The 119864-nt window shown below is 42.4% G+C and overlaps 1 protein-coding gene and 1 long non-coding RNA gene across 3 annotated transcripts; one reads left to right on the top strand and one right to left on the bottom strand.

The window, feature by feature from the left end:
- Positions 1–7773: 7773 nt before the first annotated feature.
- RSBN1L (round spermatid basic protein 1 like) lies at positions 7774–107376 on the bottom strand. 2 transcript variants are annotated; one of them, XM_074942544.1, is made up of 9 exons: positions 106775–107375; positions 84543–84659; positions 58917–59177; positions 58534–58598; positions 33985–34122; positions 32471–32613; positions 31130–31297; positions 8866–8974; positions 7775–8778 (listed from the first exon to the last, which is right to left on the bottom strand). In XM_074942544.1, the coding sequence occupies exons 1-9, from the start codon at positions 107334–107336 to the stop codon at positions 8125–8127; spliced, it is 2217 nt and encodes a 738-aa protein (XP_074798645.1). In that variant the 5' UTR covers positions 107337–107375; the 3' UTR covers positions 7775–8124. The 2 variants fall into 2 exon arrangements, with proteins under 2 accessions (XP_074798644.1, XP_074798645.1); XM_074942543.1 differs by having other exon boundaries at positions 7774–8778; positions 58534–59177; positions 106775–107376.
- On the top strand, positions 106319–118345 carry LOC141980862 (uncharacterized). Its single transcript, XR_012637618.1, has 3 exons — positions 106319–106337; positions 111815–112104; positions 113790–118345. It is a non-coding gene; the product is annotated as an uncharacterized LOC141980862 (long non-coding RNA).
- The last annotated feature ends 1519 nt before the right edge of the window (positions 118346–119864 follow it).

The following is a 119864-nucleotide window of genomic DNA, read 5'->3' as shown; positions in this document are numbered from 1 at the left end:
AGGATGTTGATCAACTGGAGAGGGTTCAGAGAAGAGTCATGAGAATGATTAAAGGATTCGAAAACATGTCTTACAGGGATAGCCTCAAGGAGTGGAATCTATGTAACTTAAAGAGAAGGTTAAGGGGTGACTTGGTAACAGTCTCCAAGTACCTACACTGGTAACAAATATTGAACATGGGCTTTTCAATGTAGCAAAGAAAGGTATAACACAATCCAATGGCTGGATGCTGAAGCTAGACAAATGCAGACTGGATATAAGGTGAACATTTGTAATGGTGAGAGTAATTAACCATTGGAACAATTTACCAAGGGTCATAGATGGATTCTCCATCACTGACAATTTTTGAATCAATACTGGATGTTTTTTCTAAAAAGGTATTTTCTAGGAATTATTTTTGGGGAAGTTCTGTGGCTTGTGCTATATAGAAGATCAAACTGGATGATCACTTCTGGCCTCAGAATCAATGAATATCATGGTGATAGGCACAATATAAATACCTAAACAGTTGTAGTTTACTGCTGGCTAGAATGAAAGTCAACCTTCACTTCTGGATTGGCAGATGACACTAAACTGGGAGGAGAGGTAGATACGCTGGAGGGTAGGGATAGGATACAGAGGGCCCTAGACAAATTAGAGGATTGGGCCAAAAGAAATCTCATGAGGTTCAACAAGGACAAGTGCAGAGTCCTGCACTTAGGACGGAAGAACCCCATGCACCGCTACAGACTAGGGACCGAATGGCTCGGCAGCAGTTCTGCAGAAAAGGGGTTAGGGGTTACAGTGGATGAGAAGCTGGATATGAGTCAACAGTGTGCCCTTGTTGCCAAGAAGGCCAATGGCATTTTGGGAAGTATAAGTAGGGGCATTGCCAGCAGATCGAGGGACGTGATCATTCCCCTCTATTCAACATTGGTGAGGCCTCATCTGGAGTTTTGGGCCCCACACTACAAGAAGGATGTGGAAAAATTGGAAAGAGTTCAGCGGAGGGCAACAAAAATGATTAGGGGACTGGAACACATGACTTATGAGGAGAGGCTGAGGAACTGGGATTGTTTAGTCTGCGGAAGAGAAGAATGAGGGGGGATTTGATAGCTGCTTTCAACTACCTGAAAGGGGGTTCCAAAGAGGATGGATCTCGACTGTTCTCAGTGGTAGCTGATGACAGAACAAGGAGTAATGGTCTCAAGTTGCAGTGGGGGAGGTTTAGGTTGGATATTAGGAAAAACTTTTTCACTAGGAGGGTGGTGAAACACTGGAATGCGTTACCTAGGGAGGTGGTGGAATCTCCTTCCTTAGATATTTTTAAGGTCAGGCTTGACAAAGCCCTGGCTGGGATGATTTAGTTGGGGATTGGCCCTGCTTTGAGCAGGGGGTTGGACTAGATGACCTCCTGAGGTCCCTTCCAACCCTGATATTCTATGATTCTATGTGAGTGCACAGAATAAATTAATTCAATAATTCCTGAAGTAAAGAAAATGTATGGCCAGCAGGAATCAGCATAATGAAGGATTTTACAAAGCTTTCCTTCCTTTCCTGTAAAGCCTGTTGTATACCCAGTGGAATCTGCACAAAGTGCCAACTGCACCTGTTGTGGCTCTCAAGATGCATTTCCTCCAATTTTTTTGAAAATATAAACTTAAATACCTGCATTTACCTACAGTAATCTGCACTGGCAATGGAGACTCATTTCCAAGAAAAAAAACCCCAAAACATTCTACAGTGGGGTCCACAGAAGAATCTAGATAGATAATCCAAGTTTGTCCTTTCAATTGCCAACTTGTTTTTCCAACAAAAATTCATAGAACTTGAAGTATGAATACATGCATACTCTTACCCAGGGCAAGGGCACAGATCTGCCTATATACAAGTCTTCTGTAAATAGTATGACTACTTGCAAATTAGTAAAAGTGTGGGAATTTAGAAGACTGCAAAGTTTGTAGATGCTCTCCCACCATGTAATTGGAGCAAATAAGTACAGCTCTCTTCCTAAGTCACAGTATATGTTAAATTTATTTACAGGACTAATTATAGGTCCATTTTTTCAGTTGCTCATTCCAATTTCAGACAGATTCAACATCCTCATTTGCATGAGTACTAAGAAATAGAGGGACAAGGTAGGCAAGGTAATATCATTTACCGGACCAACTTCTGTAGGTGAGAGAGACACGCTTTTGAGCTTACACACTGCTTTTCTTCATGTCTGGGAAATGTACTCAGTGTCATAGCTAAATACAAGATGGAACAGATGGTTTACCACAAGCAGTTAACACATATCAAGGGACCACTCAAGGTGAAATGGCCAGTCACTGGGGGGGGGGGGGAATAGGGAGGGAGGCAGCTGGAGGGGTTTACTGGGTTATAGATTGTTGTAATAAGCTATAAATCCAGTGTCTATTCAGTCCATGATAGCAGCTGTGCCACTGTAAGGTCTCCCGTGTAGCCACACCATGCTGGCAGGAGAGAGCGCTCCTGCCAGCATAATTAAATCACCCCTAACGAGCAGTGGTAGCTATGTTGGCAGGAGAGCATCTCCCACCGACATAGCGCTGTCCATACCGGCGCTTTTGTCAGTGACACTTTTGTCGGTCAAGGGTTTTTTTTTTTTTTCACACCCCGACCGACAAAATCTTTACCAACAAAAGTGCTAGTGCAGACATAACTTTAGTGCCTCGCAAAATAAGAAAAGATATTACCTTACCCACTTGTCTCGACACATCTACAACACTGCATACCAGAAAAAAGTCACTTTAAATTTTTGAGATACCTGTCTTACATTTCTTGTAAGATTCATTCATTCAAGCATCTTTTGAAATTGTAATGGACTGCTGACCTTTGTCTAGTGGTACACTCTGTCCATTTATTGTCTCTGTGTGTGTATCAGTTTCCTATTTTTAGAACGTCAACTATCTGTATTGAAGTTTACTCGTGTGTGTAGAAATATATGAAATGTAGATCAAATTGATTGTGTCCTACTCAGCTGAATAATCAGTACTTTTTGAAGTTACACTTTACTTCTAGTACTAGATGGAACTAATATCTTCCAGGGAAAATGTATTCAAACATTAAAATAATGTGAACTATGGAAACGGGGAGCTAAGTCAGAAGATAAATGTAATGGGAATACTTCAGGAAATCAACTTGCAGCAAGCATGATAACTCATGAAGCCACTACCTGAAGTGTTAGTAGAAGAGATGTTTCAATTGCATTTAATTGAGGGTTCCAAAGAAGAGGAAGGTACTACTGAAATAAGGATGTTATAGACCTTAGTTTGAAAATGAAAAGCCCCTGGCTGTGACAGTAACAATAGCAAGGCAATTTTTTGCTAGCCAGAAACATGATGTGAGAGCCTGGGAAAGCAAATTTCTAAAACTTTGCAAGCCAAGCAATTGACTGGGACATCAATTTAAAGGCACGTGTGTAAATGGAACAGTAATATATTTAACGGGTTTATATATGCATCAAGAATAGATTTATCCCAGCTTTCAAGAGAGCACATGGGGCCAAAAGAGAAAAACAAAGGCAATATTCAAGTTTCCAACAAGAACAAAAGTTAACAGAAAAAGTAGCTTTATACAAAATTGAAGAGCCAAGAAGAGGCACATGGGAAGAAAAAGCAAGAAAGCAAAGACTAGTTTCAGTAAGTTGGAAGGCATGAAAAGATTTATTAAAGTCTAAATGTGAAACAGAGTGGCAGGAGTAAAAGGTTACTAGTGTGGGATTACTGAAAACCAATGTCAGCAGATGCTTGTCAGAGGACAGACAAACAGCTGGAGACCTAAATAAAATTCTCAGAAAAGGTACTATCAAAGAACTACCATTGTGTCTAAATAAATATACCATAGGCAGGGGACAAGCTATCAGTTTGCTTGCAAAACTCAAAAGTGTATATATTAATAAGTCACTCAAGTCAGATTGTTTACGCTTCAGAATATGAAGGAAGCTCCGATAGTGGTTGGTAATCTCACTATCGTTCATATTCAATCTGTGAGGGATTGTGTCAGCTGTTTGGAGGGTGGCTGGCTACAATAATCTTTTAAACAAAGGATATATTAAAAAGCAGGAACCAGAAGACTTCTAACTTTAAAAAAGTCTGAAAATGTTAAAATGGAAAGATTGGGTTGAAGATTCAAGAGTTTAAATGAGAACCCCAAAATTATTTAACAAAAATATACCAACCAACAGACTGAAGTCTTATGAGTCAATCATGACCAGTGAACGTTTTTTAATGGTGTTAAACTGTGTCTACACTAGTTGCAAAGTCATGGTTTAGTGAATAAGATTTTAAACATTTTCAAAGAGGACCTATTCTCCTAGTCTAGACAGGGACTAAAATCAGGCAGGTTCTTTATTGTCAAGGGGAATGGATTTCATTTTAGTAAAACTTTTGACAACAAACCAAAAACACCTAACTGATCCACATATGGATCATGGGCATAGAAAGGAGCTAGAAATATGGTTAAATAGTATCAGCAAAAAGGCAGAGAAAATCAAGTCGGGTTTAAGTAAACCTAGAGCCTCCTGCTAAGCCATTTGGAAAGAGTTTTATTGGTTCTTTGTCCTAAAATACCATTCTTCATCCTTGGCCTAAAATACCATTCATCATTCTTCAAATAACTTTCTTCATCCTGCCCCAAATTCATATTCCCTTCCAGCAGGTGTACAGTAAGGGACTATAATGGAACATGTTAATGAAATTAAAAGAATTATGTGTGGAGGTTTCCTGGTAAATGCAAAAAACAGGGAGGTAAGCTTGGATTGTATTTCAGTCAAGAATTCCTAGGTCTTCAATTATCACATGAGCCAGATGATAGTCCAGCACAATGTAGTTTGGAGTATGAATTGTTAATACCACACGGCCGCTTGAATCTCTCTTCTGGTATGGTGGATGCCGAGGCTGCATGTTTGGTAGCACCATCTGAACCAGCTTTAATGGAAATAGCAATAGATCCTACAGAAATCACTAATGACTCCACATGAGAGATTCATATGGTGGCTGGGGTTTTTTTTGGTTTTTTTTTAAGGTCATGTTTAATGACTTAATACAGAATTACAACTATCTAAGGGTAAAGTTTATGATAAACTCCAAGCATTTGAATTATTAATCCTTTGACAGACCTATTTCAGAAAGATTAAACCACTTAGCACACTGCTCTATGAAATGGCTAATGGATTTTAGTGTATGCAAGTGTCAAGTAATATATTTTGGATAAGTAATAAAAGCAAACTATAAGTTTGAGTAAAGAAATGGAAATTTAATGACAATAAAAGGGCCTTAAGTAGGATTAGCAGAATTGGGGGGTAGGGGGTGGGAAGGAACACATTGTTCTATTGCAACAAATGTGGCCAGTGTGCTCCTAAGATATTTCAAAGAAGCCTGTCAGACATGGTCAACAGTCAAGGCCTTGGTGAGGCTACCTGTTGTTTTACATCCAGTTTTGGGTATCTGTAGGGATGTACAAATTTTGCAAAGTCCAGGGGAAAAGACACTTAAACTTAATCAAAAGGTATGGAGGAGTCTTAGAAATCGTGACAGGATTGGGATCCTTTATGCATTTGGTAGAATGGGAAGCTGAGAAATTTACTGCTTTATACAAGTAGCTGAAAGGGGAGGGCAGAGTTTGGATCTGCTGGGACTAAACAGTAACACATGCCCACACAATTTTTTAAAAATTAGTTTAAATTACAGAGTTTACCATTACCCCATCAAATAGTAATCCATGTTTCGAATTCTCTTCTCTCAGAGGTATTGACACAATACACCTTACAACTATTCAGCAACGCAGTATTGGAAGGAAAAGAAGTGGATAGTTAACCTGGACACCGATATTACCCTGTAAACAATGATTCTTGTTCATATCCAAATTGGGGTTGGCAAGGAATTCTCTTCAGGACAGACTGGCAGGTACCTTTTTCCTACTTTACCCTAGAGCATGGAGTATCTGTTTCTATCAATTTACAAAACACTTCAAGTCCAAATTTGTGCAATCAATCAATTATTTTGTATCAGTGCCAAAGATTCCCAGGTCTTAATACCCCAATTAATAATGGTCTTAAATCAGTGGTTCTCAAACTATGGGTCGGCACCCCAAAGTGGGCTCCTTAGACTTGCTGGGGTCTGGGGCTGAAGCCTGAGCCCCATCATCCAGGGCTGAAACTGAAGCTCGAAGGCTTCAGCCCTGGGTGGCAAGGCTCAGGTTACAGGCCCCCTGCCTAGGGCTGAAGCCCTTGGGTTTCAGCTTTGGCCCCTCTACCTGGAGTGGTACAGCTTGGGCTTTAGCCCCCCCACCTAAGCTCCCTGTAAGCTGTGCGGCCGCACAGCAACCTATTTAGCACCGTGCAGGTGCTCAGGGAACCCGCCTGGGCACTTGCTGCGGCTGGGGGAAGGGCACCCTTCCCCTGGCCCCAATCTAGCCTGGCCCCAACCTTACATGGCAGAGAACTCCTGGCCCCAACTATGCTGCAGCCCGGACCTGCCATGGCTGGGGTGGTCCCCTGGCCCCAACTATGCTGTGGCCTGGAACTGCTGGTGCGATGTGGTGCTTTGCGGTCCAGACCCAGCCGTGGCTCAGCCCCAGCCCAGGACCTGTCACGGTCGGGGTGCCCCTCCCTGAACCCAGCCCCGGCTGGACCTCTGCAGGGGCTGGGGGAGAGGTGCCTATCCTGCGGCCCCAGCCCCGGAGCTGCCGTAGTGGGGAGAGGCACCCCATGGCTCCAGCCCAGGTGCTGCTGTGGGGGGAGTCCTCTCTCCCCGCTGTAGCCCTGGAGCACCCTCCTGCACCCCAAATTCCCCCCAAAGCCTGCATCCCCTGCACTCTCTGCCCCAGCCTTTATCCCCTCATCCCCAGCCCCACCCCAGAGCCTGCACCCCCAGCCGGAGTCCTCACCCCCCAACTCTCTGCCCCAGCCCTAAGACCCCTCCCACATTCCGAACCTCTCAGCCCCACCCCACCCCACCACATAAATTTTGTTAGGTGCACTGATATGAAGGTGATGTGTCACACATCACCTCCATATTGGTGCACATAACAAAATTCATTCCGCATAGGGGTGGGAAAAATTAGAGGGAACGCTGCCCACCCCCCCCGAGGGCAGTGGTGCTTAGGGGGGCTCAGGCTTCGGTCCCCCCTCCTGGGGTTGTGTAGTAATGTTTGTTGTCAGAAGGGGGTCACGGTGCAATAAAGTTTGAGAAAGTCAGTCTTAAATGATGTAAAAATAAAACTTAATCTTTGTAAAATACTGCTCTAATTTAGTCAGAAACTAGATGTAGGAAAAGTTCCAATCTACATGTTAAGATAAAGGGCTAAGTTCTGGCTAATCATGTGAGATGCCTGGAGCACACAGGAGACCCAGCTGAAGTCCAGACACTGAAGGACTGTGTATAAGGCTGTGCCTCTCCTGTTCATCTGCCAGCAGGCACGAAGGAGTGCATGGTACACTTTTAACAAGCAGCTGCAAGTAGTCCTGTAGAGGGCATTCAGACTGATCTTTCTTTACAAATACAGAATGCCCCAGGCTGTCTTTTTGTCTGCGGCAGCTCCTCACTCCAGAAACAAGCAAGGGTACAACTGGGTCTTCCAGCAAGCACAGCACAAGTAGAAACATAACAGTTTAAAGAGGCAGTTTAAGTGAGTTCTTTTCTGCAGACACAAAAATAAAACGAATTTGTTATTCTGAACCTTTATTAAGCGGCTCACATTTCAGTATAAATCACACTAAAAAGATTTTTAAAAAAAGCTATTTACACTACAGTGCTGACACATTTAAAATGAAAAAAATTGGTATAAATAAGCTCTATGGAAAAGCCTGGAATTGTCAAAAAGAATTCTGGCTCATCTTACAAAAAATATATATGTTAAATGTCAGCTCTACTCTAAAACCTACAACTCAAATTATTTAAAGACTTCTTTATGTTAAACCTGCAGTGTTTACAGTGCATCTGGCCCTAAGTGCTTTGATACTTCACAGTTATGGACAGGCACTGAGGAATGTTACAAAGCTACATAAACTATTTTCTGTAACAGATGCGAGGGCAAGTCACAAGCTTGCCTCACAGAATTTATGAATCTTTACATTATTACGTCATTCAGTTTAAAAAGGAATTTAAAACGATATGTACAAATTTAGCACAAAAACTCATCTTCTCTTTGTCCATGCAGATTTGGATATGTTGAACCCTGTTGTCTTGTATCATATAGACTTATGTGACTTCCAGAGCACAACTTATCCTGTAAGTCATTGCCAGGTTCAAATTTAGAGTCCACTTTACACTTAAATCCTGTCAATTCAACATTATCCAATTTTCCTTTGACATTCTGACATTCCATATCATTAGGTGCCATTGTCTTCTCAGGGAGATTAACATTCATGGATTCCTCTTTAATTCGGTGAGATGCAATAAGTTCATGTTTTATCTGTGTGAACTCCTGCTGTACATATTTAGTTTGCAGAGTATCTGAAAATTTGGTGTCTTCGGAGGTATTTTTGCTTATTGTACAGATTACATTGTCAGTCTGAAGTCCAATAACCGAAGACATGGGGTCTGCAGATGTGCCTGCTTCATAGGTGCTTGCATTTTGAGAAACTTCTCCCTCTGAGTGATACAGCTTGAGCCGAATGTGCCAAGCCAAACTGCATACAGCTGAAACTGTCTTGAACTGGTGCACAACATTCCTTGGAATAAAATAAATGTCATTATCATATAATTGAATCCTAGCATATCGAATGCCTTCCCTTCTCAGTTGGTTAAGTTTTGCATCATCAACCCACTGGACACACTGGAGGAGGAAAAATGAGATTAAAGATGAAAAATCTATTCTAAAACATGAGAAATATTCATGATTAATAATTCACAATAAGCTTACCTGTGAGAGTGGAGGCTCATGCAAATCTAATTGCATTCGCTGAACTACCTCTAAGAAATCTTCAGCATGAAAACAAATTACATCTTTGGTTATACGAGGTTGCTCAGGCCTACCAAAAAAAAAAAAAATAAGCAGAGTCAGGGCCACAATTTAAATTGCTACAGACTTTGTTAGTCTCTGTAGCAAGAACAAAGCAAACATAATCTAAAAATGAATTTTACAACTCAAGTTTGAAAAGAAATTTGAAAAAGCCTGTTAGTGACTAGCTCTTCAGCTACAACACACTAACCACTCTCAGGAATATAATTCAGTTAACCAGTTTCTACCAGTGCCACCAACAGTGACGGTCTTTCATCATGAAGAAAGGCAGAGGTTAGATGTTCTAGCATGTTCTACTAATAGACTGTCAGGCTAGAGAATGGTACAGACAGAGCACTTGTTGCTCTGATAAATAACTTCCTTCTGTACAATGACGAAGGAAGATCGCCAAATACTTGTGTCCTACCTTTAAAGTTGCCCTAGGGATGGAGAGAAATATTCTGACATGCTTCTAGCCAAACAGAGACACTTATTTATGGGCAACTATTCATCTCAAAAGCTGTCCCCTATGGAATCCTACAAGGTTTCATCATCTTCCCTATATTGTTTAGCCTCTGGGAGAACTGGAGAGATAACATGAGCTGAGATACTAAAAGTTGATGGTCAGCATCTAGCTCCACATTTCCTTTATGCCAAATGTGACCAGCATCATCTCCCAGCTTTCTCAAAGCCTAGCTGAAATCATCACCTGGATGAAAGTAGCAGGACAAAACTGAATCTATGCAAGACTGAGGTAATGCTCGAAAGAGGGAAGAACTTATCTTCTTTATAACATTCCCCCCTAGTGGGGGGAGATAATCAGATTAATTCAATCTGCAGGTGTAAATTTCAGAGTGGTAGCCGTGTTAGTCTGTATCAGCAAAAACAACAAGGAATACTTGTGGCAATTTATAGACTAACAAATTTATTTGGGCATTTCCACTCCATGCATCTGATGAAGTGGGTTTTAGCCCACAAAAGCGTATGCCCAAATAAATTTGTTAGTCCATAAGGTGCCACAAGGACTCCTCATTGTTTCTGCAGCTGCAGGGTCCTTTGGTCACACAGTAGCAGAGTCCAAAGAGCCAAGCCTGCAAAAATCCACTCATTTCTATTGGCAACTGGCCAGAAGATTGTACATCAAGCACAGACCTGGCCACAGTGATCCATGCATTTGTGACCTCTAGGATTTGATTACTGTAACTCATAAATAGAATGAAGCTACACAATGAATACAGCAGCCTGTCTGATTAGCAACTCAAGTTGCTGTGAGTGCCTTGCTCTGCTCTTTTCTTCTGCTCCCTGTTGAATTCAGAGTCCAGTGCCTCATTTCTCTCCCAATATTCAAAACCCTCCATGAAAGTTCACCTCTCATCCCACAACCATGACTTCCCACAATAGCTGCATCATTCAATTAGAACCATGAAACTATCAACCATAGGGAGAGGCTCAAGAACACAGGAGAGAATTTTCACAGATGCTGGACCCCAGATAATGGAACCCACTCTCACAAAAAGCAAGACTTACCATGTTCCTTATTACTTTCACATCTGAATCCAAAACTCAGCTCTCCTTCAACAGCATACATACGCACATACACACACCCACAAGCTACTCATGCTATTTCTCCTATAGGGTAGAAAGGATGAGAGGAATTGGATGATATTCAAATATTACACTGATGGGAAGGGGGATTTAATAGAGGTTTTTAGGCATATATTGAAGACAAAAGTAATTGTTAAAGTGTCTGCTCTATTCTGTAATAATATGAAGTGACTGGTTGCGGAAATATGTATAGGAACAATGCCTACCGGAAAATCATTTCTGGTGTAAAATGTTGTGCATACTGGAGTTGCAATTAATAGGATAACTGTAAGTTATTGAAAACATCTTCCCTGTGCGATGGGAAAAGCTGCATTAAGTATTGTCAAATACACAAAGTGCATCTCCCTTGCAGGGTTGCAAGGCACTTGCTGTGGAAGTGGGCAGATGAAGATATGGAAAAGTGTCAGTTCAAGTTTCCCCCTAAGGCCCTGCTAACATGGCATAGTTGAAGAGGGACATAAGCGATTTCTGAAGGAGGGCTCAACTTTCAAAAGTCTAAGACACACCAACCTAACAGTTATTTTAATTGTTTCTCTCTTCTGTAAAGACTACTGAAGAATAGGGGAGGCGAAAACACCTTATATAAAAAAAGTTTTTGTTTTTTATTCAAGATATATTTAATAGGTGCCGAAACACCTGGGACTTCAAAAAAGTCAATTATTTAAAAAACAAAACACAAGCTGATTGTGTCCCTTTAATTCATCTTTGTTTCTAATTACTTGGTGACTAACACATGGGGCTACTCTAAGTTCTAAAGAGTTGGCAGACTAAAAATTACAGTTAATTTAAAACTGAGATAAATGTTTAGGCCATGTGCTGTTTTTCTTCAATAACTTACAATCTCAGCGATGAAACTAAAGAATCTGAACATCAGGTTGGTTTTGTTTGTTTGTTTTAACAGAATAGTGAGTTAGTCAGGTATGTAACCTCCATCATTACATTAAGACACCAAATTATAAATTCTGTGCTAAACTAGGATGTTCCCTTATGAAATTTAGACACTGACAGTACTCTAATGAGAATTTCCAAAGCTTACGACACAAATTGGATGACAGGAGAGATCCCAGATGACTGGAGAAGGGCTAATGTAGTGTCCATCTTTGTAAAGGAGGAGCCAGGGAACTAAAGACCAGTCAGCCTGACATTGATACCTGGGAAGCTACTTCTATAAAATATTCCATTTGCAAATACCTGGAGGATGAAGGGGTGATCTCTAGCAGCCAGGATGGATTTACCAAGAACAAATCATGCCAAACCAAACTGATTTCCATCTTTGACAAGATTACTGGTTTGGTGGACAGGTGGAATGCGGTGGCCATAAGATGCCTGGATTTTAGCAAGGCTTCTGACACAGTCCCACATCACATTCTCATAAGTAAGCTAGAGAAACATGGGCTTTGTAGAATTACCATTAAGGGGATACATAATTGGTTAAACAACAAAGAGTAGCTATTAATGGAATGATGTCAGATTAGAAAGAGGTCTGAAGTGGGGTCCTATGGGGATCTGTTCTGCGTCCGGTGTTATTTAACACCTTTATTAATGATCTGGATGTAGGAAAAGAGAGCATACTAATCAAATTTGTAGATGGTGGGGGAGGGGGTTGGGGGGATGCAAACACTTTGGAGAACCGAACTAAAATTCAAAGGGATCCTGATAAATTGGAGAATTGGTCTATAGACACCAGAATGAACTTCAACAAAAGCAAATGTAAAGTGCTATGCTTAGGGAAGAAAAACCAAACGCACAAATACAGAATGGGGGATAACGGGCTTGGCATCAGCACAGCTGAGCAGGATCTGGGAGTTGTGGCGGATCACAACCTCAACATGAATCAACAATGCGATGCTGTTGCAAAAAAAGCAAATGCAATTTTGGGTTGCAGTAACAGAGGTATAGCATGCAAGTCACAGGAGGCGATAGTACCACTCAGCGCTAGTTAGGCCTCAGCTGGAGTAGTGTGTCCAATTTTGGTCACCAATGTATAAGAAAGGATGTAGAGAAACTGGAAAGTATTCAGAGGTGAGTGACAAAAATCATCAAAGGGATGGAATGCAAGTCATATGAGCAAAGGCTGAAAGAAATGGATATGTTTAGTTTGAAAAAGAGGAGATTGAGGGGGAACATGATAGCGGTCTTCAGATAACCTGAAAGGCTTCCATAAGAAAGATGGAGAAAAACTGTCCTCCCTTGCCACAGAGGGCAGGACTAAAGGGGCAATAGGTTCAAACTACAGCATAGCAGATTTAGAGTAAATCTCAGGAAAAACTTCCTATGGAATAAACTGCCTAGGGAAGTCATGGAATCTCCATCACTGGAGGTTTTCAAAAAGAGGCTGGATAGCCATCTGTCTTCGATGGTTTAGACACAACAAATCCTGAATCTTGGTAGGGGATTAGACTAGATGACCACTGTGGCCCCTTCTAACCTTATGGTTCTATGATTTGAATTTGAAAGAAATGTGATCGTATACATGCATTAAAAATAAAAAGAGCAACTGCCTGTGGCTCTGACACTTCAGCCAACTTTTTAAATATACGAGACGTGAAAAGCACCTACAAGCATCCTTCAATCAAAATAGCCCAACTACAATAATTAATCCATTAATATTTAGAACTGAGTTATGTTCTGACTCTTTGGATACCTCTAATTGTTACAAGTTAGTCAGTCAAAATGAAGAAGTGTCATCTCCATTTTCAGATACAAATGAAGTCACATTTTTATACCTCACTCCTGAGCATCATAAACTTGAGAGTGAAATGAAAAAAGAGACAATATTTTTGCACAATTTAAAAATTCAGACAACTCAATGCTAAGGTTCCCATAGTGGCCTTAACTTTATCTTGTTACTTTATGCATTTACATGATCTCGTTATACAACTACTCAAAATAGACAATCTGCAATTCAAAGCATCAACTGTTTCTCTTTCTAAAGCCTTTCAAAATGTTCAGTAGATTTATGTATTACTAAAAAAGCTTTGTGTTCATGTAATGAGACATCTGTCACAATGTGGATGTGTACACACACCCCTACACATGCAACAGGACAGAATTAATTTTAATTCATTTTTCTGACTTGTGGTTTAGCTCAACTTTCATGTTTCATCAAAAAGATTGATGTTTTCTTTTACAAAGTATAAAAATTATAAAAACAAATACCTAAGTAATTTCATTAGAGAAAAGTACAAAAAGATTTAAAAGAAGAGAATGCTTTATTGGAAGCTCATTTCAGTCTTTAATCATTTTTCTAACAATGCTGTAATTTCTATAGGCTATTACACCTGTAGTTAAGGTTGCCCAACGTTTCCCATTTTAAGACCCTGTTTTCAACCTGGGGTCTGCAGACTATGTCTAAGAGTCCACGAAAGGTGACTATGATTTCAGATCCCAGAAAAGGCATTCCATTTTTCTGATAAAAAGTATATGAACGCCTTGACCTACAGGTCAAAACCCAGAAGTGTTTTCGTTACCATAAAAGCCCACAGTTTAGCCCCCTTTCTCAAACTGCATCAAATGCCGTGCTGAGCATGTGCAACATTTATAGTTGAATTCTGTTCAGTTAGTTTTTCTTCTATGGGAGAGGTCTGCAGACACGAGTTGAATTTCCAAAGGAGATCCATACCTCCATTTGAAATCTTTTTGGGGTCCGAAAATGATAAAAGGTTGAAAATCACTGTTCTAGAGTCAGAGAGGTATTTTTTGGTGTATATCTACACTGCAATGTAAACCAATGCTTCAGCTCAGGCTCAAGCCTAACCAACTTGCGTCTACACTGCATTTGCGCTAACCCAGGACTTGGACTCTGCAGAGCTGGAAGTTCTGAGCTCGAGTTAAGCCAGGACCCAGGGTCCGAGTCCTGTTGCTTTGCAGTGTAGATGCAGCCCCGCTTGACTTAGATCCCAGGAATCAGTCGGAAGAATCCCACAATTCCATGGGACAACTTCCTTAGTCCTTTCTATCCAAACAAACTACTGACAATGGAAGTCCCTCCCCCGATTTCCAAAAGTCAGCAGTGCAGGTCAGTGTTAATCCATTCTCTTCTGATCACTGATCTGCAAGCACACTATCAGAGAGCCTCCTGGGTTTGCAATGGAGCACAAACTGATCAAGCCTTTTGCAAAGCAAGTTGCTTCCTGGTAACATGCAGGGTGCGGAGTAAAGTTTTCCCAAAATGTACCACAGTCCTAGGGCTAGAGCAGCCACATTTGGGGGGTGGGGTGGGAGGGAAACACTAGGGATTCAGATGTGGTTACTTTGACTTAGGTCTGTGCACTGCAGCATGGATGCTAGAGCCCTAGGTTTGAGCAAGGGTTAAAAAACTCTTAACATGAGTGTCTATATTGTATTTTAACCCGAAGTCCAGGGTTTCCTAACACAGGTCAGTTGACTTGAGTTCCACTAATCCTGGGCTTACATTGCAGTGTAGACATACCCTTACTGTCTCCGTGAAAAATCCACCCAAGGCCACCAAGTTATAAACTTTGAAAATCCCACAGGCAACCTCAGTTCTGGCATTTCCTGATCTTTGAGTGCTTGACTTTGCAATATTAACATTCTTTAATGCAGTTTTTTGTGTATGTAATTATTTTGTTGTTGCTGGGTTAATATATCTGGGAGAAATGACAAGTCTGTTTATTTATTTGTGTGTTTTAAAAAGTTTGTCAAGGTTGCCTAGAGAATTTGATGGGTGCTTTTTAGTAAATTTGTGTATAGCCAAGTAAATAAACCAAACAATGGAATAAATCTAAAAATGTTATAGATAGCTTGCAAAAGAAAAAAATAGGATTTTTGTACTTTTTTTTTCTCTTAATGATGTATAATGAAGCTATGGAAGTTTAATGTTCTGTCTCTTCCCCCGAAAAAGATTATTTTTTTACTGCCTCTTCAGAAATTCAGGTCTTGTCTACCCTGAAAGACACTATGGTGACTGAATAACTAGTGAAATCTCAAGACTGAAAGCTGAGTAACTTAAAAGGAAAGAAATTTGTTCGGCTGTTTTAAGTTGTTTTTATTAACGTTTACAATTCTAATGCTAATGAGCACGTGGGAGAAAGGATATCTTTGTTAAAGATTCAAATACTCCCACTATTTCAGTTAAATATGAAGAGTTCATAAATTACAAGAAATCCTTTCACAAAACCAGGGAATACATGGCACAACATAATATTCCTGATCTTTCTAAAAGGAAGAAAGACAAGCTGATTTTTTTAAAATGAAGTGTTACACAAAAGGTAAACACCCAATTCTCAAACTCTTCTGCAGGTCAACTTTGAATTTTGTGCATATTGTATCATACAAAACAAGAAGTCAAACTAGATAACCATAATAATCACTTCTGGCCTTAAAAATCCATGAATGAATATTCTTCTATTATCTTATCAAGCTGTCAACTCCATTGCCATACTGCCACCTGAACATTACCAACTGCTGCATAAGGATAATCTAGAAATAAGACAATACAGCTAATGCCTAAGTTCCCTCTGGCAAAAAATGCATAGCTTGAGATGTACTGGACAGGATGCAGAAAGGTATCAAAGACAACAGTGGATGAAGGATTATTCTTTTTGATCGTTCTATTTCGGAAAAGAATTACACTGAGGACATTGGAATCCCAACACAGTATATTACCTAGGATATTTAGGCACTCTGGGTAAAGGTACGTTTCTTCCCCTCCCACAAAGCTGCATACATACTTGCCTTCTTTCCTTGATAGAAGCTTAAAGATGACCTGCAAAAGGATTTTAAATAAATTGGAGTCGTCAGTTTGTTCTTTTGTTTCATGACACATTAAGGTGGCCTGAAAGGTATTTTTATGCATTTTTTTTGTTTAAACGTTAGAAACAACAGGAACATAAAATTTGGACTTCTGATGAACAATCACTGGGCAGCATACACGTCAACATGGAACAGAAGCAATTGACGTGCAACACAAATGACCAAACTGAAATGCCTGTCACACCATAACTGACAGATAATGCTTTTTAGCTATAAAACCAGTTATTAAGGATGTTTATTCACTGGGAATAAACCATTTAAAAAGAAAACTGGAAGAACAAATTCCATCACTGTGTGCAATGTACAGATGACCAGGATTCCTGGCTGCGCAGCAGCCTCTCTGGCTTCCAAGTTCCAGAGGCAGCAGGGTAGATAAAGTCTGATGATAAATAAACAAACCTATTTAAAATTAAATTTGAAATCATGATAACCTATGTCAGGGCCTAAACTTACTATAATTATTAACATCATTTTAAGTAAATAAAAAATATGCTGCATCAATGACCCCTACTCAAAGTTTAAGAAGTTAAAGGGTGCTGCTTTTTAAACTATACACAGAGCTTGGGGAAAACATCTTCTGAGGCCAACTCAAGCTTTATAAATGTATTACAGTAAGTAACTAAATCATATTCAGTGTTCATAATGAAGGAACAGGTGGTATTTACATTTTTTCCAAGTGTCTGTATTTTCAGTTTCTGTTGTGGAGAAAAGCTTTAGCCTTAATTATTTTTGGTTTCAGCTTATCTAGCAGGTGTAGAGAGAATATTTTCTTTATTTGGGCTAGTTATTCAAAACCGAGAAACCAATGGGAGTTGAAAAAGCAAGAAAGCTAGTTTTACTCTTTCATCTATGAATAAAAACAGGTGTAGGGTTCCTGTTGTTCTCTGAGATGTGGGTGCAGACATGTATTGCATTCTGGTATGTGCATGCCCAGCACACTGAAGCTTTAGAGAACTTTGCTTAACCGTACCACTGGGAACTGCACTCACACCCACTGGTCCTCAGAGCCCCTCTCATGGCTATTTAAGGGCGGCACCACCCTGACTCCCCTGAGTTTCTTCGCACCAGAATCTTAAGATGGGAGACTCCAAGCAGAGAGGATAGGTCCTGGAATAAACCTCTGCACCTATATCTTGAACAATTGTTACAGCACAGATAAACCATTTTTTCCTTTTTCAAGCAGTTGCAGATGTGTATTCCACTCAGGTGACTCAAGTAATGAATGGAAGTGTAGCTCAGAGTCTTCTTAAATACTTGCTAGAACTGCCTGTCCAAATTCTGTGTCTGATCTAGATGCTGTCGTAATAGCATAATGCTTCGTAAAAATGTGTGTGGAAGACCAGGTAGTGGCCCTGCAAAAGTCCAATATAGAAAAGTCACTAAGAAGCACAACAAAAGGCGCTTGATCCCTTGTCAAATGAGCCACCAGTCTCTGTGGCCATGGAGGTCTGGCCTGAGTTACCCCATATGCTGTGGTAATTCATCTGGAAACAGCATGTGCAGAAATCACCAAGGAATGAAGTCACTGCTCATCTGCATTTGAGATAGGCTTAGGAAAAAATACAGGTAACTATATGGTTTGGTTAAGGTGAAAGTGTGACACCACTTCAGACAAAAGCTTAGGATACCTGGTCTTCGAAAAACTGATCAGATACAGAGGCTGTGCCATGAAGGCCTGCAGATCAGTAGCCCTCCTTGTAGAAGTTATGGCAACAAGAAAAGCTGTCTTTTGGCACAGTAGAGACACAGCAAGTGGCTAGGGGCTCAAACAGAGGACCCACGAGGGCAGCCAGTACAGTATCGAGGTCCCGCAAAGGAATCTATTCTTTTACAAGTGGAAAGAGGTGGACCTTTCAGAAATCTAACTACAATGCAATTGAAAAATACCAACTTCCCTTGGATCAGAGGATAAAATGTTAAGATCATTGCTAAGTGGACCCTCAACAAGCTGAGCGACAGACTTGAGAACTTAAGATGCAACAGGTAATCCAAAATGTCTTGAATACATACTAGCGTTGGCTGAATTCTGACCAAACCAAAAAACACTTCCCACTTAGCCAAAGAGGTAGCCCTAGTAGAAAGTTTTCTACTATTAAGCAGGACTTGCCGCACTGCTTGCAAATATTGTTCTTCCTGCTCATCTAACCATGCAGCATACATGCCATCAGGTACAGACTGCTCAGCATTGGATACCATATCTGACGGTGGCATCGTGTCAGCAGGTCAGGAATGAGGAAAATAGATCTGTGAAGGTTGGAAAACTAGCACTGTCTTGGTCAAGCTGGTGCAATGAGTATCATCTTGGCATGATCCAGCTTCAGCATGAGAATCATCTAGGGAATGAGTGGGGAAGAAGGCATACATCAGTGCCAATCTGCAATTCAAATTCCTCAGTTAATAAGGCTGGACTGAAACCTGCTCAGGAGCAAAAACTGACTGCACTTCTTGTCTTTCATTGCAAATAGGTTGATCATTGGAATGCCCCATTCCTTCAAAATAGACAGCACGCCACTCTTCAGAGATTCTGGGAAAAGTTCCTGCTGAGGTGATCAGCCAAGTGACACTGAGCACCTGGCAAGTGAGCAGCTGTGAGAATGTCGTCTTCCCTGATACACAATTGCCAAAACTTCATTGCTTCCTGACAAAGTTGGCTGTTGTGGGCTTCTCCATGCTTGTTCACATAATACATTGCGGTGGTATTGTCGGTGAGGATATGAACCACTGTGCCCTTGATCTGTGTCCAAAAGACATGGCACGCATTGCAAATGGCTTGAAGCTTCAGGATGTTTATATGAAGAGATGCTTCCTGTTCTGTCCACAAACCTCCAACTTTCAATGTTTCCAGATGTTCTCGCCAACCTATTGTGTAGGATGGTCAAAGGGAACACCTTCACAAACACTGATCTGATTTGTCCACCACTGCAGGGTCTCCAGAGTTGCTGGTGGCACTCACACAAGGCTGTCCAAAGACTAACAATTCAGGTGATAGGCAACTTCAACCACAACTAAAGAGGATGAAGGCACAATCTTGCATGTTGGAGTACGTAAGTGCATGGAGCCACATGGCATAGTAATAGGATTGCCAACCCTCCATGATTGTTCTGGAGTCTCCCGGAATTAAAGATTACGCTTTAATTAAAGATTATGCAATATGATGAAATCTCCAGGAATTCATCCAACCAAAGTTGGCAACCCTACCTGGTAACCTCAGGCACACATGGACTGTAGCTGAAGCATGAGACTGAAGGTACAAATAGGTGATTAATTATTCTGAATCGCTCTTGAGGGAGAAAGGCCCTCACACTTGTAGAGTCTAGTAGGGTCCAATGAACTTGATTTTTTTTGTTGGAATTAAATGTTGACTTTTCTTTGATCAAAATCAGCCCCAGATCTATCGTGACCAGGACATGATGGAGGCTTGATCTTCTGATTTGCCCCCCATTAGCCAATCGTCTAGGTACAGGAAGACATGGGCTTGGGCATCAAAAGTAGCAGTGCTCCCCTTTCCTCAGTGCTGACAGGGAACTTCCTCTACGGCTTCCAAAGCACAGAGAGTCTGGATCTGCTGAACGAACAGTGACTCACAAGAGTTGTCCCTGAAAAGAAAGGAGATAGGTGGGTGGGAAAGAAGTATGGACAGGAATTGGACGGAATAACCTGAACTCACAGTGCTTAGGACCAACTTGTGATTGGCTATTGCTTCCCAATCACTGAAAAAACAGGAGAGGCTGTCCCAAACAGAGGAGATACAATCAAGAAGATCTCACGTAGAATGCTGTCTTCAATAGGAGAGTCAAATTAACTGCTTGCCCAAAGCTGATGGAGGATGATCTGGTTGGTTGACATTAGAATGACAAGGCCTTCTCCTTTGCAACTGATGTCTTTTCCTGGAGAAGTCCTGCTCTCTATCTCAATAAGCCGAGTGCTGGAAACACCATTGGAAATGTAGTCGATAATGTTGCTACTATTGTTGCCGACTCCCCGAGTGACATCTCTATTGCTGAGGTATACACTCCCAATGAACCTAAAGTAGTTTGAGTCTTTTTTTTTTTTTAAAAAGAGTGTAATGTCTCTCCAGTTTTCTCTGAAAACAAAAACTAAACCATCAATTGGTAAATTCTCCATGCTTTGTTGGGCCTCAGGGGCTATGCCAGAGTTCCATAACCACAAAGCTCTTCTCATTATTTCAGCTGAGGCCATAATACTGGAGGCATCCGCCATATCCAGTGCTGACTGTAGAGATGTCTTAGCGATTAGACAGCCTTCCTCGATGCAAACATTAAGCTCTTCTCTGGAGGATTCTGGTAATTTATCTGTACATTTGTACAGAGTCTCCCAATTTACAAATCATACTTTGATAGTGCCTGCCAATTATTGCTGAACGTTCATAAAGTTAGGTTGAATAAATTTTTTTTCCCATTAAACCAAACTTTTTAGACCAGAGGTGGGCAAACTATGGCCCGCGGGCCACATCTGGCCCGCAGGACCAGCCTGCCCGGCCCCTGAGCTCCTGGTCCAGGAGGCTCGCCCCAGCCCCTCCCCGGCTGTTACCCCTCCCACGCAGCCACGCCGCCTTGTGGGCAGAGTTCCTGCTGCTCTGAGCGGCATGGTAAGGGGGCGGCAGCGGTGCAGTGGTTGGGTCGCGGGTCCCAGAGGGCAGTCAGTGGACGGGGGCAGTTAGGGGCGGGGGGCAGTCAGGGAGCAGGAAGCAGTTGGATGGGGCGGAGGTTTTGGGGCGGTTAGGGGTCAGGGAACAGGAGGGATTGGATAGGGCATGGGAGTCCTTGGGGGCCTGTCAGGGGGCGGGGGTGTGGATAGGTTGGGGCAGTCAGGGTACAGGGAGCGGGGGGGGGGGGGGAGAGGTTTGGATCGGGGGTGGGATCCCGGGGGACAGTTTGGGGAGGGGGGTCTCAGGAGGGGGCAGTCAGGGGATGGGAAGTGGGAGGGGGCGAATAGGGGGCGGGGGCCAGGCTGTTTGGGGGGCACAGCCTTACCTACCCAGTCCTCCATACAGTTTCGCACCCAATGTGGCCCTCGTGCCAAAAAGTTTGCCCATCCCTGTTTTAGACTATGTCTTTCAGCACTGACTTAAATCTCCCTTCACTATCTGTCATTTACGGCCATTACAACCAGAGAGTTAAGGGCTGGATGTGAGAAGAAGCACTCAAAACCCTGCATAGGGACATAATACTATTTGTCAGCGTACTTCGCTGTGGGCAGTAAGAAAACTGGGGTATGCCAACATGCTTCATTTACAGGAAGACCTACTCTCTGGAACTGAACACTGGAGAATATCTTCTCATGTATGGGTATTGTCCTGAAAAAACTGTGCCTGAATGCCCAAAGTTGTATTCATTCACCTCAGAAGATCCTGATACGATTTAAAATCCTCAGGCACAGGAGGGGAGGAACCTGGTAGAGTGGAACTGTCCTATGAACAAGATGAAAAGGACAGTGGGGCCAGTGGGCGCTGTTGCGATCCTGCTTACTCCTGCTTAGATGAATCAGCTCAGAGAGCACAATCTCAGTATGCATCTCCAGCCTAGCTGGGTCAGGAGGTGAGACAGGAAGAGGGTTTGATGATCATGCCCTGGAATGACTGCATGAATGCCATGGAGGAAATAGACATGGCATCGGGGGCCAGTAGGAACTAGGCTATGAACCCCTAACTCTACTGCAAAAATGGTACCGATCCTGGTACTAATCATGATCCCCCAAAGATCTTGAAGACTTTCGAGCTTGGTATATGGATGAAGAAAAAGTGGAAGCTGACTCTGAACTTGAACGCAAGGAACCCTCCAAACAATCCAAAGGGGATGGAAGAGCCATGCCTGGTGGAGCCATCACATGTCCTGGCTGACTCATCGGCACAGTATATGGGCACAGAAGAAGGCAGAGCAGTCAGTGCCTTGAATATTGGCAGTGTCATTAAGGCAGCACTAACACTCAATACTGGAATAGACATTGGTATCAAAGTAGACGCACATGCTGCATTCGTAGCTCCAGCCCATATCAGACCTGTAGAAGCCAACATTGTCCCTGAGGGCTGAAGATGGAATCAGTATACAAGAGTTCCCTCAGTGCCAACAAGGAGAGTGGTCTTGTCTCTGCAGCCTGATTCTTAAATGGTGCCAGAGACAACACTTGCAACAGCCTGTATTCTGAGGCAACCAACCCAGACGGTCCAAAGATCACAGCCACAGCTGAAGACTCCTGTATCACAGGTGAGTCCAGCACAGAAAGGCAGAATAAATCTGCAGGTGCTTGAAAAGCCTGTGGAGTCACTATGGTCAGTGTTGAGACCCATGTTGTTGGTACCAGATTCAACAGCCACTCTACTAATGGTACCAAGTTGACAATATGGTGCTGTAAACGATCTTACCATGACACTGGAGAGTGGGTAAAGTGCCCTGCTTTATCCTGTGTACTCAAGGAAACCTGGTTGCAGCCAGCACCCCACTTAGAAAAGGATGAAGAATCTCCCTGAACCTTAGAGTGACTATGGTCAGTTTTATAAGTCTTCTTTCTCAGAGGATGAGAGGAAGGGTAACAGTCTCTTCTCCTCCTTGGAGAAGAGTCTCAGCAGCACCAAAGGCCTCTAAGAGGCCAGATGATCTGGTCCTGGAACCATAATGGGCCTCATGGCTTGCTCTATCAGGGGCTGCTTTAGGCGCAAGTCTCTAGTTACAGTGTCCTCTTTGTGAACGACTTGCATATGGAGTATTTAAATATGCCCCTTCCTCAGGCACAAAAAGCAATGAGTATGGGGATCGTTATTGGTTATGGCTACCCCACATGAGACATGCTTCTTGCAACTTGGAGAAGGCACTGCACCAGGCAAAAACAAGACTATTAATCTAACTAATTGAACACTAAGGGTATTACTACTAACTATATACAAAACCCCCCAGAAAACTCTTGAGTTAACACCACAAGTGAGAGGTAAATACCACACAGAATGCTCCAACTCAAGCCAGGAAGGAACTGAGTGGGGTCGATATGGCATTGGACTTAAATAGCCTTGGGAAGGGCTACAAGGGCCAAAGGGTGGAGGCACCACCCCAAAGGGTACTGCTAAGCAAAGTGCACACCAGAGTGGAATAGATGTCTGTAGACACATGAAGAAGAAGAGGATACCTACTAATTCTTAAAACATGAAAGATCTGGGGGTCAGACTTTAAGAGGTATATAGGTGCCTATAGATATAAATAGGTGCTTAGAGTGATTTTCAAACTCCCACTAGGAGTTAGGTTCCTAACCTGCTTAGGCTCTTTTGAAAATTGCATCTCTTTGCAACTTCAGGCATCTATATACCTTTGAAAATTTGGCGCATGCTATCCAAAAAAAAAAAAAAAAAAAAAAAAGTCAATTCACTGGCTAGAATGAAATTTCCTTTATTTAATTAATCAGTTTTAAATGCAAAATGTTTTGATGAATGTAGTGAGGCGGTGTGGTTCCTTGCCGCTCCAGAGAGAGACAGTCCTGCTGGACACCAGAGCTGGCGGAGCCAGGGAGCTCTGAGCCCGCCTTCCAGATGGTCAGGCGTTGCCCCGGAAGTATAAAGGCCCGTCCTCAGAGCTCACAGGGAGAGCAGCTGCTGGGGAGGCCAGACGCCTCCGGCCTAGCTCGCGATTGGGAAACCCCACCGGCCTGCGGTAAATCCAAGGACTGGCCCGACCTTCCCTGCGCCAGCTACCAGGAGGAGGTGCCGAGTCTGCCCCTCGCCAGCTATCCCAAGGAACCCATGGTGCTGGTCCTCCAAGGACACCCCCCGACCCACGTACTCAAGAGGGGGAGTCTGGAAGTAGCCCGGAGGCAGCCGACCCTAATCTGGCCGCAGCACTGCCAGAACCCATGTCAGTGTGTTGCGGACAGACGCAGCAGAGTGGGTCTCCTGCCGCTGCTAGGGCCCCAGGCTGGGACGCAGTGGAGTGGGAGAGCCTGACTCACCATTGCCCCGCCCTGACCTAGGCTTGCTACTACATACTGTTGTTGCTCAGCCCCTGCCTGAGGGCCTGAGCACCTAACTCACCATTGCCTCGCCCTGACCTAGGGCCTGGGTTTGCCATTATATGCTGTTAATGCTCAGCCCCTGCCTGAGCGCCTGACTCACCATTGCCACGCCCTGACCAAGGGCCTGGGCTTGCCATTATAAACTGTTATTGCTCAGCCCCTGCCTGAGGGCCTGAGCACCTGACTCACCAGTGCCCCGCCCTGACCTAGGGCTTGGGCTCACAGTGTTTATTTCTACCTTCACTGAGGCATAGAGGAAGACTCCCACGGCCGGACTAATTCCCTGCAAGAACTATTCCCAAAGGTAGTTAGGCGGTGTGGTTCCCTGCCACCCCAGAGAGAGACGAGCCCTGGCTCTCCTCTCTAAAATGAACTTAATTTTTTTCTTATGTATCCAATTCATTTAAGGCAATTTTACTTAACCAATAAAAACTATTTTAAAATGCTGTGCATTTAACTGAATTACGATTTCCATCCAAATGCAGCTTGACACAAATCATGAGTAAAAAATTATCACCTAGTAAACAAGAAATGTGTCATTCACCATTTTATAAAAAAATGTAAAATTAAGAATCTTAATAAATGTTGAGATATATAATTGCTTAAATAAATGTAAATAGACACAGTGTATCCTCTCTTTAGCAAAAAGTAATATTGTAAAGGCTGCAAATCATCACGTTTAATGATTATACCAAAGAAAATGAACTTGTCTTTAAACTACAAATGCAAAACAAGATTAAAATAAATAATTTAAATTAAGGTTTAATTATTTAAATTATCACGAAAAACGGTAATTTAAACAGTCCACTCTGTCTTGTAGCTTAGCACACTGAACTCCTCCAGCACGGCATGACTCTCCAGCAACTCTGGATAGTGGGCTTGCTTGGGCAGCCCAGAAGAGCCAGTAGCCCAGTGAGCCAACAAAAAGTTTCCGTTTTGGTTCTCCCAAAATTCATGTTTTTTTCCCTCCTGAAAAAAAAATCTAAAATTTTTGATTTCTTTCCTTCCAATTAATGACAATTTTTTTTTTACTTTAAATTTTTCAAGAGGAAAAGGCTGTTTTCCAGCCAGCTTTGATAAGGACCCCCCACCACATGGGTCAGCATAAGAGTTCAAATTCTTGTCCTTCAGATTCAGAGTACAGACTAACAATTGAGCTAGAAAAACAAGTGTTAACCTCTACATCAGGGTGGCCAAAATTTCTGGCCTGAGGGCCACACTGGGGTTCCAAAACTCTATGGAGAGCCAGGTAGGGAAGGCTGTGCCTCCCCAAACAGCCTGCCCCCTCCCACTTCCCGCCCCCTGACTGTCCCCCTCAGAACCTCCAGCCCATCCAACCTGCCCTGTTCCTTGTCCTCTGACCGCCCCCTCCTGGGACCCCTCGCCCCTAACCACCCCTCCGGGACCCCACCCCCATCCAACCCCCCCTGCTCCCTGTCCCCCGGGACCCCCTGCCCCTTATCCAACCCCCCCCGCCCCCTTACCATGCCACTCAGAGCGCCAGGACTGGTAGCCGTGCTGCCCAGCCGGAGCCAGCCACGCCACTGGCAGTCTACAGCACCGGGGCAGGCCGGCGGCTCTTGCAGCCACGCAGCCCAGCAGGAGCTCGCAGCCCAGTCGCCCCAGAGCACTGGCAGCATGGCGAGCTGAGGCTGCAGGGGAGGGGGAACAGCAGGGGAGGGGCCAGGGCCCATTGCTCCAGCAGGGCCCATTGCTCCTCAGCTGTGGTGGAAGGGGTCACTGTACGGGGGGCTGCTCCTCCAACCCCTGTGCATCTGGACCTCCCATATCCGAACAACCCTGCCAAGCCTCACCCGGTACATCTAGAACCCCCCTAGCCCTCCATACCTGAACCCCACCCCACTGAACCTCAGCCCCTGCATCTGGAGCTGCCCTGCACTCAGATCCCCTACCTCTGGACCCCCACCCCTGCACCTCCCCCTGAGCTCCCTGCACTCAAATCACGACCCTGATGCCCCACCCCCTGCACCACCCTGAGCCCCCAGATCCAGACCCCCATGCCACTGACCCTCAACTAGCTGCACCCAGAGCCCCCCTCAAGCCCCACTCCCCACAGCATCCAGACCCCCCCTCGGACTCCCCGCTGAGCCCCAAACACCTTCACCTGGAAGCCCCTGCAGAGTCCCATTGCCCCTGTACCTGGAACACCCTCCCCCCTCAATGGGCCTCTGTGCATCCAGATCCCTCCACACCTAGACCCCCCACTGAGCTGCCTGCGCCCAGACTGTCCCACACAGAATCCTCTCACCCCACACCTGGATCTCACCACACTGAGCACCTCCACACTTTGATCCTGCCTGGTTGAGTCTGCCTGCCCCACATCTGGTGCAGGGGGAAGAGCCCAAGGGTGTTTCCTTGTGCTGTGTCAGGGTCGGGTGCAGCTTCACCGCTGAGTCCGTGTCCTGGGGGTACAGGAGCTTCAGGGTGATCTCCTACCTTCGTGTAGCCAGTGGCCTGTGCTCCCCACTGCCATGCTGGAGCCTCTGCATTTATTTATTGACAAATAAAACTTGCAGAATTTTAAAATATTGTGCAAAGAATTTTTAATTTTTTGGTGCAGAATGCCCTTAGGAGTACTATAGCAGTCAGTGAGAATAGGGTGACTTTAGATCCCATGGTCTCTTAGCTTCCTGCCCTGCATACCTTCCCTCGAGTTGAAAGGTATTCTGCAGGGCAGGAGCTCTTCCTCTCTCCAATCACATTCCAGCTTGGCTGTACTACAGAATAGAGGACAAGGATGTACACCTAAAAACTTAGATTATTTCTACTAAAAATGGCTGTATATAGCATTATAACGCATCCAAGCGGTAGAGGCAAGCTGCAATACATTTAAATAAAAAAAAGAAAAATTCATGCAATTTACATATCATTTTGTACTTTGGAATAGCATAACTATGTATTTTACTGTTCATATTCCCCTGTCCTTGCCAGATAGATGCAAGTTGAGATTTCTGTGCACATAGATTTTTGCCCTTTGGGACATAATTTTTTAAACGCACAATAAAGAGATGGCAGAAGTGGTCATCACGACATTCCAAATCTCATGATCCCATGACCTCAGAGTGGTTTTCCTGGACCATATGAAGTAGATTTGTTGAATTTCACCAAATGCGTATTTTTGAGAGTTTGCATAAAGGGTGGCAAAAGGTCATTGTAAGAACAAACATTAGTCCTATGCCTTTAAAACCTTCTTTGCTTCCACAATCACTAACTACCCATGATTTGTATAAATCAAGATAAATATGTTCTAACTACAACAAAAAAAGAGCACCCATCTTTTGCTCTAGGTGCTCTTGACAGTTTTTTAAAAATACACTAAAATACACATTCTAAATTCCCAAATCAACTCAAAGACATAGTGACAACAAATATAACTAAAATTAGTCACTCACCACACACAATCCCCATCACCACTGCCTAGCTCTACCCCACACTCAATTCTTCACAGGCAAAGGAGAAAACGTGGGCCTTTCAGCACACCCTGAAGGCTAACAAACTCAGACTTCCTTCAGGAAGGAAGCAAATTCCAAAATGCTCTGCCAGCAACCCCTCTCCCTACTATCTAAGAGTACCGTCTGCACATACTGTTGGAGCAAGCCTCCAGCCCAGACAGATTTGGATTAGCGGGACTGACACTAGTGCTCTAAAAATTGCTGTATAGATAGTGCTTTGAAGTTGCAATTCGGGCTCTGAAGTGTAGGGAGGAGGAGGGCTTCAGAGCCCAAGTTCCAGACCGAGCTGCAACTCAAAGCACTGTCTATCCAGCAAATCTTGTCAGCCCAAGTTTATTGACCTGGTCTGAGAGACTCACTCCAAAATGACAGGTTTCAGAGTAACAGCCGTGTTAGTCTGTATTCGCAAAAAGAAAAGGAGTACTTGTGGCACCTTAGAGACTAACCAATTTATTTGAGCATAAGCTTTCGTGAGCTACAGCTCACTTCATCGGATGCACCAGTGCAGAGCACAGGTTTAATAGGCTCAAGGAAGGAAACATTGCTTAATAAGGGCACTGCTGAATTCTGCATCAGTTGCAGTTTCTGAATAGATTGAAGCTGGCCAACAACTCTTATTAAAACAAAAAGTACTGTCATTTTAAAGTGTTCCTAAGACTTCACAGCCCACAAGATACCATGCTTTAAAAATCACTTATTTCTAGGCATTTCACTTCAGCTGTGATATCTGATATCAGCAAGCACATCAAAGTTGGCTACTGCATATAACAGGAAGCTAATGTTGTTGTTAAAAATGTTCAGACAGTATAAAAAGTTAGTCATCTGCCAGAGCTAGAAACAATCTACCACTAAAACGTTTAAACTGAACAAAATAAATAAAAATAATAGAATGACACTTTATGGTCCAATCTCTTGTCTTTCTAGAGCAGAGGTGGGCAAACTACAGCCTGCGGGCCACATCCAGCCCACAGGACCCTCCTGCCCAGCCCCTGAGCTCCTGGCCCTGGAGGCTACTCCCCAGCACCTCCCCTGCTATTCCCCGTCCCCCACAGCCTCACCTCGCTGCGCCGCTGGCGCAATGCTTAGGGCAGTGAGCTCCTGGGGCAGCGCAGCTGCAGAGCCCAGCCTGACCTCGTGCTCTGAGCTGAGCTGTGCGTGGCTGGCTCCAGCCAGGTCCTCCAGGCAGCACGGTAAGGGGGCAGGGAAGGGGAGGTTGGATAGAGGGCAGGGGAGTTGGGGGGGGAGGGTTGTCAGAGGGCAGGGAACAGGGGTGTTGAATGGGGGCAGGGGTCCCGGGGGGGGGTGAGGAAGGAGGGGGGGGTTGGATGGGGTAGCGGGGGGGCAGTCAGGGGACAGGGAGAAGGAGTGATTGGATGGGGCAGGGGTCTGGGGGGAAGGGGGGCAATCAGGAATGAGAGGAGGGGTTGGATGGGGTGGCGGGGGGCAGTCGGGGTGGGGATTCCGGGGGCAGTCAGGGGACAGGGAGCAGGGTGTGTGTGTGGGGCAGAGGTCCTGGGAGGGCCATCGGGGAATGGGGGGGTTGGATGGGGCAGGAGTCCAGGGGGAGGGGGAGGGTCAGGAGGCAAGAAGAGTGTGTGTGTGTGTGGGTGGGGGGAATCCAGGGCAGGGACCGGGTCACGCCCAGCTGTTTGGGGAGGCACAGTCTCCCCTAACCGGCCCTCCATACAATTTCCGAAACCCGATGCAGCCCTCAGGCCAAAAAGTTTGCCCGCCCCTGTTCTAGGGTTATAAATCCATGCTTTATTCCAATGGAATGTGGAGATGCCAATCTTTTGAACAGTATATTCATGGTCAGTCCTCATTGTGCAGATGCTATTTCATCTAACAATCATCACTGGTCCCTGAACCAAGCAGTGCTTTTTTGGAACTGGTCCAGGACTAACCATAGAATAAATTATGGATCAATGTAATTTTCGATCTGTTTGCCTTTGACTATATGTATAGAACAATACTCAGAGTTTATAGAGTGATCAACGACTAAAAAATGAAAGATCAAAAAAAAATTTCATTCAACTTTGAATATGAAAGTACACATATTCTGCCTGATATAAAAGTCTGACATAAGTGAAATCCAACCTTTTGACAACAGAAATCCAGCTTCACTAAATGCCAACTTGTAAGTGGCCAATAAAGGAGACTACCACAACTATGAATGAGTTAATAGAACGGTACCAATATTTCCAAGTCAAACGTGGAACGGTCATGAATTTGCAGGAACTAGACTACAGGCCTTGAAGCTTAAAAAAAGGTTCACATTTGAATGACCCAGTTCCCTCCCGTGGGGAATTTCTTTATTACAGACCTACAGACAAGTTCTGGTTCATGCACTGTTACACGTATTTGCACCATTTCACCCAAAGAAGGATTAAGTCTGGGTTCTGATGCAATATCAGAATTCTTGTCTCAGTAACCATGCCAATCAAACTATAAAAAGCAAGGGTGTTCTCAATAACTGAGCAGGGGTGCTGGAACAATTTTTATAGTGGGGGTGCTGAGAGCCATTGAACCAAACTGTAAACCCTGTATATAACAGAAATCACTTCAAGCCTGGCAGTGAGGCAGCACCCCCAGAACCCCTAGTTCCAGCACCTATGTAACTGAGTGGGAATTACAGAAGGTAATGTACTACAGCACCACATGCCAGTCTCAGAGACAGAAGTTAAGAGGACCAAAAAATCCCTCTAATTATCACTTTTCCGGCTCAATGAGAGAACCCAGCTAAAATGCACTTTCTTCTCTTTCTGATAAAGCAAGCAAAAATGGCTTCTGCTGAACTGGGCTGATCCCCTGGATCACATATAAGAGTTTCAGACTGTTTGGGACACTAAAGAAATGCCATGCAACTTCCACCAGACTTAAAACAACCACCATTCCCTCGAACCAGAATTGTGATGTTTGTTTTTATCCAAACAGACAGAGAAAAATGTTTCCAGAAGATTCTATGTGCAGTTCAGATAAAAATGTAGGCAAACCACTACTATACTGGTTCACAAACATCAAGACAAGTCTGAGTGCTACAATTTACACAACTGTATTTTTGAAGCTGTTACTGAGACAGGGGAGGCCTCTTTCTAGTTTCCACCAGACTGCAAAGTTGTATCTACATTAGAATGTACCCAGCATACCTAGCTCCTCAAGACAAAAGAAAAATATAGTTTATTCAATAGTTATGGCTTATTTCCAAAACATACTAGTAACTGGATTAACATATTAGCTGATGATCCTTCTAGCAACTATAAATGGAAATTCATGCAAGTATTTTTCAAAGATCTAACAAGACTAAACCAGTTGACACCTACCACTCTCCACAGTGCACAGCCTTTAACACTCCTACAGCAGCTGTAGTCTGTCGTTCAAAACCTTGTCCTATGTGATCTGCATGGGCTCGTGTCCTGTCTTCAAAGAGCATTTCACGGGGCTCACTAGTTCGAGGTAGGTATTGCAGGTTTTTTATTTCATTGGTAGTTCTGTTTAAAAAAAATTAAAAAAAAACAACTAAAAACCTAACACTCCCCCACGCTCAAGTTTATAGTTTTCTACATTCAACAGGATCCATGTCTTCCTCCAGCATGCACATATATTGGAATAAGAACATCTTGGCCAGATTACAGGATGATTAACAGTACAAAAGTAATTTAGGGAACATTCATGAAATGCTAAAAGTAATAATATGTGCCTTCAAATTCATTTGTTTACATTTCTACTGAACAATTTGAATGTTGTGTATTACAGCTCTGTTCCACATTTCACCACTGGGTAGGAAAAGGTTTGCAAGACTACTTGTTAGAGATGTTAGAGTAAAAGGAGAAAACACCAGTGAGGTGGAACAGATCCTCTATGATCATTCTATGGCTAGTCTAAGGCTGATAGTGAGAGACCATATCACATTAGGCGGACATCTGAGATTCTACAAACTAGGGGAACCACCTGGAAAATATTTGGATGGGAAATCCACAAGGAAAATCTACATGCTAAAAGAGTTTATGTTTGATTCTGTAGGTAGCACTCTTCGTTTTGAGTCATTATCTAAATCAGGAGCCCAATATGATGTTATGGTGACTTTCTACTGTTAGAGGTCCCATCTTTCAGATGAGACAGAAGTCTTTGTCACTTGTAGTTTTTAAAGGTCTGATGGCACTTAAAGGTCCATAAGCACTTAAGAATAGGGGAGTTAATACCAGTATCCTGGCCAAATTTAAATTTGAGTAACCGTGTGGTGCCTACTTAAAATTTGCCCTGCAGCATTCATATGGATATAGCATTCTTCACTTTTTCCCCAAAACATGTTTAATTTTGCTTTATGCTGTTACCTCAAGGTAGCTGCATTTTAGGGAGAGTGAAGAAAAGATGGTCTGGTTTGTAAAATTACTATTTTAGTATTCATTACAAAAGCCCAGAGGCTCCAATCAGGATTGGCACATCATTATGCTAGGTGGTGTACAAATGCTTACAAAAAACACATTTCCTTCCTAGAATAACTTAAAAACTAAGAAGTGATTTTGTTTCTTCTTTGGGGGTAAAAAGCTACATAAACATAAGATTTATGCTATAATAGAGCAACAGCCATTGCAATAGGTGGAATAAGGGATAGGTTAAAACAACTAACCAGATAACTCACCAAGCTAAGAATCTCAACATACCTTTTCCTTTTGAAAGGTGACTTTGGCATGTCAGCCACAGGGATCATCTGTTCTCCTGGACGTACCCACATGATGGGACCATCATCGCTATCTTTACGACTTTCTAATTTTAGACTAGAGAGCGTCCCCCACGGCAATGTACACTAATGGGAAATATAACAATCCACATTTTGATGAGAGTTATTTTCAAATACATTTTAAAAAAAGAGTTATTTGGTAAAATCAAAAAAAAAGTTAACAGATCTGGTAAATAAGTGAATGTAGGCAAGTGTGATGACTTGGGGAAACAGTCTGTAAAATTTATGAATTCTAAACAATTCAGGAGATTACAAACTCTCTGTATCTATCTTTACCAAGATGAAAACTCCATCCTGAATACAGGGACTAAGCAGTCTTCTCTGTTACCCCTCTACCTCCATGCTGGACTGAAGTTCCAACGGGTAGTGGCACAGGACTGACAACAGAGGGTCATTAACTTGAAATGGTCCTCTAGTCTAGTACAAAAATCCTAGGTAACAGATTGGCTTCCACTTAGAAGAACGGGTTTCTCAGCAAACAGACTGCCTGGCAATGAAGTCACTTGGCAAAGAGGTCCATGATCACCTGTTGAGGTCGATCCAGAAGTCACCTGATTAAGGGACTGAAAGGTGATAAAAGGATTTACAAGGGGAAGACTGAGGGAGACCCACAGGAAGTTTGGTTGGGAAAGGGGACAGTCTGGCCAAGATCACAGGAAGCAAGCTGGGAGGGGCGGGGACGCAAGAGAGCTCCATGGTTCAGAACCCAAGCCATGCACTGCAAACAGAAGGACTCTGGATGGCCCCAGACAACCCTGACCCTAGCCCAAAGAATGCTCTGGAAGGGGCAGGTAACCTAGGCAAGGAATGCATGTAGGGTTTGTTATTTTTTGTGTAGATATGTATATTTCTTGTGTTATTAAAGAAAGAGCAGTGGTAGTTCAGAATCTTGTGCAATCTTGTCTGTGTGTATTAATCACATGCCCCCCTGAAGAGATAAACCGAAGGCCAAACCTTCAGGTGGAGTTCAGGTAAAGGGTGTTATTAAGTTCTGAGGAAGCCTGAGGAGCCAGCACTAGTTCCAGGGATAGGACAGTGGTCCACATGGTCAAAGTTCTCAGGAGTGGGTGCCAGGGAGAAGATCTGCATCCTGAGTATGTGTCAAGGATAGCAACTGGACTCTGTTCAGATCTTGAGGCTTAAAAACCCTGGAAACTCAATGGCTGGATGCCTTCACAGGAGCCTGGTGAATGGCCAACATGGGTGTTCAACCAGACCTGTGAGACAATAAGTATTACAGTTCTTTCACTTTAATACAGAGCAGTGGTTTTCAACCTTTTTTTAATTTGTGGATCCCTAAAAAATTTCAAATGGAGGTACAGACCCCTTTGAAAATTTTAGACATAGTCTGCAGATCCCCAGGGGTGGACCACAGGTTGAAAACCACTGATATACAGTATTTGGAAGAATATCTCCCCTTTCCCGTCTTCCCCTTACTTTTAAGAAAGGTGAATCTTCCAACATATCAAGGAACTCTGGAAAGTAATCCCCCACTTCCTCATCCACTGCTCCAACCAAGCTGATCTGTCTCATTGGGCCAGCTCTATATGTACCATGGGAGTATGTTCTTTTTACCTAAAAGAAGAATATGAAAGTCAATTACGAGTTACATTGAGTTCATTAGGACTCAACAAAAGTTTACAAATCAATGCCATGTGCACATCCTGTCTTTCTGTCTTCTCTAAAACATGTGACTAACATTAATACTGTATACAGTTCTTATTAAACAGTATTAACAACTGTATTATATACTATCAATTATTAAAAAAGAAACCATTATTTTGAAAAAAAAACAGCTGGCTGAAGTAGCAGGTAGCTCGAATGTAAAACTCATTTACTATATTTGAAAACATGCATTTAAAATACAAAAGAATAAAGAGAGAAGATATTTCTGGCAAGCTGCAAGATTCACAGTTATGTAAAGTTAAGGCGGAATTTAACAGGATGTTAAATATTCATTACTATGCACATCCAAACAAGCAGCAATATGTTTTGAGTGATGCTCCTTTTACAGAAAGAGGATAGAAAGTTGAAGTTATGATTTCATGACAGCTGGCTAGAAAGAGGCCTGCAAAAAAGTAGAACAGGCGGACAGAAACAGGTAATAGAGGTAAAATCAATATGAAGCAGGGGAAAGCTAGAGAGAGCGTAACAGTATAAAGGAGGTGAACCTATTGAAAGTAAGAAGATGAAACAAACCATCTTAAAACCTGAAAAAGGGCAAAGAAGTGAGACCAAGGCCATGTCTACATGGATACTGTCAAGAAAGTTAAGGCAAATCAACCAAATGTGTGGAAGTTAAAGCACATTAAACCCCCAGGTGGATTTTCTCATTCAGGAGTAAAGTGGCCTAAGGCATGTCTACACTTGAAACTTACCATGGGTTTTGTGTATCTGCGTTATGTGATCTGCAAAAAGTGTTTCACAAGCAGTGCACACACATCACATTGTTATCCTGTGATTAAGGTACTTTTGCCTCATATCATTGCACCCATACGGCACTGTGATGTTTTGAAATCAGCAACCAGCATTCTGGGCAGACATCCCAGGGTGCACTGCTCTGCCACTGTGTTCTGTGCATTCTGGGATTTTTCATGCTGAGCACTCAGATACTTATTGGAAGGCAATAGAATTCTGGAGTTTACTGTCAAATTAAATTCCCATGATTCCTCATTTCATCCTATCATGCATTAGGGTTTTCAGAGCCATCCAGTGCCATTTTCAAACCACTGTCACGCAACATGCAGCACACATTGTGATCACTACAATCCACACTGTGATGAACATAAACAAGCTGTTTTAACATCTAAAGTTGGGCAGTGACTTCAGAACTGGGATGATAAGGCCACCAGAGGAGGAGAATGCTGAAATCAAGCAGACACTTCCATAACTTTTCCTGAAGCAGCTTCCCTTGGTGGAGCACCACTTTGTAGAGTGGCCAACAAGTACTGACTGGTGGGAAAGTATAGCACTGCAGATTGGGTATGAGCATGAGTGGCAGCAGAATTTCAGGATGTCAAAAGCTACTTTCTTAGAAAGCTGTGTAGAGTTCACACAGGGGCTACAGTAGAAGAATACCTATGTAAGAACTGCCCTCAGCATAGAGAGGAGTGTGGCCATCACCATCTGAAAGCTTGCCAACCCTACTACCTACAACCGGTCAGTAGCTAGCCAGTTCATTGTTGGTAGATCAGCTATCTGGGCTGTTGAAACAGAGGTGTGCAATATTATCAAGAAGGTTCTATCCCACCGTATCTTAAGACTGGACAATGCACCGAAAATTAATTGGTTTGTATTGTTGGAGTTCCCAACTTATACTGGAGCCACTGATGGGTCCCACATGCCAATTCTTAACCCTCCGTATCAGGCCTTAGAGGCTATCAACAGAAAAGTCCCCCCAAGCCCCCCACCCCCATGGTGCTGCAAGGCCTGTTTCATCGCCATGGAAAGTTCACCAGTATTGATGTGGGGTGGTCTACAAAGGTCCATGATACCAGGATCTTCAGAAAGTCTAGAATGTTTTCTCCATTGACCAATGGAACTTTTGCATCAACAGTATCAATGGACCTTGTTGGCAATGACATTCCACCACTCATTCTGGGAGACTTGGCTTACCCTTTGCTTGCCTGGCTTAGCAACAGGTGGCCAGACTTGGCAAATGTTTTGAACAGCCAGATTGGAGGCCTCTGCAAAAAGATGTAACTACTCTAGGGCACAGAGCAAGAGATGCAGTGTGTTCATACTTCGAGTTTAGATGCCATTTGTAAAAAATGCACATACTTTTGCATAAGGCACTGATCAGCATTACTGAATATGTCTTCTTGAATATGTCTACTGGTGCAAGGACTTAATCATACTTTATGTGTATATTATCACATTTCTTGTTGAGTTTTTAAGATATTGTGAGAACTGTTGCATTATAATGCTTGAAATGTAGATGGGGGTTTATGTATTTATCGTGCATGCGTCGATATTGTGACCATGATGCTGCACATTTGAATGAATCCATTCATGATGATTGAGTCTTGCATCAAACACATTTTCAATGTTTCAACAGGAATGAATACACCAAATTGAACATTGTGAGCAGTAAAAATAATATATTCAAATGCATAAAGCTGTGCAAATTCAGGTTTGAAGACCATGTGCTCCAGGAGGTTTCTTTACCTCTCCATCACCTGTGTCGGATGTGCTACCCATTTCTCTGACCTTCCCACCCTCTCACTCCCCCTCCCCGTGGGTGCTATGGGGAAAGAGAGGACAATGGACAAATTATTGTCCAAACTGTAGTCTCCATGCCAACATAGATAAAATGTTGCTTTTTCATTGATTTTGAAATTCCATTCCCATAGGCTCTTCCCAATCCTCAATGAGGTTGGAGATGGTAAGACATTTGCAGTCTTCCCCCTTTGTATAGGGTCCCTTGAGCCTGTGGTGTGAAGGGATAGCGAGAAGAGGTGTCTGTTCTGCCAGTTTGGGATTCAGGATAGTATATTCCAGGTGGACTATGAGTAATGGGGAAGTGGCTAGCTAAAGGGGGTACTTGCTAATAACTGAATGTGTTCCTCTGCAGCTTGCTGATAGAATAGCAGTAGGTCTGGGAGCGAGGGGAGCAGTGGCAGACTAGTAATTGCACATGTACTTCTGCAGGCTGTTCTTACTTTGGAGGAAGTTACCCTGATGCACATCCCCAAAAGACAGAAAAGGATTTGTTGAGAAAATATTGAACAAATTTGAAAGATATGCTGTGCTGGTGTTTGCTAGGATAATTCTCCTAGAGTTGGTGCAGAAGTGGAAGGGAAACAAGCTCTATGGGCAGTGCTGAGATAGCTGCATTGCTCTGCAATCTCCCTGCCAAATCAGAGCACTGTTCGTGCCTTAAATTGATATTTAACATCCACGATCAGCATAAAGTGCACTGCAAAATTAACAGAATTCTGAAACAAAATAATTCATGTCCCTTTTAGTTAAATGTTTTAAAATCTTTCTATGAAAATGTCTGTACCATGATTTGGGCAAGGTAACATAACTTGCATTCACTCAAAAATGAGGGCATTCACGAAACTGTGGACCATGATTTTGTTTCTTCTTTGTATTTGATCCCTTTCTTCAAATAGTCTCGTGGGTTAACCAGGCAGTGTTGCCATTATGTAAGAGAAAAGGGATTGGGGAGGCAGCAGAGAAACCAATAAGCACCATCATAAGGAGGTGTGGGACAGTACATGGCAAGCTTAAGTGGCACTTGTGTTTTTGCTTATAGAAAAAAAGGCATGGAGAGTTTGTACAGTCTCTGGTATGGCCATCATTGAGTAGCAGGTGTGGGGCAGGCAGAGAGAAGTTAGACCAACACTGTGGTACCCTTTACAGTACCTGGAAATAAATTGTTCAAACCCCTCACACTCCTGCCTTAAAGTGTTATTGAAACACGTCATTCCACACTCACTAGAATTGGTCCCCTCCACAATTTGGATCTGTGCCTGTGGTTTAGATTGATCCTCTAGCTGTGATTTGGGATGCTCCTGAATCTCTGCAGCTGTGTCTGCCCTAGAGTTCACTGGATAGATTAGATCCTGGTTTGGAGGATCAGTCAGAAAGTCCATGCTATGGCTGAATAGTGCAATCTCTAGCAACATATGGTCCAGCTCCTCATAGTACCAGTACACTGTGCTAGCTTTCCCTGCGGTCCCATAGTACTTAGCAGTTCTATACTCCAGCTGGAGCTCCTTTGCCTTGATGATGATGGATTCTCACATCAGTGATAATATATGAAAAATCACCAAACATTATACGTGAACTTGTGCCTTACTGTAACACTGGAGAGCGTCACAGTTGTGCCCCCATCTTGCATTTGTCAAGATAGCCGCTTTTACACCTGTGCTGAACAACTGCTGTTCAGATGTGCCTGATCACACACCTCTCCCTAGAGGGCAATGAAGTCCGCAATCTCAGCACAGGACCACAGTAAAGAATGAGGATGACTGATCAATAATCAGGAGCATGACAGAGGTTTGTGAACTCCACAGCAGCTGGAATTACGGAAGACAGAACCTGGTTGTGTGCCAGCATTTAAAACAGGGAGGTGATATTTGGTCAGGATGTCCCTTGAGCAGCGGCGGGCACACAAGTAAACAGAAAGGATGAGCAGATAGCCAGCAAAGTGTGGTATACCAGCAGCATGACTTAGCAATTGTACAACCATTGTTTTGGGATGAAGATGCACTCATACCTACTTTGCTGAAAGTAAACTCCTCCTGCATCTCAGTGAACCCATCTTCAAAGTGGGTTTAACAATACACATGAAAATGCCAGATGATTTGCAACAACAGCAAGAAACGCTTGTGGATACAAGGCATTTAACAAAAAAATAAATTAATCCACAACAAATTTCAAGCACAGACAAGCCCTCAGTTCACTGTAGCTTAATCCTCCACCAAGGAGGTTTAAGCTACAGCAAACTAAGGCCACTTTACTCTTGAATGACAGCATAAAAAGGGGATTTAACACACTTTGAACAATGTGCATTAATGTCACACCTTTAGTTGATTTGTATTAACTTCCTGAGTGTCCCCATATAGACAAACCCCACTACTGAGGGCAGACAGAGACCAGCACATGAGATTCCACCCCGGGTAGAGAGAAGCTTTCAGATCCAGAACTTTTGGGTGACTGATTGGTGGAAGTTTATTTGTTACAAGTTTTTTTTTCTTCCTCATACATTTCCTATCAATCAAAAACACTCAATTAGAAGCGATGACTGGAGTAAATGATCTTCCCAAAGAGATTTATACTTTTATATTTTAAAGATTTACATTTCAGTCAATGGTTTTCAATAATTCTCTTTTCTCCTTTTCCTCTCTGCTCCCTATCATAAAAGCATAAAATTATTCAAATTCCAACTAACATTCAGAAGGTATTAATGAGGTTTCTAGTTTTTACTTTATAGACAAGCGTTGACAGACTATACTTTTATAGAAGTTATGCAATAGGAAAGGAAATAGCAAGTATTGTACTTTGAAGGGGAGATAAATTAAAGAATCAACACTAAGAGAAAAAAGTCTTCATTAGCAGACACGCTGCTCAACAATTAAACAATAAATAAGAAAGAAACTCATAATGAAAGCAGACTACCCAGTAAGAACAGTATTCAAAGGGGCATAAAGGGTTAGCATGACTTACAAGGAACCAGAAAAAAACACAGCATTCATTGCTTCATGAACGCTTAATTTTACTGCATACATGCGCAAACTCACACACAATGTTGCTGCATGTTATATGAACAAACAATACTTAAGCATAGAACAAGACAAAGACTGAGGAGCACTGTTAAGTAGGGAACCAGAACCATAAACTTTAAGAGGAACCAAATCCTGGAGTGAAAGACCTATTGGTATTAAACAAAACTTGATCACATCAAAACAAATCAGAAAGCAGATGGATTAGAACACAGAGTAGCCAAGGAGGGACATCTCATGGAGTATCATCTACCATGATCCTACATTCAGAGTAAAAGGAAAAAAGGAAAAACAGAGTAGAAAATAGTTAATTATACACAACTCACTCGCACCTAAACAGACTATTAGATTTATAAGAACAAGGACAGAAGAGAACCAGCAGAAGCAATCCCACAAAATATAACTAAATAAGCCATACTGCAGAGTTGAATATCTTGCCCTTCCTAGAAATTAGACTTGCCTAACAAGTGTGTTCCAGACCGGTAGAAGGAACCTAGTCTTAAGAACATCTGCTGATCACTGAGTGGCAAACGAGTGGAGGCTTAAATGAGACCTTCGAATCACCAAATGTTTATATAAACCAAAAATTTATGCTAGTAAAGTTAGAAGGAGATGGACTCAAATTTTTTTATGATGTACCCAAAGTAATCCACAGCTTTAACTAAATGGTACAGTCTCACACATCAGGGAGAGTAGATTATGCAAGCACTGGGTTGAAAGAGGGGTAAATGGACACAGTGGACAGCACAGAGGATGTGACAGAGTTTGTCAAGGTTTTAAAAAAAAAAATCTGGCAAACATTCCTTTATCGTGAATTTATGCCATTAAATAGCTACAGAAACATAACGTTTGAAAGTTTAATACCTGATACATTCAACTTTTTAATTCAAGTATTAAAATGAAAGATTTAATCTACAAAGGGAAAACAATCAGAAAGTCTTAGGAAACAATAAGGAAGTTGTTACTGTTAGAAGCCTGGATGATAGGGAGAATAGATGGAGAGGTTAACTGGTTTTTGGAGAGAGGGGTGGCTGGAGGACAGAATCAACTGTCCCTGGATACTGAAGGGAAAAGGTGAAGTTGTGAAGCGTAAATGGATTTAGTTGCCAGAAACTAGAAATTTCTGGAAGGTGGGTAGGGATCCAATGATAGTTCTATATAAAGATGGCTAACTCATCATATTTTTCAGTCTTCACCCAGTGTTGTATTAACTGAGTGATTACGCCTCATTCTAACTGTAATAAACGTGAAAGCTGCTGACTGTAGGTCTGGCTTGACATGACTAACTGGACATACTAAATAAAACAAATTCCTAAAAGGTCAAAAAAGCCAATGTCTGTTACCTATTAGTACAAATCCAAAGCAAAAATATGCCACCCTTCAAGGACTATATTTAGTAAATACAGCGTTGCAGGCAAAATGTACTACATTAAAAAATAAATGCAAAAAACCCCCAACTTAAAGCCACCAAAAAATTAGCTAAAAATGTGTCACTTCAAAAAAGTTTTTGCACAAATAAACACTGCAAAGTTCAGAGGGAATTAAACAGTAGAGGAATGTGAAAATGTTAAAGCAAAAGCACTAAAGAGGACATTAAATTGTTAAAGAGGAGAATTCTTGGTTTAATAATGAAACCCAGTTATAGTACACCTCTACCCCAATATAACACTGTCCTCGGGAGCCAAAAAATCTTACTGTGTTATAGGTGAAACCGCGTTATATCGAACTTGCTTTGATCCACCGGAGCGCCCCCCGCCCCCGAGTGCTGCTTTACCGTGTTACATCAGGTCGCGTTATATCGGAGTAGAGGTGTAGTATAACTCAGTGCAATCACTTCCGTGGAAACCCTTAGTAATAAAACAAATTGTGCAAAGGAGAGGTCAGGTGATGACAATTAGCACCACTGTTTTTTCCCCATTAGAAGTGTTCATAGCCATTCTGGAGGAAATGGGCCCTTCCTGATGAATGTGTCTATAAATAATCAATTGTAAATGACACTGCAAGCACACAGTGACTATTTGATTTGAATTACTAGACTATGGACGTTTTTGTCAAAGTCACTAGAAAGGAAATAGAGATTTCTATATGGTTTGACTGCTTCTACTTCTTAAATAAAGAAATGAAGCCCAACCAGTGCCATCCAAATTCTGTTTTCCTTTAACAGGTTATTAATTATGAATAATAAAACTACTTTAAATGGTGCAGCGGCCATTCAAAACATAAAACCTCCAACCATTAAAATTTCTATCCGGAAGATTTAATTAACTGTGGCATAAAATAAATATTACTAAGGGAGTAAAAAAAACTGTATGGTGGAGTTTTGTAAATAAAAGAGACTAAAATGCCTGAAATTGGAAACAGGTCCAAACAGTTTAGAGTTAAGACCTACTAAAAATACTGAACAAAAATGTTCTGTTTATTTGTGTCACTGTTACTAAATTTCACCAATGTGAGGTTACCTAAAAAACTGTGCCCACTAAGATTTGGTAACATAGTTAAAAATCAATCATTAAAAACTTTCTACACAAAAATGTACAGAATGTGTAAGACTGCTAAGATAGGGAGCAACTACACCAAAATAAACTTAATAAAACAGGCACGGAACTGGACTGTTTGAAATTAGTATCAGAGTAGCAGCCGCATTAGTCTGTATCTGCAAAAAGAAAAGAAAAGGAGTACTTGTGGCACCTTAGAGACTAACCAATTTATTTGAGCATGAGCTTTTGTGAGCTACAGCTCACTTCATCGGATGCATACTGTGGAAACACTCCTTTTCTTTTTGCGAATACAGACTAACACGGCTGTTACTCTGAAACCTGTCAAAAAGAAAAGGAAGACTTGTGGCACCTTAGAGAGACTAACAAATTTATTTGAGCATAAGCTTTCGTGAGCTACAGTTCACTTCATCGGATTCATTCAGTGGAAAATACAGTGAGGAGATTTATATACACAGAGAACATGAAACAATGGGTGTTACCATACACACTGTAAGGAGAGTGATCAGGTAAGATGAGCTATTATCAGCAGGCTGGGGAGGAGGGGCGGTGCCCCGCCGGGAGGGGGGAGGAAATCTTTTGTAGTGATAATCAAGGTGGGCCATTTCCAGCAGTTGACAAGAACGTCTGAGGAACAGCTTGGGGGGGGGGGGGGATAAATATGGGGAAATAGTTTTACTTTGTGTAATGACCCATCCACTTCCAGTCTTTATTCAAGCCTAAGTTAATTGTATCCAGTTTGCAAATTAATTCCAATTCAGCAGTCTCTCCTGCTGGTAATAGCTCATCTTACCTGATCACTCTCCTTAGAGTGTGTATGGTAACACCCATTGTTTCATGTTCTCTGTGAATATAAATCTCCCCACTGTATTTTCCACTGAATGCATCAGCTGAAGTGAGCTGTAGCTCACAAAAGCTTATGCTCAAATAAATTTGTTAGTCTCTAAGGTGCCACAAGTCCTCCTTTTCTTTTTGTGAAATTAGTACATTATCCTGAAACCAAGCTAACAAATATGCTGTGAAAACATAATCAAGCATTTCAACAAAAAAATAGCACCAAAAGTACTGCATCCATAAACAAAACCAAGAGCTCATTAATAAAGCTTTGTTATTCTTATAAAATACATGTTATAACTGTTTTTCATGAAGTATGGAATTAAGACAATGTGTCCTAATAACGTGTAGAATACACACTACACAAAGTAAAAGCTGCCTTAATAGCGAGCAAAAAAACCTTGACCTCTTATCACCACAAAAAAAGTTAAAAATGTAATACAAACAAAAAAACCACCAGTCGGTACAGAATAATTTTTTTTTTAAGTCCAATACCATAAAGTTAAACGTAAAACCACTGCAGCCCATACAGCGTAAAAAAACTTTGTTTTCTCTCCTCGAATACTGTTCCAAGACAATACAAGGTCTGGAAAGCCTCAGACTTGTCCTAATGTTCACCCGTGGAGCTGTTCACCCGTGCAGGTGTAATGTCTCACAGACAGGAGCAGCCAGCATGTAGGTTTACTCTGGGGGAACAGTCTCTAAACTACACAGTACAGTTGAGACACTGGGATGCTGATAAAGTAAAAACTGCCTATGCTATTAACAAGTATTGTGTGGTGGCTAAAAAAGACCATTTCTGGCATGACTCCAGGGAGTGTTATTTTATTTAGCCTATGTTCTGTTTCACACCTACATTTCCTATGCTAACGCATATTTTAAAATAGTTATACCAATTTTATAATGTAATAAAAGCAAAATTAAAATAAAAAAATGCTTTGAATACAAAGCAAGCTTGTAATGTAAAATTATACCCAAGTAGGCTATATCAGAGGAGATTAGTTTACACTCCCGGATAGTACTTTAAGACTACTATTAATAGTAATTCAAATAATTACAACTACTATAATCTTCAAAATGTGTTGCTAAATAGTATACTTTAAAAAAGAACAAAAAACAAAAATACAAATAAAACAAATGCTAATATTAAAAAGAAAAGCAAAAGCAGTGGAATGTAACCCTGGCTTGACACGAGTTACTGGACACGGGTGAGGCCTCATTTCTTGGGAGACAGGATTAGGGAAGTAAATGGATCAGCAGGCTGGAAACAGAATGTCTTTACTAGCTGAGGTCTGGTCTACACCAGATAATTAGGTCAGCGTAACTATGTGGCTCAGTGATGTGAAAAATCCACACCCCTGAACAGCATAGTTAAGCCAACCCAATTTTCTAGTATAGACAGCGCCAAATTGACGGAAGAACTCTTCTGTCAACCTAGCTATCGCCTCTTGGCGAAGTGGATTACCTGTGCCAACAGGAGAACCCCCTCTACTCCCCATCCCCCAGTCGGTAAAGCTAGCATCTACCCTGACATGCTACAGCAGCGTATTTGCCAGCAGTGAAGCCATGCTGTTGGGGTCTTTTAAGTGTAGGCATACCCCAAGTAAGAGCGAACACCCAGGGAACCATTTACAATGGACAAAATAAGCCTGAAATGTAAGATGAGGTAAAGCGTAAGTTGTGCATGCACAGTATGTGAACGCTGCATGCTCTACAGAGCGACCAAGCCAACCCCAAAATGTGTGATGCAATGTGTAGTACATGCAATGTCATGTGCAAAATGTATATGAAGGAAGAGGTTTGCTGTGTAACTTTAGGGGATGGCACAGGTCTACCACACATCCACATTTGAGTCTGATCAATTCAGAATTGCTTTGCTGTATGCCAAATACAAGAACCTGAGTGACGAGACCAGAGCCTACCTGAATTCTTGCGTGGAAGAATTCTCTGAGGCTGCCCCAACACCGATCAATATTGCAAATGAGTGATTACCGAATACCAGCATGAATTTCTATCTCAATATACCCAAAAGTTGAAAAAACAAGTGACTAGACTTAAGGAATGAAAACCAATAGCCATTCCAAGGTAAAATATAAAATATTGTCAGGAGTTGTTAAGCAGCAAGAAAAAGGATTCATGTTCACCGAGAAATGAAGAAAATCAGTTTATCTGGATTCTTTTTTAAGATCACATGTGCAACTGAGTAAAGTGTTGTCTAGTGAAATGGAAGAGAACATGAGAGAGACATTTTCTGTAACAGTATGGCATCAAAATGAAACTGATAATTGAAGGCCCTATTCCACATCTTCCAGAAAAGCTCTTCAACCAGCTCTCTTCATAAGTTTGTGCAAAGATCAACTGGCAATTATGCCATAAAAACCAAGAAAATCATGAATTTTTACACTTTCAGTGTAGTACAAGAGGAGAAATTTAAAGGAATGACTGCACCACTCAAACCTGGATATACTCCTCCAGACAGATTTAAAAATGTGTAGGTCCACTATTAGTCATTGCAAGTGAAGTAGTGGAGAAAAACTTAAAATAAGCAAAACTAAAAAGAGTCAACAACATTAATACAAGACAGTTGGTCAAACAAGATAAATGACTGGATAATAGCTATAAGCATCCAATAAGGGAAGAATGAATTCCTCCCTAATTTTATTTATTCTAGTCGGAAAGGAAAACAGCAACATATTTTGTCCTGATCAAAGTAGCTGAAGATGTCATTCAAGAATGCAGATAAAAGTATGACAAGATCTTTGTTATTTGCTCAGACAACAAAATAAAGTGAAACCTTATTGAGGTAGTGATAGCAAACAGTCTTCATACACACTGTGCAACTCTGAAAAATTATTTTCACTATCTCCCTCATTTAACATTATGGTTGGTATTGAAAAAGAAGGATTAATGCCTAAATTTATGACGATATTGTGAACTCCCAGGTACCATAATGATGAATGAAATCTCAAGAACCTAAACAGACTTATGTCTCTACATTTGCTATAAATTACCCGATATTTCAAATCTGCACGGAGTATAAGTATGGTAACTGATCAAAATATAGCATGCTGTTTAAGGGACTATACACAAAGTTAATAAGCTTACAAAAACAATGAAAGGAGGTTTCTGAGAGACTTGACGGATCACAGGCTGATAGCTCCATTGTCACAGTGCCAGGGAAAATCTTGCTTGTTACAGTTAAACAGAGAACTGGAACCATACAAGCACAAAAATCAAGAAAATATTCAAAGCAGCTATGGAATCTTTCCATTATGTAGTCTGCATGACTGAATCCAAATTCACAAGACTTAGGGCATGGCTACACTTGCAGATGCAGAGCGCTTTGAGTTAAACCAGCCTTCGTAGAGCGCAGTAGGGAAAGCGCTGCAGTCTGTCCACACTGACAGCTTCAAGCGCACTGGCGGGGCCACATATGCGGCACTTGCAGCGGCATTGGGAGAGGTGCATTATGGACAGCTATCCCAGAATGCAAGTGGCTGCAATGTGCTTTTCAAATGGGGGTGGTGGTGGAGTGGAGTGTGACAGGGAGTATGTTGTGTAGATGTGGGGGGAGAGAGTGAGTTTTTCAAGGGCTGAGAGCATGTCAGCATGCTGTCTTGTAAATTCAGACAGCAGCAGACCCCCCTTCCCCCCACCTCTTTCTCTCACACGCAGCATTCCACATTAATGGTTGCTTTGTCTCGGAGAAGATACGCAGCTGGCTGTCAGAAACGGAGCTTTCAACAGGCATTTCCGCATTCCTATAGCCGATTCCAAAAAATGACAAGAGTGGCCACTTGACTTAAGGGGATTATGGGACATTTCTGGAGGCTGATCAGAGCGCAGTAACGCAACACCTCATTCACACTGGCGCCGCAGCGCTCCAGCACGGGCGCAGCAAACATTATTCCACTTGCCAAGGTGGAGTACCAGCAGCGCTGTAGCCACGGAATCAGAGCGCTCCAAGTGCCTTGCCAATGTGGACGGGTAGTGAGCTAGTGCGCACGGGGCTCCTTTATTGCGCTGTAACTCACAAGTGTAGCCAAGCCCATAGGCAGAGTCCAGCAGAAGAAGAGGTGACAGACAGAACACAATGTCTACTATTTAAAATTGAAGATACAAATGTCTACCCCAAATCTGTCTGTAAAGGAAGTTGTGCCAGAGTTTACTGCATGGAAGTGGTGTAAAATTGTGGAAGTAAAATCATCAGACAGGATAGTTAAAATCAAAATTGTCAGTTTTTTTAGTAACATCCATTTCTATAGTCAGCGTAGCACCAATCGAAGTGTGTATTTGGCACAGTCTGACTAGTTTAATAAAGACTTCAGAACAGTCCAAGGCTTTAAAAAGCAAATTAATTTGGTAAAACTGTATTGGTATCTAAAAGGCAAACACTAAACAGTTATTCTGGGGGCTCAATACAGAATTACAAAGTTCATTTTGGACAATGTGTGGACTTTATTTGTAAGCATTTTTAAAGTAAATCACATAGTGTATATTTTAATAAACTAAATACTTTTGTGCTTTTCTTTTCCAAATTGGGGGTGGATGGGTGACAGAAGCTAATTTTGGATTAGGGCAAGTCACAGCCACACTTTGGGTTTAGTTTAGCAGGTTCAGTCCTCTGGCATTCATTTGATACATTTTTCAAGCCCTAAACTACAGTGGGCTTGCCTCCATGATGCCAGCAGAGCACTAGAAGGGTGTGATTTGTAAAGCATCCGGGACTGCCACACTGGAAATCCTGCTGGTGCGCTTTAAAAAGGTACCACTTTGCATTAACAGCCTGTGTGAAACAAGACTACATTAACGCAAACTAGGTACCTTTTAGAGCATGCCAGTTGGGTCTACACAGGGCAGTCAGCAAACAGCATGTTAGTGCACTTTACAAATCTCACCCAACCCCAGTATGTTGCTGTGAGAACTTTATATTTTAAAATCCTTGATTTTTCAGTTTTAAGATTTCAACTTTAAAACCAGGAAGTCAAAATACAAAAGGAGGAGGAAAGTGGTGCAGTCAGACTACTTTAGGCTGCAAACACAATTTAATGCAAAAGCTGAACTGGAATTAAGTACTTCTGGAAAATCCGGACCACTGTTTGTACTCCAGTTGCACTTGTGTAAAATGTGTTAGGAGACCAAAGAGTTGCAGGAATAGTAGCTTTGAACTTCAGTGCAAAACAGCATAAGCCATGCACTTACACTTGTCACTGCCTATCTTCTGGACTTCCTGCCTCCTCACTTAAAACTTACAACTGGCTGGTGTAATGGCCCTATTCAGGAAGTGATGGGGTAAGGAGTGCAGCAGGCATCAGGTCTTCGCTGCCACCTCTTCTAAGCTCTGCAGAGCTGACTCAGTAACAACTCGTCTCCCTTTGTCTTCACCGAGATCTTAGCATTATACAAAAATCAACATGGCATATATTAAATGGATTAAAACTAGCTCAAGAGATCTCAAAATATAATTGTCACTGAGGAAATCAACAGGAGTCTGCACATGGTTGCTTCTAGTACAGTTTCATGTAGACTGATTCTCTGCCCAATGCTATTCAATATTTGTATCAATAATCTGGGAAACAAAACCACTGCTTTGAGTTAAACTCTGCAGATGACAGATTGGTGGGATAGAAAATAAAGAGATTGTCATACAGTATCATCTAGATTGCTTGGTAAGATAGGATGCAAACGAGCGAAGTTCATTTTGGTACAGCTAAGTGCAATCATAAATCAAGGAACAAAAGTATAGTCCACACTTACAGGATGGGGAGTTTGTACAACAGAAAGCAAAAACTCCTAAAAGGATTTCAGGGTTATCGTCTACAACCAAGTTAACATGAGCCTCCAATGTAACACTGGCTAAAACAGCTAACATGACCCTTTGATGTATAAACTAGGGAATATCAAGTAGGAGTAGCAATTAATACCTCTGTATATGGCATTAGTAAGACCACTACTAGAAAAAAGGATGTTGAAAAACTGGAGAGGGTGTTCAAAAAAGCTGATTCACAGTATAGAAAATATGCCTGACCATGAGAAATTCAAGGAACTATTAGCTTAGCAAAGAGAGGGTTAAGAGGCAATTTGAGACCATTAAATTTTAGAAGGCTCTTCAATATAGTAAACAAATGCATAACAAGAACCAATGGTTGCAGGTAGAAACTCAAAACATTCTTTAGAAATAAGACAAATCTTTCATGAGATTAATTATTGGAAAAGCCTACCAAGGGATGCAGTTAGAATTTCCATCACATGGAATCTTTCCATCAAGATTGGATGTTGCTCTCTCTATATATTTTAGTTCAATCACAAGTAGGCTTGCCAACTTTCCAGGATTGCACTGGAGTCTCCAGGAACTAAAGATTATGTCACCTCTAGGAATATGTCCAACCATAATTGGCAATCCTAACCACAAGTCATTGTGTTTGATCTAGGAATTACTGAGTAAAAATTCTATGGCCAGTGTTATGTAGGCAGGCAACCTAAAATGGCCATGATCAGGGCCCTGAGGTACCCCACAGCACAATGAGAACAGAGCCCTTAAATTCCATGGCAGTGCTAATTTATTCTGCTGCCATGAAGGTAATCCTCTGATTTTTAAAATAAAAAGTTTCAGAGTAACAGCCATGTTAGTCTGTATTCGCAAAAAGAAAAGGAGTACTTGTGGCACCTTAGAGACTAACCAATTTATTTGAGCATGAGCTTTCGTGAGCTACAGCTCACTTCATCGGATGCATACTGTGGAAATTGCAGAAGACATTATTATATACACAGACACCATGATATTGTTTCAAAACTGCAATGTAATTTAAATGAAAATCCAGGATTATAACTGGAATGCAGGGTATTGGTTACCAAGTATTTGTAACTTAACTTTCATGTGTTTAGGAAATGCTGAACAGTTATTGTGATTTTTTTTCTGGATAGTAGTTTAAATAAATTACCAAAATAAGTGAAACTGATGTGATTATATTGCATTATTTTGACAAATACAATATGTAGAATTTTGCAGAATTGTTAATGTTTTGGTGCAGAATTCCCCCATGAGTAATAGGTGGTGCTCAGATGTTTCAGTGATGGGGCTATACAAGGAAAGAGTGTACAAGAAAGAAAAGGTTCTGTTTTGCAATTGGCTTCCTTGGGAATGACCAATTTAGAGACACAAACTGCAGACAACAAACATATATGGCTGTAGAAGAGAGTGTGAGCATGGAGCACTGGGCCTCGTGTAAGACCTGAGGTCTGAATCATAGTCAGCAAAGTCTGACTATGCCATGAATCAAAGTCAGGCCATGTATTAAAGCAGATGCTTACAAGTTCAGTGTCCGCTACATGAACTTGGCAAGGGTACTGCTAGCGTTGCTAAAACACAAGCACGCCTAAGAAGCAACAGATGCTGGGTTGTTGTATGTATGCTTGTATGTGAATACATTCCAAATGATTAACGCAGGTGCATCCTGACCTAACACAAGAAAAGAGGGTTTAATGGAAGCGATGAATAGGGATGTTTTGCTCAAGACATCTGGAGCAAGGTACAAGGGGAGATAACAAGTAGATGTCATGAAACACATAAGGTGGTACGCAAGTTGTTTGTCTCAGTCTATAAATGTCAGGGTGCCTCACCTTAACCTTTTGCGTGGCCAAGGGGGACAGCAGAAATTCCTGCTGCTGACTGAATCATTCCCAGGCACTCATGTTAGTGTACCTGTAGCTACTATGGGATGCTAGTACTGAGCCTTGAGGGCAATAAACTTGGCTGAATGCCTTTTGTCAGCAAACCATTCCTGTGGTCTTTCTTCATGAGTAACGTCAAGGTCTGCTGAATTAGCAGGCTGCATTCTCTTCTACAGTGTTCCCTCTAAGCTGCGTACCTGCGCAGCCACACAACAGTCCATCAAATGCCACGCACTTGATTATTACAGCCATGCACATCCTCAGTGACTTGTGTTCAGTGCCCCACCCCTACTGCTCTGCTGCCACGCTGCTCCTACCCTCTGCCTTGGAGCCACCCCTGGCCAGCTGCACCCGGGAGCCTCCTGCTTGTGTGTATGTGCAGAGTGGGAAGGAAGGGGGTGCTGATGTCAGGGTGTCCCCCTCCCTCCGACCCATGTACCCTGTTAGGATATAGATATTCAGGCCTGCCTGTAAAGGCCTATACTTTAAGAATGTAGGTATAAGTTTATCATTTAGCTAGTAATAGAGGTATACAAGAAAGAATCTGTGTAAGGGCCTTCTCTCACTGTGACAGTCTGAGGCCCTGTTCTTAGGCCAATGCCTTTGGCTAAGCAGCAGAGGCAGCCATAAGCTGGGAAGCATACGGTCACATCCTCACATTCCAAACTAGTTGTCAAGGTTCCTTCCCCATTCTGAACTCTAGGGTACAGATGTGGGGACCTGCATGAAAACCCCCCAGGCTTACTTTTACCAGCTTAGGTTAAAACTTCCCCAAGGTACAAACTATTTTACCCTTTGTCCTTGTCCTTGGATCTTAAGGACAATGAAAAAGCATTCAATTTTCTTACAAGACTTTTAACAGAAGTAAAAAAGAATCATCTCCGTAAAATCAGGATGGTAAATACCTTACAGGGTAATCAGATTCAAAACATAGAGAATCCCTCTAGGCAAAACCTTAGGTTACAAAAAGACACACAGACAGGAATATTCATTCTATTCAGCACAGCTATTTTCTCAGCCATTTAAAGAAATCATAATCTAACATATATCTAGCTAGATTACTTACTAAGTTCTAAGACTCCATTCCTGTTCTGTCCCCGGCAAAAGCATCACACAGACAGACTCTTTGTTTTTCCCTCCCCCCAGCTTTTGAAAATATCTTGTCTCCTCATTGGTCATTTTGGTCAGGTGCCAGCGAGGTTATCCTAGCTTCTTAACCCTTTACAGGTGAGAGGATTTTTCCTCTGGCCAGGAGGGATTTTAAAGGGGTTTACACCTCCCTTTATATTTATGACACTAGTCAATATGGGGTTGTCAGGAAGGTGATCCGATCTATCACCTCCAGAGAAAGGGAAGAGCCTAGAAGACGTAAAAGGAAATTTAGGTTGATAGTTTTCTGTCTGGTAAGAACTCACTTATCAATAGACACAGCGGGGAAACCCTTATGTCTTTATAGATGTAGTTGTGAAATCCTCACTTCTGTATTGTTTTGTCATTATAGTTCCCACTTTGCTATTGTTTATTTGCACGGTCTCTGTCTGGTTCTGTGATTGTTTCTGCCTGCTGTATAATTAATTTTGCTGGGTGTAAACTAATTGAGGTGGTGGGATATAATTGGTTAGCTAATCATGTTACAATATGTTAGGACTGGCTAGGTAAATTTCAGTAGAATGATTGGTTAAGATATAGCTAAGAATATTACTATATAAATTAGGGGCAAACAGGAAGTAAGTTGGGATTCGAAAATAAAGAAAAAGCAACTTGGATTTAAACTTGCTGGAAGTTCACCCCAATAAACATTGAATTGTTTGCACCTTCGGACTTCGGGTATTGTTGCTCTCTGTTCATGCGAGAAGGACCAGGGAAGTGGGAGAGTGAAGGAATAAGCTCTCTAACATACCCCATCCCCGCAGAGCGGTGGGAGGAGAAGAGGGTCATGGCCTGGGAGTGAGAAGGAGCTGCTGGTGCCTGTTGCTGTGTCTGAACAAGTCTTCAGACTGGTGAGTGCTGCTCTGCTTAAAAGTGACAGCACACGGTCTCTCATACACTTCCCCAGCACACAGTCACACACACACACACACACACAGTCGCCGTCTCTCAGAGTCTCCGTCTCTCAAACACACATACAGTCTCCGTCTCTCTCTCTCTTACACACACTGTCTCTCACACAGTCTCACACTGTCGGTCTCACACACAGTCTCTCTCTCACACTGTCTCACTCTCTTACACACACACACAGTATCTTTCACACTAACCTCCCAACACATACTTTTATTGTTGGTGTTGTTACTTCTTGGTACTTCCTGCAAAACACATATATTCTCTGTAATTTTATTCTTTCAACGTGCTGTTATTTTAGTTTTTTGACTGATCTATGCATTTCAAAATTTTATTTCTCTCATGCTTAAATTTAATTTTTGAGTAGTGATTTCTAAAATGCCTGACCTGGCTTGGCTGGAGAAATTATCATTATTACTTTTATTACAGTATTGTGCTTTGTCATTCATTATTTAAAGTGGTACAATCAAATAACAGTACCCTTCTAGAATGTAACTTTAGCATCTAACCTTAGCAGTGCCCGTTTAAAAAACATTAACTAAACACATAACTTTAGACACTGTGCAGATGAAGGCTGTTTATTTTCACATTGTATTTTTAGTTATATCTGTAAAATAACTTAAAATTCGCATGAAAATAAATGTAGTAAATCTAGGTTTTTTGTTTCACTGGTGGTGCACATCCACACATTACCTCAATATTGGTACACATAAAACTGATTCCACACATGAATGGCAAAAATTAGAGGGAACAAAGTTCTTCGAGTGCCGATAACACTGGAGCTCCGAGAACAGAAGCACTGAGCATCCGTAACAACCTGGCAACAGTAACAACATTCTTAAGCAACATACTTAACAACAATGGACACCTACAACACTAAGGCAGATGGTCTTCTAAGGGAGAACACCATAGATTTTACCTACGTCACCTGCCAACAGAATTACACTGCCACATGAACTCGCATATCTTAAATTCCGTTATGGGTGTCTTCCAATGAGAATTAAAGAAGAATATCTGGATCCTGACCCAGCACCCTGAGGAAGCACAAAGCAGTAACAAGTAAGTGAGAAACAAATGTCTAGAAGTCATTTTAAGGAGAAAATGAGCATTTGGGAATACATATATAGCTCAACTATATTTCCAAGACTGAATTATAGACCCCATAGATCTGAGGGTATATACTACTATTTATGTAGGATTCATCTGCCAAATGCAGAAGGGCAGGCCTTATTACCAGGTACTGAAAAAACTTACCTGAGAAATACAGAAGTTCTGATACAGAAACAGCCAATATGACAAGGAAAGGGGTAACTCAACAAAAAAACATAGTGAAATCTTCTCTCAGATTTTGCTGGAGACTGAATCCAGGTGCTAAGATGAGGCCTTGAGAATGAAAAAAAAACACACTGAAGGGAACCTCAATTCTGCATTTCAGCTCACCAAAATTAACAGGATGACAGCTGAGGCTCTGAAGCAAGCCTCTGCAAGACTGTGAAGGACATCCAAAACCAACTGTTGTCTGTCTTTAAGAAGACTTAAATTACAACTATACTGCATACAGCAGCAAGGTCAAATAGTCTATTTAAGGTTGAATTGGAAGAGCTAATAAGAAGGCTGCAAGTTTGTGGAGATCAGGAAGAGGATACAACTGCTTCCCTCCCACAGCATGAGTCTGATTCACCAAAAGAGTAAGATGCAGGGATGATGATAATTATAATAATAGTACATCATACTTTATATACAGTGGTCATCAGAGGATCTTAAAGTGGTTTATAAAATAGGAATTTTTGCTCTCCTTGATAGATGGGAGAAACAGTACAATTAAGTAGTTTTTCATGACTACACAATGAGTCACTAGCAGAGCTAGAAACAGTATCTAAGTCTCCCAACCCATACTATTGCATCCTATCCACTGGACTATATGCAAGCAGAGCACTCACAGATGGGAGCTATGCTGGAGGTAGAAACCTAGGACTTCTATAATGCAGAGCTAAAGGCAGATTTGAAAAATGAAAGTTCTTCAAGATGTACTGCAACAGACGCAGAAGGCGTAAGAATCCCTTAAGTAACCAGGGAACATTCAGAAAAATGTTGCAGCCTGGATGAAGCAGCTATGAGACCCATATCCAACGGCTGCTGGAATCTTAGTTTAACTTTGTAGTCCTAAAATTTGCTTAAGTGACAAAATGAGAAACATGAGAAGATGGATATGAATTACAAGCAAGCAGACAGATTGGGGTGGCTTAGCAGCATTAGCCCTTTATGACCAGCCATCCAAGATCTTGACTCCACTGTTTTCTGGAGACATTAAACAGAAGATGGTAACGAGACCAGAATTTTTCCAATATATATAGTATGCCTATAAAGTTATTAAATACACAAGAAGCAAAGCACTAGCCGTCACGCAGTCAAACTCTGACAAGCCAGGATATGTAGAGAGGCCAGTGATCAGAAACAGAGAATGCACACCAAATCTACTGAAAACCCGACAGAAAGCACAGAGACGAAAAAACACAGGCTACAAAGCCTTGATTCCAAATAAAATGCAGATAATGAAAAAGAAAGAAGAGAGAATCTTGGATGCATTAATGCATAGATCTTTTGTCTCCTCAACCCCTATCATTCTTAGTCTTTTTGCATGTCTCCAACTATAGCATAGAAAATTTTAAAAGGGGAGTTCTTACAACCAACAGTCACAGAACTGGTGTAATTATGAATGAGGAATGGAGACTGTTATAATGTGGTATTAATTAGTAGCTTTAATAGGATATTCATTTTACCATTTATATGAACACATGTAGGTACAGTTACAAAGCAGAACAAAAAGTAACAGGTCTTCTCTGTAACTTGAGATAGAACAACAAAAAGCAAATCCTGGGGAATGTAAAAAGGTACACAGAATAATATTCTTTCCCTCCCTACTGCTAGTCAAACAGCCATCAACACCATGGCTCTTTAAGAGAAAAGATGGAATACTGAATTAAACATTCCATAGCTGTTGGCTACCAAAAAGAAAGAAAGAAAGAAAGAAAGAAAGTCAGTGCAAATATAGGGACAGCAACAAGTTCCCTTTGAGAAAGAAAGGCTGAAAAGTTAATAGGAAGCAGTGTAAAGCGAGAGAAATAGCGTAAGGGAAGTGAGTGAGATGAAAATAAGGAGGCTGGAGTGAGAAGAGCCAACATAACCAGACAGAGAGAGAACACAGATAAATGAGATGTGCACCTAACTGTACTAAGAGAATGCAAAGGGTTTATTATTGCTTGAACTGCATCAGTATAAGAGACAAGTTACCCAACATAATTTATCAGAGAAAAAAAAGGTCTGAGACCACTAGATGTTCTGGTGAATGGTAATTTTGTTCAGAGGGCAATACTACGAGTACTGATGCAGTTAATGGAACATGGTACTGTGATTCAGATTCAAAGAGTTATCAAACTAAGTGACTCTGGGTCATTCAACTCTAGTTATACTGCACTGGAAGGAAGAATTATAGCATGTGTTCTCCCTAACAATTTCAGACCTAATGACAGTCCACAGAGGAGCTATATTAATCTTTCTTTATCCAAAAAGAGTCTGCTGAAATGCAAGGCTTTTGTGAGGGCTTAAGAGTAGCTCACAGATGACACCTATTGAAGAGACAATAGCCAAAGTGAAAAAACAGAAGGACAGAATGGCAGAAAAATGGTATGGGAAGGAGGAAACGATTGGATTGGAATATTTTGGCCACAAGTTCAGTATATGATAGAATTAGATTAAAGAAACTGGAACAATCTCTCCACAAGAGAGAATCTGTGAAGGTCTTCACTTAAAACTGTTGCTGAATCTCTAGGAACATAACTAAACATAATTAATTAGTTTTCCTAATATCTAACCTAACAATAAGCATAGTTAAGCTCAGGAATAGGCTTCCAGAGGAGGCTCTGGCATCCCCATTATTGGAGTTTTTAAAGAACAGACTGGACAAACACCTGTCAGCATGGTCTAAGTTTACTTCGTCCTGGTACAGTGCATGGGGCTGGACTTGATGATTTCTCATGGTCCCTTCCACTCCTACATTTCTATGATTCTACAATAAATACAAGAAAATCAGTTGTATTTAAAGCTCTCTTATTATGATTTCTTATTTAAACATATGATTCTATTGTAAAATGCAACTAACATAGCACGGAGGTGGTCCATGTGTCTCAAATTTCCAGATCCAATTTGCTCAATTTACAAGATATTTTATTTAACTGAGAATACTACAAACTGAGCTGGGACCTAAAATCAAGTTGTGGTCTGACTTATGGTACAACAGCAGCTACTGCAACTGAAATTTTGCTATATTGATTCACAAGACAGAAAAGAAATCTAGTTCACTCTCCCAGAGCTGTGTATGTCTCAGTGGTGCTAAAAAAAGCAGAAGCTTTTACGTGTCCCTTGAAACAGGCAGATAAGATCCAGAATATACACAGGGAAAAGTTCGGTTAGAAGCACCATATTTTTCTTGCCATAACCACATACTTTTCTTGCCATAACCATACAGATAATCAACTCATAGCTTCATGTAGTTTATCTATCTAAAAACTCACTTCTAATGCATACACCACCACAGTATCTAGGTACCACATACAGAATTAAAGACCACAGCTGGATCCATCTTGACTACTTGAAGTTGTCTCATGAAGAAAGAACAGTTTTGGTAGTTATTCCATAATTCTAGAAGTCTTATTTAAGAAGGGGAATAAGGCTTTGGTACAGATATTTGTGGCAGTACTGAATATAGGTGTTCTGTAGCAAAAGAGGATGCTTAGTCTGAATCACCAGAGGTTTCACAGCAACATGTCTTAATTCTGGATACTCCTTGTGCGCAGTTCTTTTCTGTATACTAGGCACGTTTTAGCAAAAGTTTTTTTGGAAAGCTTTACACACGAAATAAGATGTATGGTACACTATCCACATTTGAACGGAAATTTTTATGATTACATTTATATAGGAGAAAGTTATATGTGATGTTTTTTAAATGGTATATGAAAATTCTTTAAAAACTACATAGTAACTTGTTTCTTCTGATAAACAGCGTTAAATGTAAATATTATCCAAATTTGATGTGGTCAAAAATAGATTCTTCAGCTTTTTCATTAGTTCTTTCATGAACATCTATATAAGTGTTTACACTGCACTCATCATGGTAATCTAATGAAACTAAAAATAATTAATCTCCTGGAGGTATACAAACTGAAATGATTTTTGTTCCTTTAAGAAATAATAATCCCTTTATAGCTCTTAAAGAGAGTTAAGAAATATCTAGCCAACAGCAGCTATTGTTAGAGATTATATAATAATTTTCCTCAGATAAAACTTAATTCAGGAAGTTATGAATGGTTCATGTCCAAATATCTAAATGAAGCCAGCACCAGGCAGAAAATTCATTCTCATGCTATTTTTCAGTTAAGGAAAACAAATCTCCAGAAGTGCATACATGTGCACACAATTCAACTGATCATAAAAAATGCAATGTAATGTTTGAATGCAAACAAAGCTTCATCATTGTCTATATTTTAAGAATGAATAGTTGATTACTCAAATATTCTTCTGTCTCTAATCTTCTGTTTTATCTATACACTCTAGCTGATAGCAACTGCATTTAAAAAATCATTTACAGTTTATCTGAAACCATTAGATGTTTTTAGAAAATAAAATGTGTAACCTCTTACCTGAGCATGGAAATTTGACATAGTAGTTGTCTCTATATCCTTCTTTCCCAAAATCTCCATTTTCACTGGTGAATTGGGAAAATTAAATGAAAAGTAGTCTAAAAAGTCAGGTAAATAAGTAGCTGCCCCATGAACAATACCCATTACATAGCAAGCTGCACAGTTTTCATTTTCACTAAAAACCAGACCCACAAACTCTTCTGCAAACCTCTCCATCTCCACAGGAGACAAGTGAGAGAGTTCATTACTGTAGGCATGGATAACTGATGCACCTCCATTAGGCTGGTGCTCAATATGAATGAGCTGTTTGAACTCCAATGTGTCCAACCTTTTGAGTTTATTCTGAACCCGTGGCTCCTTTAACGAGACAAATGGAAACTCACTGTTCTTGGGTATCTTGGACCCACAGTCCTTCTTGGGATCCATATTCATCTCACTGCAATCCTTAAGATGATCATCTATGATGCCTTTGGCTTCTTGATCCTCAACATCAGAAACCAATCCTGAGCAGATGGTCTGAATAGATTTGCTGTACATTTTTGGACGCTTCCTTTTCTCACATTCTTTGTGTTTCTTTTTCTTTTTCTTCTTTACCTTTTTAATTAGTAATTCTTCTGCATTGGTTTTTGGTTTCTCCTTCCCACCTGTAAAGAGGAAAGAGATTTCTGAAACATCTTTATTTCCCCATTTAAATAATAGCATTAAAAGTTACCCATACATACCCCCATAAGAGGCATGCTGAGAGAGACTTAACACTAAAATTAAAGTATCAAACAACTTTAGAGGTATTTTACTGAAGCCAAATAGAAACTAGAGCAATGTTATACAGTCACGTTATGTCTGACCACTTATTCTAGCAGGATATTGACCATACCACCAGTCTTCTCCAGAACCCCAAAATTTACCATTAGCTATAATTCTATCAAATGTATTTTATCTTCATATTATGCATTATGAAATAAGTACTCTTAAATACTGTAGATACAATTGCTATTTATGATTAGAAACTTGGCCCAATTGTTAAAAAGCAAGATTTTTCAGCTTTTTTTTTTTTTTAAATTTAAGCAGAATCATGCACTCTGAAAAAGTTAATAACCCTACTCTGAATATTGTTCTTTTGCTTATACTACTGAATTAGATAAGATGTGTGTGGATGCAGGAGACGGCAAAGAAAGGCACACCAGAAAAACCCACACTGACCAAGAAAGGAAAGTTTTGTAACAATCACAATCTTATCTGTGCTTTTTAAACAGTGGTGCAACCTCATCAGCAATTATGCCAGTACGTTAAATGATTTAAATGCAGACTGCAGTGTTGTAGCCATGTTCGTCCCAGGATATTAGAGGAACAAGATGGGTGAGGTAATATATTTTATTTACTCCTGGAGGAATTCTGTGTCACTGCGCAATGCAGAATTTGCACACAATTAATGTTCTGTGCAGAATTTCCTTTTTCCCCATAGAATGGGCACTGCACAGCTGCTGGTCACCCCTAGTAGCTGCTGGACCCAGCACCCCAGCTCGCAAATAGAAGACTGCTAGGGGGAGGGGAGAGAAGGAGCTGGAGAGTTCCTGGCAGCTGCAGTTCCCAGCACACCCGGAAGGAAGGAGGCAGTGCGCAGGAAACTCCGTACAAGCCTGGGGCCCAGCATCAGGCTGTTTCTCTCTCTAGATCCCTGGGCTCTGAAGGGCACCCTGAAGCTAGGTTCTGTAGGGAAGAGGTTGTGGGTGTCTGGGCTGCAGGGTCCCATGCCTGGCTCTATGGGGGCTGGGCGAGCACCCCAAGGCTGGGCTCTGAGGGTGATGGGAGTGTTGGTGTCTGCACCAGGAAGGGGCAGCTTGCGGCTAGGCCCCGGGGAAAGAATGTGTGGGTGTTTGGGGTATTTGGTGGCGTTTCTTTAACTCTCTATTCCTGCAGAAATTTTTTTTGTCAGCTGTATTGTTACAGACAGAGTTGCTGACAGATATTTTGAAATAAAATTACCAAAATAATTGTATCTGGTGTCATTATATAGTGTTATTTTGACAAACAAAATATGCAGAATTTTAAAATACTGTGCACAGAATTTAATTTTTTGGTAGAGAATTCCCCCAGGAATATTGGACCAACTTCTATTGGTGAAAGAGATAAGCTTTTGAGCTACACTGAGCTCTTCTTGAGGTCTAGGAAAGGTACTAAGAAGTGTCACAGATAAATACAAGGTGGAACAGAAGAGACTGTTTAGAACAGGGGTCTCAAATTCCCAGCCTGCGGGCCATCTGCAGCCCAAGAAGCTCCCCACTGCAGCCCACGGAGGAGAGACAGGAGGAGAGACGCAGGCAGACGCTGCCGGCAATGTCCGCTAGAGGCTCCACCCCCGTAACTCCCATTGACTGGGGGAGAGGGACAGAGATATCATCATTACTTGCCAGGCAGAGGCAGCCATGGAGGCAGCATCATTAGTTGTTGGGCAGAGTCAGCCATGGAGGCAGCATCACTTTTTTCCACAATGAATGTAAACAAGTCAAAATACTGAACACAACTATCTGATGCACACCTTGCTGCAATCCTGAAGGTTTCAACTGATCAGTCACGGAGGCCAAACATCAACAAACTGACAGAACTGAAGCGTTGCAAGTGTTGGGCAAACACTAAAAACTCTCGGGCAGGTGAAAAATTGTATAAACTTGTATAACAGCTTTATCATTTCTAAGAAATTCAAAATAAAAAATACAATATAAGTGTTTTCTTTTCTGAACACCATCTTCAGTGTTGGCCCGCTGGGAGGATCTGAGGACTGGCACTGGCCCTAAGGCAAATTGAGTTTGAGACCCCTGGTTTAGAATAAGTAGTTAACACATATTCTAGGAGATTATTCAAGATGAAATGGCCCATTAACACCTTTCCAGTCATAGAATAAAAAAGGAGGGTAGTGCATTACAGATTGTTGTAATAAGCATTAAATCCAATGTCTTTATTAAGACCATGATTTTTCATGTCCAGCAACATCATGAATTTAAGCTCGTCTTCTGAAGGTGTTGCACAGGTTTCCTCTGACAATGAGGACTGATAGGTCAGATATGGAGTTATCATATTGTCAAAAATGTTCACCACAGTTTATATGAATGTATTTGTCCTTTATCAGGTTTCTGTGACAGTTCATTCAAGAGAGTTGTGATTATCTGGTTTCATTCACATAGTAGTTTTTGGGGCATTTAATGCAGTAGATGAGATACAGCACATTGTGATAGACATATATAGGTAGGGTTACAATACGTCCAGGTTTTCCCAGACACTGCCTCTTTTTTGAGATTCCATCCTCTGTCTGGGTGGTTTTTCCAAACAGGAAATGTCCTGGATTTCTGCATAGCAGACACTGCAGCTTAGAGAGAGTCCCCATTGGTCTGACTAGTCCATTCCCCAGCAGCCAGATCCCACCCACCCGGGCTCCGGATCCCAGCCTTGGGGAGGAGGTCCTGCAGGGAGCCACTGACTAATGGCTGTTGCTGTGCTCCAGGCTTGCACCAGCCATGCTGCCACCCTGACAGGGAGCAACACTACTCCCCCATCTCTAGTGAGTGCCCCTGCCACAGATACCCCCTCTAGCTCCTCCAACTCTCCACCTCCAGCAGTGTCCTCTTTTTGGGAACCTGAAATATAGTAACCCTCCGTGTAGTACCAACGGATCTTGAAAGGTGCGTTATGTGAGGGGGGCGGGGGGAAGTGAGATATGTCTGCAGATTTTTAATCTGTGGTTATAGCTGGTTCTGGTGCTGCTTTCTGTTGATGTGTCCTGGGCTGTGGGGAGCTTGCTTCCAATTATGAGCTTGGCAAGACTGGGAGATTGTTTGAAGGCCAGAAAAGGGGGTTCAGGAAAGATTTCTTTCAGGATGTGGTCCCCACTGAGTATGGATTGTAATTGTTTAATGATACTCCATACCTGTTCCAGTTAAGTGGAATGTGTGTTTACTACTTGTACTAAACAAGCTGTTCCACTTCTGAGTACCATTCCCAGATATGAAAAGTTCTCTAGGGCAGTGTATCTCCCCACTGTATTTTCCACTGAATGCATCCGATGAAGTGAGCGGTAGCTCACGAAAGCTTATACTCAAATAAGTTTGTTAGTCTCTAAGGTGCCACAAGTACTCCTTTTTTTTTTTTCTCTAGGGCAGTGTTTCTCAAATGCAGCCACCATGACCACAGGGGCTTTTCTTGTGGCCACAGCCTCTTGGGCTGTGACTAGGGGGTAGGGGTGGGGTGAAGAGAAGAAGAGGGGGCACGGCCCACAATCACTCCTGAATGCACCACGTTGGTGTTGATTGCTGGGGCTGCGAGCAGGGGTTGGGCCCTACCCCCCTCTGAAGACACCCTGGACACAAAGTTGGAGGAGCAGGCAGCCACTGAACTTTCCATCTTCTCAGGGACAGTGGGGGGCTCAGACTTAGGGCTTCAGCCCTGGGGTGCTAGTAGGATAGCAGGTTCCACCCAATGGGCTTTAGGCTCCAGGCCCCTGCTGCCTCCCTGACCCCCCTCCCTCCCTCCCACCCACCCCCCCATTCGTCCTGGCCTCCGCTGCCTCCCTCCACGGCTTAATTTGGCCCCAGGCTTGACAGGGCTTAGTAAGTCTTCTGTGAAAAGTGATACTTCTATGTTTATCAATATCATTTAACAGATTTACTAGCTAGCAATAAATAAATTACAATGATTTGGATATGTATATTTATTTGCTTTTCCTAAAGCTAATTAAGTGTTTTAGGAAAAAGTATGAGAGCAGCCACAAGCACAAGGCCACCAAAAAATATATCCTGAGAACCCCTGCTCTAGGCTTATGTCTATACTTAAAATGCTACAGCTGCAACGCTGCAATTATGCCCCATAGTGCTTCACTGTAGGCATTCATTACACTGATGGGAGCAGATCTCCTGTCACTGTAGTTAATCCACCTGCTTGAGAAGCAGTAACCAAATAGCACTGTCTGCACCAGGCAGTTAGGTCAACATGAGGCAGCTTATGTCTACCTAACTCTAAAGTGTCTACACTACAATGCTGCTCCTGCCACTGTAAGTGCCCCACTATGCTGACCTAATAACTCCACCTCCACAAGAAGTATCGTGCTTAGGTTGATGTAGTTAGGGTGAGATGGTATCTGTGTAGACACTGCACTACTTACATCGGCCCAGCAGGGAGCCCTGCACCCAACTCCCAGCTGGGATCTTGGCGCAAAGCCAGCAGCCTGAGCTCTCAGCCTGCCCCACTGAAGTCAGTTCAAGCTCTCCTGCTGAGGACACACACCACAAGCAGAATTAGGGTAGTGTGGACATGAAAATCTGCAGTAAATTACTGTGGTAGTTATGACTTAATTGTGTAGCGTAGACAGGACTATGTCTTGCAGGGATGGATTTTTCACACCCAAAAAACATATTGCTATGTAAGTTTTTGGTGCAGACCAGCCATAGCTCAACAGCTCATTTCTTTCACCAACAGAAGTTTCTGCAATAAAAGATATTACCTCGCACACCTTGCCTCTTTAAATGCTGACTGGCAGCTGGATTCCCATCTTTTGTTTAGCAAAAGTGCCATTGAGCATCCATCCAACCTAACTGCCTGAGCTCATGCTACTGCCAGAGTACTCTCCTCTCTTGTCATGTAAATTATGGAGTGGTCCTGCCAGCACCGCATAAAGCTGAGCAGGACTTTTCATATAGAGCTAGTTTTTCTAAAGTACCTTAAAATCTACATGCATACTGAAGTTGGCCTGAAAACTGCTAAACGACTAAATGGACCAGAGTGGTAAAGGGGCTCCCAAGCATAACTCTCTCCAGATGATCTCATTTTAAAATTTTCTATTTCTTACAGCACTTTTCTTCCAACTTTTTTTTTGGGGGGGGGGGGGTGGCGGGGGGGTGGTAGGGGCACATATGGGCAAAAACATATCCCCAAAAAACTATCACAGGACTGCCCTGAGCTTTATTTAGAGTCTGGCTCCACAGTCCAGCTTGAGAATTTAATAAAAGTTATTAGGGCTCTCTTACTGGGTACAGAAGGGTGCACGTGACTGATTCAAGCTAAAAATTAGCCACATGCCACAGGATCCCACCATTACTGTGCCATGTATAACCTTTAAGAGCTCTAAAAATCCTCAAATTCCAAAAACTGGTACGCCACACACCAGGGGTTGGGTGTAGGCATTGCAGTACAAATTTGGGGCCCTTGAGCCAAGACGTTCCAAGGATTCAGTTTCCCAAAAGTGACTTTTTAAAAATGCTGGCTTAGTGCATAGCACTGTCCACATCAAGCTGAGAACTAGGAGGTTTGAGGTATGACAAGCATATAGTGCTGAGATTAGCAGGGAGGAAAGAACCACAAGTTGATGAATGAGGTAGGTCACACCTCTGCCAGGATACTGAGGTGTGAAGCTGCCACTGCAAAGCTCCTGGTATTTCTAAAAGGGGGAAAAAATAACATTCCCCTGCTTTTGTGTGGGGAAGAGGAACTCCTTTCCCACTCAAACAAGGAAATGGGCTTTGGGATTCCCCATCACCCACCCTTAAAGGACACCCCCCTCCGCAGTCACCAGTTTCTTAAAAAATAGGTCTGTCAAGCAATTAGACAGGTTTAACAGCATGATTAATCACACTGTTAAACAGAATATCATTTATTTTAAATGATTTTGGATGTTTACTACATTTTAAAATATATTAAAGACTACAAAGTGTACAGTGCTCACTTTATATTTAATTACAAATATTTGCACTGTAAAAAACAAGTGTATTTTTCAATTCACCTCAGACAAGAACCATAGTGCAATCTCTATCATGAAAACTGAATTTACAAACGTAGAATTACGTACAAAATAAACTGCATTCAAAAAATACAACAACGTAAAACTTTAGAGCCTACAAGTCCACTCAGTCCTACTTCTTGGTCAGCCAATCACTCAGACAAACAAGATTGGTTACTATTTGCAGGAGATAATGCTGCCTGCTTCTTGTTTACAATGTCACCTGAAAGTGAGAACAGGCATTTGCATGGCACCGTTGTAGCTGGCATTGCAAGGTATTTACGTGCCAGATGCGCTAAAGATTCATATGTCCCTTCATGCTTCAACCACCATTCCAGAGGACATGCTTCCATGCTGATGATAGGTTCTGCCTGAGAACGATCCAAAGCAGAGGGGACTGACGCATGTTCATTTTCATCATCTGAGCCAGATGCAACCAGCAGAAGGTTGATTTTTTTTTTTGGTGGTTCGGGTTCTGTAGTTTCCACATCAGAGTGTTGCTTTTTTAAAACTTCTAAAAGCATGCTCCACCCCTCGTCCCTCTGAGATTTTGGAAGGCACTTCAGAGTCTTAAACCTTGGGCTGAGTGCTGTAGCTATTTTTAGAAATCTCAACAGTACCTTCTTTGTGTTTCGTTAAATCTGCTGTGAAAGTGTTCTTAAACGAACATGTATTGGGTCACTGTCCGAGACTGCTATAATGTGAAATATATGCAGAATGTGGGTAAAACAGAGCAGGAGACATACAGTTCTCCCCTCAAGGAGTACAGTCACAAATTTAATTGCACTTTTTTTAACGCGCATCAGCAGCATGGAAGCATGTCCTCTGGAATGGTGGCCAAAACATGAAGGGGCATACGAATGTTTAGAATATCTGGCATGTAAATACCTTGCAACACCAGCTACAAAAGTGCCATGCAAACACCTATTCTAACTTTCAGGTGACATTGTAAATAAGAAGCAGGCAGCAGTATCTCCGGTCAATGTAAAAAAACTTGTTTGTCTTAGCGATTCACAGAATAAGAAGTAGGACTGAGTGGACTTGTAGGCTCCAAAGTTTTACACTGTTTCGTTTTTGAGTGTAGTTATGTAACCAAAAAAAAAATCTGCATTTGTAAGTTCCTTTCACAATGAAGAGATTGCACTTCAGTACTTGTATAAGGTGAACTGAAAAATACTATTTCTTTTGTTTATCCATTTTTACAGTGCATATATTTGTAATCAAAATATAAAGTGAGCACTGTGCACTTTGTATTGTGTTGCATTGCAATGGAAATCAATATTGAAAATGTAGAAAAACATGCAAAAATATTTAATAAATTTCAATTGGCGTTCTATTGTTATAAGTGCGATTAATTTTTTTTTTTTTGAGTTAATCGTGTGAGTTAACTGTGATTAATTGACAGCCTTATTAAAAACAAGAGAAATCCACTAATAAAAAGCTTTGTTAAAGGGGTGTTAAGGCTGCTTAGCAGTGCCTCATACATTCCAGAATGTGGAAGTTGGAAGCCCAAGAGAAAGGCTCTAAGAATCAAGAACAGCATGCAACCAGACAAAATACAAGTTAAAAAACCAGCTACTGACATGCTTCCTATACCACAATGGACCCAAACTTCAGACAGAGGAAGTAAAAAACCCACAAATATGGTACAGGGAAGTAGGTATATGTCTTTAAACACCCACATGTGGATTGTAGCAACAGAAGAGAGAATGGGTTTAGTTTTTGTTTTATTTAACTAAGAAAGTACAAATTACACATTAGCAGGGAGCTTGAAAGCAGGTGTAATACCTGAAATCACTTAGCTCCTTAGATTGCCTAGATTTAATGTTGGTGTCCCTGCAGGTACAATTTTAAACATTACTATATATTTCCAGACTGCCCTATGCTGAAAGCTACTTTGGCAACTATGATGGCGATTAAGGCATTCATTTATCTGTCAGGGTAGGGACAACCTTCCCTCCACTTTCAAGGTGGCAAAGAAGGGGATGGAGGTTGTTGGGGTTTTTTTTTTTGGGGGGGGGGGGGTACTATCAGTAGTATTGAGAATGGCAGCTAAACCCATTAACAGGTATGGAATTGCATCTGATTTTTGATAGTTTAAACATACCACCAAGTATTAGAAGGTTCCTACACTTTATTTTTAAACAGATACTTGTTTATCTTCTCCCGCTGACATAGCTTATGCCACGCACAGGGGTGGTTTTTTATGCAGACATGAGAGCTCTCTCCTGTTAGTATAGAGCGTCTTCCCCACACACGCTGTAAGCAGAGACATGCCTTAAGGCAGGGGTACTCAGTAAGTGGACAGAAGGCCAAATCCAGACTGCCACATGATTTTGAATGGACCATGAAATCTTTTTTATTTACTTATCATTACTGTTATTGCAGTGTGAAAAATGTCCCTCTGGAGACCTTGACTATACCTTAACCAAGAAATTTGGATCTTGACAAAAAATAATTGACTACCCCGATCTAAGGTCTTGTCTACACAAGAAACTTGCATACGTTTAAACTGATTCTGAAATAGATTTTAGTTAAACCAGTGCAAACCCATGTGTGAACATACTTAAATCAGTTTAATCACACTTAAGTTTAAATCACCAAATTAAGCTAAATCAACCTAAGTGTGTCCTCACTTGTTTAACTAAATTTTAAACCGGAGATTTTAATTAAACTGGTGAAACTTTAGTGTACGTAGGCCAGCCTTGGTAGGGCACTATTATATTAAAGACCTCTAAAAAGTCAAGGACATGTCTCAATGTTTTACCAGTCCTGTTGTCCCCCTGAAGTCCATGACCTTATCTTCACTAGAAAAAAAAAAAAAAATGGTGTATTTAACACATTGGCTAACGAATGTTAAAATATACCTTGCGCCCCCCCCCAGTACAGAACTGTCTGATCTCAAACTTTTTTACTGGTGACCCCTTTCACACAGCAAGTCTGAGTGCGACCTCCCTTATCAATTAAAAACAGTTTATTTAACACCATTATAAATGCTGGAGGCAAAGCGGTGGAGGGTGACAGCTTGCAAACCCCCATGTAATAACCTCACGACCCCGAGGGGTCCCAACCCCCAGTTTGAGAACCCCTGGGTTAGTTAATCCTTCACCAATCACTAGAAAACTGTCTGTTCAGTGTTGGAGGCAGCAATTATACCAATATATATATTTAACCCCCAAGATTACTAAAACTGAAATATTAGCAACAATCCCTATTTCTTTCCACACTAATATAAGCATGACAGGAAGTGAAAGTGACTGTATACAAAGTTTTAATCACATGCTGGAGTAATTACACCATTTATGCACAGTTCGGAGATAACTGCAACTATATATTTCCCTTCAGGCCTTACAAGAAGGCTTAGGGCTACTGTTGCTATGTGAGGTTTGGGGTCAAGGAAGCACTTGCTGGCAGCATGACCCTTAACAGAACCAGAGAGAGGTCCTCTCATCTTAAAGAGACTTAAGAAAGTATTGGAACAACCAAGCAGGATAGGAATTAGTCTACTTTCTCTGACCTCCACACCTGGGGGCAAGAGAGGGACAGACACAAGAGAAGCAAAGTGCTGGATGAAATCCTTCACCAGATCTTGAATGGAAAGCAGTGGAGATCCCCACACACCATCTCCCATCTACAGAACATAGCAAAGAGAAGTAGTGGGCCTGGAGATCAGAGGCATCCCTTGACCTCTCCTTGGGAACAAGGAGAAGCACTGGGGCAAGGATGGTGGGAACACCTCCCCACACAGAGAATATGAGCTGAGCAAAGAGGAAGTAGCACAGACAGGAAGGGAGACAGAAAACAGCTCCTATTCCCCTGCATGAAAGACCCTTAAAATACACCAACTAAAGTGCAGAAGTAGTTTTGTTATTTTTTAAAAGGAATTAAAGTTGCTGGGCATGCTATTAAGAGGCTGCACTATTAGAAAACTGGGTACTTGAGTCTTCTTTAATCTTTCAAATTGACAGCCTCCCTTTAAGAAAGGAAAAAAATTTTAAAGCTCCCTGCATTCTACACTGGTCTTATTCTTCACTAAAGTTACCATTAGAAACAGCTTAGCAATGCAGAACAAGTTTTGGGTTTTTTTTTATTTATTTTTTTTTTTTTACACTACATACACAGGACTTTTACCCTGAAAGAAAGCCTTGTACTTTACTTAGCAGCCCAAGTTCCTGTATGGAAGATCATTCAACTCCACTATAATCATATGGGTCACTATCTTACTACATATAAAAAAAGCAACATTAAAAAGAAAGTTACTTAGGTTGCAAAATCAAATTGTTGAAATTTAGAAAAGCCAAATTTAAGATTGTGTTCAGGATTAATCCTGGCCCTCTTGTATGCCCTTACAATGCACTGAATGAGACAGGGATCCTGTGGTAAAAAATAGCGTATGATCATGTAACTAAACACTGCATCATAATGCATATTATGCACAATGGGGGCAAATCAATGTTGCACAGACAATCTTAAATCAAACATTTCTTAACTTTTCAAGTTAAATGTTCTTTAAGTTGATTTTTTACTTCCAAGAGAGCAAGTAAGAGTGCCACTAGGGCATAGTGCATGAGCAGTTTGATGAAGAGATTACACAGCAACCTAAAGCCAATTACATTTCCATATCAATTCTGTTTTACTATTCTGAATCAAAGCAAGGTAAACAGTGAAACTATAAAAGGCTTAAATTCCAAGTTAAACTTGATTTTTACTTAAAAAATTCAAAATTTCAAACATGAAGAAAGTAGGGTCCACTCAAGGATGCGCCACTGGCACTCACTGCCTTGAACACATCAGAAAGCTAAAGGTATGTGCTCACTGAAGAGTCAACTTGGATGACCAGCACTCAGGTTAGTTTAGCTCAGGTATAAGCAGACACACTGCAAACCATTGCCAAGTTAGTGTCCTCACTGGTGCTGCACTCACCGATGTGTGTTGCTAGGACACCTGAGGGCATCTCTCATTGTTCTTTACGCTGTAGAAAAACTCAGCCACTCTATGCTTCCTTCCCAGTGAGTTGTGGTAAAATCTGTATGTCCTTCCTGGCACACGGCGAGGAGAGGGGAGAATTGTTGAAAGGTTTTGGAGGATTATCAGGACACAAGTGATGCCCCTTCTGTTGTGAGGACACAGGCTACAAGTTACCAGAGTGAAAGCAGCACAGAGCTCTAGCCTACACCCCCAGCTAGGCCAGCTATCCTGGGCTGAAAGCACCACTAAAGTTGGGTGAGGTTTGAGTGGGAGGACAGAATGGGGGTTAGGAAAAACACCTGACTTACTGAGTTAACTGTTTCAGAGTAGCAGCCGTGTTAGTCTGTATTCGCAAAAAGAAAAAGGAGTACTTGTGGCACCTTATAGACTAACAAATTTATTTGAGCATAAGCTTTCGTGAGCTACAGAGTTAACTGTGTAGTCGAGACATATCCTATCAGACCATTTGTGTTAAAGCTGCTTTTGTAAAAAGATGGGATGGGGGAGTGTAGTGGTATGGTCACCTGCTCCCTGCCCCTTGGAGAGGGCCAGGGCTGGGAGCCTTAGGCTGGGTTGACTGGGAGGCAGCCTCAGCTGTGGCCAAGCCCCCGAGTCAGATGACCCTATAAAGGGGCTGCTGGGCTGAAGCTCAAGAGACACTCTCTAGCTTCTGAGAGGGAGGGACCTGGCTGCAGGGACCTAAGCAGAGTACCTAGACTGGAGCAGGGCTCGGGAAGGCCCTGAGGAGCTGGGGAGCTCCAGCCAGGAAAGCCCCAGGCCGCGGCCTAGTATTAGGTCCAACAGGTACTGAGGTTGCAGGGGACAGCCCAAGGTTAGACAGAGGCATCAGGTCCAAACCCAACCTTGCCTGTGATGAGTGGCTTATACCACAGTCTGCCCCAGGGCGCGGGGCTAGCAGCACACTGGCAGTAGTCTACGACTGAGGCGAGGTAGGGATGGGGGCCCCTGCCCCTGACACCTCTCCCACAACAGATCTGAATAATGAAAGCATCTTACTGCCAGGGGGCAGCACCCCAGCATACAAGGGGCACCGGCTCCGGGAGGGACACGGGGGCCCAGCATAAGCAGAGGGCGCTCCAAGGCTGGAAGTGGAACTAATTCCCAGGACACCGGCAGGAGGCGCTGCAGGGTGAGTCCCACATGCTTACAGGGAGAAACAGGCCTAAAGCAACCCAAGAGGATTTGTGTGGTCTGGAAGGGCTGAAAGAAGGGAGGAGGAGAAAATTACTGTCAATCTTCTCCTGTCTAGAAGGACAGGCCTTCTGCCTAAAAATAATTTTATGCTTTAATCATGTAAACCACTGTACAAATAAGTTTCTACAGGCTTCTCTACACAGGGATTTTAAACTGGATCCAAATAGAGTTAGTCCAGTTTGAAAATGCTTGCATACACACGACAACCCATCACTCTACACTTACTCTTTGTTTATCAGGAACTCTGGAGTCCCTTGGCAAAGTGCTTAGAACTGAATTAGTTCAGTCTTTTGTTCATATGCATGAATTGCTGTGCACCACTTTTTTGCATGCTTCCATTGGCTATCCCACAGTGCTTTGCAGGTCGACCATTACTGATCTGTCCATTTACTTGTGTGTCCTCCCTGCTCTGGTGTCAAGTTTCCAGGATGACCCTTCCCTCCCTTTAAAAGATTGTGTAAAGACAGATTTTGCCCATTTGCTCCTTGATCCTAGTATATCGTTATTCTGGTGATACAACTGCAATAGTCCCACAACATGCTTTGCACAGTTGCTTGGACCTCTGCCAAGTCTCTGGATCTCACTGAGATTTGGGAAGAAGTGTCAGTTCATGAAACTCTTGTGGCCAACCACAAGACTAAGGATCTTCTCAGCGACACTGCAAAGCATGTCTGTGAGGGGTCAAGACTGGGACACCAACCAGTGCCAGATAAAGAGCAAGCAGCTGAGGAGAAAGTATATTAAATGAGGGGTAAAAGGAGACATTCTCCCTTCAACACGAAGGATGACCAGCTAGACCTATCAGAGGATGAGCAGGATGATGCTGGAGAAGAGCTGCCCCCTGACAGCCAGGATCTTTTGAGACTCAGGACCATCTGGAAAGACAGTCCCCATCCTGCACTGCAACAGTTCCTGTCCTACACTCGATGATCCTGAGTTCCAACCAGAAACCTAGGCAGGGGACAAGGAATCACATCCTCTAGAGGGAACTTCAGCATGTAAGTACCTATCTTTACAATTCATTATTATTGTTGGTGGATGTGAGCTAAGAACTTCTCCCTTCCCCTACCCCCTTTTACATGCTTCAAAATAGCACCCACCAGCACGGCATAGTCCCAGTCTACCCGACACCTCTCCCACAACAGATTTGAATAACGAAAGCATTTTGTGCAAAATTCAACAGTTTGAGACAGTGCTCACAGGAAAAGAAATCTGTTTAGTTTTCTTAGTTTACCTGATGCACAAGTGCACGCTGCATCCCTGGTCAAGGCACAAACAATACTGCTCCACACTGAAGTTCAATGCCCTGTAATACACACTGTAGCGGACAGTCATTGTAGGACCCTATCTATTCTTCTCTACACACTCTCAGTCTTAAGTTCTGCTAGATCTCCTCTGCAGACATGGAGAAATAGCTCGGTTTTGTTTCACACATTAAGAATAGCCACATGCCCATGCCGCCCAGTGTAGCCTGCAAGCCCCTTCCACTCCTACAGTGCATCTGTGGGGTTGGGGATAAATCATCCTGGTAAATAACTTCACAGCCTATCTTGCTGGTCTGCCCTTTGCCTTTTTGAATAAGACCATTTTCTACCTCCTAGTCATCCACCTCAGCATGATGTCATTGAAAATGAGCATATCCTAGATGTAGAGGGAATTACAATCCAGCTCACCTCCCAAGAACCCCATAACCCCACTCTTTATACCTATGACACCATAACAACACTTCCAGCATGAAAACAAAACTGCAAACAAACCTGGAGCCACCCTCACCCCTAACAGCATAGAAGCAGACAGTACACTGAAATCCAAATACACTCTGACCACTTAGATCTCTGAATTTCTTCCAAGAATGGGAAGAGTCAAGGCAAGATCACAGACATGCTTAAATCATGATTCTTATTGTTCATAGCCCAAACAAAATAAGCTAAGGTTTCCCCCACCCCCACTGCCACAGCACCTGCAACAGCCAGACAATCAAGGACAAAGTTTCTATATCTACTACTCACAGGCTGGCCAATCTGGAGGGGGAGAAAGACGACGACTAGGGACAACATGTTTTCAGAATTCATTCCAGAGTCACAGAGGAAAGCCAGGCTGGCTGAGAGATGGAGGCTTTACATGAATAATCAAAAGGACAAAGAAATGCACTTATTTCAGGAGATCATGGCAGAGGCCAAGGACAGAATCACCATGCTCAAAGAGAGCATGGAACAAGCAGATGCAGAAGCAACTCATGGACACTCTCCTGAGCCAGAATGCCCTCCTGCAAAACATGCTCCTGATAGGCCAACAGGCCCTGCATTCCCATAATTTGGGACCCAGCCATGTCCTTCAGCCCTTGCACACTGCTGTCCATTGGGGCCAGCAGCAACTCCTAACCTCTTCATCCCCACAGCAGTGCTCCCAGCAGCTGTGATCATTCACTACAGATCCAACTTCTGGGCACAAACACCACTAGCACTTGGGAGTCCAGCTCTTTTAAGCCTTGCAACAACTCTGATAAGTTTGAGCAGAGGCACTCAACCCCAAAATCCAAGCCACCAAGAGCCAAGGCTTATGGTCACTTATCTCCCTCACCAAATTGTGGTATCTGAAATGTTCGTACTGTTGCACTTTGAGTTCTGTTTGCACTGTTGCAGTAATTAAACATGTGCACAGTTGGTTAGTATTGTATTTAGAAACATTTAACTAACCAAAGATATTTTTCCTTTGGTTTCATTAAAATTTTATTATTTCATAGTTACCATTTACAATACAGCCCGAATCATCACTGCATTTAAAACAAAGAATCCTTGAAATAAAGTTGAAATAATTCACAGCGTTTTACAAAACCACATAAGGAAAGGTAAACTTCAAAAACATGCACACAATGTTCCCCAGTACTCACATCTGCATCTCACCACCCACCCTATCCGTCCAGGCTAACATGTTCAGGCATGTGACTCAAAATACAAAACAGTAGACATCCCTGACAGCATTCCTATGGGTGTTTATGTTCTCTGTGGAATCCCTACTATCTGCTTAGACCTCAGAGCAAGTCTCCACACCCCAGTCACCCATCCATCAGTAAGGCTTTCCTCTGTCTCTCTCAACTATTGTCCAAAAACAAAACATGCAATTATAACAGTTGGAACATCTTTTTCGGCTGCTTCCAACCTATTCCACAAACAGCAACATCTTCCTTTCAAATGGCCAAATGCACACTTGACCACCAACCAGCAACTACTCAGGTGATAATCAAAACGTTCCTTCCTTCTGTCCAAGCAGCTTACATACGGCTTCAATAGCCAAGGCATCCAGGGATAAGCCAGATCTCCCAGAATAACCGGATCAACCTCCATACCATTAATGTCCACATTACTCTTGGGGGGGGGGGCAAACAGTTCTTCCTCCATTAATTTAAATAGGACTGAGTTCTGAAAGATCCAAGCATCATGGATCCTTTTAGACCACCCTGCATTTATGTCTGTAAACCTGCCACGGTGGTCTACCATTTCCTGCAGCGCCACGAAGAAATAATCTTCTCTCTCTGTTTATAAATGCTGCATCACAGCAGGTGGGAGGGAAGGGATTGGGGGGAAATGATGGGGCAACTGATGGAATCCATGTGCCCAATTCAATTTAGGAACTTCATGCATGCAAAGCATCAATCATCTCTGAGCATTACTAAGCTTCCTGAACTGGTTAGACAGCACCTTAATGGCATAGCAGACCTGCATGAGAATGGTCCCAGCAGTTGGATTTCCCCACACCGAATTGGCTGGCTACAGACTGGTAATGTTCTGGAGTGGCCAACTTCCAGATGGCAATGCCAACCTGTTTCTCCACAGATATGGGGCAGTGCACATTGGTATGCTGTCCCTGAAGCTCCTGGGTCAGTTTTATACTGGTCTCAAAAAAGGTAATCCTTGCTGCTCTGAAGTCTTCTTGCCACTGCTGGTCATTTGCTCTACAGAACCATCTTCTCCCACTAAGCCACGCTAGTTTTCCTGGCCCAAAAATGACACAAAATGCTATATAGATTATCCAAGGAACTGGTCCTCCTATTCAAACATCATGGCGTTCTCCAGTTCTTCTACCTTGTCCTGCTTCCACCACTGCAGAATATCTTCCTGCTGCTAGAGGAGTGGTTATTGCTACCATAGAATATTTTCCTGCTCCCACATCAGCTTGGTAGTGTGACACACAAAGTCCAATACAGAATTCATCTAGCTCCATGTGCTGTAATACAACTGAAGCAGCCTGTGCATATTCACAGTTGTCACCATAGTGGTACAGAGCAAGCTGGGTCCAGGCTGACAACAAACACAAAAATGGCATTAGCCAGCCCAGAAAGGAAATATGGGGCTGAGTCAGTGGAAACATGGGTTTTGGGTTTTTTTAAATTTGTACCCACCCGACTTTCCACAATTCACAGCAAAAAATCATCTTAGGATGCATACTGTTCAGCAGCAAAGCAACAGACCATGGGATATCCTTAGAGAACACTATATACACTATGTGCATATTATGTGTAACATCTTAGTTGAAACATTTTCTAATGACGTTATTCCAGTGTAGACGTGTCACGGCTGAATCCCCACCCTGGCACCTCAAGTGCAGGAAGTGGGGCCTGCAAGGATTTAAAAAAAAACAAAAAAAAAACCACACTTGTTACTCCAGGCTTGTATTAAACTCTCAAGGTTACAGCTTCTCTCTGACCTTGGCTTGGTAAATGTTGCCACCACCCAAATGCAAAAAACCTGCTCTGAACCCAGAAAGGAGCACTTGGGAATTCCTCCCTATGGGGTACCCTCAAGCCCTTTCACCCCTGCTCTGGGGAAGAGCTGAGAAAGCCACAGGTAACTTCCTTTTCTATCAGCTAATCAAACATGCACAAGCCTCTTAGGACACCAAAAATCCAATCCTGTTCTTAAAAAAGGTAAATTTTATTAAAAACAAAAAGGAAAAAATGACATGTGGAACTTAGGCTTTTTGCTAGATCTTAAAAGAAACAATTACAAAAATTAGGCACCCATAATAGCTTTCTTGGGGGGTTCAACTTAAAGGTTACAAGCAAACAAAAGCTTCTGAGGTTAGAACAGAGGAGATCCATGAGCCAAAATAAGAAATAAACCTGATAGCGTCTAACTAAACATTCCCTATCCAATTATTTTTTCTAGGTATGAAAAATACTTTCATACCTGGTTCAAACCTTACACAGCATTTCTGCTTATAGCATTGCTGTTCCATGTCCCTGCAGCCCAGAGAACAGACAAAGGGAAAGTTTCTTTTCCATTTTTTAAATTTCTAGCCTTCCCATTGGCTTTTTTGGTCAGGTGCCCACTCCTTTTCTTTTACCTGTGCGCTTGTTAACCCTTTACAGGTAAAGCAAGCAGAGAACAGCTACCAAGAGGGATTTTACAGCTAACTAGCTGTCCGACTGTCCATCAAAGGGAGCTACCCCACCACTTTATTTATCACAACATGTAAGCCCATACAAAGTAAATAGCTTGCAACCTCAGACATTAGAGGAGAATGCTGGTCAACACACTGGGAAAAATCTCAAATGTATTAAGATTAAGAGAAATCTAATTTCCATCCAGACAAATAGCAGAAAGAAAGAGACTACCCTCTAAAATAGATCATTTCCATCTCCGGCTGCTCCAATCCATATTTATACGATCGCAGTTAGAGTATATACACAAAACCCTCCCACATTGTATGACCCAGAAATATGAACAGATGTGAAAATTCACCTATGTATTTAAATAGCTCTCTATGGAGCTGTGTGGGCCAAAGGACTCATTCAGAATTCCTAGAATAATCAATGAGCAAGATTGTCCTATATTATATATAATATGGTCTGGGAGGGTCCACAATGCCTAGATCTTTCATAACTCAATCCTGTTTAAATAAATGGAAAAAACTGTTTGCCCTCAGAAGTACTGTGGACACTAATAGTGTGGAGGTTGGTCCAGTTATTCTGGGAGACCTGGCTTATCCCTTTTTTCACCCAAAAGTTTAGTAGCAATTGGATGTCTAATATAGTGAACACCAGTGAAAATGAGATAGTATTTGAGGCTAAAACAGGGAAAGAAAACATTAAAAATTATGTAGACAAGTAAGATGTCTTCAAGTCACCAGGGCACGATGAAATACATCCCAGAATGCTCAAGGAGCTGACTGAGGAGATAGCTGAGAGGCAGGAGCAATTATCTTCAAGAAGTCATGACAGACGGGACAGATTCCAGTCCCCCTGCTTTATAAGGGACCACTCCCATTAACCACAATACAAACACTAAAAATGCAACAAATATTTACACAGCATCTAAGTTTATGTCTAAATATGATGGCTTTACCTTTCAAAATCATTGCAAAAAAGTTCAATTAATTTCAAGGTCATCAAAACAATTTAGAAAGAAGTAAAATTATTTAACCCCCCCCCCCCCCGCCCCATGGGTCATAAGCAGGCTTTGAAACCACAGTCTTCAGATCACCATTAGAAATCTCTTCTACTTCATCAGAAATAGAAGGCTGTTTTCATCCAGTTACCTCTATATGGAGCCCGCAGAGGGAGACAAATGTAATCCAATGGCAAGTGAGAGTCAATTTGTGAGACTGCATGAGACGTTGCAAAACAAGATTTGAGAGTCCTGCTCTTGGCACTGGGAACAAAGTGGGCTCTAGTGGTTACAGACAGCATAGCCAAACTTAATTTAGCACGTTCCTTCTGAAAAAGGCAACATGGCTGAGTATCATATTAGAAACTGGAATTCTATTACTAGTTCTACTAGTGATCTCATCTAACTTCTCATTTCCTTTAGAGATAAAATGGATGTACAATAAGTGAGGGTATTGAGACAAGAGTTGCGAAATGCACATAAATATTAACAGCTATCATTGGAAGAGCCAGGATTAGGTCTCATGGCCTGAAGCCCACTGTACTTTTCCCTAGGCTACAGAGTATTCAATGCAAGTCTCTCTTAGGGAAAACGTTAAGACACACAGGCAAAACAGACTTGACAAATGCTAAATGCTAAGGTCTCAACTATACCATTCAATACAAAATGACCTCCAGTGCATTCTATACAAAACTCTGTTTAAAGAAAAAAAAAGATTTATAGGCATGTACAGTTACATTTTAAGTATTTAAATTATATAACTAAAAGAATGTTTTAAATTTTGGTGGACAGATTGTTTTGCATACAGCCTTCCTCATTTCTCAGGTTTTAAAAGTATACTTCAAAATAAATGTTTTACCTCTCTCATTCATTGTGCAACGTCCAACTTACATACTTCACGAAGAAGAAAAACTAAAAATAATAGTACACGATAATGGAATTAAAAGTCTATTGTATATGCATAATGAGGCTGAGTTAAGGAAGCACATCACCCCTAATTTTGGCATTCAGTAACCCTAGAAAGTTTAACTTTGCAACCCAAATATTCTCGTACAAGTGTTTGTACAGAATTTGTCACTTTTAAAGAAAAAACAAAAAAGTAGAAGGCTAGACACTACCAGAAAACCAAATTAAATCACTTGGTGCACGCTCAGAGCTACTGAATTAAGACAATGTTTCTCCAACAGCATACAGATTCCCACTTCATGCAGAACATTACTTGAAGAAAAGGGGACTGTATAATCCTTTTCTTCAGACTGTACACATTTAAATGCAAAGAAAAGACAGGGCCTCCAGTCCCGAACAATGGAGAGTAGGAACTATGCTCTCCAAAACAACTATATTTGACTTCCTTTTCTTTGAGTAGCACGATTCTGAAGAACTCACAAAATATCCCCTTCACATCTAGTTCTTTTGGGAGAACAACATTGTCCTCCCAGGTTTCTCCATCGCTTTTTCAGTTAGGTGTACCACCACCTAAATAAGAAGGCGAACAGAAATAGCAACAAAAATTCCATGGGCTAAATCAGGGATCGGCAACCTTTGGCACGCGGCCCACCAGGGTAAGCCCCCTGACATGCTGGGCCGGTTTATTTACCTGCCACGTCCGCAGGTTCGGCCGATCACAGCTCCCACTGGCCATGGTTTGCCGCTCCAGGCCAATGGGGGCTGCAGGAAGTGGCGGCCAGCACATCCCTCAGCCCGCGCTGCTTCCCACAGCCCCCATTGAGCAGCGAACCGCAGCCAGGCGGAGCTGCAATCGGCTGAACCTATGGACACAGCAGGTAAACAAACCAGTCCGGCCCGCCAGGGTAAGCCCCCAGTGGGCCACGTGCCAAAGGTTGCCGATCCCTGGGCTAAACACAAAGAGGATAGATAGACCGAATAGAAAGCCAAGGGCACCCAGATCTAGGCGTTTCTATGACAGAAGGTTTCATGGATGTCTTTTCCCAAGTGCACACCAGAAGGGCTTGGAACTAATCTGACATTTGTTCCAGAGGGGAAAAAAAGCACACTCAGGAAAGATATCCCTAATCAGGGAATAAATCCAACAGGTGGTTTACAAAGTTTGAAAGGGCCCCTGCAGACTGACATGGACTACAGGTTGGATCTTAAAGCACCTTTGACATTGAAAAATCCAAGTAAGTTACCTCAAAATAAGATGACCTGCTCAAGAACAAGCCACAAATTTGATATTGTTACACAGTAGTATTTGTAACTTTCCACAGTTTAAAAAAGTAGCTAGGTTTTTTCCTCCCTCACAGCATTAAAATGAAGACTCAAGAGTTAAGACAAACTGTGGTTTTAAACACAAAAGTCTATCCTATAAATACCTAGGAAAAGATTAATTACAGGCAGAGCCAGTAGCACCATTTGTTAAGGTTGTCCAACAATTCCCATATGACAGTTTTCACTAGCTTTTAAACTTGGCCAAATGTTACTGATTGGGCTGAAATTTTCCACGCCAGGTGTCTGCCTCAGACTTTTTTTTTTTTTTTTTAAATACTTCAGCCAAACAGTTCAACTATTTCTGAGAATGAGGCTAGGGAAAAAACAGTTCCCCCCCCCCCCCCATGTTAAAAAAAAGTAGAGTTTTTCTTTGAAAAGGTCACTGCTCTGGAGCAGGGACTTAAAATTTGCTAGGGGGTGGCCTTTAAGTTAAGGATACGCTTTTTGCTAAACCCATGAAAATCTGCCAAAAATTGCAGTTCACACAAGGCTCAGTAGAGACTTAAATGTTAAGAGCAAAAATCTCAGAAGGTTCCATCCTCACTGTGCATGTTCCAGTCTCTCTCAGCTACTAGTTGTGGCACTCTCTACCTCAAAGCAGCACCTTTGAACCCCCATATTCACCACTCATGTAATGATGATAAGTTTCATACAAAGTATGCCATGTAAGATGTTCTATGAAAAGTCACGATCTGCTGAAACCCACTGTTCTGACCAAAGATGTATATCATTCGTGTGAATGAAGTTATGAGATTTTGCTGTACAGTTATTACTGAAATATGTTGTAAATTTGCACGTGACAAACAAAGAAAGCAAACCACTCCCAGGATGGTGTTAAATGACCATCAATCAGCAGGGGAGTTGGAATCAAGGGATTTACATTTGAATGACAGTTGCACAAGACCACACCAAGGGAATTGCTCAACTCTCTAACTCAAAGCCCACCAGGACAAGTCTGAGCTAGCATTTTCCAGGTACATGGACTGAGGATAGAACATAGGGGGACAGTGGCATCATGCTTTTGCCTTTCTCCTCCCGCACCTACGCTGGAAGCAACAAGAACGCTGGAAAGACAAAAAGACTTCAACTGAAGAGACTGGTTCCAGGCTTGAGAGAAAAGCTGCAACATCCAGTGGGGTGAGAAAACTGCCTGATCTAAATACTGCCTAGTCCAATAAGGTTTCAGATTTAGACTCCGCTTACTTTTATTTTCTTTGGTAACTATCTCTGACCTTTTATGCCTACCACTTCTAATCAGTTAAAAATCTATCCTTCTATAATTAATAAATGTTTTATATTTTCTGTAAAAATATATTCTTGTTGAAGTGTTTGGGAAATCTCACCTCAGTTTACAAAGGCTTGTGTATGTTCTTGCCACAATGAGGGAGGGACGGACTAGGTAACAAACTTACACTGGTCAGGCTTTGGACAAGGGCAAGACAGTACAGCTCTGGGGTGCAAGGCAGTGGAGAACTGGCTGGTGCCTCTGTGTGATCTGTGAGTGACTCTGGAAGCATTTATGAAATCTAGCTGGGTGTGAGGCTCCGCATGCTGTTGTGCTGAGTGATAACAGTGCCTGGAGAAGTTTGCTGCTTGTCAGTAGCAAAGCATTATGACAAACAGCCCAGACTGGAGAGTTAAGGGGGCACAGGGGTAACCCAGTTCCAGGTTGGTACCCCAGGGACTTAAATTCCCTGTAAGCTGCGCGGATGTGCAGCAGCCTATTTAGCACTGTGCATGCGCTCAAGGAACCCGCCAGGTGCTGCTGCGGGGAGAGCGAGCTAGTTGGGGGGGGGGGGCGGCAGCACACAGGGGAGTCCTCTCTCCACACCATAGCCCTCGAGCACAATCCTGCACCTCAAATCCCTCATCCCTGGCCCCACCCCAGAGCCTGCACCCACAGCCGGAGCCCTCACACCCCAACCTTCTGCCCCAGCTCTGAGCCCCCTCCCACACTCTGAACCCCTCAGCCCCACCCCATCACATGAATTCTGTTATGCACACCAATATGGAGGTGATGTCACCTCCACATGTTAGTAAGACATCACCTCCATATTGGTGCGCATAACAGAATTCACTCTGCACATGGGTGGGAACAATTAGAGGGAACACTGCTAGAAACCCCGTCACACTAGTGCTGATCCAACTGTGCATGTGCCATCCCCAAAGAGTAACTGAGCATGCTCCAGCCGCTGTGGGGGCTCAGAAGCGGTTTCCCTTGACTTGCTGCTCTGGGCTGCAGCTGGGCACTGGGATTTCCTCAGGAAGCCTGTCTCACCTGTGATCTCAAAAACCACGCTGCTGGAACCCAGTGCAGAAGAGGAAAGCCAGCTGATTAAAATGCAGAAGGGAAGACAAAAGCTGGACAAGATCAGTACGGCAGGAAAGGAATCTGGGGAGACTTGGGGAGGAGAGAAACTAGAAGTCAGTGGGAATGGGGAGGAACACAGACTAGATGACGAGTTGGGGGGAGGACAGGATGGGCTAGAAAAGGTGACAACCTGGGGGCAGAACTGGGACTAGCTGTGCAAGAAGCCTGATGAGTGGAAACTAGGACTGGATAGGCCAGGAGAATGTTACTGGGACAAGTAGCCAGGAAAAGAGAAAGGACTGACACAGGTGAGGGGGAATGGGACAAAAGAATCTGTGCCCACTCAAGAACACTCCCCCTTACAGAGCCTTGAATGGAACCCATGCTTCCTGAGTCTCCCCACTCTTCTACTGTCAGTAAGTATCTGTGAAACCCAGTCACAGTGTCTCATTCCCCTTTGGTCTGGTTCACAGAAGAGGAGAACCTACAATAATTATCTGTTACTCAGTTAGCTGAAGTAGCAGATGTCCATGCAGTGAATTTAAAGATTCCAACTCTACCGCTGAACATGTGTCAATATGGTTTTCAGTTTGCATTTTTTAATTCACACACAAAGAGACTAGGGCACTAAGGTTACAAAGTCAAAATTAAATGCTCAAAATTTGAGAAATGCTAGAATTAAGGTAGCCAGTGCAACTCTAGATCCCTTGTGTGTATTTATCATGATACATCCTTTAATGACCTGCTCACATATTTCCACGGGGCCCCAGCTTAATTTGGTACACAGGATGAACCTGCTCTGGGGATGAATCAGGACTATGGAGTAAAGGACATTGTTGTCTGTAGAACCCCTGCCTCATCTGTTGTAGAAGTTGGAAGGTGTGTAGTGAATGAAGCAGGAGAGAACATTCAGACCATGCTTTCTCTTCATGTAACCTTGGAGAACTGGATTCTATCCCTGCCTGTGCCACAGAGTTCCTATGTGATGCTAGATAAGTCACTACACTAAACTTTTCAAAGCTGGTCACCAGTTGTAGGTTCCTTAATTTTTGGGTCCTTGACTCAAGACCCTTGGGTCTGATCTGCAGTACTGCTAAGCACCCAGCTGAATTCAGTGGGCGTTGTGCTTTGAACATACGAATTTCTGTATAATGCTAATAACCTGGGGAGAAAAAACCCCGTAACATTCTAGGTGTCTCCGATTAGGCACATAAAATTAGTGGATACTTTTGATCTGAATATATCTGTCTCAACACCCCATCTGCAAAATGTGAATAATGCCCCTCACCTCTCAGGGATTCTGTGCAGATAAATTAATGCTCGAAAGGAGTAGATACTGTTATGATGAGTGCCATAGAAAAGCCGATGAGGAAATTAATAATTCTGCCTTCAGAGCAGGTTTGAATAGTGTGCAGTAAAAAAGGCCTGGGGTGCCACATTGAACAATGAAGAAAAAACAAAATATTGAATAGCTGCTCATTAAAATGAACACTGTCCATCCTGTGCACTGACTGACGCAGGGGTCCAGTAGGAAAACAAATGGAATCACATAATTATAACACTATTATAATGCATAGACCCATTGCATTATGTCTAAAGGTCAAACAAACTTGGATTATTTCAGAGTGAAGTGAATGCCCAATAACTTGAGAATGGGCTTCTCTCTCTCCTCTTTACAGGAGAACTAATAATCCTATAGCAATGACCCCAAAAACTATATCATAATGCATAGGTACAAGGTGGCCAAATTAAGATTGCAGAGAATCTTAATTCTGGCATTTCCTAACTTGAGTTCTTGACCTTGCAGCCTAATAATGTTAGTTTCAGTAATATTTAGATACAAAAACCAAAACAAAAGATGCCGCTATCTTAAATTATGTAGTTTATAGCACTAGTATGATGTATAGGACATTTAAACTACGGTAACAGGGAGAACATACTTTTTTCCTATTAATAGCACATGACAAAAGCAGATTTTCAGTTTTCAATTTGTAAAATTTACACTGCCTCATTACAACCATCTGGAAAATGGGCTTTTTATTAAAAAATGAGAAGAGTCACTAAAATTCAGCATTCACTGGAAATATATATTTTTAGACATTAACACATTACAGATTAATACTGTTTCGTTTGAACATACCTTTCTGCAATAATGTGACCTCTCCATTCTCTTTCTTGATCTCATTCATTATTTTATGTTTCTTCTTTTCTTTCTGCTTCTCTCTGTCCCTCTCTTTAATTTTGTCTTTGATTTGATCTGAAAGGAAAACATTTTAAGACTGAGCAGGAACAGAAGAGTTTCACATGAAATTATCACATGTACGTTTCATACTACACAAACAAAGGCTCTAATCAGTTTGGGGAGGGAGTGGGAAAGGAAGAGATATTTAAATCCACAGGACTTGGACAAACATTTACAAGTATCTCATATCTGTTGTACAATACTGAAAGTTTGTCTAACTATGCTGAACTTCTGTTTTCTGGTTCTGTTGAACCAACTGTACACAACCTTTTATATAATCTGGTACCGTATCAGTGGTTAAAACAATTTATGCATATTCATCACAAGTCAGTACTTCTGGCTATGTTTATATTTCATCGGCAAGTAGATTTGATTTCTTGAAGTTCACAGTTTCATTAAATATTTTGTTTATTTCTTATCCTCCAAAGAAATCCAAAAGAAAAAAAATTGGAATTTGCATTTTCCTACAGGCATGTCCACAACAGCAACTCTGCACCAAAACATCCTCTTAATATCCTAAACACTCCATATTGCAAATGAAACTTTAAAAAGATACTTGAAAGGTTCGAGTTGTTTTTACATTTGTCACTACTGCTGACCCGTTTGAAACAAACACTCCAGCTAAATCTGGAGATCAAGGTCTTTTAAATGGAATGCCCTGGTTGCAGTGTAGCATAAACAGCAATTAGACGTTAGACTCAGATGGAAATGGAAGAGAAATATCAGGCCTCTCCTTTTGCAATATTGTATTGGCACAACAAGAAGTCTTTTTAAATGTTAAGCATCCCAAGCATTAGGGCTTCCACCACTTTGCAATCTTCACTTCTGGAGGAATTCTTCATCACTGCACATGTGCAGAATTCATGTTTGGTGCAGAATTCTACCTCCCTCCCCGCCCACAGCAGAAAATATATTCTGCCCAAGTGTGGCAGTTCCAACTTTTCCCACCAGAGTCTGCTGTGGCAACAGAACAGCCAGCAGCATGAACACAGCCGGCAGTTCTGGTACCACAGCAGAATCTAATGGGTAAAAGGCGGAACAGCAGCACCTCTGGGGCAGAATATATTTTCGGGGGGGGGGGGGGGGGGGGAATTCTGTGCAATTCCCTCAGGAGAAGAAGTTCATCACAGCACCCTGCCTGCAGAGCTAGGTTAAGACAGAGTGGGGCACACAGAGCTGTTGGTGGGGGGCACAGACTGGGGTTCAGAATGGCTGGGGGAGAACAGAGTGGGGCATGGGCTCAGGAACTAGTGGGGTGAGAGCCTTGAGCCAGGGGTTGAATGGGAGTGGGGATGTAAGGCCACCTGGGGATGGGGGGGCCGCAGGGACCTCTGGGGATGAGGGGTTCGGGGACAGGGACAAAAGTGTCTGTCTAAATGGGAGTCAGCCAGGTTCTGCACGGGGGAGGCTCCCCAACAATACCACCCCTACCCCTCAAAAAACCCATTCCATACTTCTCAAACTCACATGCAACAACCCTCCAAGTTCACCCCAGGCTCCTTTCCTCTCTCTCAGCTCCTCTGCTACCCCTGACTCCCCCAAGCCTTTGCACTGTTTCTGATGAGTGCAGGAAATACAGAGTTCAATATTGTAATTTAAATGAATACAAAGTTCTGTATTAATATGCCTAGTAAGGAATCTATTTGTCCAAAAAAAAAAAAAAAATTTTTTTTTTTTAAACCAGAATCTTTGTTTTGGTTTGTATTCTTACAGACATACTTGCCGACAGGTATTTTGAAATAAATTAACAAAATAATTGAAACTGGCATAATTCTATTGTGTTATTTTGACAAATAAAATATGCAAAATCTTAAAATATTGTGCGCAGAATTTTTTGGTGCAGAATTTCCCCAGGAGTAAATCTTTGTGGGTTCATAATTATTGACACCATACCAGGCTTTTTAACCCCCTCAGAAGTCAGAGCTGAACCTGGTGTCACCGCACTTAAGGAACCATGCATTTCAAAGCCAGAAGGTTTAGCCACTAACGCTGCCTCAACAGCATAGCAAGGAGGCAATTCCAATAGTCCTTTCTGGTGCTGAGGGTGATGCACACAGAGCAAGGAAAAAAGTTAATTACTTTCCATTAATATTCTTGAGTGTTCTGCGCCAAAAAATTAAAATATTTTTGCTGCAGAATTTTTAAAGTTCTGCAAATTTTATTTGTGAAATAAATGTGGAGGCTCCAGCATAGCATTGGGGAGCATAGGCCACTGGTTGCACAAAGGTGGGAGATCACTGTGCAGCTCCCCCCAGGACACGGACTCAGCAGTGAGGCTGAACCAAACCCTGACACAACGACAAGTGCAAGAACTTGGCCTGCCCCAGAAACACCCCAGGGCCCTGCCCCTCTGTGCCAGGTGCATCAGGTGCGGGCAGGCAGGCTCAGCAAGGCAGGACCGAAGTGGGAAGGGGATTAGTGTGAGGGGATCCAGGTGTGGGTTGAGAGGGTTCTGTGTGGGGCAATCTGGGTGCGGGCGGCTCCGTGGGGGATCCAGGTGTGGGAGGGATCTGGATGCACAGGGGCTTGTTGGGGAGGGGTTCTGGGTGCAATGGAAATGGGACTCTGAGGGGGTCCAGGCGATGGTTGGGGTTCAGCAGGGGTGCGTGGAAGATGCAGGGGAGGGTCCAGATGCAGCTTGTTGGGGGCTCAGTGGGGTGGGAATCCGGGTGGCTTGTTGGAGTGGTCCAGGTGCAGGGGGAGTGGAGCTCATCAGAGGAGGGATTCTGAGTGTGGGGCCCGGCGGGAGGGTCTGGATGCACAGGGGTTGGGCAGATGGGGGAGCAGCTCCCTGTACAGGGATCCCTCCCCTTGCAGCTGAGGAATGCAGGAAACAGGGTGTTTGCAGAGCTTCCTTCAGCCAGGGCAGAAATCTGGGGATGGGTCTGACCTGGCCCTGGATGCCATGCAAGGGAAGAGGAAGTCCTGTCCTCCCCAGCCCAGCCAGGACTAGCAGCTGAGCCCGGTGCAGGATAGAAGCCACCAGCTAGGTCTTCCCCAGTCCTGCCTCCTACCCAACGGTGATTTACCTCTCTGCTGGCTGCCCTGGGCCCCTGAAATATACTGCTGGGGAGGGTTGCATGACTACTCTTGTGGCTTCCCTTTGCTTCCCCGTCAGCAAGTCATTTTTCTCCAGGAAAGCAAAGATCTGCGGTGAACATAAATTCTGTGCATGCACACTGCTGCAGAATTCCCCCAGAAGTACATTAAGCAGAGGAAACAATGCTGGGCAAGAGGTGCACCTCTGGAACCCTGGTTTCTTTATCTTTGGTTCCAACATACCAGAACAAAGGAACTGCATCAGATCCTGAGCCAAAAAAAGAAAAAACACCTAATGCCTAATTAAAGAAGTCAGCAGCACTGGAAATGATCTAGTTCAATAAATCCAATTCCAAGGACCTGGCAAGGTTCCTGACCCACCTATCACAGTTGTAAGGAAATGATGTAGTCTGTGTGCCATATCCCTTTTACAGTTGCACCCTTCAAACACTCAGGGGCAGGAGACATGAAAGCGCCAGTCCAAGCCTTCTGGCACATCAAGAATGGGTATGTGAAGAGGCCCCTTGAAGAAGTACCACATTTTAAAGTGGACTCACATGGAAACTAGTTTTGGAGATATTTTAGGCTGCATTCCATATTCAACATATTGAATTCACATGAAATTCAAAGGAATTTTGAGGAAGATGCCAAAATTGAGATATGGCACACAGTTCACAATATAGTTAATTTAAGCTGATTTAAAACTTTTAGAGAAACTGACTCAAGCACTACAGTACTTATGTAGAACATTTATCAAAACATGAATAACTCCTTTACCAAGATAGATAAGAGCCAATACACAGCAAATTATGTTTAAAAAAAATAAAAGTAGTGCAATTAAATGTAAGATTAGTTTTAGCTCCTTTATTATTTTTTTAACCCTTTTGAAAAACAGACCACTAGAGAACTGCTGAAATTATGTGGTTCCACTTAGAAAAAGAAAAATAGTAAATGTTTTAGCTTGTATTTATAATTTGGAAGAATAAGCAAATTATAAGAATCGTCTACTATATATTTCAACCAGATGTTCATAGGGTAATCTAATAATATACTGGCATAAGTGGACCAAATTCTGGCTGAAAAATCCAAGGCCAACAGCAGGAACCCAAGACAGATATTAGACCTTACTCTGCTTCACCTAGAAACCTGTGGAGAGACTGTTCTAGAAATCTTAAAGTAGCCACAGATGGGCATTCAACCCCAAAGCTCAGAGGCTTGACCTTTATGTTACACAGAAACTGCGTTCCACAACACATATGATTCATACTTTGCAAATGTATATGAAGTGAGGGTGGATGGGGCTAACAGCAGTCTGTATATAGATGGGTTTTTACAGAGGCAGACAACCATGTTAGGAGCCTTTTGGTGTAGCTACATAACTTGACCTCTGATGTCAAAATAAACTGCTTTCAAATGATCATTTATTAAGTACCACAGAAGTACACTTTATACAGCATAGTTTAGCAGCAGAGAGATGACAGTCTGAAAGAATTTAATACACAAAAATAGGACACAAATAAAAACCTATACCCAATCTTGTTTTAAGCGGTTTCTTGAAGGTGGAGACTGAGGGGGGTTGGTATGTTAGTGAAGTAATATTAAGCAAGATATTTATGGGTGGAGGGAAGGTGTGGTTTTTTTTTTGTTTTTTTGTTTTTAAAGACATGCACCATACATTAAGGCTCAGAGTACATATATCAAGTCTAACACAACATAATTACATCTTGCAAAGGACAAAGACCATTGTCCACAAAACAACCAAATCACCAAATTTTCTCCCTACTTGAGAAAAATAGCACTTGGACCATCCTGAATGTCAGTAAGCTTGTGATTCATTAAATCTGAAGAGGGAGCACTCTCCAGAGCCAAAAACCCAACACCAGAAGTGTCCTGCCCCCACAACTCCCTCATGGCATTAAACACCTGAAGTTTTAGTTCAAGCACCTGGGCTGACCTCAGCTGATCACAAGGAGAAAGTTTCAGACAGCCAATAACCTAACCAGGGTGGATAAAAATCAGTTGTTTTTTTTTGATAAAATACTTTTTGCGGGGGGGGGAAGAATCCTATCTAAAGAAAGTTTTAATTAAGATACATCATAGCTCAAAGATATCTCATCATGGAATAGGGATTATAAATTCTAATTCCACAGTATGAAACAATATATTCATGTAATGTTTAAAAAAAGTTTTGTAAATGAGTTCCAATAGTTCATGGATTAGGGGACCCAATCTTATGGGGTTCCAGGGACTTGTGGATAGATTTAGTTTAATCTTTCTATCTACCCAATGGGACTCGGTATCTTCTAGACTGAGCACTATCAGAGATGCTTAGTTTTGCAGTTCTCAAACTGTGGATTGTCTCCAGAGATAACATTTGTTAACAGCAAAAATAATAATAATAATAATAATAATATACAGAGGTGAGAAATAACAGACCTCAACCCTATTATTCCTCTGCAAATTTGTGTACACAGTCAATCCCTTACCTCTCTCAAAAAGTGTAAAAAGTTTGAAAAAGTTCAATGAATTAGAAGATTGTTGGGGGTGGAATAGATCTGGACAAAGAAGAAGTCTGGAGATAAATGTGAGAAGGGAGTGACAGGCAGTAGAAACAAAAGTGAAACTGTTTGAGCAGCATACTCCAGAAGTCTTGAGGTCTTTCTGAGTGTAGCCTTCATTGATTTGAGATCTACCATACTATTCTCACTACAAGGAAAAACCTATAATGGCAGCAGGCTGTAAAAGAGACCCAGTTTGGAAATATTTTAATGAAGTTCCTCTACCTGTGGGTAAGATAGGCATGCGTGCAAAACGCAAACAGTGAAAAAAAGAAATGCAAGGCCTGGTTGCCCAAAATAACGACATCATGAGAAGTGTTCCTTCTCAGGAGGAAGCTGCATTGAAGATGATGAAAGGAACATGTCTGAACATGCAGGATCTTTGGGTTGGTAAACTTTTATTTCATACTTCTTTCTTAAGGACTGCTTGTCTTCCTTCTGGACTATTCTTGAATTCTCATGTTTGAGCAAAAAATATAGTTGCTACTGTATGGTACTAGCATTTTAGATGCAGTTGTGATAAAAAATAAATAGTTGAAATAGGTAGGTCTTCCTTTTACAGTTTCACCTTTAAAGTAGTACCCAGTGTCAGTGAATGCAATGGAGTAATACTAAATGAGCAGTATGGCAATAATAATTAAATAACTGCATTGACTTATTTTGTTTAGGAGAATCCATCCTCAACATACAGGATTCTGAAGACTATCCACCTTCAAGATCACCATCATTTTCTATAGTTTCATAGTTCTGCCAATGATAGCGTTTCAGTCACATCATGTATGTCACATAGCCACAGTATATCACCTGTAGCAAAGAGGAAAAAAAAAATCTCCATCATCCAGAAACAACCATAGGTAAGTTTTTGTTTTTTTTAATATCTGCTGGTTCTTATCAAAAAAAGAGGTAATTGATGAAAAAATTGCCCAGTTTGTTTATGCAACAAACTCTCCTTTCCATATAATTAAGAACCCACACTTTATTAAAATGGTTCAGTCATTAAGACCAGGATACAGTCCACCCAACAGTGCAGGTGTCACAGGCAAACTGCTGGATAAAGTGTATGAAAGAGAAATTGAGCAGTGTGCAAAAGGTCTAGAGAGTGAAATTATTAACCTGAGTCTTGATGGGTGGAGCAATGTCCACAATGATCCTGCTGTATTTGCTTGTGTGGCAACAGAAGAAGGAAATGTCTTCCTTCCAGAAACAACTGATACATCAGGAAATGCACACAAAGCAGAATACTTACAAGTAGCAGCAGTAAAAGCTATAACAAAGTGTGGAAAAAAAATTTAAAATGTCTAGTACACAGGTTGATCACAGACAATGCTGCAAATGTATCCAAGATGAGAAGAAATTTAGAAGAGAGTCCCAAGCTAACAACATATAGTTGTAGAGCTCATTTGATGCACCTCCTAGCCAAAGACTTCAGTGTTCCAGAAATAAAAGTTAAATGTTGTTGAAATTGCAAAATACTTCCGTAACAACCACTTTACAGCAGCTGCTCTGAAAAAAAGTGGGAGGAACCAAGCTAACTCTCCCACAAGACATACGATGGAACTCAGTCGTGGACTGTTTTGAACACTGTATCAAGAACTGGCCTAATCTGATGACAGTTTGTGAACAAAATCGTGAAAAAACAGATGGCACTGTCATAGCCCAAGTTCTCAACACTGGGCTTAAGAGAAATGTTGAACACATGCCGAGTACCCTGAAGCCTATTTCTGTAGCCTTGAACAAAATGCAGAGAAATAGCTGTTTATTTGCTGACACAGTTGAAATTTGGAAGGAACTGAGTGAGATCTTAAAAAGAAAAATATGCAATGACAGAGCTGAATTACAAGCATTAAAAAAAAAACAAATGGGACAAACACGGTCTCTAGCTCATTTTCTTGCAAATATTCTCAATACTCTGTACCAGGGTCAAACCTTAACTGCTGAAGCAGGGGAGTTGGCTGTGACATGGGCATCCAGCAATCATCCCTCCATAATGCCAACTATAATAAACTTCAGAACTAAAGGGCGAACCATTCAAGAAGTAAGTTTGCTGAGGATGTTTTAAAGAAAGTCACACCAGTGAACTGGAGGAAGTCACTTAAGCACTTGGATTCAGAGACTGTTCAAGGGATAATCTCACTTAACAGCAGTAGCTTCTTCTGCCGGTGTAGAAAGAATATTTTCTTCCTTTGGACTAATTCATTCTAAATTGAGAAATCGTTTGGGACCTGAAAAAGCAGGAAAGCTTTTTTTCTTTTCCAGATTAAGAACCCACACTTTACAGGAACAAACAGGAAAATGGTGAAGATGACTGAGTTAGCTGCAGAAGCCAGTATTTTAAGTTTCTCATGTTGACCTGACTGACATAGTTAAATGAAATATATTTTTTAAAAAACAAAAATTAAGTTTGACTATTTTAGTTAAAATTAACAAAAACAAACCTGATTTTAAAAAACTTGAATGGTTTAAATTCAAAAATGCATATGCTTGTTTTGTTAAAATATTGTATGTTTGCTGTTGAAGAAAAAAATCCAGAATACATAAGGTCGTTATAGTTAAATAAAACAAATTTAAATGTCTGTCTGGTGATGTTCTCCTCCTAATACAACATGGCAAGAAAATCCTCCAAATATTAATGATTATCCTGTTGAACTGGAGACTGTTCACATCCCAGTGACTTCATAAATATCTGCTTCAGTTACCTTTGGTAAATGAAATAACCAAACAATTATTCATTTTCTGATATAGCTGTAAAAGCTAATCTGAAAAGTTTTCAAAATAAATCACTTTAAAAATGTACAGTCTGCATCTTCTAAAAATGAAGCCTACATCTGAGTTGCGAAGAATATGTATTAAGGTTATAACAGCCAACAAGAATGCACTTTTATGTAGCAATCCATGATTAAATAGAGTCTTCTTGACTAGTGATTTAAATCAATTTGATTTAAATCAAATCCACCCTGAACCTAACCATACTTAAAAGACCATCACAGTGAATTACACCTGAAAGAGAGCACGGTTGCTGAAAACCTAGTATGTTTATTGACTACCATCACCTAGCAAGCAGGAAATACCATCTGCTGCTTTCAAGTAGTCTTTAACTATAGCCCCATGTAGAGCATATTGTCAAACCAAGTTGACAGACTGATTACTGTGGCATGGTCTAGATTTCTAAGGAATACGTTGTAGATGCCTAACCAGGCAGAGAGAAAAAACCGAGCACCCTCACAGTAAGGACTGGTGAAGAAAAGATAGAGGTCATCCCCCTATTGGTAGCCCCATCAACCAAAATAGTCTTGTAGTCTTCCACAGTGGCCTTGCATACATGAAGATCAGGAAAGATGAAGCCTCATGGAACTGTACAACAGGCACTTGAGAGCCAGTAAGCAATAGGCCCAAGCCTCTGAGAACAATGAAAATCATATGACCCACACTGGATGGGTCCACAAGCAAGTCAACAGTATCAAAGGCAGCTGACAAATATTAATAAAATTAAACATGGCTACCTGACCAGCATCCTTTGCTAGAATGAAGTCAACCACAGAGACCAGAGCAATCTCAGTGCTATGCCCAGTCCAAAACACAAAATGAAAAAAATCAAGGATATCCAAGGATTCCAAATGGCATGGAGGTACAATTTTCTCAAGTCTCTCCTTCTCAAAAAAAGTGGATTAGAAGCAGGGCAATAGTTGGTGACATTGTCAAGCAATATATTGAATAAGGGCTGATCATAATGTAAAGTACATTTCTACACTGAAAAGAGACCTCAAAAAAAAAAAAAAAAAAAAAGGAGAGAGAACAGGCTGTCTGGGTGGAAGCCAGTACTGCTTCGTAAGATTGTCTCTTGAGTAGCCAGTCATTGAGATACAGGAAGACTAAAATCTCCTCTCGATGAAGGTAAGCAGCTACTATCACTAGAACCTTTGAGAATACTCAGTATTGAAAATGATCCTGGCCCATGGTAAATCTAACTTGTTTCCTGGGGGGTGGAGAGGGGAAGAGCATGCGGATAATTGGAGCCCTGTAAGTTAAGGGTGAAAACCAATCTCTTCTAGAGAAGGAATTATAGCTTCCAGAGTCACCGCCTTGAACTTCTGAGACTTTACAAATTTATTCATTTGTCTTAGATCTAAGATGAGTCATCTACCATCCTTCTTTGCAGCAAGAAAATACTTTAATAAAACCCCTACCCTCTCTCAAGAGATGGGACTGGCTCTATTGCTCCTAAGCAAAAGATAGTGTGCCCTTCTTGATCATGAGAGGGACCCCGAAGAGGGAAGAAAGAGAGGGACAAAGTGGATGGTGTAGCCCGATGTTATCCGCCTCTATGACTTGTCTGTTGTTGTAATTTGTCACTAAGCCTGTTGGAAATGGGAAAGGCACTCTCCAAAGGCGAGGAGGTGGGTGAATGGTTGCAGCATGTCAGTTAGAGGTGCATAAAGAATCAAACCCCCAAACCAACCATCAAACTTGTTTCAGTGATGACTGGGCGAGTTGCGCTCTCTCTCTCTAGAAGTGTTTTTTTCCAGCGGATTCAGTGGCTATGAAATCCAGACAACTAGGCAGGGCATGACCTCTGGGCAATTTGAGACCCACTTGAATGGTTTGTTCGTAGGAAAGTATATACCCAGAGATATTAACATTGCCCGGGAGTCAGTGTATGCAGGAACTTATCCATGGTTCATGAGTAAGGCTGTGAGTCTGTCACAGAGGTCACTGATTCCGTGACTTTTTTTTTTACTTTTGCAGCGGCTGGTGCTGGCTCAGGGCCTGCCTGAGTCAGGCAGCCAGCCACTGGGCCAGCAGTAGCAGTTTGGGTGTGTGGGAGGGGGCTCATGGCTAGGGGCAGGGGGTTGGAGGGTGCCTATTTTTAAGAAGGCGGGGAAGTGATCTGGGAAACAACAAGTCTGTTAGTTGAAAATCAGTTGTATGCAAGGTCTTAGAACAAAATTTTGAAAGAAAGTAGTTAAGGACAGAGGTAAAACGTAATTGGGATAAAATACAACATGGTCTTACAAAAAGTAGATCTTGCCAGACCAACCTGATCCTTCTTTGAGAAGATATCATTAAAAAAAAACAAAAAACAAAAAACACACAGCTAACGGAAATGCAGTGGATCTAGTCTACCTGGAATTCAGTAAGGCATCTGATACACTTCCACATGGGAAATTAGTTAAATTGGAGAAGATGGGGAAATTATTCTTGGATAGAGATTACTACTCCCTACCCCAATTTACTCCTTTTAAAGATGTTTGATTTGACTTCCACCTTGGATGTAGTAATCTCTACTTCCATATCCTCATTTCCATCAGCCACCCTGGCACTACTCCTAAACTCATTACCCTTATTAAAAACTGAGGCTAAGTATTTGTTTAGGTGTTGGCCATGCCTAGATTATCTTTAATCTCCACCCCATCCTCAGTGCTAAGCAGTCAGACTTCTTTTCTTGTTTTCTTTTTATTTATATGGCTATAGAACCTTTTACTATGGGTTATAAATTTCTTTCAAGGTCCAACTTCTGAAGTTAAAAAAAGAAAAGAAATTGCACAAGGAGAACACGTGAATCTACCCATCTATTATAGGTACCTATATGGCCCCAATCCCCTCAATCTTCTTAGTGCCATATAATCCTTAAAGCATTTATCCTCTCAATACCCCTGTGGGGTAGAGATGGGAAACTGAGGCAGAGACTAAGTCATTTGTCCAGTTTCAGACAGGAAGTCTGAGGCAGAGCAAGGAATTGAACCTGGGTGTCACAGTGCAGACTAGCACTTTAATTACTGGACCAATCGTTCCTCGGGGGGCTGGAGGGGGCACTAATAGGGACTATTTTTGCACATTTCAAAAAAAGTTATGTAAAATGTGGCATATTCAAGATGCACAAACACCATGGCTATAGACGTTTGGGAGGAGCTGCATAATACACTTGCATGTTCACCACTTTTGAAGAATGCAGGAGTTTCAAATTCATGTTGATACAGGCTTTACTATATTTAACATTCTTTTATATAATATCTAAACACTACACCTACCACTGAAATGCAATCAACTCAAACAAGAAATGACTGTTTAACGGCATACTCTGCTGTTAGATCAACACAAAGAATCCCATTACAAGGAAATCTTCCTTCCCATCCCCACCCCAAGATACAAACCAAGCAATATCTACTGAATTAACTCAGAATGAAATAAGAAATGCATCGTCCCTCTCCAAATCATTTTATTTCAAGGGGTGGGGGAGAGGGAAGGGAAGAGATGGGTGTGGGCTTTGTTTGGTTTGTTTTTTTTTTTTTAAGATAGGGAATGGGTAATTCTCATTTATACCATAAACAGCCTTTAGAATTTACTAATACTGGAAAATGTGGTAATTATCTACTAACCAGATATCTTGCTGGTATCAACAATTTTCTAATTTTGTCTCTCAGCAACGTAAAATCTGAGGGAAGGACAATCCTGTTCAGAATTACGTAATTCAGCCCAAGGTCTATTGGGGGCTTTCTATACATATAGTGTTTTAAAAGGAATGATCATAAAACAAGCCAGTCAGATTGGCAGATTATTCCCAGTCTTGGAAGCATAATACATGCAAAACAAATGGTAGCAGCAACATTTTGAATATAGTATCCCATAGCCTATGAAGACGCAAGAGAGGTTTAACCGGTCTGGAAGCAACAAGCTTTAGGACCTTGTAGCACGTCAGAAGGCTGTATCTGCTTTGCATTAATTTTCCAGATGGTAACCCACATCAGTAGTCAATCACAGATTACATTTTAAGTGTTCTTCCTCTGCCTCCTCCCTTTGATTTAAGGAGAATTGTCATAAGGCAAAATATTTACAAATTACTGTTAAACGATAGTCAATCTTCTTAACTCCAAGTGTGTTACACTCAGGAAAAAATTAAGAGTGAATGTAGAATATTGGTCTTAATCTGCCCCTCCTCATTTTACTACTAATATTTTTTAAAAGTGAAATCTCAAGTATCCATTTGAGATCCATTTATTTGGTTATGTAGATACAGAGGAATGTTTAACAGTTTAAGAACACTACTTCATAGGCTGTGACTCACCTACATATGTGAAGTGCAGGCAAATACACAAGAGCAGGCCTCTTAGACTTGTGTGCAAACAAAACAGCAATTTTGGAATACAGAAAGTTATTTTCTTCTTATTCAAACAGATTTGGCTAGTGTCCCTTTAAGCAGGGAAGAAAAGAACTTGGAATTGGAAACATTATTCCAGAAATCTCCTTGCCAGTGGAGAGAAGGAAGTTTTCCCTTGTGAATGATAAAGAAGAAAGACTCCCTTAAATTCTTCAGAAATGTAAGTTTTCATCTAAAAAGATATAAGGGTCTACTCTTCATGGTTCCAAAGAAGGCCTTCTAAACATATACAAATGCAGTTTTTGTTTTCTGAATATGCAGGAAACAGCCTGAAGAGAGATATGAATTTACAAATTTAAGGCCCCAAACCCAGCCTGAGCACTAGGGAGTTCTGCCAGGGATTGGAAGAGGAGGAAAACAGGACATTGCATCAGTACAGCAAACAAGGCCACCAACTCCAGTTTTAGGGCCAAGGACTATGCCACTTGTGTCTTAACTACGTGCAGAAGAATGGTCAGTTATTCTGTACAGCAGCAATCAACCTCAGCCAAAGTTTCTGCAGCACAATAGCATGCAGAGCTGGATTCTAGTGTGCATCTCTATATATGCTCACCATGTCCTGTCCCCTCACATCTTGCTCCACAAAACAAAACCTGTAAGAATATTCTGTGGGAACAAAATAGGAACAGGATTTGCCCTCAAAAGAAGTATATACTCCCTCAATTCTTCTCAGCAAGTGAAGCTTCTCTCAGTTTTAGTTTTATATTTCAAAACTAAACTTCTGTATGTCTGGAACTTCCAAGATAATTCCACCATCTCCCAGACTGCCTTCACACTTCATGTGCACTTAATTGTTCACTACTGCTCAATCTAATGAGATACTGGATGACTTGTAAGAAAGCTGATCAGAAGCTTCTGGAAAGTTAATGATAGCTGAGAAAGTTCCTTCTATGTTCTGAAAGTGAAATAAGACTACCAATTTCTACTTCACTGAAGAAAGAAAAGGGGATTGAGGAAGTGTTTACATGAAGCATATAGAATATGAAGGAAATGAAAGCAAACCAAATAAAGAGAAAGGGTTAAATTTAAAAAAAAAAAAAAAAAAAAAAAAAGAGGCAAGCTCTCAATTCCACTACATGTGAAAAAGATAAAAATATATTTTCCTGAAGTCAGTGGGGAAGTCTGAACGCCAAGCAGGATCCACAGCAGATGTTAAGTGAAGTAATGCAACTCTGGCAATTTCCATTTTTCTATTTCTGTTGGGGAAGCCCACTAAAAAAGGTTAAGCCTACCAAAAATTCTGAGAGAGCTGGAACAGCAGAAGTAAGGAATGAACTACTGCCGCATGACCAAGGAAGTGCTGAGGAAGGACTCCACCTACCCTGCCAGGACAGCAGAAGCAGACAGACAGTCTCTTTCCACTACAAAAACAGAGTTGGTTCTTGAATTAGGATCCATTAGAAAACAGCATGTAAATAGTTTCCTTATAACGCTTTGCCAATTTATAGCAAAAAAGAAATTACCTCACTGGACTCCCTTAACAGTGATTTAGTACCTTCACTATAATTCTGAACAGTAACTTTACCTATCAAAAGTTATTAAAATTTCTCTTATTAGAAATTTAGGTAATGTCAGCCCTGTCATGCTTAATTAAGGCAACAGAGGGCTGGTAGAACCCTAAACTTTAATTTAAAACATTATTTTCTAGCCCTTTTCCTCAAAGACTGACAGAATGTAACCCAGTCATTAAGAGGGGCACTATTGGAATTTTTTTCTCCATAAAGAGACTACAGAGCTTTGTAAATGAGAGCTTCACATGTTGAGAACCAAGAGGCCACCTAAAACTTGTTGGAGGTTCTTCCGTCCTGTGGGCTTAAAGAAAACTTTTAAAAAAATCCAACCCCTCATAGCACGTACACACAGTGCACATACTGCCAGAGGCCTGGTCATCCTGTGTATTTTATAGTTCTGTTGCTGCTCCTTGGCTTTGCTCTGGCATGAATATTTGTCCTAGGAGTAACCCATTTCCTTCATTTAGTAAACCTTAGCATTCCAGTGACCATTGGAGAGATGAGACTGATGTGCTCTCTCTCCCCATGGCAAAATTAAGTCCAAGGACTTCTTTATGGGACCATGTGGAAGCATGGGGAACTACAACTGCCTCACACCTTGCAATGAGTCTGAGTCACAAAGAGACAACATGGGCATATGCCAGAAGAACAGACTTGAGGGTGGGGACAGGAGGTGAAGACACAGGATATCTTACCTAGGGGATCCTGACTCTAGAGCTGTGGAGTGTGCATAATTAACCAGACAGGTGAGTTCAGCAGTGACCAACTGCAGCATGGATAGCCAGAGAAAAACTAACTGAATTGAAGTATTTATATCAGAATGGCAACTCATCCACATGGAGCTTGCACCAATGAATTCCAACAAAACTGAGTTAAGTCAATTCTGAAGTAGCTTAATAATTTAGTTAGCAAGATAAGCAGACAGAAGCTCAGCTGTGTGCGGACACATGGCAGATTGTGCTGGAAAAAGAAAAGTGCAACTTCCTTGTGTGCACAAGTCTCAAAAAAAGGAACAGTGTCGATCCACCTCCTTGTTCTCACTTGTCTCCCCCTCAAGGCCTACAGACGCAGGGATCCCCTTCCTATGACATTACGAGATCTGTAGAAGGAAAGGGAGCCTCTTGGAGGGTAAAGAAATCATTTTCTTTTCTGTGGATTTAAGAACCACCCCCCACACACTAGGTTCATCAGCCAACACACACCCCCAACCAGAAGCTGCTCCCTCAACTTACACCTACACTGCAATGAAAAACCTGCAGCTGGCCCATATCAGCTGACTCAGTCTGCAATGCTGTTCCATTGTGGTGTAGACTTCTGGGCTCAGGCTAGAGCCCAGGCTCTAAGATCCTGCAAGGCAGGAGGGTCGTAGAGCTCAGGCTGAAGTCTGATTATGTAAACACTAGAAGATGTAAACCAATCTGTGTATTAAAGTGCCTTTCAAATGCTTCCTTTTATGGTGGGTAAAAATTAGCTTTCAATCTAAAGTGTCATCTTAATGTTAATCATTTAAAACCACCATTCATAAACGCTCTCACATTTCAGAGAAGGTACCAGTGGGCCTCTAATGTTAACTTGCCCAAAAAACAAACTGCATTTCACATTTTCAAAATGAGTATTTGTATTATGCCAGCTTAAACCTGAAATGCTTAGGTCTTTAAGCTATGGTGTTAATTGTCATCAGGCAATTTGCAAAGGTAGTTAGGGTCAACAGTTTGAACTACCTGGTGCATTTGACAGCATACTAACAAGACACGAGTACCCGCACACAACAAAAGTTTTTGGTCATTGCTTTGCTTTTGCAGGGCAATCAGGTATCAGAAGGAAAAAAAGTGTTTTATGCATTTCACCTGCTGTTTTTGAAGAGTTCAGATACCATTTTCTACTCTAAGGTTAAAAGAATTAAAAAAGGACAAAAATATACTCCCAATTTATTCACCCTATTAACCCACCAAATAGGTTAGTGTAACATAATATGGTCAATGCTAGAAGAACAGAAGACCAGGACTCATTTTACATTCTCATTTTATAGTCCCTTACTCTGCTGTCTCAAATATCTCCAATTTTATGCGACAGTCTTGAACAAACTAATATGCAATTTAACAGTTCTTTCAATATGAGGATCTCAAAGAGGTTCACCAAAAAAAAAAAAAACCAACCAACCAACATCAATGAATTAAGCCTCATATCTCAAGGTGCTGAGGAAATATTACTCTCATTTCAAGAATGAGGAAACAGAGATTAAAAGATTTGCCCAAGATAACAAAGTCTCTTGTATATCAGGATATAGAATCTAAATCTCCCAATTCCCAGACCTGTGATTTAGCCACATCACAATCCATCTCCTTAAAATACTCTTTTGCTGCATATTCACATTGTCAGTCTTGTTATTACTGACCAAGACTTGTTAAGAAGGACCTTTGTGTTTGGAAATTGATATGCTTATATAGTGACACACACAACTTTATATTTTTTTATATATATATAAATAAAATAAATAAATAAATAATGCAGGGCCAGTATATCTTAAATATGTAAATCATTTAAAATTTTTAACAGCTATAATCAGTATCACTAAGGGTATGCTACAGGCCCCAGCTGCCTTAAAAAACAAAGAAATATCCAAAGTGTAAAACCATATCACACCACTTACTGTCACCTTGTGATCTGCTCTTCCTACCTCCTAAGGATGAAATGGAGGGAGTGTGAAGGGAAATTCAATTGAGAACTAATGTATGTCACTTGCACAGTAAGCAAACATTTCATATAATAGGTTACCAAAACAAATAAAATTTAAAAAAAATGCACTAATAGCAGCCAGGGTCACAGGGAAACAGAAAGCAGTAGAAAGTTGTCTCTTCTCTAATACACAACATTCAGAAGAAAAGGTAGGCTGCTTTTCTTAACTGTAGAAGGAAGTCTACCGTAAATCTGAATAAAGCTACAGAAAAATGCATATGCCTTCTGAAGGTAACCTTTTCTGCTACAGGTCTCAATTTTTTTAAATGAAAGGCAGTTGCATCATTTTGACATCTTGTTTATGTTTGATAGCATGGCATTCTGCTGAAGAATCCTGTGCTCTTTAGCTACTACAAGATTTTCTGAATGAGAATCGAGTCATACTTGGTCATGGAATTTGATCTAAATTTTATCTCTATACCTGTTATATTGCTTTAGGATGATGGTAAGTTTTCAGTTTTGTTCAGAAGAACCTGAGGATGGTCATTGTATGCTTTTACACAGCAGTGGATTACTTAGCACAGGGTACATGACATAACTCTCATCCTGGGATTCTGCACCAAAAAAAAAAAAAAAAACTGTGCACAGTATTCTAAAGTTCTGCAAAATTATGCACACTTTATTTATCAAAGTAACACTATATAATCATACCAGTTTCACTTATTTTGGTAGTTTATTTCAAAATACCTGTCACCAACTATATCTGTAACAAAAACAAAAAACAATATTTCCCCAGAGTAGAGAGTTAAATAAACTCCTATGACAACCCAGTTTCTGTTCCTCTACCCCCTCTCCCACCAGAGCCCAGCCGCTGGCCCTGCCGAGCCCAGACACCTGTGACCCCCTCCCCCACAGAGCCCAGCTGGGGGGGCATCTTCCTGAGCCCAGGAATCCAGAGGGAGAAAACCTGGGTCCCAGGCTTGTGCAGAGTTTCCTGCAAGCCACCTTCTTCCTTCAGAGTCTGCTGGGAACTGCTGCTCCTCAGAACCTTCAGCGCCTCCTGCCCCTCCCCTCCAGCAGTATCATTTATTTGGGGGTTGGGAAAACTGGACTCTCCAGTGGCCCCTAGTGGCAGCCAGCAGCTCTGCAGCACCAATTCGGGGGGGGGGGGGGGGGGAGGGAGGAAATTCTGCATTGCGCAGTGGCACAGATTTCCCCCAGAAGTACATACTCAGATTGTGTGGAATCCAAGCTCTTCTTTAAAAAAGGTTCTCACTCTCATGGCTGCAGAGAACCTCCCAAAGGATAAACAGAGTTTAAATCAAAGTTATGATGTTCAAGTGTCAACATTAAAGACCATCATGGTGATGGCACTGCCAAGTCAACATAAACCAATCATTCTGGTGGACGGAACAGGTTAGGAGGGAGAAAAGCCCTCAAGGAGCAGGAACTGGGAGCTGCTGCAGAAAAGAAAATACAGAAATAAGAGTTTAGATACTACATAAATACTCTATTGTCCCCTTGATCTCTGTGGGAATTGCCTACTATCATTAGTGTCATTGTGGAAGGAGGGAAGTATGCCACTTTGAATTTATACCTGGTCTCTCAGACCATAATAAAACATGGGATTTGTCCCTCTCACCCAAATGAGCTTCACATCCTTAGTCTACAAGATTTAATTTCCTTTGCATTACTCAGAAGAGAAGGTTCCTTAGTAATGAGCCCACTTACCAAAAGGAAGATACCCAGTAAGTGAACAAAAATCATCAGCCCTGACCGATTAAAGATCTAAGTACAATCATTTGAAACACAAGGAGAACCCCCCCCCCCCCCCACACACACACACTTCCTTTCTCCCCTCCAAATCATTATTTATTCTCTAACCATCATACAACAAAACATTAGGACTATGGAGATGCCACTGTCAGACAGGGGAGAATGATTTGCAAAGACAACTTTTCTTGACAATTGCGACAAGGCGAAGAGTTTCTTCACATCCCCCTAAACTCATGCCAATTATAAATACATTTCAGAAGCAAGTCTTCCGATCTTTAGTATTACACTAAATTACATTAATAATATTTTTATAAAAACCAAGCCCCAATACTCTATTTGTCGGTTTCTCAGCCAGCTGCTATTTCTCATTTCAGCGACACAATGGCTGAAATCAGAGTTCAGCACCATTAACAAAAAGACTGGATGATACACAGACCTGTTTAAAAAATGCTATTTCCCTGCCAGTTCAGGATTATTCCCTAAGGTACATTTACTAGTCAGTGCCTTTTCCAACCTAATTTTAAGCATCTAAAAACAGGACCATCACAGTGTGTCTCGGAAGACTGTTTCCGCAGCCTACTATGTATGTCAGGAATTTATTATATACAGCAGTGGTTCTCAACTAGAAGTACACATACCCTTGAGGGTACATAGAGGTCTTCCAGGGCGTACGTCAACTCATCTAGCTATGTGCTAGTTTTATAATAGACATAAAAAGCGTTAGCCAAGTCAATACAAACTAAAATTTCATACAATGGCTGTTTATACTGCTCTATATACACTATACACTGAAATGTAAGTACAATATTTATATTCCAATTGATTTTATAATTATATGCTAAAAATGTAGCCTATTTTTTAGTAGTAGAGTGCTGTGATACTTTTGTATTTTTATGTCTGATTTTATAAGCAAGTAGTTTTTAAGTGAGATGAAACCTGGGGTACACAAGACAAATCAGACTCCTGAAAGGGTAGAGTAGTCTGGAAATGTTGGGAACCACTAGTATACAGGTCACATTTTCCCTTTTTAAAATTTAGTTTCATGATTCCTAGATAGACTAGCAATTTGCTATGACACACAGAAAACACAAAACTTGTAAAGCATGGTAGACATCCCACCACGTGGTGTTTATCCCCATCCTTAAAACACCAAAATCAGGACTTGAAGAATATACCTCTGCCACTATATCATTCCCCCTCAGTCTCTTCTGGGATCTCCTCTCCCTTGAATAATTCCAGTACGTACCTCTGTTAATACTCAGAGCTTTCCTCAAGCAAAATGTGAAATTTACTGTTTCAATTCTGCCCACCATGTTCTGAATACTAACAATGAAAAAGTGACCAACCTTGTAAATTTCATGATGCTGCTCATCATTTTCCCAGCAGTAAAAGCAGGGAGGGCTGCAGATTCAGGATGATGACGCTGCTTCAGCTTATTATTAATTCACATTTAGAAAGTTATAATTACAGCCAATAGAGCAAGATTGGAGGGGGGGGGAAAAAACCACACAGTGCTATGGAAAATTTATGTATTGTGGCCCTCATTTGCTTTGAAAAGTTTTATCGATTAGGGTGCATGGATTTTTCAAGCAATAATTGACAGGTTAGGACACATGTTCACAAGGCTTTACAGCTAAAATCTCAAGTACTTTTGCCTGTCCATATACCATCTCTATTTGTCATTTCCCAGAAAAAAGCTTGTTGTTGTGGCACCTCTAATAAAGAGCCAACCACTATTTTCAAGGGGGCCCAGCTTCACCTGACAATTTTTATCAGACAGTATCTTTTAAAGACTTAGAGACATTTTATCTTGCTATTGTAACATTGTTTCAATAAATGCATTTATATGTTTGTGACACACTGAGACCATATAATACCACTCTGAACGAACAGAGATTTTTTCCAAAACTGCATAGCTCTTAGTACCCATTTTCCTAGCAAGCAGGAGGATTTCATCCCTATTAGACAGATATATGGAGAATTACCTTTAAAAAAAAAAAAAAGTATTTTTGGTGAGACTATGAAGGTATTTTCTTCCCCAAATTAGTCTTAAGTATTTTACTTGTTCAACTATTCTGTCTCTGGCTTGTCAATTTAAATACCAGAAATGTCTAGTGTTTAAGACCCCAATTCCAAAGACCTACGCACATGCTTAACTTTAAGCTTGTGAATAATATATAGAACTATTCACAACGCTAAGCATGTCCTTAAAGTCTTTACAGAATCACGGTCTAATATCAATGACGAAAGATATTAATAGAAAGACCCTAATTTTTAAAACAACAGCTATAAGTTTTAACTAAAATGGCCACTAGCCTAAGATAGTTCTAAGCATCAGGAATTGTTCTTCTCATTGCACATGGGAAGTGAAGCTTGTAGACCGGAAAGGTATGTGATGATTTTGGTCAAATATAAAAAGCCAACACATTATCTACGTCTCCTCCAGAAGAAAGTTCAAGCTCTCTGTAGTTATGTTCACCCACTTAATTCAGCCCAAAACACCCTCTCCCAAGTACTTCTCAGAAGTTTTACCCTGATGATCCTCTGGAAAGGCTTTTGAAGAGGCATTCAGATGGGGTGTTGAATGGCCAACTTTCTAGAGTCTAGAAGCATGTTGTTCTCTGCCACTGCATGACACAACCCATAAAAAATTAATGGGGGGGGGGGGGGGGGAGAGAGAGAGAGAGAGAGAGAGAACCACACCAGGGTCTCATGTCTATTACAGGAAAGCGTTTGCAGCTTACACCTTCTTGGAATATTCATTATTTCCACACCAATGGCAAGAAGAGTTTCATTTGATGAACTGAATCAGACCACTAGCCATCCTTATTTCCCTAATAGGTATGAAAACCCAAGGCCTCTGGCAGCTTCCAGCTGACGCCATCGCTAATTCCACACCCCCTTTTTTGACAGGATCTGCCAGACTGAGCTGTTGCTGCCGCCTTCTCTACAAAGCCTACACCAGAGCTCCAAGCCCAAGGTATCCCCGGCCCCTTCCGCTGTCGGGGGTGGCCGCGGGCATACTCCCTTAGAGACACCGTTAACAAGCCAACGTATTGACCGGGGGGGGGGGGGGGGGAGAGGCAGCCATTCCGATCAAAGAGTAACTCAACATTACAACCATTTCCTGCTCCCCGCGCAGCAGCTTCAGGGAGACCCAAAGCCCGAGAAACCCCCACCTGCCAGCCACGCCCTCCCTCCCCGCCGCGGTGCAGTCCCCCTCCCTGTCCCCCTCCAGGCCCTGCCACATCCTCCCTTGGATTGCTCCCCCACCCCTCCCATCACCGCCTCCTCAGTCACCCTCCCTCCACGGCCTCCACTGAAACCGGCGGCTTCTCAGGTGTCCCGGCCGGGCGGCAGGGGAGGATTGAGGGGTCCCGTCACGCTGCGCCGCGGAGCGCAGCCCCGGACACCCACCTTTCTGCAACAGCAGCTTCACCTCGCCGTTCTCCTCCCGGCCGGCCGCGCTCAGGCCGCCTCCCGCCGCCAGGGCCCCGTGCTTCCTCTTCTCCTTGTCCCGCTTCTCCTTGGGCCTCTTGGGTTTGCTGGTGCTGCCGCTGCCACCCCCATCGGCGGCCGGGTCCAGGCGATGCCTGTGGTGGCGGTGCTGGTGCTGCGGGTGGGAGGGGGCCGGCAGCAACACGGCGGGCGGCAACAGCTTGCCGTGCAGTTGAGAGGGGAAAGCGAAGCCTCCCCCGCCCCCAGGTGGGCCGGCAGGGAGCGCCGCGAAGCCCCAGGCGGTGGGGCCGCCGTAGCCCGACGCTGGCGGTGGTGGCGGCTGCCTATTACTCCCGCCGCCGCCCCCTTCGCCGTTGACGCGCTTGGGGCCCTTCAGGCCCTTCTCGTCAGCTCCCTTCAGCCTCTTGGCGGCCGGCTGGGGCCCCCGCGAAGCCTTGGCGGCCGGAGGCGGCCTAGCGCCGAACGACTCCTGCTCTGGCGGCGCCACCGCGCCGCGAACGGGACTGGAAGACTCCGCCATTTTGGGCTCCTGCTTCTATTTACTCTCCACTCGGATCAACCGATCGCACCGGGAGGGGCGGGGAGCAGGGCCGCGGCGCCATGGCCTCGCCCAATGGGAGGGGGAGGCGCCGGAGAGACAAGGCGCCCAGCCAATCGCAGGGGAGAGGAGCGAGCTCCGAGGCGGAGAGGGAAGGCGGGCTCGGGTGAGTGCGCAGTTGGTGGGTGAGGGGTGGCAGGGCTGCTGTCACGGACAGCTCAGCTGCTCGCGGGGCGGAGACACTTGAAGCGGGAGTCGGCAGGAAGGGGAGGCTGAGGGGAGCGAGCGAGCGACCGCGCGGCAGCCTGAGGGGCAGGCAGGGCGCGGGAGGTGGCTGGGACATGGCGCACAGCGGCTCCTCCCTGAGGCAGGGCTGGGGCCCCTAGCGCACCACCGACGCCTGCCTTGGGTGCACCCAGCGTGCACGCAAGTGGTGGGAGGCTGGCGGCAGCGTCCCAGGGCAGGCCCTGCGCAGCAGCATGGGAGGAATATGTCATGGGGGTCAGCACGGGGCAGGGATGAAGAGACTGTTTCAAGCGGGGCAGATTATGCCACTTGAGAGGGGTGCGTAGTAACCTGGATCTTCACATGGCCCAGTTCCAGCCGGGGTGGAGCATCGGGGGCCACTCCACGGAGCTCCCAGAAGCAGCTGCATGGCCCCGCTCCGGCTCCTACGCGCTCTAATGCGCCCCTACAGCACTCCAGTGGGCGCTGCAGGGGTGGTGTCTGCGGACAGGGCAGCATGCAGAGATGCCTGGCTGCGCCTCTGTATAGGAGCCGGAGAAGGGACATGCCGCTGCTTCCGGGAGCCACTTGAGGTAAGCGCTGAGGCCAAGCGCCTCTCCCCATGCTCCAACCCCCGGCCCCAGCCCTGATCCCCCGCCCAACCTCCAAACCCCTCGATCCCAGCCCAGAGTATCCTCCTGCATCCCAAACCCCTTAACCCCAGCCCCACCACAGAGCCCGTGCCTCCAGTCGGAGCCCACACCCCTTCCTGCACCCCAACCCTGGTCCCCCCTCCTGCCCTCTGAACCCCTCGGTCCCAGCCCGGAGCATTCTCCTGCACCCTAAGCCCCTCATCCCCAGCCCCACCCCAGAGCCTGCACCCCCAGCCAGAACCCTCACCCCCCCACACACACCCACGCCCCAGCCTGGAGCCCCCTCCAGTACCATGAACTCCTCATTTCTGGCCCCACCCCAGAGCCTACACCCCCAGTCAGAGCCCTCGCCCCCTCCCACACCCCAACCCCAATTTTGTGAGCGTTCATGGCCCACCATACAATTTCTATTCCAAGATGTGGCCCTTGGGCCAAAAAGTTTGCCCACCCTTGGCTTAAGAGATACCCAAATTCAGTGGAGAGTCTCACCCTAAATAATCAAATGAGGTTAACTTGGCTCCTAATATTAGGATCCTTCGAGCCACATGAGGGAGCTTAGTACTTCAGAGAGTGACTGAATCTGCAATAGCTGTAATTGTATCTTGTTTAATTTTACCATTTTAAATGGCTAAACCTTTCCTAATGTGACAATCGCTATTACATCTTCATATGATTTTTTTTTTCTAACTTGGCTTTTTTGTTCACGTGAAATGTTTTCGATCAGATTTTTTCTTCTATTGAGAAGTTGTAAGAATAGATCTATAATCACAGGGATGGAGAAAACTTGAGAAATATTTATACACACAATTTGAACTCATAATTTATCTCATATTTCAAAGGTAATCTTCTTGGCTATAGTCTTTTTTTAACATCCAGGGGAATTTAGAGACAAGTTGAGAGGTCGTCAGTATTTTTCCATGAATATAATAGAAAATGTTGAATGGCTAAATTGCTAATATAAATTTGAATACAGGATAAGCACAATGAATTTCTCACTTCATACAAAGATCTCTTTACATACCTGGATTGTAAGCTCCTTGGAGCAGGCACCATCTTGTTGTTCTGTGTTTGTACAGTGTCTAGCACGGGGCGGGCAAACTTTTTGGCATGAGGGCCATATCAGGGTTCTGAAATTGTATGGAGAGCCAGGTAGGGAAGGCTGTGCCTCCCCAAACAGCTTGGCCTCCACCCCCTTTCCACCGCCTTCCACTTCCCGCCCCCTAACCGTGCTCCAGGACCCCACCCCCTATCCAACCCCCCTGCTCCTTGTCCCCTGACTGCCCCCACCCCTGTCCACACCCCACCCCCTAACAAGCCCCCCGGGACTCCCACGCCTATCCACCTGCCCCCCTGTTCCCTGACTGCCCCTCGGGACCCCCTGCCCGATATCCCCCCTCCACCCCCTTACCATGCCACTCAGAGCACCAGGACTGGCAGCCGTGCCGCTCGGCTGGAGCCAGCCACGCCGTCATGCAGTCCCGCTGCCCAGAGCGCTGGCAGCATGGCAAGCTGAGGCTTCAGGGGAGGGGGGACAGCAGGGGAGGGGCCGAGGTTTAGCCTCCCCAGCCGGGAGCTCAAGGGCCGGTCAGGACAGTCCCGCAGGCCATATGTGGCCCACGGGCCGTAGTTTGCCCACCTCTGGTTTAGCACAATGGGGTTCTGGTTCATGATGAAGGCTCCTAAGCACTATGGTAATACAAAAGAAAATAAAAGAATCAGACAATTTACTGTGTCTTTTGCGTCAATAGAGAAAATCCCACTAGATTTAGAGTTTAGTGTTCAGTAAATACTACTCCTGTTACAATTATTTTTTATTTATTATGTTGGAACTGTTTTGGGAAGTTTAATACAAATCTCATTCTAACATTTTGTACTGTCAGGATGGTACCCTAGATTTCTCTTTTAGTCAGTCCTGTAGAGACATACATGCATACATAGTAACTGCAGTCCTCGTTTTCTAAATTGCCTTAGAATCAAAACCATGACACTCAGTTCCACCTAAAATTCCTTCAAGATCTCACCCTTTTAGATTTATTCATTTCCATGGGTTTTATATGTTACAGATTCAAACAATTTTACACTATTCATAGTTAACCTGGTAGAATCATAGAAGATTAGGATTGGAAGAGACCTTAGAAGTCACAGACTCAGAGCTCAGAGCTTAAGGCCCCAAATCCTAGTCTGCACTCTGGCTATTTGCATACCTAAACCCAGCAGATCCAGCCCCAGAGAATCTCCCCTATGCGGGGGAAAACTCAGACAGCATAGCATCACTATAACCTAATAGCATCCAGCTACCAGCATAAGGGGGATATCTGTGGGCAAGGGGAATACACAAGGTTCGCCTATGTCCTGGCAATTTCTGGATATCATCGCGTACTAGCTGGTGTATGTTAAAGCAGCCTTTGGGGACAGTGGGCTCAGGATCAGGTGAGTCAGTGCAAAGGGCATTTTTTGCATTCCCACTTCTAAAATGCACTAACTGTGTCTCAGCCACATCAGAGGAGCCAGTCCAAAGATTAAACTGAACTTTGAGCCTTGAGAGATAGGAAAATAATGGAGTGAGAGAGGGTGAACATCAGTGGAAAGAATTGAGGAAATTGAGAAGGCATTAAGGGGCACACTGAAGGTTCGATTAGCAAGGAAGGAAGAAATCACAGTTGAAGAATCAAGGAGAAAGATGAAGTGGAGGAGGAGAGTGATCAGCAGTGTTATGGAAGGCAGACAGATCAAGTACTCCCCATATACTCAAATAAATTTGTTAGTCTCTAAGGTGCCACAAGTACTCCTTTTCTTTTTGTGGATACAGACTAACACAGCTGCTACTCTAAAACCTCCCCATTTAGAGTTAGCTAGCAGTAAGCAACTAGTGAGTTGCAGTAAGTGAGGACAATTCTGTCGAAGCAGAGAGGGTTGACTCCAGAGTGGAGGAATGAATTGAGGATGAAGTCAAAGCTATGAGAGATCCATAATTTTATAGGCAAAATGGAAGAGAAAGATACATGGGAGAATTGAGGGAAGTATTTTTTTTCCCCAAAATTGAAGTGTATCCTTGAGGCATGGAGGTGGGGGAAATGTTCCAGCAAAGAAAGAGTGGTCAAAGACTGATAATTTTAAATAACTGAACTTTCCTTCTTTTTTTAAATTCCTCCTTCAGAATATTGGAATGGAGCCTGTTTGGTTCTGGTGCATTACCCAGCTTCAATCATTTCTATTTTACTTGTTTTATTTTGAACTAGTTCTTCCTACATTTAGTTTTTCTTCTAGAGAAAATTTATTTCTGTGCTTGTCTTCAATCTACGCATATTCTTTTGTGAACATTTAAAATGAAGAATTAATTTAGCAATTCTGCAATATCTGCTTATCCTATAATTGTTACCTTAACTCCTCTTACATGTACTGATTTATTCTGTTTATTCTGTTCCCTGTCTGTTTGAAAAATGACTTGTCTTCTGCAATCTTCATTGTTAATTTTCCCATCTTTTTGTTCAGTATACCTAAGTTTTGCATTTATTATGTACATTTCCTTATTTGTGATTTTTGCTTGTATATCCACATTTGCCTTCTGCTTATGTCTTACAGTGAGCCCAATTCTCCTGTTACACCAGTCAGCTATGGAGCAATTCCATTAAATTATTCAAGTTTTACATTGCTGTAATAGAACAAAGTCAAAAGTTGAGCATTCTAAAGGTTCAGTTATTCTCTCGGGACTACCTAACATTAGAAGAAGCAGCAGATGACAAGTGCTGAGATGGGGTCCTCTGGGGAATTGGACTGAATCTTGTGTAATACCTCAAGGCCCAGAATGATATCAAGCTTTTCAGAAGGACATTCAATGCCTTTTTCCACTATCCAAGGAAAAATAAAAAAAGGTCTGTCATAAATATAAAGGGAAGGCTAACCACCTTTAAATCCCTCCTGGCCAGAGGAAAAAACCCTTTCACCTGTAAAGGGTTAAGAAGCTAAAGATAACCTCGGTGGCACCTGTCCAAAATGACCAATGAGGAGACAAGATACTTTCAAAGCTGGGGCGGGGGTGGGGAGAAAGACATTTCCAAGCGGGCTCTTTCCCTGTTATATATTTGTTAGACGCTTGGTGGTGGCAGCAATAAAGTCCAAGGGAAAAAGGTAAAATAGTTTGTACCTTGGGGAAGTTTTAACCTAAGCTGGTAAAAATAAGTTTAGGGGGTTTTTCATGCAGGTCCCCACATCTGTACCCTAGAGTTCAGAGTGGGGAAGGAACCTTGACATGGTGGCAGAGCGGTGGGATTAACTTGAAATCATGTTGAGATTTTTTGAACCAGAAGCACAGATTTTAAAAAGGAAATTTTTTTTATTTCCTTTGGGCTGCTGGAAAGCAGGTTTTAAGCTGAAAGCAGTTAGAGTTTTTTTTGTCTCTGCTTGGGGCCAGAGCAGAGACAAAAGGTAATTGTCTTTTGTAAGCTGGAGTTTTCTCTACCTAAAGGCAGGGTAGTTAACCTCCTGCAGGGAAATTCAGAAGTCTTCACAGACCTGAAGTTGTTTTTTAACCTAAGAGAAACTAGAGGGGTTTTCTGTCTATTTTCCTGGAGACAAAGGTGTTAGGATTTTTTTTTTTGGATTTTTCTGTAGGTTGACAATCACTATCAGAGAACATAGGTATCGGGTTACAGCACAACCTATATATATATATTTTTGGACAAGCCAAGTTTTTTGTTTGTTTGTTTTATTTCTAACTCTCGGGTGTAAAGTTAGTTAAAAACAGAGAGGCAAACATGACAGAAACCAAGGCACAACACAAATTGGAGTTAACCAGACTGGAGTCAGCGAATGAGGCAGAAAAAGCCCTAGAGGCTGCCCACAGGAGAGCTATGGAGGCTGTTACGAATTACACCTTGTAGGACACGCACACAACTGCTGCAAATTATACCTGGTAGGACACGCACACAAGTGCTACGAATTACACCTTGTAGGACACGCACACAAGTGCTGCGAATTATACCTGATAGGACACGCACACCAATGCTGCAAATTATACCTGATAGGTCACGCACAGTTCGAATCTAGGCTGAGGCACAGAAATAAAGTCCACAACTGCAGAGTTCCCAAAAGACACTAAGTTTATTACGCTCGAGCATGGTGCCCCCCTGCTAGCCAGGAGGGGACCCTGAATGCAGATTATACAAAGGTTATATACCTTTTAGCAAAGCATGTTGCCCTCGTGCATCAGAAACCTTAGCCAATAAACAAACCCTTGTCTTATCTACCACCTATCCCTGCTTGGTGCATTCCTCGTGCTATACCAGTATGTTAATTACACAGCATGGTCCTAAAGCCATGCATCGGTAACTTTTATTATCAGGATGGGAGGCCTCACATCAAGGCCAAGAGACAGGGAGTTAGAGACTGACAAAAACCAGATACTGGGAATCAAGGCAGGCTAGAGACAAGGAGGAGGATTTTCACAGGGATTCAGTATCTAAGGATTACTCCTCCTGGTGTATGATGTGCTGGCATTTAAACAATGGTGGGCCCCAAACCAAAATGGAGTCACATGTGCTAACTTTTCCTTAACAAGGCAAAGGACAAAGAAATGGAGGCAGCGAAAGAGGCAGAAAAAGCCCTAGAGGCTGCCCACAGGAGAGCTATGGAGGCAAGGGAAAAAGAACTGGAGGAGAAGGAAAAAGAGAGGAAGCATGCACTGGAGATGGAGAAGGTAAGGGCGGAGCAGAATCTACTGGATAACCCTAACAATCCTTCCCCAACAATCCACAAATGAGAGCGACTATGTCCACAGTATGATGAATCCAGTGATTTTGCTGAATATTTTCTCACCTTTGAGAGACTGTGCACTCTCCATAAAATTCCTGAAGCTCACAAGATGACCACATTGGTCACAAAATTGACTGGAAGAGCTCTGGACATATTCAATAAGATGCCTGTTGATGAGGCTTCTGACTGTAATAAGTTCAAGGATTTAGTTTTAAAGCAATTTCAAATTACATCTGAAACATAGAGTAAAATTTCGAACCCTTAAGAGAGGGCCTGGACTAAGTAATGTGGCATATCTCAACCAGATGAAGGATCTGTTAGATAAATGGGTCCAAGGAAGGGGTGTCACTAGCTTTAACGGAATGTGTGATCTGATAGCTCAGGAGCAATTCCTGAATATGTCCAAGGAGGAAATAAAACAGTGTTTATGGGATAAGGAAATGGACTCAGCATTCTCGGGAAGAAGGTCACCACGTGGAGGGACAGCGGAGCACAAGTGTCGGCTATCCATGCTTCCTTAGTGGACTCCAATTTAATCGACCCAGAGATCCAAGGGACAGTTCAACCCTTCAAGTCCAACTCCTTCAATTTGCCTACAGCCAAGTTGCCTGTCCAGTACAAGGGCTGGTCAGGAACTTGGACTTTTGCAGTATATGATGATTATCCACCCCCATGCTGTTGGGGGAAGACTTGGCCAATCATGTGAAGCTAGCCAAGAGGGTGGGAATGGTCATCTGCAGCCAGGCTAAGCAAGCCGTCCCGCCTAGCTCTGTTCCGGAAACTTCTACCAGGACCCGGTCAGAGGTGATGGACCCGGACCCCATGCCAACGTCTGCAACAGCAGTAGTGGATCCAGTCACAGAGACCCAGACAGAGCCAGTCCCAGAACTGGACCGGCAGCAGCCAATAACCCTACACAAGAGGCTCAGCCGGAGCCTGAACCCCAACATAGTGCACCAGCGGAGAGCGGTTCACAGTCAATGGAAACAGCCCCATCCCCTACATCGCTTCCAGAGGGACCAAGCCTAGGTCCACAATCCAATGAGGAACTGATATCTACAGCATCAAGGGAACAGTTCCAGACTGAACAGGAAGCAGATGAAAGCCTCCAGAGAGCTTGGATGGCGGCCCGGAGCAACCCACTGCCTCTCAGCTCTTCTAATTGATCCAGGTTTGTTGTAGAAAGAGGATTTTTATACAAGGAAACTCTTTCTGGTGGACACCAGGAAGACTGACATCCTCAGAGACAGTTGGTAGTTCCAACTAAGTACCGGGTAAAGGTCTTGAGCTTGGCCCATGATCATCCTAGTGGCCATGCTGGGGTGAACAGGACCAAAGACCATTTGGGGAGGTCATTCCATTGCCTATGTCCGGTCTTGTGAGGTATGCCAAAGAGTGGGAAAACCCCAAGACCAGGTCAAAGCCCCTCTCCAGCCACTTCCCATCATTTAAGTTCCATTTCAGCGAGTAGCTGTGGATATTCTGGGGCCTTTTCCGAAAAAGACACCTAGAGGAAAGCAGTACATACTGACTTTCATGGATTTTGCCACCCGATAACCAGAAGCAGTAGTTCTAAGCAACACCAGGGCTAAAAGTGTGTGCCAGACACTAGCAGACATTTTTGTTAGGGTAGGCTGGCCCTCCGACATCTTCACAGATGCAGGAACTAATTTCCTGGCAGGAACTATGGAAAACCTTTGGGAAGCTCATGGGATGAATCACTTGGTTGCCACCCCTTACCATCATCAAACAAATGGCCTGGTGGAGAAATTTAATGGGACTTTGGGGGCCATGATATGTAAATTTGTAAATGAGCACTCCAATGACTGGGACCTAGTGTTGCAGTAGTTGTTTTTTGCCCACAGAACTGTACCACATCCCAGTTTAGGGTTTTCACTGTTTGAACTTGTATATGGCCGTGAGGTTAAGGAGCCATTACAGTTGGAGAAGCAGCAATGGGAGGGATTTACACCTTCTCCAGGAACTAACATTCTGGACTTTGTAATCAACCTACAAAACACCCTCTGAACCTCTTTAGCCCTTGCTAAAGAAAACCTAAAGGATGCTCAAAAAGAGCAAAAAGCCTGGTATGATAAACATGCCAGAGAGCATTCCTTCAAAGTAGGGGACCAGGTCATGGTCTTAAAGGCGCTCCAGGCCCATAAAATGGAAGCGTCGTAGGAAGGGCCGTTCACGGTCCAGGAGCACCTGGGAGCTGTTAATTATCTCATAGCATTCCCCACCTCCAACCGAAAGCCTAAGGTGTACCATATTAATTCTCTAAAGCCCTTTTATTCCAGAGAATTAAAGGTTTGTCAGTTTACAGCTCAGGGAGGAGACGACGCTGAGTGGCCCGAAGGTGTTTACTACGAAGGGAAATGTGCTGGTGGTGTGGAAGAGGTGAACCTCTCCATGACCCTTGGGCGTATGCAGCGACAGCAGATCAAGGAGCTGTGCACTAGCTATGCGCCAACGTTCTCAGCCACCCCAGGACTGACTGAACAGGCATACCACTCCATTGACACAGGTAATGCTCACCCAATTAAAGTCCAACCTTACCGGGTGTCTCCTCAAGCTAAACTGCTATAGAATGGGAGATCCAGGATATGTTACAGATGGGGGTAATCAGCCCCTCTGGCAGTGCATGGGCATCTCCAGTGGTTCTAGTTCCCAAACCAGATGGGGAGATACGTTTTTGCGTGGACTACTGTAAGCTAAATGCTGTGACTCGCCCAGACAACTATCCAATGCCACGCACAGATGAACTATTAGAGAAACTGGGATGGGCCGAGTTCATCTCTACCTTGGTCTTAATCAAGGGGTACTGGCAGGTACCGCTAGATGAATCTGCCAAGGAAAGGTCAGCTTTCACCACCCAAGTCGGGCTGTATGAATTTAATGTACTCCCTTTCGGGCTGCAGAATGCACCCGCCACCTTCCAAAGACTTGTAGATGGTCTCCTAGTGGGATTAGGAGAATATGCAGTCGCCTACCTCGACAGTGTGGCCATATTTTCAGATTCCTGGGCAGAACACCTGGAACATCTACAAAAAGTCTTCGAGCGCATGAGGGAGGCAGGACTAACTGTTAAGGCTAAGAAGTGTTAAATAGGCCTAAACAGAGTGACTTACCTTGGACACCAGGTGGGTCAAGGAACTATCAACCCCCTACAGGCCAAAGTGGATGCTATCCAAAATGGCCTGTCCCAAAGTCAAAGAAACAGGTCCAATCCTTCTTAGGTTTGGCCGGATATTACAGGCGATTTGTACCGCAATACAGCCAAATTGCCGCCCCACTGACAGACCTAACCAAAAAGAAACAGCCAAATGCCGTTCAGTAGACTGAAGAGTGTCAGAAGGCTTTTAACCAGCTTAAAGCGCACTCATGTCTGACGCTGTGCTAAGGGCCCCAGACTTTGACAAACCGTTCCTAGTAACCACAGATGCATCCGAGCATGGTGTGGGAGCAGTTTTAATGCAGAAAGGACTGGATCAAGAATTCCACCCTGTAATGTTTCTGAGCAAGAAGCTGTCTGAGAGGGAAAGCAACTGGTTAGTCAGTGAAAAAGAATGTTACGCCATTGTCTATGCTCTGAAAAAGCTACGCCCATATGTTTGGGGACGGCGTTTCCACCTGCAAACCGACCATGCTGCGCTACAGTGGCTTCATACCGCCACGGGAAATAACAAAAAACTTATTCGGTGGAGTTTAGCTCTCCAAGATTTTGATTTCGACACCCAGCACATCTCAGGAGCTTCTAACGAAGTGGCTGATGCACTCTCCCATGAAAGTTTCCCAGAATCAACTGGTTAAAATCGTCCTTGAGATGTGGAAAATATTGTTAGTCTTTTTATACTTGGTAGTATATTTAGAGGTGCATGTGTCTTATTAACTCTGTTTTCTCCTAGAGCTCCAGGAAGAAACCACAGCCAATGTTTCACCCTATCTGTGATTTGGGGGGCGTGTCATAAATATAAAGGGAAGGCTAACCACCTTTAAATCCCTCCTGGCCAGAGGAAAAAACCCTTTCACCTGTAAAGGGTTAAGAAGCTAAAGATAACCTCACTGGCACCTGACCAAAATGACCAATGAGGAGACAAGATACTTTCAAAGCTGGAGGGGGGAGAAACAAAGGGTTCTCTCTGTCTGTGCGTGTCTTTTGCCGGGACCAGAGCAGGAATGCAGGTCAGAACTCCTGTAAAGGGTTAATAAGCAATCTAGTTAGATATGTATTAGATTCTGTTTTGTTTAAATGGCTGATAAAATAAGTTGTGCTGAATGGAATGTATATTCCGGTTTTTGTGTCTTTTTGTAACTTAAGGTTTTGCATAGAGGGATTCTCTGTGTTTTGAATTTGATTACCCTGTAAGGTATTTACCATTCTGATTTTACAGAGGTGATTCTTTTACTTTTTTTTCAATTAAAATTCTTCTTTTAAGAACCTGATTGCTTTGTCCTTGTTCTTAAGATCCAAGGGTTTGGGTCTGTGTTCACCGATGCAAATTGGTGAGGATTTTTATCAAGCCTTCCCCAGGAAAGGGGGTGTAGGGTTTGGGAGGATTTTGGGGGGAAAGACGTTTCCAAGCGGGCTCTTTCCCTATTATATATTTGTTAGACGCTTGGTGGTGGCAGCAATAAAGTCCAAGGGAAAAAGGTAAAATAGTTTGTACCTTGGGGAAGTTTTAACCTAAGCTGGTAAAAATAAGCTTAGGGGGGTTTTCATGCAGGTTCCCACATCTGTACCCTAGAGTTCAGAGTGGGGAAGGAACCTTGACAAGGTCACAAGCTGTTGGATGTCCTGCAGCCACAGGACAAAGTCAGAGTTGCCTTTTCTAGAAATATACACCTTCTTGACCCAGCCAAGGATGTATAGTCTCAAACTCCCATCAGTTGCTTGAAGTCCTGACAACTTTTCTCAGATTGCCTGGCAGTTTTTATTTTTCCCTCCACTCCCCGAAAAAAATGTGTGATAAACACTTCCTTGGTGACTTCTGATCAAGGGCAGAAAGACATTATGAATGCTACACAAGACAACAATAGCAGGGAGGCTTAATCAACTATATAGGAAAACTTTTTTGGCCAGACTCAGTGTATTCTATGGCAAACTAGAACTAAATTCTGTGGCAAGGGCCCTGGTAGCTGTAGCACTCCGGGACTACAGACCAGAAATTCTCCAGCAGCTATAGGTAAATTTTTTAATGGATGTTTTGATTTACAAAGAAAAAATAAATTAGCAGTATAGTATTCCTTGTGCTATTTGTTTTTATATTAGATTTAATTTGGTTTATTCCATGTTTTCAGTATGCATCAATTTTGTATTAATACATAACTGCACTTAAAAATTGTCACAGGTGGGAGAATGAACTATAGACCTGGGCAGCTGGGTGGGTGACACAGGGGGCTTTTGGCACCCAAAAGGATATAGGGAGTGATCTGAGATCAAGATAAGCACCTTAGCCTAAACTTTCTGCTAAAATTATCAGCTGTCAAATAGTTAACAATGCTGACATTTGAAGTTGTCATTTGCTTTCAGTCTTCAAAACTCCATTGAGGAGGGTGGATCAATTGTTGCAGGCTGTCCAGAGACTCAAGAGGCTAACACTACATGGAGTTTATACTCTGTTCACTTTTAGGAGGTTTTCTTGGAAGCCAAAAGAACTAAAACTGCATATTTGTACAAAACAAAACTTAGATTCTGGAGCACACGAATATAAGAGGTGAATTCTGATCAAATTTTTGTGATGGCAGAATACAAAGCCTGGGAGTATGATCGTCTCAGGTATTGACCAATTTCCATTTATTAGGAGGTAGACCCTTAAAGCCACAAAGGGTGTAAATACGTAGGCAAATAGATATGGTGCATGGGCTTGACAAAATATGA

The sequence above is a fragment of the Natator depressus genome, chromosome 1 (assembly GCF_965152275.1).
Source record: "Natator depressus isolate rNatDep1 chromosome 1, rNatDep2.hap1, whole genome shotgun sequence".
Taxonomy (NCBI): Eukaryota; Metazoa; Chordata; order Testudines; family Cheloniidae; genus Natator; species Natator depressus.
Note: the sequence above shows the minus strand (reverse complement) of the source record. Positions and strands in the feature narration are given on the sequence as shown.

Bases quoted from the DNA above. Each gene is read 5' to 3' on its own strand.
- RSBN1L (XM_074942543.1), bottom strand. From the start codon at position 107,336: ATGGCGGAGTCTTCCAGTCCCGTTCGCGGCGCGGTGGCGCCGCCAGAG. The intron at 59,178-84,542 runs GTATGTTCAAAC...TCCTCTTTACAG, and splicing joins GGTCACATTATTGCAGAAAG to GTGGGAAGGAGAAACCAAAA. The intron at 32,614-33,984 runs GTAAGGGGAAGA...ATTTCCCATTAG, and splicing joins AAGATTCACCTTTCTTAAAA to TGTACATTGCCGTGGGGGAC.